General features: G+C 36.4%; 2 protein-coding genes across 3 annotated transcripts; one reads left to right on the top strand and one right to left on the bottom strand.

Moving 5' to 3' along the window:
• Positions 1-5,255: 5,255 nt before the first annotated feature.
• IPMK (inositol polyphosphate multikinase) lies at positions 5,256-48,740 on the bottom strand. Of its 2 annotated transcripts, none has more exons than XM_026504228.4 (6): positions 48,205-48,740; positions 35,710-35,804; positions 29,581-29,677; positions 21,793-21,965; positions 11,998-12,079; positions 5,256-10,512 (listed from the first exon to the last, which is right to left on the bottom strand). In XM_026504228.4, the coding sequence occupies exons 1-6, from the start codon at positions 48,392-48,394 to the stop codon at positions 9,890-9,892; spliced, it is 1,260 nt and encodes a 419-aa protein (XP_026360013.1). In that variant the 5' UTR covers positions 48,395-48,740; the 3' UTR covers positions 5,256-9,889. The 2 variants fall into 2 exon arrangements, with proteins under 2 accessions (XP_026360013.1, XP_026360014.1); XM_026504229.4 differs by having other exon boundaries at positions 35,719-35,804; positions 48,205-48,738.
• Positions 48,741-49,761: 1,021 nt separating this feature from the next.
• CISD1 (CDGSH iron sulfur domain 1) lies at positions 49,762-66,149 on the top strand. The gene is made up of 3 exons (XM_026504232.4): positions 49,762-50,052; positions 56,685-56,890; positions 64,797-66,149. Exons 1-3 carry the CDS (start codon positions 50,028-50,030, stop codon positions 64,884-64,886), a joined length of 321 nt encoding a protein of 106 aa, XP_026360017.1. The 5' UTR covers positions 49,762-50,027; the 3' UTR covers positions 64,887-66,149.
• The last annotated feature ends 40,168 nt before the right edge of the window (positions 66,150-106,317 follow it).

Genomic DNA, 106,317 nt, shown 5'->3' with positions numbered 1-106,317 from the left:
TTATTATTTTTCTTAGTAATCTCTATACCCAAGCTGGGGCTCAAACTCACAACCCTGAGATCAAGAGTCACATGCTCCTCTTACTGAGCCAGCCAGTTGCCCCTGCCCTTTTAACATCTTTAACATGCAGAGTATATCCATGGAGAGTAAGAGTTCATGAACCCACATTTCTTTTTATGGTTCTATTAGTCACCATAGAGTACATCATTAGTTTTTGATGTAGTGTTCTGTGATTCATTATTTGCATTTAACACCCAATGCTCATTACAACACATGCCCTCCTTAATACACATCACCAGGCCAACCCATCCCCGCATCCTCCTCCAGAGAGGGGGTACTTCACAGGAGTTTGCTTTTACTTTGTTATGTTTAAGGAAGGAAGCTGGAAAAACAATGATTCTGAAGTGGCTAGGGAATACCTATCACCCTCTGGCCTAAAGTTGTTTATGTAGAGGGAAAAATAGTCACCACTTACCTTTAATATCTTCTTCTGAAAATATAAGAAATTGTGCAATGTCTTTTGGATGGATTACTATAAACAGTTTAATAACATTGTGACACCTGAAGTTATTTATAGCTTTGTTATGTGGAAGCTTCTAATATGTCATTTGCTATTTATGGCTTACCTCAAAAGTATATGAATATCGTATATATTTTTTTAAAGATTTTATTTATTTATTTGACAGAGAGTGACAGCCAGCGAGAGAAGGAACACAAGCAGGGGGAGTGGGAGAGGAAGAAGCAGGCTCTTAGTGGAGGAGCCTGATGTGGGGCTTGAACCCAGAACACTGGGATCACGCCCTGAGCCGAAGGCAGATGCTTAACCACTGCACTACCCAGGCGCCCCTATCATATATTTTTTAAAAGATTTTATTTATGTATTTGAGAGAGAGTGAGAGAGAGAGCACAAGCTTAGGGAGGGGCAGAGGGAGAAGCAGACTCCCTGCTGAGTAGGAAGTCTGATGTGGGGCTCGATCCCAGGACTCCGAGATCATGACCTGAGCAGGCAGACATTTAACTGACTGAGCCACCTAGGCAATCCTGAATATCATATTTCTAAGAATCAAATACTCGAGCCCTTTTGTAAAAGCAAGTTCTCTACAAAAGCTATAAAGAAAAAAATAAAGATCAAATAGCCAGGAAAAGCTACATAGCATGTATTTGTGTAGTTACACAAATCAGCAAAATGTCTGATTCAATCACCGTACATGAGGTTAGACAGAATTACCATAAACCTAGAAACTGGAGATTAGGGATAAAATCCCTGACTGCTTTGGATAAGTTAAGTAGAGAGATGTTGTTATTCTTAAAAGAAGACTTATTAATTTTATTTTCCCCAAGAAATATATTCAGAACTTATTAAAAGGGCAAAAACCATAATAGTATCTCCTCATTGAAAAATGAATGGGAAATGCATAGAAAAGAGAAATTAAGAAGTAAACAGACATTCTTCCTAAGAATTTTCACCCTTACTGGTATATACTAATAATAGAAAATAGTGGGGAGAAAATGAAAACTAAAATCTAGTTAAATTGACAATAAAACAGCACATTCAAGTTCAAATAGTATTTTAGAATTAAGTAGCTCTTGCACCTAAAAACTGAACCAAAAGTACTAGTTCAATTAAAAAAAATAGTTTCGTCAACTGGAGAACAGTATCTACAATATGTAACGGAAAGTACATGTCTTTTGCATATTTTTTGTCACAGAAACATAGCAGTTTATATACACTTGAAAGAAAATCAATTGACATTCAAGTCACCGCCAAGGAAGCTCATTAGGACAAGATTGCTTAGGATACCATACAATACAATTGAATATTACTCAGTCATCAAAAAGAATAAAATCTTGCCATCTGCAATGACATAGACAGGCTAGAGAGTATTATGATAAGCGAAATAAGCCAGAGAAAAGCAAATGCCATATGATTCCACTCATAAGTAGGATTTATTTTTTTTAAGATTTTATTTATTTGAGAGCAGAAAGAGAGCACAAGCTGGGGGGGCGGGGCAGAGGGAGAGGGAGAAGCAGATGCCCTGCTGAGCAGGGAGCCTGATGCAGGTCTTGACCCCAGGACTCCAGGATCATGACCTGAGCTGTAGGCAGACACTTAACCGACTGAGCCACCCAGGTGCCTCCATATGCAGAATTTAAGAAACAAATGAACATAGGAGGAAAAAAAAAGAGGCAAACTAAGAAACACTCTGCTAACTATAGAGAACAAACCAATAGTTACTGGAGGTGAGATGGATGGGAGGATGGGTTAAATAGGTAATGGGGATTACAAGGAGAGCACTTGTGATGAGCACTGGGTGCTGTATGTAAGTGATGAATCACTAAATTCTCCACCTGAAACTAATTACACTGTATGTTAATTAACTGGAATTTAAGTAAAAACTTGGGAAAAAAAGAAAAAAAATCACTTAAAATACCAAACCATTCCCCAAGTAACATATTACTAAAAATTGAGGATGGCAACAGAGTGAGACTACCCAGAGGGTTCTACCTAGGGGAGGTAATGGGTGGAAACCTGGGTGAAATTTTTTTAGAAAGGAAAATGAGATTTTAAAATTTGCCCATGCTGCTTATTCTGCTGCCGCTGTTCTGATCAACAGAATTAATGCCCACATTGTCCACTTGATCTGAGAGTGCTGCCTGATGAAAACACAGACCGTGACAAGCCAAGACTCAATATTTTGGTGCCCTGTATGAGCTGGTCTGAGATTGGAGCATGTGGTTGATTGCATTGTGCCCATCTTCCGTATCTGTCCACACTAACTGGATTTGGCAATAATAGCAAACTTGACTCAAACAAGCCTGAATCCTGTTTGCATGTTTCGGCATCTTCTTTCGGACCCCCACCACCACCAAAAGAAAATGCTGGGGATGGTCTGCTGAAAGGATGTAAGACATGTCATCCCAGCCATCCTAGACTAGCTCACAACCCACCCCCCTCCCACCCCCAACTCAACTGACCTGCCAGCTGACTGTAGAAACTTGGCTGACTGTAGCCAAGATCAGCAGAATCACCCATCTGACTTGCAAATCCATACAAATAATGAAGGACAATTGTTAAGCCACTTACATTTCAGGGTGTTATGCAGCAATAATTGCTGACAGAGTGGTCGGGCTAGCGCATTACTGAGATTGGTCTCTCTGCCTCTGGCATAACCTGGATGGGTCAGAGTAGACCATAATAGGGAGTGGCAAATGGAAGTTAAGACTGATGAGAACTAAAAGTTATGGTTTCTTTACAAATTCACAAAGATATTCTTTGAACTTGATCAAAGCCCTATAAGCTATAAATTAAGCCTATTTACCTTAAACTTACCATCTTTAAAATGTTTGAGGTGATACTTCTTCCATAGATTAACAAGTGTCCACATGATGCTTCCACATTCATCATCTTTTTTGTGCCCATCCCAAAGCACTTAGTCAAATTATATTAGTTTAATAAATAACAATTTTAAAGACCTTCCTGGACGCCTGGGTGGTGCAGTTCGTTGAGCGTCCGACTCTTGATCCGGGAGGTCATGGTCTCAGGATTGTGAGACGGGCCCCACATTGGGCTCCACAGTGTCTGCTCAAGACTCTCTCTCCCTTTCCCTCTGCCCCTGCACCCCACACTCTCTAAAAATAAATAAATCTTTTATTTATTTTACCTTTTTTTTAAGTTTTTTTTTTTTTTATTTTTATTTGACAGAGATAGAGACAGCCAGCGAGAGAGGGAACACAAGCAGGGGGAGTGGGAGAGGAAGAGCAGGCTCCCAGCAGAGGAGCCTGATGTGGTGCTCGATCCCAGAACGCTGGGATCACGCCCTGAGCTGAAGGCAGGGGCTTAACCGCTGTGCCATCCAGGCGCCCCTAAATAAATCTTTTAAAAAAGACCTTCCTAACTTCTCTTAGAAACATATAGACTCAAAACATTTCAGAGTATCCAGCCCAAGTGTATCACATCATTTCTGCCTAGAGCAAGTACAATGTAATTAACAAGCATATGCAGACTGTTTTCTTCAGTTGGCAAAGTAGGCATCATTCATACACGTGAAAAGCTAACAGTGCAAATAGAAAAAGATTAGTCTATTATTACAGGACTTTTAAGACCTGCAGGAGGAAAGTTTAATGGACTGACACAGCTGATGAACTTTTCTTCCATTCAAGAATGGACAGAATTAACCTGAGCCATTGCTGGCTGTATTTTCTCACATTCTTTCTCATCACTCTGGCTTTCAAATAGCTCTGGTTGCTCGGATCAAAGTGATCCAAGTCTTACTGCACACTTTACACCCAAAGAACTTTTTGAAAATCTTGCTACTAAAGAGTGGTCCCTGGGCCAGGAGCATCACAGACCCCATCCAGGCCTGCTGGATCAGAATCTGCATTTTTAATGAAATCCTCGAGTGATTATTTTCACTTACTTCATTTCAGCTTTTTTTTAGTTCTTACAGTTAGCTATAACTAGGGGACTATGGGAATGGGATTCCCTGTTATTCTCAGCAGTTAGGCAGCCAATCTTAAGAAACTACACATAGTATTGCTCTTTCCCACAGTTCACAGTACCAGGCATAAAAGAGGAATGCTGTATAGCTTTCTGGAGCCTTGACTCACAATTGCAATGACGCTATGAATCCTTCTTCCTCTTGCATTTTATCAGAACAAACTCCTCTCTTTCACAGCCCTGCTGGATATTGGTTAAGTATCAGTCATAGCCCCAATAGTATTTTATCCCATATTTACACGGTTTTTTCTGCCAGACAGTACATATCTTGAGAACATGTACTGAATCTCTTATGCATCTTTTCAAAATCTCCAAAGCCAAATACAGTGCCTAATAGAGGGTAGGTGTTTGATAGTACCCTCTCTTTTTAATTAATGAATGAAAATAATTAGGTCACTAAGTAGCTAATTCGCAAAACTTCAAATACAGGCAAAACTATTTTACCCACTTCTGAAGTTTTACAATTATATATTTTCAGAACCAAGTCAATTTGTTTCTCCTACAGTTCACTTCCCCTATAAGGTTGATTCCAAAGATTTTGGTATATCTCACAGAAAAATATTCAGGCAAAACGTTTACATACTTTTTCATTTGCAATGCATATTTTTTTTCTATTAACAGCTTGCCTTAATCATCCTTGAATCCCTAATGATTCCTGTAGTTTTCTGGTACATAACATGCACTCAAATATTCGTTGAATAAGTTATTTTTAAATTACCATGAGTTTGTTAGCAGATTACAATTAATGAAGAAAAGCTCCAATGCAAAACATTTTAATAGGTTGTCAAATATACAGTTATTAGAATTATCTAAATATCACTTATAAAAATCGGTATATCACATTAGATGATTCTATAAAATAAAAACACAAATCACACGATGACAATAACCCCTGCAGTCCAAGAATACCCCCCATCAATACTACAAATTACAAACACATTTAAAAAAAGACATTGTGTAGACATTTAAACCAAAGTAACTTTGACTACACTAAATACATTCATTCATCAAGTACAATAAATTTAGCATAGTCACTAATACAATTTTAGGTGCAATTTCACATGCTTTCATAAATCTTCCAGTACAACTCCCTATAGTAAAGTGTCTTTGTGCACGCCAATTTCATTTAAATGCAGGAGCATTATACATATCATACTTGAAACTATTTCACTTCATAAACTTGTTAACATATATTGTAAGTGAACACCAGGCCAAATTTAACATGATGGCAAAGTTTAACAAATAAAATAAAATTTTTCAAAGTATATTCTAATTTATTTAATCACACTGATGCTATTTCCTCTTATTAGACACTATCAACATAAGTAACGAGAATTTAAACATCAAAAAAACAGAGACTCCAACCTTCCTAAAATATGAACAAGGATTTTAAGTAACCATATAATCACTCTGTAAGTCAAAAATTCCATATTCATTGCCAAATTTAAAATACCAGTGATTTGAAGATGAGACGAGGCCTAAAGTATTTCTACTAAATTGTAAAACACAATTTTAAAAATGTGCAGTAATTTGCTTGTGAATATGTAATGGAATGTTTTTCACAGTAATGTTCTCTTAAAACACTACTCTAAATGGACAGTCTAAAAATAAACGTACCTTTACCGGCAAGAAAAGTGAAAAATTAAGGCCTTTTTATTCTAACTATAATTACCTGAACTCAAGAGTCAAATAGAGGTTATAATGCTGCAAAGTATTATTTTTAACCTAACACATTGTCAGTTGCTTCATCTCAGCTCAATAATCATTACCTTATCTTTACACAAACTCAAATGCTAGTTAACTTTATTATTGTTAAATGCATATTTTTCTGTATCTCTATTTTAATTAGGTCCCCAAACCCACCCCATCTAGACAGAATGCAGAAAATGGTTAGGGCTTTGTCTGACTGGTTCACAACTGTATATTCAGGGGCCAAAAAATGTTGGGCACATGGTAGACATCCACTAAATATTTTTGAATGAATTAAGAAGTCTGGCCTACAGGCAACTCTACGTGTCTTCCCAAAGCACTGATAGACAATTGCTACCTCTTTACATGATCAAATTGACATTTTTTTTTTTTTTAAAGAAACTGCTGTCTAGGCTACAAAAATATTACAGGATGTAGTGGAAGGATAACTGAGGCTACAAACATATCAAATCAAGGTTAAAGGCACTGGATAAGGAAGATTATTACAAAGCATTGTAAACAATTTTAAGAGCAAATCAAGTTTTAAAGTATCAAATGTCTAACTGCTAAGAGTACTAAAATGATGACAATGTTTTAAAAACAGTGGACAAAATTTCTGTAATTTCACAAATAAAATTGTTTCATACCATTTTCTTTCATCCTGTATTTTCTACAATATTCCAAATCCTAGAAACAAATGTTTTCAGTTGCATGAATTATGAAAATTACAACTGAAATCTCTCAGAAAATTAATCCCTTTTTCTTAAGTTACATTATCAATTTAATATATAGACATTATAGAGATAATATAAAGAACATCACCTTAGAAATCATAAAATAGTAAATTACACTCAAAGTCAGAAAAAAAAGTTCTTATTCAGTTGAACACAATCTAAAGCCCCACAATAGCAAACTGTAGTGTAAAGAGGCATATTAAGTATGATCTTTCTAGACACATAAAATAAAGAATAATGAATACTGAGTTGAAAATACCACAAGCTCCATGTTAGAGCCACTTAATATACATATTTTCACAACTGTTTCCTGAAAAACTATATAGATAAAATATTTAGCACTTACCAACTTTTAATTTATTTAAATCTATGCAACTTCCACCCATATTAAAATATCAATTAGTGTAAATACTTTATTATAAAACTATTATACAATTTAAATTTTTATTAGAGAAATGTTTTATTCACTATCCACAATTTCTTGAAGTCCTTTTCATGAGTGCATTCCATAAGAAATACACTAAATTCATTATTTATGCTTCCTAGGGGGAAAAAAAAACCTATCATAATCCTATTAACCAAACTATATTCTTACTATGCTTATTTCTTAAACATGTACATGTTTAAATATGCTTGGTGAATAGTGATCATTCTTCCCCCGCAGTGGTAAATTTCAGCATAATGTTAAATTACTGGGCTAGACAGTAAAATATTCACATGTAGATTACATAAACAGATACTTATTCTGTGACATGTAAGCTTACTTATAAAGTAACATAAATGGGCATTGGATAACGGTAATAAAAATGTAAACAAACAGAATTAAATGTTAATCCCTTCCCTGAAAAACAAAAGATAAAAGCGCTTCTTGTTTTATTAAAACAAAACCAAAAATGATGTACTGTATCAAAAAGGTAAGACACCGGTTTTTACAAAACTGTATTTCCGAACATGGTAAAGACAATCTGGAAAGCTGATTCACACTTTTGAGCTAAAATGTGCAAAACGTCTGGTAATACTTAAATTTGTTAAATTCATTGTACATAGGCTGATACCATCCCATACAAAAAAGCCTCTTATTAAAAGACTCAAAATTGTTAATTATCTGAGCTTAAGAGTTATTGAACTACTGTCCAAATAACAACAAAAGTCTATATTGTAGAAGAAAAAAAGTAAAATTAAAAATTTTTTGACTATTTGGACTTGAAATTCATCCCCACAAATAAAGCTACAGCCAAAAACCATTTAGGCAGTAGAGAAAAATATGAAGTCTCTATGAAAAATACTTCTACTGACTCTAAATAAAAAATTAAAAACAAATTTTGCATAACAAAATGTATAAGAATTTTAAAGTAATTCAGCTTTAACAGATTTTTAAGCATAGAATTCATAAAGCATTTGGTACTTCTGTCTGTGCTCAGATATTTGCAAAGTACACTTAGAGAGGTTGGGAATGTGAGATAAACATAAAACTGTGATGCCTTCCTCCACACCAAAAAAGCCGCTTAGATTTAAAACTTTAATCTGTAATTCTAGGGGAAAAAGAGAGGGGAAAAGTCCAACAGCCCACAAATCTAAAACATTTTCCAGGAATATGGCAAAACTGTTAACTACTCAGATGTGTTGTTAGCAAATGAAAGTGCAAGTAATGCTTTCATACATATCTAACATATTTCTAAATTTAATTTCAAAGTTTTAAATGTTTTCAATAACAACTAGTTATTTTTTTTTAAAGGTGGTAAATGTGAAATGTGAAACAAAGATAATACATAAAAATCTAATTTTTCCAGGAAAAATAGCTATTATTCCCCGCCACCTATCACAAAATTAAATGATATTTTCCCTGTGGAATAGGATATAAAACTGTTTTGAGTAAGAGTGAAATAGAAGCATGTATTTAGATATGCACCAAACTCATAGAGATGCACCAATTTACACATAGTACTTCTGATAACACAATACTGGATGGTGTCCTTCACTACTTATCAGAATTCTGAGAAACACTTTTTAGCAACATATATTTATACTACTGCTGAACTAAATGGGGACATATAAACACATGAATTTTAAAAGAGAAAATTCTCAAAAGCTATTTAAAGGAGAAATAAGACAAAGCTTCAATCATCCACCTTTTGAAGCTGCAATTAGAGGAAAAGGTATTATATGGTTTATAGCACTTTTCACAATGTAGTAAATATATACCCCACTTTTCACATCAATGAAAGATTTTAAAAGAACCATTTTGTTCCTTGGAAAGATACTTCTCTCTTCTCCTAACCCTGGCAAGAATAATTATTAGTGAACTTAATTTCAAGATTTTTGTTGTTGTTCAATTATCTTTCTCATGAAGTATATTGAAATATGCATATTAATGGAAATTAAAGAAAAAATCTGCTTTTTGAATGCAATAATTCTAAATTGCTTTACTAAGAAGCACCTTTTGATATGCTGGTCTGAACTTTTAATATAAAACCTAAACAGTACTTAACTGTTCTAAAGTAGAATTTTCTCCAGTTTTAATAACTTCATACATAGTAATACTAAGGACATCAACCTGTGCTTTCTAGATTTTTTAAAACTGTTCTAATATTTTAATGAGTTTAGATATGGCTCATTGTCAAGGCTGGGTGGACAGAGATTTCATGACAAATTGGCTACAGAAAGCTAAATAAACTCTTAATGAGTGAATAATGGTTTGCATTTTGCTTCAGCCAAACAGATGTTTAAGCCATGTACCACCACATTCCCTGCTTAAGATTCCTAAGTTTCTTTATTCTTCATAGTTTTCTAATGAACAAATAATTAGTTTTCCTGAGTAAGATTATAAAAAAGATAACCCTTCTACCAAAAGTATAAAGACAAAATGTAGACTCACAATATAAATTTTTTACATAGCTTTACAAGTACAGAGATATTGACCGCTGCTTTTATTATGATTGCCCCATTCCTTAAAAAGACTGCAGAAGACTCAATTGTCTAAAATACTTTGCAGTACAGTAATTAAATGCTTCAGCCCATAAACATATCCCTCATCTATTGTGTTGCTAGGGAACACATGAGCAAAATCTATCATTCGCACTTCTGCTTCTGAAATCTCTTGGCAACCAGTGGGAATATGATAGAAAACTTTTTCCAGTTGGGAAAGTACATTTCCATTTAAATGTTCCTGTGACATGCTTTTCCACCCATTGTCTTGCTCTATATTTTCAACTTTCAATGAAGTCTGACTGTGATGCTTTTTTGAACACATTTTTCTGTGACGAGCATACATCTTGGACAAGCTTTTGCCTACTGAAGCATCTATTTTTCCATTCTCTGTGGAATTTAACACATGAAAGTTATTATTGTACTCCAGTACATCTGTGTCTGACAGTTGCCCTTTGGACAAAAACTTTTCTACCAAAGTTCTGTCATTCGATTTTGTAGTTGTTGGCCGAGATGAACCTTCATAAACAAACAGTAATGAACTTGCATAAAAGTTAAGCTGCTTCTGATTTTCAAACCACTGCAGAATATTCTCAATCTTCTGAATACTGGCAGCAACAGCATCTTTTCTTAAGCAGAATCCATTATGAAAAAACCTGGAGACTCCTATAAACAGGAAAATATTAGGATTATAATGAAATTATGAACTAGCTATCATGTGGGAAATAAACTCATCTTAGATACAATTCTTCAATTTCTTCCCATCACTCCTTGCAATTAGCTGAACAGGCAAAATTCGAGTGAGACATAGAAACTTGGACCTCAACTTAATTTCTAGTGAAGATTCTCTTACTAGAAGATGACACTTATGTAAAGTGAAATATACTATTTAGATTAAAAAAAATCATTACACAAAGACTGGTAGTTAGTTCTCTCTCTATATTCTCTTAAGGAATGTGACTCCAAGATTTGCTTCATTTGCTAGTGTAAGGGATTTGCTTTTAAGATTAACTGTTTGTTAGAATCACATTCAAGAGCTAATCTAAAATCTAGAGTCAAATCACAACTACTTATGGCATCAACAGTCCATTACCAAAATACCAAATCGTTACAATAAATTCTTTCCATTCTTAATAATATTGATTAAATCAGGCTTCACAAAAGTTAAGCTCACTTTGGGGATCAACACTACTCCAGGTTGAATATGTTATTCAAAATTGAGACTTCACATGTTTTAACCTATCAGATTATTAAGCCTCTTTTAAAGTTATTTATGCCTATTTTATCATATTTGAGAATTTATGGGTAAATATAATTTGATTTCTGCTCTTAAATAGTTTGTTCCCCCACTCTGGGACAGAAATTGCTAAAAACACATATTCACATTAGCCTGCAAAATATTTTAATGAAGAGCCAATCTGAATATTATCCTGCTATTGGTTAATAAACCAAGGCAAATACTGTTAAGATCACATTGTGTATGTTTGTTTTCTATACCTAAAATTAAAATTTTTCTTCAAACTATTTACACTACACGTAAGCTCTTTCCCATCTTAGGCAAAGCGAAGAATAAACTTCTTAATAGAATGTTATTTCCAGAAATCTATTAAGGTATCATTGTTTTTGTAATAGCTTGGCTATAATCATCTTGGAGGAATGTATGTTAACAGACTTTAAACTACTTCTAATGCCATTTATTTATTATGTAGTTCTAGAAGCTTATACTATACAGCTAAACTAGACATGGGAGATTTCCATAAAAATACATTACATACAACAATACACATTTTAAAGTCTCTTATGTAAAAAAAAGTTTTAATACACTATGATTTACATACTAGGATTTGAAAGACAACCTCTAGTTTCAGGACTTGAACTATAATGGCTGGTTCACAGATGTTCACTATTTTTCTATGCATAATAATAAGTAAGAAATAAACTAAAATGTAAAAGAAGGCATTCATAGACCCATGATTTTGGTGTATTACAAACCAGGGATTATGATTAATCCAATTATGTAAATTTAAGGGTTTATGTTTATTTATTATGGATTCGATCATTATACCAAAGAATAAAGATTGAAATTACTTTAGGATTATCTTGATAACTGTGCAGTAATAAAAGTATTGAAACAGGTTTTTCAATTCTTACCATCCTTTAGAGTTTCTTTTGTTAAGCTTCTTCCATAGTGCTGGTTTTGTGTCTCATAGCTGTCAGAATGAACATGGTAAACCTGTGAGAAAAAGCACTGAGTGTTAAAAACTGATCGTCCTTAACCATGTGGGGTTTACCCGCAATGCAAGGATAGTTAAAGATGGGAACATCTACTCATATTTCGTTCTAATGGATTTAAGAAGAAAAAAATTGCATCATATCAATGAATGCTGAAAAGGCATTTAAAAAATTTATATCCTCTATTGATGAAACTGATGAATATTTCCAATATGAAAGAATTATCGACATCAATCCACCAAAAGTTAGCCTAAAGATTAAGAAGGAAATAAGGAAACATCTGTCCTAGAATAAATACAAGAAGCTTTCAGAAAAAGTATTCTACCACAATGTTTTTTTTTTAATCATCTAATATTGTCCTGGAATTTCTAGCAAATATAAATAGACAAGAGAAAGGGTATAATAATTTGGAAAGAAGGAGATAAAAATATTACTCTTTGTAGATAATGGTTGTGTATCAGAAAATCAACTGAAAAACTAATACAAACAATAAGAACTTGAAATGGTGACTGAGTACAAATTGGTACACAGAAATAAGCTTTCATATTTACAAATAACCAGTTAGAAAATGTAATGGAAGACTCCATTACATGTGCAACAAATTAATAAAACACAGAAATTAAATAAGTTTAAGTCTATATAAAGATATCTTTAAAACATTCCTAAGACATATGAACACTCACCCATTGTTCTGAGAAAATTCAACATCATAAAAGGTATTAATGCTACTTAATCAACAACTAAAATGAGATTATAATAAAACAACTTTTCTTAATCATATAAGTTAATTCTGAAGTTCATATTAAAAAAACAAAAATAGGCAGGAAAAATCCAAATAAGAATAATGAGGGAACAGCCTTGCCATCCTACTAGATATTAAAACATATTTTTTATTTTCTGACTTTATTAACATGAGAAATATAATTATATATAGTGTACAACATGATTAGTTGCTATACATACACACTGTATAATGATTACTAAGATTGAGATAATTAACACATGCATCACCTCACAGTTAACTCATTTTTTGTGCATGTGTGGTGAGAAGGCTTAAGAGCTACTCTCAGCCAATTTCAAGTACATAGTACTATATTATTAATTATAATCACCATGCTGTACATCAGGTCCTTAGAACTTATTCATCCTGTAACCAAAAGTTTGTACCCTTTGACCTACATCTCCCCATTTCCCCTTTCCCCAAGCCCCTAGGAGCCACCATTCTATTTTGTTTCCATGAAATTAGATTTTTTTCTTTTTTCTTTGGTTCACATATAAGTGGTACTACACATCACTTGTCTTTCTTTGTCTGGTTTATTGCACTTAGTGAATGCCCTCCAGATTCACCCATACTGTTGCACAGCAAGATTTCCTTCTTTCTTGTGGCCGAATAATAATCCATTGTGTGTGTGTGTGTACACACACACAAACTACATCTTCTTATCCATTCATCTGTAGGTGACACTTAGATTGTTTCCATATCTTGGCTATCGTTAATGTTGCAATAAACATGGGAGTGCAGGTATCTCCAAGATACTGATTCCATTACAATATATCTTTAGAATCAAATACATGAGAAGTTTATATGTGATAACAGTATTTTAAATCAGTAGAAAAAGATGGATAATTTATTAAATAGTGATGGTGTCTTTAGGTAGTGATCTGGAAAAAAATAAGTTGTATTTATACCTTATACAAGGATAAATTCCAAATACATCAAATACCAAAATGCACAAAATGAAATGATAAAAGTGTCCCCATAAAGATTGAAGAATCCTTGAATAACTGATACTAGGGAAGGCATTTCCAACCACAACTCAAGTCTTGATACTTTAACACACACCCTCCTACCTATATACGATATGTTCCAGTCACCTTACATAAATTCCTGTTTCACAATATGCTCTACTTCTCAATTTTCTACCAGTTACTTTCCTTTGTTGCCAGTTCAAAAGACAGGTATCCCCTGCTGTTCAAAAGTTTGTGTAACGCCACTTTACTTTTACAAAAGAACTACATTAGTATCCGTATTTGCTAACCAAAAGATGTCTGAAGAGGATTTTCACTTCTATAAAGAAAGGCAAAAAGTGAAAATAGTGTTCAGCCTTTGTTTTGTAGTAACCTTTACAGAGGCAACACGAACCCCAGCAGCAAGAGCAGCACAACTAAACTCCTTCCCAGGGAACTGCACTCAGCATTCCAGCATCAAGCTGCCATACCTTTGAACTCTGAGTGTGTTTTATCTTGATGAATTTTGTGCATCCATTAGCAAGAGGTAGCCTAAGGTATCAGAAAAGCCTGAGGGGTTATTTTTTGGGTGTGGGAATACTCAAAACTTTTCCATATAAATTAATTGTAACTAAGTTTTCACTTGATGCCATTTCAGATTATAAAATGTTTCACAGGAACACTCTACTTTCATAGAGCAGGGAAAAACTACTATCTTTTCTAAAGTCACTCTGTAACCCTTCTCTCTTGACTCCCTTGCTCTTATAGGCCCTACTCTGCTTCTACTTCTTTTGTAATACATATCTCAATAAATCTTATTAAATCAATGATGAGTCTTTTTAAAGATTTTTTTTTCATTTTTTAAGTCATCTGTACATCCAGCCTGGGGATCGAACTCACGATCCTGAAACCAAGAGTTGTATATTCACTAACTGAGCCAGCCAGGTGCCTGAAAATTAATCTTTTTTTCTTTTTCTTTTTTTTTTTTTTTAGACTTTCTTTTCTTTTTTAATTTAAATTTTAGTTAGTTAACTTACAATGCAATATTGGTTTCTGGAGTAGAATTCAGTGATTCATCACTTACATACAATACCCTGTGCTCATCACATCAAGTGCCCTCTTTAATACCCATCACCCACCTAGCCCATACCCCACCCACCTCCCTCCATCAACCCTGTTTGTTCTCTACCATTAAGAGTGTCTTATGGCTTGTTTCCCTCTCTCCTTTACTTCTTTTCCCTCTTCCCATATGTTCATCTGTTTTCTTTCTTAAATTTCACATGAATGAGATCAAATGGTATTTGTCTCTGACTTATTTCACTTAGCATACTACATTCTAGCTCCATCCACGTTGTTGCAAATGGCAAGACTTCATTTTTCTTGAGTCTTATCATCTACACCATCTTGGGATCAATGAAATATAGTATAATTAATGAAAATCATTAAAAATAAAAGAATTCCTAGGGGAGCCTGGGTAGCTCAGTCAGTTAAGCGTCCAATTCTTGATTTCGGTTCAGGTCATGATCTCAGGGTTGTGAGACTGAGCCCTGTGTCAAGCTCTGCGCTGGCTGTGGAGCCTGCTTAAGATTCTCTCTCTCTCTCCCCCTCTGCCCCTCCCCCTGCTCTCACACCCTCTCTAAATAAATAAATAAATAAAAAGATCCTAAATCAGCACAAAAAATTGGCAAGTTATTCTACCCACAAAACCTCTTCTACTGGCTGAACACAGCAAAAAAATATTTAAATATATTTTAAATATCTGATATATTTGGTAAACTTCAGTCTAGTAAGTGATATCAAGGGATTTTTGTTGTTGTTGTTGTTTAGAGGCATGACTTTCCTGGAGGGAAATTTTTAAACTTAATGAGTATTAATTCTAAAATTATCCAACTCTATTATTAGTCTATAAACCCACTGTGACTAAAAAGTTCAATGAATTTACCACCTTCCAGAGAAATAAACTATTTGAAAAATTTAACCCTAACACGATATTCCTATTAAAATTCAAGGTTTATCTTCCAATTTTAATGTCCTAGAATTGTGTAAGTAAATCTATATTCACATCATTTTCATTAATTATCTCACACTTCAATCATATCCTTTCTCAGATAATTAAACAATATGTATAAAGGAAGTTATGAGAACAAAAATAACAGGAATACAAATTGACCCACATCCAAACTCGCATTTTTTTTGCAGGAACTGACAATTACAACTTAATCCTAAAATTCAAGTGTAAATTTAAGGAGGACCCAGAATTAGTCAAAACAGTCTTGAAAAAAGGAAGAATAAAATTAGAGCTATCACAATTTCTGATTTCAAAGCCTACTCCAAGGCTACATTAACAGACGGTGTGGCTCCAAAAAAATATTTGCAAATCATATATTTGATAAGGGGTTAATATCCAAAATACATAAAGTACTCATACAATTTAAAAGAAAAAAATCTAATTAAAAAAAATGGGCAGAGGAACCAAATAGACATTTTTCCAAGGAAAACATCCAAATAGCCAACAGGAACATCAAAAGATTCTCAACATCGCTAATCTCAGGGAAACACAAATCAAGACCACAATGACATGTTACCTCACACTTGTTAGAATGGCTACCATCAAAAAGACAAGAGAGAACAAGGATTGGCAAGAATATGGAAAAAAGGGAATTACACTCCTTTCCTGGGAATTATACTCAATATCTCAGCATCAAGCCACCAGAGCTTTCAACTATATAGTTCAAATGCTAGGAATGTAAATTGGATACAGCTACTACCGAAAACAGTATGGAGGTTCCTCAAAAAATTAAAAAACAGAACTACCATATGATTCAGCAATTCTACTTCTGGGTATATATTCAAGGAAATGAAAACAGAATTATCATAGAAATATGTGCATTTCCATGTTCACTGAAGCATTATTCACAATAGCCAAAATATGGAAACAACCTAAACGTCCATCAATAGATGGATGGATAAAGATATGCTGTACATATATACAATGAAATTATTCATTCATGAAAAAGAAGCAAATCCTGCCATTTGAAGCAACTAGGATGCACCTTAAGGGCATTATGCTATATAAAATAAGTCAGACAGAGAAAGACAAGAACTTCGTGGCATCACTCATATGTGGAGTCTCAAAAAAAAAAAAAACCAAACTCATAGAAACAGAGCAGAAAAGTGGTTGCCAAGGGCTGGGAGGTGGGGGAAATAGGGCAAAGTGGGTAAAAAGGTACAAATTTTCAGCTACAAGATGAATAAAATCTGAGGATCTAATGTAAAATATGGTGACTATAGCTGATAACACTGTACTGTATAATTAAAATTTGCTGAGAGTAGAACTGAAATGTTCTCTCACAAGTAAAAGATGGATGTGTTAATTAGCTAAGGGGAAATCCTTTCACATGTATATGTACATCAAATCACCATGATGTATACTTTAAATATCTTACAATTCTATAGGTCAACTATACCTCAATAAAGACTAAATTTAAAAAAAGTGTGATACTGGCATAAAGATAGATAACGTGGATCAAGGAAACAGAACTGAAAGTCCAGAAATAAATTCTCACATTTATAGTCAACTTATTTTCAAAAAGGGTGTCAAGACCATTTGATGAGGGAAAGAATGGTCTTTTCAACAAATGGTGCTGGAACAACTAGATATCCACATGCAAAAGAATTAAGTTTGTCTCCTTCCTCAAACCACACCCCCAAAATTAACTTAAAATGCATCACATATCCCAATGTAAGAACTAAAACTATACAATTTTTAGAAGAAAAATAGTAAATCTTCATGACTTTGGGTCAGGCAATGATTTCTTGGTTGTAACACCAAAGGCGTAAGCAATGAAAGAAAAAAAAATAGATTTCAAAATGAAAACTTTTGTGCTTCAAAGGAACTATCAAGAAAGTGAAATAATGTGAGAAAATATTTGCAAATCATATCTGATCAGGGATTTGTATAAAACTCATTAATAAAAAGACAAATAAGCCAATGTAAAAATAGCCAAAGGATCGGAATAGACATTTCTCCAAAGAAGATATACAAATGGTCAATAAGCACGTGAAAAGATGCTTAACATAATTAGCCATTAGGGGAATGTAAATCAAAACCATAATGAGATACCACTTCACACCCGTTAGGATGGCTATGGTTTAAAAAAAAAAAAGAAAGTAACATGGTTGGGCAAGGATGTGAAGAAACTGAAACACTCACAACATCAGTGGTAGGAAAGTATAATGATGCAGGAACTTTGGAAAAACACTTTGGCATTTCTTAAAAAGTTAAACTTAACCACAGGACCCACCAATTTCAAACTTAGAAATCTATCCAAAAGAAATAAAAACATGCACACGTAAAAAACTTGTACAGGGATGTTCATAGCCATAAAGTAGAAATAACCTAATGTCTATCAATAAATGAATGGATACGGGAAGCCTGGGTGGCTCAGTTGGTTAAGCATCTGCCTTCGGCTCAGGCCATGATCCCAAGGGTCCCAGGATCAAGTCCCACATTGGGTTCCTTGCTCAGTAGGGAGCCTGCCTCTCCCTCTGCCTGCTGCTCCCTGCTTGTGCTCTCTCATTCTCTCTGACAAATAAATAAAATCTTTTAAAAAATTAAATAAATGAATGGATAAAGAAAATGTGGCATATATGGACAATGAAATACTATTAACAATAAAAAGGAATACAATACTGATATATGCCACAACATGGCTGAACTTTTAAAAACATTAAATGAAAGAATCCAGTCACAAAAGACTACCTATTATATTGTATGATTCCACTTATATGAAATGTCCAAAAGAGGCAAATCTATAGGGACAGAAAGTAGAACATAGTTGCCTAAGGTTAGGGGGAGTTGAAAGACTGAAAGAAAAAGAGAGGTGACTTCTAATAGGTATGGCATTTCTTTTGAGGGTGATGAAAATATTCTGAAGTTGAATGTGGTGATGGTTGCCCAACTCCACAAATATACTAAAACCAATGAACCATATATTTAATGAGTGAATTGAAGGATATGTAAATTATATCTCAATAAAGTTGTTATTAAAAAAATGCAAACAGAAGAACTTCTATTTGTCTGGGGAAACTGCATATCCCAAGAATGCCAAATCACACAATGTCTTATTTATCCTGTATTTGTACCCTAAAGGTAATAATAGAAACTCACTGAAGAATTTTTAAATAGGGTAATGTCCTAACTAGATATACCTTTTGCAATGTTTGATGAACAGACTGGAAGAAGGCAAAACTGAACTTGAAGAGATCAGTTAAGACTAGAGTCTGGAAAGGGATAATGGGACTCAAGAGATGTTTGGGAATAATGATCAATAGGATTGATGGATGGTTCTGAGATGTGATAGTACTATAAGTTTTCTTCTTTGTAAAATTTTATGTATGGTGATGTCATTTACTGGGATAGGGAATAATAGAGATGTTCCTATTGTTGTGGTTGTTAGTTTGCAAGAAGGATGTGTGTCAGTTTTTAATGTACTCATTCTAGATGTCTTTACATTATCCAAGCAAAGGTCTAGCTATACAGACGGACAGCAAAGAAAAACCAGAGGCAGAAGATATGCATTTGGGTGTTACTACTGTAAGTGAAAATAAACCAATTAAGAACAAAAGACACTGCTTAGAAGAAACAGAAAGAAAAAAGAGGGAGTAAAATGGAATTGAGAATACCTCAACATTTAAAGAATAAACAGAAAGAAATGAGCTAGTAAAGACGACTGCAAAGTGGTCTTAGGAAACAGCCAGGAGAGGGTGTCATGAACACTAAGAGGAAAAGTTTCAAGGAGGGCTTAGTTAGCATTGAAAGCTGCTTTTCAAAGTAAAGTAAAGTGAGTAATGAAAAATGTCATTTGGACCTATTAACAATGAAGATTGTTAAGGTCTTTAGAGACTTTAGTGAGGAACAAAACTGAAGGGATGATCAAACAGAAGCCAGACTGGAATAAGTTTAAGAATACTGAATGGAGTGGCGCCTGGGTGGCTCAGTCCCTTAAACATCCGACTCTTCATTTTAGCTCAGATCATAATCTCAGGGTCGTGAGATCGAGCCCTACGTCAGGCTCCATGCTCAGTACAGAGTCAGCTTGAGAGTCTCTCTCCCCCTTGCTCTCTGCCCCTCCTCCACTTGCATGCTGCACGTGTGTGCTTTCTCTCAAATAAATGAATAAAATCTTAAAAAAAAAATAAAAGAATACTGAGTGGAAAGGCAATAGAAATAACTAGTTCGGTTGTGAAGGGGAGGCAAGTCAAATCTACCGCTAGAGAGCAGAGCACAGTAAAGGCAGAGTTTTGATGTTTCATTACTGAAAAAATTGAGTAATCTGAACATATTCAAAGCAAAGTTAAAGAGTCAGTATATCGACAGAAGTTGAAGATATAAGAAAAACAAGAGAGAATCAATACTATTAGGTTCCTGAAGAGGTGGGAGGACTGAGGTCCAGAGGACCCTAAGGAAGGGGTATACTTAGACAAGATGACAAAAAATTCTTCAGTGTGACAGAAAGAAATAAGAGGGACTGAAAGTACTTGCAGGGTAGGTATGTACACCTGTTAGCAAAAAATTAAAGGAAATCCTGTCTGATATCTTTTATTTTTTCTGAAGCAGAAGGCAAATTCATCTGCTAAAAGTGAGAAGGAAAGTGGGAGGGTGAGAGATTTGACAACAGTTAAGGTTTAAATAGTTGCCCTGTTAGATTCCTGTGGGATGTTTATTCCTTGTTTGTTTTAACATTATTCCATTACCCTTTTTTTTCTTTACCATATACCCACATTTAGTTATAGTTTTCTAAAATGAAGTAACTGTACAACATTTCTTTGGTTTTATTTATAATCAGAATACCAAATTCAACTGTGCTGTTATTACCATCACATTAACATTTCATCTATAAAACTTCCTGTAACTCTCCTGTTTAAAGGTCAAACGAACACCTTACATTACATCTTACATTATGAATTTCAAAACTACCCATTATGCTTATACAGGTAAACAATCGTTTATCATATATACAAATTTTATCTCCACACATCTAGAAGGCATACCATTTATTTAAAGGATTTTATTCCACATTACTTCTTAACTGTGGCATACTGTTTGCAAAGATGGCCTCAGCAATCCTTCCCATCCTTGTGTGCATTGACATTTATATTGTGACTTCTCAATTCCCACCATCAGAAGCGGAGTCTATTTCTTTTCCCTATCAATATGGGCTGGCCCTACGATATACTTTGTCCCATATGCATCCATAGATGTGACATCAAATGACTTCCTAATGTAGATTTCAAGAGACCTTATAGCTCTCACTCTTGACTTCTTGGGATATGAAGAAGCTCCAGCTAGCTTTCTGGAACATGAGAGATCACAGCAAAAAAGGCTCAGCCAACAGTACAATCTCCCAGACATGAGAGTGAGGTCATTTTAGACCATCTAGCCCTAGCTGAGCCATCAAATGAGCATAGTCATATGAGGGACCCTACGTGAGATCAGCAAATTTTCTACCTGAGCCCAACTTAAACTGTCAACCTAAAGAATCATGAGCAAATAAAACTGTTTTAAAGACAGTCTGAAGAAATAACCTAACTTTTCATTTCCCTTTTCTATTTTAAAAATATAGAAAAAACTGAATATATAAATTTATCACTTTTCTCATGGAAAAAACATAAATAATATCACATTTACTTATCACATTATTTTGCACTTAAACTTAAGCTTCTTTAAAACAAAATTACCAGAGTCAGAGTCTTGTGGTTCAGCGATTCATTCATTTATTAATTACATACCATGTGTCAGAATAACTCCAGACACTGACCATATATTACTGAACAAAGGAGATTAAAATCTCTGCCTGCATTGGGGAGATATGGATAACCCAAAACCAAAATTTTTTATTTTCTAATATGTAAGTATTATAGTAACATCTATATTTTTCAAGGAAAGAACATGTAAGGAGAAATGTTACCAATAATCGCTCTTACCCTCATGCCAAGCACCAAGAACCCAATCTCTTCCATTAATGGGTACTTGCTGACCTGTTGCTTAATCTTCTCAGATGAGGCAAAAGGATCATAACTCTTTCGCCCTATCTTTACATCCATTATACAGGGCTTATTAAATTTATGGGTCACATCTTCCAGTTTTAAGTATAAATCTGTTATTAAAGAAAAACCTTAATTAGTAATAGGCAAACATATTACTACCCAAATGACCGCCAGGGGAAAACAAAATGAGGAAATCTTAAAACTGAGAAAAAAGTTAAAATAAATCCAGATCAACAATTATTATTACTCCATCTAAAAAAAAAACAAACAAAAACTGACCAACAAATTTATAACAAGTATAAAAAGCACAGAGAAACTTACAGGAAGTGATTAAATAATATTCAATCATAAGCAAAAGAATGAAATAGATATAAGGTTTCTAAGGACATTAAAATGAGATTATTTCAAAAGCTGTTTCAGAATACATTCCCCTTTTGAATACATTTTATGTCATCTGTGCCTCTGCAGATCTCTTAGTATTTTAATAATTCTTAACAATCTTCATTTAAAATTAGTAATAGGAATCAATCCTTCCCGCAGAGTACACAACAGTAGTATAGCTAAAGAAAGGTGAATCAATCTAAATTAGGGTCACTGCCAAATATACATTCTAGTCTTCCTAGTCTCAAAAGAAAAATAAATATCTTGCTTTTTAGGATATAAGCATTCATCAAAAGTTCATCTGCAAACTATTTTGGCATCCTGCATACATCTTCCCACAGAAAACTATTATAAATGGTCAAGTAAAAGATTACAAAAGTTCCAGTTATTACATACTGTAGCTGACTAAGTACAGCTTAGCTTGAAAGTAAAGTCTAGGTACACTGAGGGAAGGAAGGAAAGAAAGTCTCTCTTTATTGGATGAAAGAATCCTCCCAAAGTTCTGACTGAGATCATTCATAACTTTCAGTTATGAATTTGTGAAGCATTTCTCCCAAAAACTTTTCTCAAAAACAGAAAAGATTTTATGTTTTTTTAACAAAGTAGCAGTTAGAGAACGTATGTATTTTCTATGAATTAAATAAAAGGTCACCAGAGAAAAAAGAAGATTTACCCTCTTCTCCTTTACCTCGACCCACCAAGACTAGCATAGTTATTAAATTACAACAAAGAAGTCTGTGTTGAACCAAAAGTGAGAACAACCCTGGGAGACCTTGTGAAAGTTTAAAGCCCCTCAGATTTAAGGGGCATAAATCTCTTCCTTGAAAGGATAAGAAAGAGGTAAGTTTTATCCCTTAGTCAAAGGAAGATAGGGGCAAGGTCATGATTTTGTAGAACTAGGTGAAGTCAAGCCCAAATATGACAAAAAACTGTAGCCTAAGAAACCAGCACTGGCACATAGGAAGAAGTATGACACATTTTAAAGAAGGACGCTCACAAACAGACATGTTCAACAAGAGAAAACGAAAGGTCTGGACACAGACACAGGACTGTTGACAGTGAAAGGTAATGGCATAGTGGGAATATCCTTATCAAGAAATTGGATTCCACCCAAGCTTCTGTGCTTTTAAAAGATAACTACAGGATGGGGTGAGAAGATGGGGAAGAAAGCAGCACAAAGCAGTCCCCTTCAGATTCTCTCCTCTCATCTCCAGCTATCTTGAGCGAAAATAAACAGATCTATCCTTTTCCTACAGCCGTCTAAAAATTTCAGTAACAAGGTTTAGATTTCAAATATCAGAAAAGACTAATTAGAACCTAATACAGTAAACCACTGACATTCACAAGTGTATCATTAATTTCCATAAATCAAGAGACCCCAAAAGTCTTCTTGAAGTGAGGCGATGGGTATAAAGATAGTGAGTGAACTTAGCTAACTATCATAGCATCTTTATCTGAGTGTAGGGTTATTATTTTCTACTTGCCAATTTGGTAGTGATTAAAAACAAACAACAAACCGTTTTTTGTAATAAGATAGAGATGACAGAAGCGTGAGTAGATTACAAATCTTAATATCAAATCTCTATTTCCTCCTCCCCTCTTGGGAAGAAGGAAAATACAAATGCAAATCCCATATATAGTAGGAATACAATAAATGTTTGCTGAATGAATGAATGTTTGCCTTTCTCATTCCTATTGCAGACTGAGACTTTAGGTTTGGCCTTACTAACACTATAATAACTGAGTCATTCCTTCAGTAAACAGGCCTGAGCATCCTGGGTTTTATTTGACATTTATTTCAACTACCCAAATGTGTTTTTCTTTACTTTCAGGTTCTTGATATGTGATATAGGACTCGAATTACCAAATAACTGCTAGATTATTATTAGCCTTAAATTAATAACCCTTAAATTAAGGCCTACTGAGTTGGCTTATTGTTTTCTTTTAGTTCCCTAGTTTTGAATTTTTTTTTTAAGTGAAACTAAGAATTTGAGACTGTAATTTCTATCCTTCCCTCTAAGTTGTAAAAATAAACATCAAAACCTGCTTTTAGAGACGCAGTTTTTTAAGGATATAATGTCATATATCTAGCAGCTTGCCACAAGTGCTTTTGAATGAAATAGGTAAATAGGAAAATGGTGCATGATCTCAGCACTGAGACCTTTACTGATTTTTTTTATAGGTTGTTATCACTAGAGATAAGTCTGAATACTAATTCTCTATGAAAAATGCTATTAGCAAATTATTTTGCGAGCACAGAGCTTAATTCAAAGTAGGTCAATCCTGAGATTCAGTAACTTAAATGCTCAAAGGCATTTTACTACAGGGGAGTTTCATCTGTAAGGCAATGCTGCAGACTGGATAACAAAGGACACTTTTTCAGCCAGGCACCTTCTGGGTATAGAATGGACCAGTTTTTTTAAATTTTTAGGTAAACAGAAAATATGTTCTAAAACTTATCCAAAAATTGGATGGACTGAAAATAAGATAAATGTTCTATCTGGAATAGTTTTAAGTTCATTCTGACCAAAGTCAAGGAAATAAATTAAACTACTTTAATATGATGTTTGGAAAATAAGTATGATATGATTATTTAATATGATATAACTTGCAAGGTATGATTTTGAATGAAGAGAGGTGATTTTTACATATATATGAATATACATGTGTATATTTGTATGTGTATCCATCCTAAAGATTTATAGAATAATAATTAGATTTACTTTTTTAAATTCTGAAAAGCTCTATTTAGGACAGCAGATTCTGATAAGCCAGTCTGCCAGAGGTCAAAGGACTGGCATTTGTGATCACATCTAAGGAGACATTCTGTAAAGCCTACTCTTGGTTTTTGTATTGTAAATAAAAGGACATCTACTTACAAGAGGTTACACTGACTAGAAATATAGTTAAGTTTAAGAGGCTATGGCTATAAGAGATAAATCTATTACTTATCTATTAATTTATGAGAAGTATACACAGAATTTCTATAATTCATTAATTTTTTGAGATACAGATCATGAAAATAACTACCAGGTATTCAGAAACACACCACTTCATGCTGTTATGAGCAGATTACTAAGTAAGATTTCTCAGTGTCTTTACCAATGATATGATCAGAATGCTCAAAATATTTATATACTTCATGCTGTTCATGACAGTATAAGATTACCCAAGGTTACTATGGCTGAAGGAAACTTTCCTATTTTAAATATATTTTCTAATTAAAAATGTATAATTAAATATAATTACCTTAAATATAAATTAAATATAATACTTACATTGTTCTGTAATACATTAAGCATAAAAAATTCCTATAGCAAATTTTTTACTGCTGGAACATATTCCTGACACTCTAAGAAACAGACAGAAGATTCCCAGTATCAAAAGAGAAAAAAATAGAAACATTTGAAATACTGTTGAAAAACTGAAAGACCTACATATAACTAAACAGTAAAGATAATATAATTAGTTCCTTTAAAGGAAGGACAAGGGAGAGGGCATTTAGGGAGTTGAAGGAAGACTTATTTAGATGCTCTTACTGAATATTACTGATTGTATAAATTGTGAGAATATGTGTTCCAAGTTTCATCAAATTCTTCCCTACCATCATTAGAAAGCCTACTAGATACTGATTACCATCTTCATTTCTGAACCTCTCAAAAAGGAGAAAAGGCCAGATGAGGAACCCCTGCCCAACTATGAAGCCATACGGAAAATAGAGAAGGCCCTGCTTCTGCTTTCCACTGCAATCATTGGTCATTTCTAAGAGCAAGATAAACTGAAAGTAGAAAGAATTACAGGCAGAGACACTGAACCTCCAAATTTGACCTAAGTATGAAGGAGAGAACAGACATGTATGACAGCTTATTTCAGTGCATGCTTCCTAAAATTTGACTAGTAGCTAGATCCAGAAACCTAACAATCAGGCTGGAGATTAAATTTAAAAACTCTCAATTTGCTCAAACCCACTTGAAGATATACTTTTCTATCTCCCTAAATAACTATCAGGAAAAGGCTTTTGATGATGGTACGTGTACTAGGCATCATATGTTTATACAGATACAGATCAGATTTAATATCTATAGCTCAAAATCTTCAAAGATAATTTACAAATGTTTCAACTTAAAAAAAAAAACCCACTGGCCACGTTCTAAAATTAGCTAATGTTGATGATTGTACAACTCTGTGAATATACTAAGAACTACTGAATTGTATACTTTAAATGAGTGGGTCTTATGATACATAAATTATATCTTAATAAAGCTATCATAAAAAAATAAAAAGAAAAAAACCCTTATTGGTCAGCACATTCTTATGCTTCACTCAAGTTACAATAATTTGCTAAGCAAATTGGCAGTACTTTCTACATTGTACTACTCTGGGTTGTAAGAACTATGTCAGGCTTTATAAAACTACTGTGAGCACCTAAAAAAAGATGCCCAAAGCGGGGGGGCGGGGAAGGCCAGTTATTCCTATGTAAAATACAGTAATGCAAACCACAGTGTTCTAAAATTTAAGAAAATATTTGGTTTCATGATATAAATATTTGTATTTATTTCGTTATTAAAAGGATAAAAACCAAAAAATGATCCCATGAACTCTCTAGTAAAATCAAAGCTAAACACCTGCAGAGTGCAACAATTTTTGTCCAATTTCCTCCAGAGCTAAAAAATTGAAATGGAATAGGAAATCCCCCTGAGGCAACTGTTGGTATTACTGAACCACTCTCTACACATATACTTTTTTTTATTCCTGTCCTTTTCCCCTTTTATTTACATTTTCTCCTCTCTTCTCTCATTTTCCTCTCTTCATCTTCTCATCCCTGTAGCACCAATTTCTCCATTTATAGTCAAATAAGAATATTAGAATTCTCAAAGCATTCTTACATAACATGCATCTTCTCAAATCTATGTGGTATTACTTTCAATTTATAGAAGAAAAAGTTGAGCTCAAAAAGGCTAATGAGTTAACCAACTTCACAAAATTAGGAAAAAAAAATCAAGGTAAAAACCAAGTCTTTTGACTTTAAACTTACTGCTTTTTCTATTTTAGCATAGATGTCCCTCTATTTAGTACTGAAGACCAAAAAGGTTGTTGATTGCTAGCAAGTCCTTGATTTTTAAATCATATGCTAATAATTCCAAACTATAAAATGTTATTTTTAATTAAAATATTTCTGCTCTCACCCAGATTCTATATACTTTACTTTTCAAAATGATGCTGTTTGCTCAGTTATTCTACCGCTTCCTAATGATGCTTTTAACCTGAGTATTTACTTGTCTAGATGTCGAATCTAGAACCATCCTCAGCAACTTCTGTTAATCTTTCACCATCACTTTACTGACAAGTAATGATTTGCTCAAAGTTAAACAACAACCAGTAGCAAAGTTTAATGGAACCCAGATCTCTTACATTACAATGGAAACCTCTACAAAGTAAAGGTGATCATAAAGATGTGTGAAATAATTTAAGTAATGTGCTGATCTGAATCACGGATATACTGTATATTTCGGACAAAAAGACAAAGAAAGAAGGAAGGGAAAGAGAAAGGAAAGAAAAGAAAAAAAAAGAAAGGAAGAGGGAGGAAGAAAAGAGAAAAGCTAAGCTCATTCTTTTCTTTTTTTTCTTCATATTACTGAAATACAGAAGAATCCTAAATACCTGGGGAATCATAGATTTACTATTACCTAACTGAGGATACTCAGGGAGATACCATGATTCCCTACAAATGACACTTGGCCCACCTAGTAAATGAGTAGAAGAGAAACAACGGATGAACAAGCCCAAGCTGGAGCCCCTTCTCTCCCTGTTCTCAAAATGCAGTTCAAGTACTATCTACATTAAAAAAAAGTATAGCTTTTTTTTTTTTAACAAGCATGTCACTAAACTCCAACATTGATCTGCATAATCAAAAAACTGGGAGTTGAGCCTATTAATTTGCATTTTAACGAGCCTCTGTGTTATTCTCAAACTCAGTCAAGTTTGAAACTCTTCACCCATTCACGAACCTTCTTCAATCATTAAGCGGTCATGCTACTTGTTTAATTAATTCTGTCTGCTCTATCAAAGGCTTTGAAAAGGCAAATACTCCTTCAAGTATTCATTAAGAAAGAGATGCTGTGCCTTTACATAGATCATTTTGTCCTCTAACCATGAAACTTAGCAGTATTTTTTTAAAAGATTGCAATTTTTTTTAAGAGAGGAAGGGGGGAGAGCAGAGGGAGAAGAGAATTTTTTCTTTTCTTTTTTTTTTTTGAAGAGAGAGAATTTTAAGCAGGCTCCAGCATGGAACTCAATCTCACAACTCTGAGATCATGACCCAAAATGAAGAGTCAGATGCTTAACCAACTGAGCCACCCAGATGCCCCTAAAAGATTGCAATTTAAAGCCTAGAATGAGATACAAAGGAAGTTACATAAAGAAAATATTTTTCTTGATTCTCTTACTCAAAATGGAAAAAGAAATTGCCCAATAAATGAGGAAAAAAGAACATCTATAAATTAACACAGTATTAAATACAGAGAGTTTTTTATTCAAATATAACAAATTGGCCATTAATTACTTTTTTTAAAGACTTACTTATTTTAGAGAGAAAAAGAGTGTGTACACATGAGTGGAGGGTGGGGGGAAAGGGCAAAGGGAGAGAGGGAGAGAAGCATACCCCCTGCTGACCACAGAGCCAACAGGGGGCCAGATCTCATGACCCTGAGATCATGACCTAAGCCCATAGCAAGAGTTGGGACACTCAACCAACCTGGGCCCTGTTGATCATTAATGTTTTACACCACTTAAGAAACTGGGTATGAAAAGCAAAAGTAGGGGTGCCTGGGTGGCTCAGTCAGTTAAATGTCTGCCTTCAGCTCAGGTCATGATCCCACGTTCCTGGGATGAAGCCCTGCATCAGGCTCCCTGCTCAACGGGGTCTACTTCTCGCTCTCCCACTGCCCCCACCCAACCGTTCATGCTTGTTCTCTCACTCTCTCTCAAATAAATAAATAAAATCTTAAAAAAAAAAAAAGTATTAGTAAGATTTCCTTAATGAAGTAAAGAAAAGACTAGAAAGAAAAACACATATTTTGTCTGTATGAAACTAGACTTAATTTTATATAAAGCCTTCTAAAAAGCCACTCTCAGGTCATGATCTCAGGGTCCTGGAATCAAGTCCAGCGTCGGGCTCCCCTGCTTAGTGGGGAGTCTGCTTCTCCCTCCGCCTGCTGCACCTCTTGCTTGTGTACTCTCTCTCTCCAAAAAAAATAAATAAAATCTTTAAAAAAATAAAAAATAAAAATAAAAAGCCACTCTCATGAATTAACATCAAAGGACAGATTTTCAAGAAAAGATTACCATTCGGTGCAGTGGGAGGTGACCAGATGCCGTAATATTTTGGCAAATATTTTCGTAGCTCTAAAAGAATACCATCAGTACAGTCAGCAGCATAAACCTGAAAGAAAGAAAATACAACATTTGCATGGTAGTTTCTTATAATGCTTTACAACTGCCCTACACATTTCTCAAATAAAACGATACTGTTGAATAATCATAATTTATCTGGTATGAGTTTCAATTAAAAAATACATTTGGAAGCAAAAAAAGATTACTGTGTGTCTCCAACAAAAAAGTATGTATTGTTTAGAGCATATTTTTCTTGGTTATCTAATTCTAGCCTTTCACCATCCTTGAACTATTTTACAACTAAGTAAGTTGTAGATAAAACTTTCAGCAAATGCTAAATAATTCTTGTCCATAGAAATGTAAATAAATTCAGGCCAGAAGAGGTTCAGCTCACTTCCTTCCACTCTCCACCCCTCATGGGAGGACAGAACATATATAATTATTTCAACTTCCCTTTATTCTTTATAAACTTGTGCTTCTTTGGCTTCTTTTTTGAACCAGTTTCAGTATCTGCTTGGTTCCCTCATTATATAATGAATTTAACAAAATCTTTAACACATATTTATTTTATATCTGTAAGGGACTTATGATTTTTTTTAAAGATTGTATTTATTTATTTGACAGAGAGAGACAGAGAAAGAGCACAAGCAGGGGGAGCAGCAGAGGGAGAGGGAGAAGCAGGCTCCCCGCTGAGCAGGGAGCCTGATGCAATGCGGGGCTTGATCCCAGGACCCTAGGATCAGGATCTGAGCTGAAGACAGAACCAGCTGAGCCACCTGGGCGCTGGGGAGTTATGATTTTATCTTTAAAAAATTATCCTTTAACTCAATGTAAGTCTAATTATTGCTCATTTAATTCCTTAATTTATAACAGTAACAATTCTACAGAATACTAGAAATGTTCACACATCCTAGAACTAGAGTCTTAGTTTTTTCCTAGAAGAAGAGGGAAAGAAAATATTTTTGGTTTAAAAACAGCTTGTAAGGGGCGCCTGGGTGGCACAGCGGTTAAGCATCTGCCTTCGGCTCAGGGCGTGATCCCGGCATTACGGGATTGAGCCCCACATCAGGCTCCTCCGCTATGAGCCTGCTTCTTCCTCTCCCACTCCCCCTGCTTGTGTTCCCTCTCTCGCTGGCTGTCTATCTCTGTCAAACAAATAAATAAAATCTTTAAAAAATAAATAAATAAATAAATAAAAAATAAAAACAGCTTGTAAGGCATGTTATCCAATGAATTCTCACAATATGGGATACCTAATTATCCAAAACCATTAAAGTTCACTGGTGTAAAATGCTTATGAAATCTTAGTATTACAATTCTAATTATATTTGTCAAGCCATATTCATGTCAAGTAGTTACACATAAAACAGAATTCTACAGAATAAACTCAAGTGTGACAGAGACCAAATATCCATGTGATATACTGTATTTCCCAGCTTTCCCTATTGGAACGTGAGTAGAAGTGGTATTAGTCACTTCTAGGCCAAGGTAATTAAGAGAAGGGCATATCTTATCAACCCTTTGTTCCTGGCATAACATCAGTGAGGGCAGAGTGTTCACGATGACATAATAACAGGATGGAGGAACCAAGTATATCTCTATGTACTTGAAGTCCATGATATATTTGTAAGTAAAAACGATAAAAGAACTGGAAGAGTATACATAAAGGTAAACTTTCTCTTCTTACTTTAAATATTTTGGGGGGGTGATAAAATAAAACTTTCTACCTAGAGAAATGTAGGATAAAATATAATAAACATTTTCTTAAATGCATAGCTGAGCTCCCAAGGAAGAGAAAAGGAAACTCATAGGGGTCTAAAATAAAGAGGGAACCAAAAGCATTAAACTGAGCAGTGATGTTTTGTATTCATAAAGGTCCAATCTGAAGACCTGAACCAAAGGATCTCTGAATTTAGGGACTCAGCATAGATGAAGACAGAGTTACCGTACTGAAATAGGGAGAATAAATGAAAATCTAACTACTGAACAGTAAAAACCCTGGCATCCTCTCCCTTCCCCTACCATTATACTCTAAAAATGCTGGGGGCCAAACTGATCAAGAAAAAGATAGAAGCAGCAAATAAACAATTAATATTAGGAATATAAAAGGAGTCATATAATCCAACTATATTTTACTATCACATTGACAAAAAGTCAAGATATTAAAAAAACTGAATCAGTAGTTAAACATATATCCCTTCCGAGGAGTGCATGGGTAGCTCAATAGGTTAAGCATCCGACTCTTAGATTCAGCTCAGGTCCTGATCTCATGGCTCGTGAGATCAAGCCCTGTGTCCGCCTCCATGCTCATCGGGAGTCTGCTTCGATACTCTCTCCCTCTGCCCCTTCTCCTGCTCACACTTTCTCTCTCTCTAATAAATAAATAAATCTTAAAAAGAAAATCCTTTTCCAGGAAAGAAGGAATGAAATGAAAAAAAGGATAGAAAAAAAGAAAGGAAAAAAGAGAGGCAAACAACTGGCTACACTGATGTTTTACAGTTAAGTTCTATCAAGCCCTTAAGGAACAAAATCCTTATCTGATACAAATTCTTCCATGAAATAGAAGAAGAAATGCCCCTCGACTCATTTTATGAAGATATAAGAAACCTGATGTCAAAACCAGACAATGAAAATATGTGAAGAAAATAATAATTCAATCTCATTTTTGAGAATACATGGAAAGAAATATTAAATAAAATACTAGCAAACAAAATCCAGTAATGCATATTATTAAAAAAAAATTAAAAGGACATGTACAAGCAGGTTTTACTCCAAAAAATGAAAGGTGATAATAGATTAGTTATGGCATTTACATTAACAGATTAAAAGAGGAAACTCATAAAATCATTTCAGTTGATACAGAAAAGGTAGCTGAAAAATATCCAATACCCATTCATATCTTAAAAAGTTTCTTGAAATAAAAATAGAGAGGATGTTGTTTATCTTCCCCTTCTTCCAAGAAGCTAACTTCAATCAACTGCGTCAGTGAGCATCCCTTGTCCTCCTGCCATTGTCTCTTAATGGTACAAGACAGTGGAGGGTAGGAAAAGTGTTGAGGTCAGATTATTTACTTCTCTAATTCCCTCCTTCTCAGTTCATGTCTTCTTGTATAGTTACCTTCCATGAGTTCTAGTAACCACTCCCTTTCTTTGCCCTTTCAGGCCCAAGGGTGGTATAGCATTATCTCTTGCAGGTGGCCTTCAACTGTGACCACACCTTTGTAAACAGTCCTTTTATTAAACTGACTGAGTACACCACTTGTTTCTTGAGTCTTGACTCACAGAGAAAGCAATTTCCTTGATCTGGGAAGAAGTATCTATCAGAAACTTAAGAGAGAAAGCTATATTTAAAAGGAGAAATATTAGAAGCACATCTGTTAAATGAGAGGAAGATGTCCTCCCTGCCCCCCATCATTGCTTCTATTCATCACTGAACTGGAAGTACTTGAAAGAAATATATGGATTCAAAAGGAACAACAACAAAAAACCCTTCCAATCACAGTAGCTTTAACAGTCTACATAGGAAACAATTAGAACTGTTAGAGTTCAATAAGATTACTAGATAAAAGAAATACAAACATCTATTTCATTCCTGTATATTAGCAATCATTGGGAAACTTAATTGAAAAAAATATTATTTACAATAGAAACAAAAAATGAGGTATCAAGAATAAAGTGAACAAATTATGTACAAGACTTTTACAGAGTGAATATAAAATACATTCTTCAAAAAAGAGGCCGTGTGTAGCAGTTAAAGGCACATATTCTAGAGCTAGACTGCATCCATTCAAATTCTGGGGCCATCATTAACTTATTTGAATGATCTTGGTCAAATTATTTCAACTAATCATGCCTTCGTATGCACATATATAAAATGAGGATAATACAGTACCTAACTCACAGGTTTTTGTTGGGATTAAACAAGTTAATACTGGAAAAGCATTTACAGTAATACCTGTTTTTTTTTTTTTTTTTTTTTAAAGATTTTATTTATTTATGTGACAGAGAGACAGCCAGCGAGAGAGGGAACACAGCAGGGGGAGTGGGAGAGGAAGAAGCAGGCTCACAGCGGAAGAGCCTGATGTGGGACTCGATCCCGGATCGCCAGGATCACACCCTGAGCCGAAGGCAGACACCCTAACGACTGCGCCACCCAGGCGCCCCTACAGTAATACTTGTTTTTTGTTTTGGCTTGTACTGTTTTTTTTCTACTTGCATCTAAATGAGTTAAAACTACAAAATCTTAGAAGAAAACACAAGCATAAATCTTCATGACCTTAGATATGACACCAAAAGCACAAGCAACAAAAGGAAAAACAGATAAATTGGACTCCAAATTTTAAAACATGTGTGCTTCAAAGCACTACCAAGAAAGTGAAAAGACAACCCAAAGAATGGAAGAAAATATTTGCAAATCATTTATCTGATAAGGGACTTTTATCTAGAATACATAAAGAACTCCTACAACTAAATAAAAAAGACAACCCAATGAAAAAATAAGCAAAGGATTTGAGAGACATTACTCTAGAGAAGAAATACACATAGAAAGTACATGAAAAGATGCTAAACATCATTAGCCATTAGGGAAACGCAAACCAAACAAACTGCAATGAAATTAACACTGCACACTCAAAAACACAAAACCAAAACCAAACACAAAAAATAAAAACCACTTCAACACTCACTTGGATGGCCATTAAAAACAAACAAAGAAACAAACAAACAAAAACCCTAAAAAGTATTGGGGAGGATGAGGGAAAATTGGAAACCTCATATATTGCTGGTGAAAATATAAAATGGTAAAGCCCTCTGGGATACACTGACAGTTCCTCAAAAAGTTTAATGTAGAATTATCATATGACCCACCAATTCCAAAATTGGAAACAGGTACTCAAACAAATACTTATACATGCATGTACATAGCAACACTATTTACAAAAGCCAAAAGGTGAAAACAACCCAAATGTCTATCAATGGGTGAATGGATAAACAAAATGGGGTATGGAAGTAAAATGGAATGTTACTCAGCCATAAAAACGAACAAAGTACTGATGCGTACTATAATGTAGACGAGCTTTAAAACCATTATGCTGGGGTACCTGAGTGATGCAACTGGTTAAGCAACCGTTGCATCAGGTCATGAGACCGAGCCACAAGTCAGGCTCTGCACTCAGCATGGAGTCTGTTTGAGATTCTCTTCTCCCTCACCCTCACCCCCTTCTGCTCATGCTCTCTCTCTCTCTAAGTAAATAAATCTTAAAAAAAAAAAGAAAAAAAGAACACTATGCTAAACAAAACAAGCTACATACATATTGTATAACTCCATTCATATGAAATATCCCGAATAGGTTAAGTCCATAGAAAGCAGATTAATGGCTGCCAGGGATGGCTTAACAGGTATAGGATTTTCTTTTGTGTGATGAAAATGTTTTGTAACTAGACAGAGTGGATGGTTGAAAACACTGTGAATGTACTAAAAAGTATTCCTAGTCATAGAGTTAATTAAATGTTAAGTAAGCCCTTTCCCCCTCTCCACACTTGGAGATTCACGGTACACACTGGCACATTTAAGGTTCTAAAAAAATTCTGTAGTAAAAATAAAAACACTTATTTAGACTCAGCACTTCCGAGAAATACAAATGGGCTCTCAGTTAAGGGGTTTTTTAAATGTAGGTCAAAATCCATTAACTGAAATCAATTTAGCAGATCAGAATAAGGATCTTTAAAAAAATGAAGTAGAGTAGGGGCACCTCGATGGCTCAGTCAGTTGGGCAGCTGACTCTTGATTTCAGCTCAGGTCATGATCTCAGGGTCATAAGATCAAGCCCCGAGTTGGGCTCCTCACTCAGCACAGAGTCTGTTAGAGAGCCTCTCCCTCTGCCCTTCTCCCTCCCCAGCTCATAAATCTTAAAAATGAAGTGCAGTGGAAAATACTAGACTGTATCAGTAAAGGTAAGCATTGTATTTCATAAAGCTTTTGTTTCAGTCACATACACAATATACCAGGACATGCTGTCAAATGTATTTCTTACCTAGTCATCAGAAAACTATGAAAAGCTAAATACAATGAAACAAATCTTACCTCACTTACCATATTATAGAATTCCAGCTCTCTTGGACCCCTTGGAGGTGGTTGTAACTGTTTCAAAACTGTGCCATCTGGATGCTGCAGGATACCTACAGAACAAAAATCAGCTATTTTTTAATGCTTTGGTAATAGTACACCTTTCATCACAGGATAGATGTGTTCCTAAAGTTACCGATAAACCACTTTCATAAAAATTAAGGGTTTTTTTTTTCCTTATTTCAGAAATTTTAACATTCCCAATACATTTCAGTGCTTGTTATATGCAAAGCACCAGAACACAAATTCTGAAGTGTGGTTTCATTGTCTTGAACTACTATACCCCCTAGAGCCCTCTCAGACTTTCTAATAAATTTAGACTGTATTTCTAAATTTTATAGAAATTCTTCAGTAACCATCTTCCTGGGAGAAAGTAATTTATAGCTAAACAAGAAGTTAAAAGAAGTACTGTAAACTGATTCCACTCTTGTAAACAGAAAAAAACATACATGTTAAGGTGGGACTATATGAATTTCCTATTTTGTAACTTTTTTATAAGTTTCTCTCATTTATTATAAGAAAGCAAGTAAAAATTTTTCCTGATTCAGATGCACTATGTACAGATAATATGAGGGCAAATAGCCACTGGGAAAAGTGGGGACTGAAATCAGACACCAAGCCTGGAGCTGGAAGGGGCAATCAGTCGGCTCAATGGAGGAGCTTTTTCCTAAAGCCATCACATATGTACCAGCACTGGTCCTGTCCCTATACCATGAAGACTCACTGCCAAATTTATATGCTAAAATCTTAAAATTTTCAAATACTGAGATTTCACAAATTCATGTGTTAGAACACAATAGGGCTCAAGTAAGTATCATAAGGAGAAAAGAGAATAGGTCAGAAAAAAATTTCTGGACTTCTACTTTCACCTAAGATACAGAAACCTAAAAACCCCATCCCAAGACTCAGGGTCATAGGGCCTACCTAATATTCACAAGCTGGACCAAGACAGCAAGAAACACCCCCCAGAGCCTTGCATCAGGCTAGTAATCACCAAGTAATAAGCAACAGTAATCTACACTTGGGGAAAAGGCATGAAGATGGAGAAAAACTATCTCTGAAGCATGAGTGCACAAGGAAGACATAAAAGGGCTAAACAGGAATGTTGAGAAAAATCCTCTGGCAAAGCAACCCCACTCTAAACAAAAGATTACAACAGAAAAATTGCAAGCTTGTGGTGCACTGAAGGTATTATTAGTCTGCTTCAGCTTCCATAATAAAATACCGTAGACCACGTGGCTTAAACAACAAAAATTTATTTTCTCACAATTCTAGAGGCTAGAAGTCACACATCAAGATGACAGCCTATCAGCTCCTGATGCGGGTTTTCTTCTTGGCTTGTAGACAGCTGCCTTCTCATTTTGTCCTCACAAGGTGGAGGCAGTGAGAGAGAAAACGTATTCTCTCATGTCTCCTTTTATAAGGACACTTATCCTTTTGGATCAGGCTCACCCTTATGCCCTCATTAATCTTAATTACCTCCATAAAGACCCTCTCCAAATACAAACATATTGAAGGTTGTTCTTTTAGTGTATGAATCTGGGGCAACACAACATTCAGTTCATAACAGAAAGTAAGTATAACAACAAAATTCAAACTTGGCTCTATTCCTGACTAGACTGGCTCAATCACCAACACTAACTGCCTAGCAGAAGAGGCATATTCATTTCAGTCATAAATACTGTTTGCCTTCGGTCTCACATGTGATGTCCAGAATTTAATAAAAAATTACAAAACATATGAAAAAGCAAGGGAAAAAACACTGATGTCAGAATTATCAAAGAATTTAAAATAAGCACAATTAACATGTTAAAGATTGTAATAGAAAAGGTAAATAACATGCATGCAAAGATGGGGAATTTCAGCCCAGAAATTGTAAGAGTCAAATGGAATGTTAGAAGTGAAAAACGGAGTGGCACCTGGGTAGCTTAGTCGGTTAAGCGTCTGCCTTCAGCTTAGCTCATGATCCCAGGGTCCTGGGATCCAGTTCCACATCAGGCTCCCTGCTCAGCAGGGAGTCTGTACTCCGCCTACCCCCCTTGTGCTCTCTCCTCTCTTGCTCACTCTCTCTAATAAATAAAAAAATAAATTAAATTTAAAAAAAAGAAATGAAAAAGAGTAAAGAGACAAAAATATGCTTTCTGTGGCCTCATCAGTGGACATAATATAGAAGAGAAAAGAATCAGGGAATTTGATGACAGGTCAACAGAAATTACCCACACTGAAACACAAACAGAAGAAAGAAAGAGTGGAAAAAATTAGAAGAAAGCACCTAAGATCTGTGGAATAACATCAAACAGTCTAAGATAACTATTAGAATCCTAGAAAAAATAAAAGGCACACTCATGTTCATTGCAGCTATTATCCACAATAGCCAAGAAGTCGAAGTAACCTAAATGTCCATCAACAGATGAAAGATTTAAAAAAAATGTAGTATATACATACAATGGAATATTTTTCAGTCTTATAGAAGGCAATTCTTTACTCCAAGCTACAACATGGATGAACCTTGAAGGCGTATGTTAAGTCAAATGAGACAGTCACAGAAGTACAAATACTGCATGATTCCACTTATATAAGCTATCTAAAGTAGTCAAACTCTTAGAAACAGTAATTACAATGCTGGTTTCCAGGTACTGGAAGGAGGGAGAGGGGGATTTGTTTTTCAAGGAATACAGAGTTTCACTTCTGCAAGATGAAAAAGTTCTAAGAGAGATGTTGCACAAAAATGTTTGTATAGTTAGTACTACTGCACTGTATCCTTAAAATGGTTAATATGGTAAATTTAATGTGTTTTTTACCACAATGAAAAATTATGTAGTTAGTGGGATTACAACTATGTAAAATAAATGCATGTTAAAATTTCTGTCTGTGGCTAGAACATTCTAGGTAATTTTTACTTCTTTTTTGGTAAGTTTTTCCAAAAGTTTCTATAATAAACTCACTGCTTTTATTAGAAAAAATGTATGACATGAGAAATTCAAATATGCTAAAATGATTACATATTGTATATAATCTCAATTATGTAAACAAGTTATTGAAAAAGATGAAAGGAAAAAATCTTAAATGACAGGGTATGAGGAAATACTTGACAAGACAATGTCTAAAGTGTTCTAAAACTAATGAAAAACCTAAAAATACAGAGCCAGGGAATTCTAAATAGGATAGAAAATACAAACTCCTAGACATTTTAAATATAAAGACACAGACACAGATAAGTTAAAAGTAAAAGGATGAGAAAAAAGAATATACTAGCAAGTACCATTCATAAGAATGTTAACATATTAATATTACTATATATCAGACTATGTTAATATTAGACACAGAATTCAAGAAAAAAGAATGTTATATGTAAAAGGGACATTTCATAATGATAAGTCAATTCATTTAGACACAGCAATCCTAAATGTGTGTACCTAATAAGAGCTTCAAAATACATGAAATAAAAACTGACAGAAGTGAGAAGATAGACAAACCTGCAATTACTCTCTCAATAATTGATAAAACAAGCATACAGAACATCAGAAGTGACACATAAAGCCAAATAGTATCAACAACTTACCCACACTGACACGTACAGTATGCTATATCCAACAGAATACACATTTTTTTCATGTACAGATGAAACATTTACCAAGACTGACCATGTGCTGAATGATAAAAAAAAAAAAAACACCAAGTTTAAATTTAAAAGGACTGAATATTCTCTGCCCATAATGGAAATAACAAGATATTTGGGAAAATACCAAAGAAATGAGAAGTAAACACACTTGTAATTAATCCACGGATCAAAATTCACAAGGGAAATTAAAAAATATATTTTTTAAAGATTTTGTTTATTCATCTGACAGAGATAGAGACAGCCAGCAAGAGAGGGAACACAAGCAGAGGGAGTGGGAGAGGAAGAAGCAGGCTCACAGCGGAGGAGCCTGATGTGGGGCTCGATCCCATAACGCCGGGACCACGCCCTGAGCCGAAGGCAGCCGCTTAACCGCTGTGCCACCCAGGCGCCCCTAAGAAATATTTTTAACTAGGGGCGCCTGGGTGGCTCACTCGTTAAGCGTCTGCCTTCGGCTCAGGGCGTGATCCCAGGGTGCTGGGATCGAGCCCCGCATCGGGCTCCCCGCTCCGCTGGGAGCCTGCTTCTTCCTCTCCCACTCCCTCTGCTTGCGTTCCCTCTCTCGCTGGCTGTCTCTCTCTCTGTCAAATAAATAAATAAAATCTTTAAAAAATATATTTTTAACTAAATGATAATGAAAACTAACATAACAAAATTTGTGAAATGCACCTGAAGTACTGATCTGTACTTAGAGGAAAATGAGTAGTTTTAAAGGCTCGTATTAGAAAAAAGAAAAGAAAAAAAGGTTCCAACTTAAGATGCTAGAAAAAAGTAATATATTAGCCCAAAATAAGTGGAAAGACAGGAGCAAATAAAAACAAAAACAATGAAATAAGAATGACAACAGAAAAAAAATAAATGAAAAAGATTCTCTGAGATCAATAAAACTGATAAAACTCTAGCTCAATGGATCAAGAAAAAAACATAAATTACCATTATTAGGAATAAATGAAAGATGGGATATCACTATAAATGCTATAAGCATTAAAGGCATAAGACAACTTCATACCAATAAATCCAACTTAAATAACATGAATAAATTCCTTTACACATGAATTATTAAAACACATGAAGTAAAAACTCTGAGTTGCCCTATGTCTACGAAGAACACTGAATTCATAATTTTAAATATCTTGAGATAATTATAGGCCAAAATGGGTTCAAAAGTAAATTCTATCAAACATTTACAGAAAACGATAACAGCATTCCTACCAAATTTTTTCAGAAAACAGAAAAGTGGCGAACATTTCCCCACTAATTTTATGAAACCAGCACATTCTTTTTAAAAACCCCAACAAAGACTTATAAGAAAATTATAGCCAATCATCTCAAATGAACACAGTCATAAAAATATTTAATGAAACATCAGTAAACCTAATCCAGCAATATATACAGGATAACTTATCATGACCATGTGGACTTATTCCAGGAAAGCAAAGTTAGTTTAAATATTTCAATATGAGTAAATATATTGATGTTTTGGGTAAGACAGAATTCTCAATGAGAAAGAAGGGATATGTAAATATAGAACAGGGAAAGGTAAAGAACAACCCTGTGGTATTAGGTTTAAATTATAGGTATAAGTATGAACACAAATTTTTAAAAAATATGAAATTATGTATTTCTTAGTCCAATCTGCTGAAAGGACAAACAGCAACCACACCCAAGGAGCAATGAGTATACCTGGTGCCCATACTTTGGCTTTTAAATACCATTTATCCCTAAAGGAATCAGGTTCTTGAAGAAAAGTAAGCCTGTTCCAGGGCTGGAACACAGAAAGTACAAGATAAACACAGAACATTTTTTATGCTAGAAAGTGAGAAAATGCTTTAAATGAAAAATGGGAAACATTGAAAAGACCAAGGAGCTAGCCTGAAGAAGCTCCCACCGCCCAAATTTGGGACAATCTGAGCATCAAGATAAGCAGTAACAATAACGGATAAGACCCATTGACTGAAGTCTGCAAAATCCTTATAATGAAAGAAAGCGAGAGAGAGAGAAGGGAAATCTACAATTCCCTAAAGCAGAACGCCAACTAACAAATTCAACAGGAATGACAGAGTTAGAATACTACCATTTTGCAACTACCATAGTAGTAAGTTGGTCAAATACTGTCAATGGATGCTTGTAATGCTGGGTGAAAACTGTGATGAGGAACAGGATATTAACAGTCTCAAACAGTCTCTTTATTCCTCTCAAATTACTTAATTACAATAGGAAAAATGAAAACTTGACAGTGGAAAACTTGGCAGGTATCACCTAACCAGGTGATCAAAGTCATGTCACCAGTAATGCAACTGACATCCTGTGCTTTATGATATGATGCTTCAAGAACACGTAATTCATATAGTATTCTGACCAAAAATGCATTAATCTGAATCTAATGATAGGAAAGCAACAAATATAAAGGATATTCCAAAAAAGCCATGCTTATACTCTTCAAATATTTCATAGTTATGAAATATAAAGAAAAAAATGAAAAACTGCTCCAAATGACAGGTAACTAAAGAGTCCTAACAACTAAATGCAACGTGCAGTCTTAGATGGGGGAAATTGCTACTAAGGATATTATAGAAAAAATGACAAAAGCCTAATGTTAAATATTCTCAATTTGATCATTTTACCATGGTTAGGTAAGAAAACGTTCTCATTTTTTGGAGTTATTTAATTATTTAGAGGAAAAGGGGTCATGATGCCTGCAATTTAATCTTAAAGGGTTCTGCAAAATCATTACCAAGTAGAGAGAGTAATAAAGAAAATGTGGCAAATTTTAATAAAAGGTAAAACTAGATGAATGGTATACATTAATTGATTATACTATTCTTACAACTTTTAAGTTTGAAATTTTTCCAAAATAAAATAAAAATTCTTTAAAAAGGCAGTACAATTTATGGTAGCATCAAATACTTGGGGAAAATCTAGTGAATGTTGTGTAAGACCTCTACACTGAGAACTATGACTAAGAGAAATTTAAGAAGGCCAAAATAAATGGAAAGATCTACTATGTTCATATATTAGAAGATACAAGTATTATAAAGAAATCAATTTTCACCAAAGCACCCTATAGACTCAAAGCAGACAAAAATCTTACCTTTTCTTGGTAATTAACTACGGGTTGATTTAAAATCTATATGTAAATGCAAAGGACCAGAAATCATCAAGACAATCTTGAAAAAGAAAACAGGATGCTTACTCTACCATACATCAAGACTCAATTCCTCACTGAATTAAGACAATGAGATATTACTGCTATAATAAACAAATAAATCAATGGAAATAAATACAAGTCCAAAAGCAAATCCAGGAAACTTAAAAAACTGGGGTATACATGCACAATGGAGTACAACTGAGTTGTTAAAAAGGATGAGGAAGCACTCTATGAATTGATACTACTGATTTTTAAAATAATATATTAAGTTTAAAATGTGAAGTGCAAAACAGTATATATAGCATAGTACTTTTTGTGTCAGAAAGAAAAATATGAAAGTTTATATAGATCTGCTTAATTTTGCAACAATAACTTAGCAAGGATAAATCAGAAAACAATGAAACTGGTTACCTACAAGGTATGTTGAGAAATGGGTGGAGTGACAGAAATGGAGTGACACTTTTTTGATACATCTCTCTGTAAAGTTCTGACTTTTGGAAGCCTGTTAATTTTATAAGCATTCAAAAATATATAATTAAATAAAAATGAAGGGAGGGAACTGAATTTAAACACAAACAAATGAATCCAGCTGCTTTTCAAATAAATAATATTACCTTAGAGAAGAGGGGGTAAAAATAACCAAAAAAAAAAAAAAAAAAAAAAAAAAAAAGCCAGAAAACCCTACTCCAATAGCTTTTGAAGAGTTTCCAACCACACACCCTTAGTATAAGGGAATCTCATTTTGAATCTTTATTCTAGGTTTGTTTTCTGCAATAGTATGGGTACAGAAATTCTGAAAATTACAAGAACAAGCAAAACAAACAAACCGAAAAAATCAACACACACAAAAAAACATTAATAATGTTGGGAGCCAAGGTTCTCACTGAGGTAGATGAGAAATACAAATTTAGAATCAGGAAAGGAAAGGAGAAAGGAAAGGAAGAGGACAGGACAGAACTCTGGTGCTGGAATGAAATCGGGAACATCAGTATGAAATTATGATTTCTAAATATTTATACATTCTTCTCAATTATCTTCTTTGAAAAGGCCAGGAAGCAATAACACTCCAATGGCAATGAGCACATCTAGCACCCAGATCTTGGTTTCAAAATACCATTTCCCACTGAAAATGAACCAGGGCTCCTGGGAGAAATTGCTGGTTCTAGAATTGGGAAAAGGAAAGTATAAGTCTAAAATAACTTGTGACAGAAAGGAAGGAAGCGCTCCCACTCACCAAATCTGGTAAAATTTGAACACGAAAATAAGTATGTTCTATAATGGGTCATGACACTTCATAAAATAAGAATCCATGGGTCCATACTATTAATAAAGGACATACATATTGGAGTAAAGGGAGGACTAGTTCTTAGAATGCTGACTGTTAAATAGAGGTAGTGATAGAACTGGGGAGAAAAATCACAATTTTTCAACTTTCAGAGTAAACACTGCTTCAGGCAAAAATCATCAATAGATGCCAAATCTAGGGGTGAAGGGTGATGAGGAGCAGGATATGTCCATGATCTCAAAGTGTCTCTCCACCAACAGCTTATTAGTTGCAAAGTGAAAAATATTAACTACATACCGGAGAAGCCAGACCACAACTGGACCAGAAACCAAAATAAGTATCACTAATAAATGGCAGATGGACATTCCAGGCCTCCAGATGTGGTACCCTGAGGAGAACGCACTTGTATAATATTCAAGTCAGAAATGCATCACCTGAATCTTACCATAACAACCCATCAGAAATCCAAATTAAAGAACATTTCATAAAATAGCCTGTACTCTTAAAAAAATGACAATGTCATAAAAGATAAAGGCTGAGGAGCTGTTATAAATTCAAGGATTCTAAGAGACATGACAACTAAATGCAATGAATGATCCTGAACTGAACCCTGGACTGAGAAAAACAAATATGATAAAAGACATTATCGGAACAGCTGAGAAAACTGTAATATGGATTATAGATTAAAGCATTGTATCACTGTTAAATTTCCTATATTTGATAAATGTGCCATGGTTACAGAATTACACACTGAAGTATTAATGTGTAAAGGGACAAGATATATGTAACCTATCTTCAAATAGTTCCCCCAAAATAAATAACATGCATAAAGAAATTCCACAAAATGTTAAATCCTCTGTATTGTCCTTGCAACTTCTCTAATATTTTAAGTCAATTAGTTTCAGAACTATCTAATAAAATGGACCATAAGCCAAAATAGACAACACCAGTTGAAATCCTTCTTTTACCCAGACTACCTCATTTCTATATCCTTAGTTAAATCAGGAAACAAACACAAGATTTCAACTATTTGTTTGAAACTTTAAGGAATTTTGAAAGAAATTAACGGTACACGTTAAATAATGAAACAGAAAAAGGATTTCATGCTAACTTGGGTGAACTTTGGGAACTTAAATTGACAGCAATTATACTTTTGTGAAACCTCCCTATAGAAAATGTTGCACAATGTGTAAGGTATACTATAATGTACAAAATGTTTAATACATTATTTATAATAGCAAAAAAATAGTGAATATATAAAAATCTACCACTAGAGGAATAAATTATGATACATTCACACTATGGAATACAACAGTTTTTTTTTTTAAAGAATAAAGTGTATTATGAATACAAAAATATGGATATACCACATAATATACACTGAAAACAAAAAGTTGCTGATATATTTGTACAAAAAATTAGAGTTCTGTTAGTGTGTTTACATATGTGCGCAGAAACAAAAACCTGAGAGGATGCACCGAGAATAGTTAGCAGTGACTACCTCTGGGAGAGGGAGAGCAGGTGGAAGGGTACTATTACACTGTTTGAATTTTTTTCCTAAATGATTACGTACTGCTTTTATAATAATAATAAAAAAAAGAACACTTCGTATTCTTAGAAATAAGATTGAAATCATATTTCAGTGAGGACCACAAAATATAACTCTGATAGCAGAACTGTAACATATTCTTTTTTTTTTTAATGTTTTTTAATTATATTATGTTAGTCACCATACAGTACACATCCCTGGTTTCTGATGTAAAGTTCGATGATTCATTAGTTGCATATAACATCCAGTGCACCACGCAATACGTACCTCCTTACTACCCATCACCGGCCTATCCCATTCCCCCAGCCCCCTCCCCTCTGAGGCCCCCAGTTTGTTTCTCAGAGTCCATAGTCTCTCATGCTTTATTCCCCCTTCTGATTACCCCCCTTTCTTTATCCCTTTCTTCCCCTACCGATCTTCCTAAGAACTGTAACATATTCTTATTACTCGGCTACAAGAAGATCTATTTTTATGTTCAAGTACCTTTGTGCAATTGGTTCCACGTTTTTAATTTTTAACAAAGCCAATCACTCCTTTTTGGAAATAGGTAAGATAGATATCAATCCGAAATTGAAAAACCCTTACTTAATGATAGTAACAAAAAATTTCCACACAATGTCTTTAAGAAAATTTATTCTGAGAATTTCAGTTGACAGCCAAACCAAAGTATAATCTACACAATGTACTTTACAACTGTAAGTTATTTATGATAGTAGAGAGACATAATAAATTCTTGAACTTTGAATTACTGGCCATCTTGTTATCCATTTTATGAATAGGTAAGATTATCATCATTCAGGTGTCCTTTCATTAACAACAGATGCTAGGTTGCATAAATAATTATGAATTAAATTCAACAAAATATTAGTTTGCTAGCACAGGTTTGAGGCATTGTGCACTAGTGATACAAAGACAATCCCCAGTCAAGACTATCTTACAAAATTTTTTAAAAAGCTTATTTTAAATTGAATGCAATAATAAATAAAATTAAGGACTTTGTTTAGAATCTCAACTACTCCTTCAATTAGGTAATATGGGTGACAACTCTTTCAGCCACTGTTTGCAATGTGGTATAAAGTCACATTTGGAATACATTTGTGAATATGCGTGATAAGCAGTGGTTACACTCTCAAATGACAATCACCACTGAGACTGTGTTTATGCCGGGATTTTTTGTTTATCTATTTTCCTTTGCAGATGAGTCGATTTCTAGGGAACCTTGGGGAAACAATTATTTTTTTAGGCTTCTAAAATATTATTAGGAATATTATCACTACAATTCATGAAAATAAATCAATAGGTATGCAATATAAATCTACTAACAATAATTCCATAATTACGCTCAAACTCTCACTACCAGAAGAGACACACACAAGAACGTGTCTGTGCTAAGCATCTTAAGAACATTGTTTCCTTACATCTAGGCTAAGCACCTCGAGAAATATATGTTTCCTTGCCTGTGTGTACTAAAAGAACTGTCAATTTTCACTCTTTCAACATTTCCCAATTTAACTAAGCCCCAATCCCTGTACAAGGCTATAAGGATAAACAGATTTGGTCTCTAACTTAAAGGAACTCACAATTCAGTGGGGACAAAGGCACATAGTCTACATGACATCATCATTAACACCTAACTTTCACCAAAAGAAGAAAAGGTAAAGATAAAAGCAGTAAGAAATGTTGCTCTTTGAGAAATAACATACATACAAGCACTTATCCATTTTGAAAAAATCCTTGTTCGATGAGCTATCCCCAAGAACAATACGCGGTGGAAAAATACAGTGCTCTGAGGCAGGACCCTTGGCTTCTCTATTCTAACACATAGTAGCGGTGTGACTTCAGGCTTGTCACTTAACCAGGCTTGGCCTCTATTGCTCTTCTAAAAATGTCAGTATTATCTTACTACCCTAAGCCTGAATCATTTTACTAGCATAAACCAAACTGTATCTAGTGGTTTCCAAGTCTGAGATCTGTACTACTCACATACGCATACATCAGATGCCCCAAGTAATCATGGCCCGGAGAACCAGTGTGAGTAAACTAGGTGAATTACGGTTACTAAACTCTAACTTTCACATCACCAAGAGAATCAACTGCGATAGACTGTGTATTGTGCTTTGAATGTGGTAGGCTCACAAAATGTGTTACACAGGCCACAACACAGTCTTAAAAAGATAATCAAGAAGAACTGAACGTCTTAACTGTGTACCCTTCTAGTGTAACAGCAGGGTATATTTCCTACCATCAGTTGGAGTTTCTGCACTACCGGAACCACGCCTCCTGAGAAATCCAGGAGATACCAGAAAAACCTCTCAAGGGAATAGGGAGAAAGATCCCTATAAGCCAAGACAAGCGTTGCCAATCAATCAATCAATCAATCAATGAAATAAGCCCTATGTTTTTTCTTCCCCTCCAGCTATGAAGCCGCACGCAGAAGAGAAGCACTAGATTAGCATCATCTGCATTTCATTCCTTTTCTTGTGCAATAGCTACCCGCCTATAATAAATAGACCTTGTGCTCAGGGGAGAATTTACTTCCCCGTCCAGTAAGTTCCTATTTTTCACTAAAAACGCCGTCTCCAATCAACAACCACCCTCCTGGGGAGACCAGGCACTCCTCTCCTCGCCACCTCCTGCTGCTGGCCTGACGCCCCCCACCCTAGTAATCTCCCCCCTTTCGAGCCTCTGCTACATGGATCGCGAGGCTCTGGGGGACAGCGGAAGAGGCCTGGGGTGCTGTGCGCACACCGGAGGAGAATCCAGCCCAGCCCGTGAGCGCCAAGCTGCCTCCGCCGGCCGGGGGCTCACAGAGGCGGAAGGGGAGCGGCGAGCCCCACGCCACCCCCACTTACCTACTTTGTCCTTCCCGTACATGTGCCCGGCCACCTGATGCGAGAGGGGCACGCAGCCGTTGAGGAAGCAGAGCCTGCCGCCTGCCGGCTTCGGGGTGCCCTCGGGGGGGGCTTCGCTCACCGGTGGGCTCCGCATTTCTGGGGGGCCGGGCGCCTCGAGTCGGAGGGGGGATGGCGGTTCCGTTGCCATAACGGAGAGCTGAAGCTGAAGCCGTAGCCGCAGCGGGAGTAGGCAAAAAATAAGACGGAGGGAGGGGGAACCGGAGAACCCGAGGGTCGCTCAGGCTCGGCCTCGAGGAGGCCCGGGGGTTCCCGCGGCTGGTGCCCGTTGAGGCCCGGGAAGGGGGCCCATGACGCCGCGGAGGCGCGGGCGCTCCCCTGCCCAACTCTCGGCGGAGCGGGGCTCCCGACTCCCGCCCCTCTGCCGCTGCGGCTACGGTTGCCGGCGCAGCCCTGGAGACGGAACCGAGCGGAGGAGCGGCGGCGGCGGCGCCCCGCGCTCCCTGGGGCCCTGACGGCGACGGCGGCCCCACCTCCTGCGCCCCCGCCCCCTCCCGCCGTCCTCCAGTCCCCTCAGCTGCCGCGCGCGTCAGCGCCGCCTGCACCGCCGCCGCAGCCGCTAGCTTCCGACTGCGCGACCCGCGGCCGCCGCCACTACTGAGCATGCCCAGAGGCTGCCCGACGGGACCCCCTGCAGCGGGGCGGGAGCTTGGCGCAGCCTGCGCGAGCTGAAGGCTACGGGATGGGGCAAGCGCACTAGCCGTCTTTCTCACCCCCACCCCTGAGCTGGCTTAACAATGCTAGCAGGACTGTTCTAGCTTCATTCATTCGGTGGGCATTTCAGCGCTTCCTGGGGTCCGGCTCAAAGATTCCAGGGGCTTCCAGTTGTGAGGAGCACTCACGTGTTGAGAGTTGGGAGGCCATAGTGCCAAGCCTGGCTTGGGGGCTACCCTGCAATCAACTCCTTCCAACTCCCACCCCACATAGAAACAAGAGTAAAAACAAGCAGCTTCTTAGAAAATACACCTTTAAAACACCCTGTAATTCTATCCCCCTCCCCAAATTCGGGCCCCTAAACCGCTTTTATAAAATATTGTGTAACCTACACTAATTTCAGACTGTAGAAGATAGAGAATAATCTTAGTATCTTTTATGAGTACAATTTTTGAAGAAATGAGCCGCTTTGTTTCTCCTACCCAGCCCTCAGCGCAGCTTCCAGGGTCCTCAGTAGATAACTGGCTCAAAAGCAGAAGAAAGTGACGTATACCAAGAGAGGTGAGGTTCTGAAATAGGACTCCACAATTAATACCTGTGTGTCTGCCACTGGCATTTTATACGAAAACTGGACGTGGCCTTGCGGGTGCCGAACTGAGCAAGAAAACTGTAGATAAAATCTTAGATACCTGATTATGTCAAGTGTTATTCCAGCACCTGTCCTTTGCCCTGAGAAACCCGCACACCTGGAAAAGACTTAAATCTGGCCTAGAATCTCTTTTTCTCAAAGCCCTGCCCCAGGCTCCAGGACTCCGCCCCTTACGATTGCGCACACTCAGTTGCTACCTCTCTAGGTCTCTTCCTCCTCCCCACTTTTCCGGCTGTCAAAATCCCGACTCAAGACTTCTTTAGACTGGGACGCAGCTCCGCGCATGCTCAGCATCTACTAGGGTGGCAATACACACGTGCTTACGGCCAGCCGCAGCGCCTGCGCCGTAGCGGCCTGGAGTCGGTACGCGTAGGACGTTTCTCGCACCTTGACTCCGGCCCTCCGCAAGAGGCTCTTTGTGCTTAGTGTCCTGTGCACGCGCCTTGCAAGCAACAGCGCCATGAGTCTGACTTCCAGCGTACGAGGTGAAGTGGGACCTGGGAGCGGGTGAGGCTGGAGGCCTGCGCACCGGTTGCAGCTTCCTCAGCAACTCTGGGCTGTTAGTTACCGCTGCCGTGCGAGCCCGCCAGTCCTGTAACCTTGAGATGTAAAAGGGCAAGCGCAGGGCGGGCCTGCAGGCTCCCTGGGCCAAACCCGCAAAGGGGGCGATGTCGGTATGGATTGGTGATCTTTCCAGGCATAAGTGGCATGGGGGCCATGGAGGCATCTACCCAAGTCTAGACCACGTTTTTCTTAAGTAGTCATGCCCTAAAACCTAATGGTCCCGCCGCTAGCTTTTTTTCTTGTTCTCCCGTGTTCTTAAGTCACAGAGCTTGGAAAAGAGAAAAGGTTAAAAAAACAAACAAACAAACAAAAAAAACTACTCCCCCTTCCCAAGTTTAAATCACCGTGGGGTCAGACCATCAATTTCCTGCAACCCTGAAGCAATGCGTGACTAATCACATCTCAGTTTTGCACGTTTTTTTTAAAGGAAAGAAACCCAGTCCGAGGTCTTCAGTTTTCCCAGGTTTTTGTTTTGTTTTGTTTTAATCCCTCTGGCATCTGGCACTCATGGCAGTAGTCCAGGAGAGAGGATTGAAAACGGAGCTCTTTGAGCTCTCAGCTTTCTCAATCTTGCTTCCTTTGCGCTAGTCTGGCGTTTGGAAACAGGTCCAATTAAAATTAAGAGATTTTTCTAGAATTCGATTAATGTAGAGCTTCACATTATAACAATTTTTGGTGGTGGTATAACTTAATACTGTGCACCAGCTACGTGATACATGTGATCTCTATACCCGGTTATAAAACGCCACACTTCATTGTTTGGTTACCTGTAGCAGTATTTAAGTAAAAGTGAGAGATTGTCCAGAAGTTAATTTAAAAGAGCCCTGTTGATTCATTTAGTAAATATTGAGCAACTAGAGTGCCAGGTTCTGTAAAGGCTCCCTCTTAACCTGAGACCTAATTTTGTAATCCATTCTTTAAATTGGAGAATTCCACATCTGTTGCCAAAAGTTACCTGGCAGGGTTAGGGTGATAACCCATGATATTTTTAAGTTACTAATGAAGTATATAGGAGGTGATTATTTATAAAACTTATTTCAAAGGATGCTCATCTGGAGATTCCTTTAAATGGAGGTACCTTGGTGCACTTAAAATAGAGAGCAGTTTTTGTTTTTGCTTTTTAAAAAACCCAAACCTGTATTTTCTCAGGAAGATGTGTAATATACAACTTGAGCCACTGATAATTTTATAGGAAGACAGCTTGCACTTTTGTGATATGGGCTGAAAGATTCCAACACGTGTTTTTAAAATGCGGAGTCATTTGTGTGTTTTAAACCTAGGGTTTAGTGCCCATTGAAATGTGAAGTAGGTGAACCCTGGGACTTCTTAACACTACCTGCTGACTAATCTTTCTTATAATCAAAACAAGTTGTGTTTTGTTTTGTTTTGTTTTGTTTTGTTTTTAAAATCTAACCATAGGGGAATCCAAAGGTGACTTTCCCATTAGCTTGCTGTTTTCTAAGGGATAGGGAATTGCTTGGTGAAGAGGGTTTTCAGCTTAAACTTGAAGTACCCAACTTTGTTATGAGAAGTAACTACTTTTTATTTCACCTAAAAGTGTAAAGGTTGTTAGGAGGACTATGGGAAGACGTCCAAAACCTTTGTAAATCTCTTCATTCAACACCTTCTTACGTTCTTCAAACATAGTAGTGTGGCAAGGAAGGGACAGATAATGTATTGGGAATCCACCTTGTAATGTTTAGCCCTCAAATTGTTCTCAATTTTTAAACCACCCAGAAAAATCTAAATTTTTGATTTTTGAATTTGGGGAAGGTGAATTGAGAAGATGTCTCTTCTCAACTGAGTAGATTAATAATTATAAAGGGCTTAAAATAGTATGCACTTTGTAAGTATATGTTAAATAAAAAATGAAAGGGTGTGTCTATGCATGCAGAATTCTTGTTTATATTCAGAAGAAAAATAATGGGTTGTGGGTTATAAATAAAATTAATAGGGATCAGTCCAGGACATGAATCTGGGGGAGGCAAAGAGGATAAGTGATTGGAATTGAAATCCAGAGATCGTTTTCAGTGAGATGGTTCTTGATACCCTTTGGATGGTTATACCAACCTTTGTTTTTCCCTTATTGAGGTATAATCAGCATACTTATGCCGAATTTTTTATTTGATACCAGATACTAGTTTATAGTTTCTAACATTAAGCGTTGTTCACTACTATGGAGTCCCCCATCTCTAGTGACTCCTCCTCATACCCAGTGTATGACTTTTAGAAAGTTTACTATATGTCTTGCTCCTTGATACCTCCAAAACTCATTGAATCTGCTCCTTTACATTATAAACAATAAATAAATATTGGTGGGCATTAGGGACTATAGATGAAACAGGATTGGTAGTGAGTTGATCCTTGTGGGAGCTGAGTGAGGGTAAATGGGAGTTCATTATAGTAATCCCTGTATATATCTGAAGTGTCCCATAATAAAGTTTTATTTATTTATTTTTAAAGATTTTATTTATTTATTTGTCAGAGAGAAAGCACAAGCTCACAAGCAGGAGGAGCAGCAGGCAGAGGGAGAAGCAGGCTCCTCGCTGAGCAAGGAACCCAATGCGGGACTCAATCCCAGGACCCTGGGATCATGACCTGAGCCAAAGGCAGATACTTAACTGACTGAATGACCCAGGCGTTTCTGAAGTTTTATTTTTAATCTGAAGAAATGTTTTAAGTCCCACACTTGATACAGTAGGTTAAGATGAGGCCAAAGATACATCATTTAGTATAAAAGCAATGTGATGGTAAAATGGAAAGATGGAGTTGCAAATTCAAATTAGTAATCTGTTAGTTCTTTTTACTCAGCTAACATTGAACACCACCTGTATGCCAGGCCTTAATAAAAAAACATTACCAGGCACAGCCTGCCAATCTGGGGTAGAGACCTAAGGGAGGGAAAGATTTAAACATACCTCCCCTCCCCCTCTCCTGAGAAGAAAAGAACATTCTGATTCTGTGGCAGTTGACCCTGGGCAGGAGAGGACCGTTTTGGACAGAAAAGGGACTAAAGGAACAGAAACAGGGTGAGATTTCTGTCTAAGGTAAAACAAAATAATTTCCACAGTACAGAAAAGCTGAGGAATGGATTATAAACAAGAGATTGTTTTCAATCTCTGAATAATTCTGAGAGAAAACCAGTATTATGTTATACAAACCAATCTTATACAATAGTAGACCAAGGGAAGAGTAAGAATGGGAAGGATTGTTTAGAAATGTATTTTCTGTATTTTGTTCTTTGTATTGGCTTATTGTGTTTGTATGGATAGCACAGTGAAGCAAGATTGGGCAGGGTGGGCTTTGATCTATCTGTAGGAATACTGTATGTTGGGGATGTCTATAGAGAAGGGAAGTGAGGATAAAACCAGAAGAGGCAGAAGTAGTGCTCAGGATTTTTCTGTACCCCAAGTAGGAAAGAGGGTCTGGAAAGTGCCAGGTGAAATGTCTTTAAAAATGGGGTTTTGGTAAAGTTTCTTTTTGCCTCTGAGATTGTGTTTATTCTTAATAGAATATATCCACTATCAAGAACTAAATGTTACTTAGGTTTTATTATTTTATTTGTTTATTGTCTTGGGTTTTCAATTCTTTCTCTATTCTAATTGTTGGCTTTTTAATCCATCATCGTTTTTGCCTGTCTCTACACAGTTTCCTTTTCCTTCTTTTCCTTAGAGTTGCCGTGGCATCCACAGCTTTTTGCCAGAAAAAAACTGATTCAGGCTGCAATAATGAAGTGATAAAACAGCAACATATTTCTTATTCTGGGAACTTTTACATTTGCCTCTAATGACATTAGAGAATTAGGTTTTGGGAAGGGGGGATAATGGAAATTCTTAATTTGTCTAACTCTGTGATTCAAAAAAACCCATTGGAGCAAATGCAAAGCCATTTTCCTAGCACACACATGGTACTATGATACTTATATAGGGTCATTAAGTGACCCCTGTTAGGGGGTAGGGTAACAGTGCGTGTTTTGATTCCCCATGGAGCAGCTACTTTTCAGTAATATCTAGAGTCAGTTCCCATTTCTTTCATTTGCTAGTGCTCTTTTGTGTGTCAGTTATTCTGTCACTTATCCCACTGTCAAAAATTCCAGGGAGGTAAAGGTTTAAAAAAAAAAAAAGTCATGTGGATTCAGTGGCTAATACGAGAAAAGAGAGTAGAAGACTGTTTTGATGGCTAAGAAAGATTCTTTTGGCCTATCATGAGTTTCAGGTAGAAATTCCTATAGGATTCCCTTTTTATGTCGTGAGACAAATTAATCTTAACCAATTTTAGTTGTTCTTTGGGTTTCAGGCCTTTTTGATATATGTAGGCTATTAAAGCAAATCTGCTAGAGATTACTTCATAATTCACCTAAAAAGTAGGGTATAACTAAGATTAACAGTTTTTATTGTGTTAATTTATTCTTTTGGGATATTTCCTCCTTTGAAGTTTATACCAAAAATAATGTTTAGCAAACATAATTGAACATATACTATGCAAAGCAATATTTTAGCCCATTTTGTGATAGGTACATTAGCTATTCAGAGTGGTTTTCGATTAGCTCAGGAGCAGATTGCTATAGCTCCTGACAGAGAGAGTCCTTTCTCAAGGGAGTTCCATGGTAAATAATACATCAAAAAGGAATATCATGAACCAAGCTAGAAATCAGAGCAGCTTCAGCCCTGCTTGGAATTGCTACAGGGTAATATCATGAAGCTGCACTAAAATTCAAGACAAATCTATGCAAAATGTGTAGTTAAAAACATTCTTCAATGAGTCCAAAGGTTTGAAGCTGTCAAATCACTTATTAACTTGTCTCAGTCATGTAGCACCTGGGAAGGACATAATGTTAATGTTTATTTTAGAGGATTTTAGCAAGGAGGAATGGAAACATTGTGGGAAGGAAAATATTTTGTAGAGAAAAATACTGTGGTTGAAAATAGAATCCAAGGAATGAGTTAAAAAAGAAGACCCAAGATAAAAGGAACTAAGTGTGAGAATGGCTGTTCCTTCCCATTACAGTTTTGTAAGAATGAGCTCCAGTTTAATGTAGGGCACTATGAGGAAGGGTGATTAATCACATTAGTGCAATAAGAAATTTGATTCAATAGTGCAAATAAGCTATACAGTTAATTATTCATTATATGTTTTTATTTGTCCTTGGAATGTGTTTTTTGTACTTATCTCTCTAGGGCTTTATTTGATAGTCTGGGAACTTATTTCAAACACTGTGAAGATCTGACTCAGGAAGTGCTGGGAAGCAGTCCAGTGTGTTTATCCTGACCCCTGTTCAACTTCTTCCTGCAGTTCACTCCATGCTGGGAATAGACAACTCTCCTCTGAGGCTGAGGCTAACCAGACTATGCAGAACTTTCTTCTCTCCAACATTCTGTGGAACTGGGGTAGTTAAGTGCTTGGGTTTCCAAGGGCTCCTTGAAAAACTACATGAAAAGAATAAATAGATGGTCTGTTAGTCAAGCAAATAATGAGTAGAAAAATGTCATTAAATTTAAAATGAAGTTTGGAGGGAATTCAAATCATCATCCACTGGTGGATAATGGAAATTTAGAATTTATTAAGTGAGAACATAACTGTAATTATGTTCATGTTTTCTAGGAAATAAGAAATTAATACATTCTGATTTAATACATTCTGATTTTTATTCTAATGAGAAAGCACTTTGAAATTTAAAAAACAAAAACAAAAACTTTTGAATGACTTTGAAGCCCAGAATCCTGCTGGATATATTTCTTTGAATGTTTAGTATTAAGGGTGGCTTTGTTTTATTTGTCATTTCTTTGTTTTTTCCTTTGGATACCAATTCTGTTTGTGGTTATGCACTTTAAAATCACTAAAGGACCTACTATTTAAATGAACTCTGATGAGTCAGTTTGTTAACATAATCGCCTCCTGATTTTTTGGGTGGGGGTAGTCTTTACAATCTGAATTTTTTTATGTATCAGGGTTTGTTTTTCTTTTTTAAGCTATAGGTAGCTGCAGGCTTACGTGTTATTTTAAATCTATTTATGAACACTTTAAAAATTATTAAACATTGTTTTTTCTTCTCCATCTATAAAATAATTTTTAAGTTTTCCTCTATCTCAATTTAGCTATCATCATTCAATAGAAAATAACGTAATTGCCTCAGTAAAGGATGGGAAAGTCTTAACAAGAATTGTTACATCATTGTGTTGTGATTATTTTGTTAACAGTAAAAACTTTTGGGGGCGCCTGGGTGGCACAGCGGTTAAGCGTCTGCCTTCGGCTCAGGGCGTGATCCCGGCGTTATGGGATCGAGCCCCACATCAGGCTCCTCCACTGTGAGCCTGCTTCTTCCTCTCCCACTCTCCCTGCTGTGTTCCCTCTCTCGCTGGCTGTCTCTCTCTCTGTTAAATAAATAAATAAAATCTTTAAAAAAAAAAAAAAAAAAAAAAAAAAAAAAACTTTTGACTCTTGGAATGCTTAATTCAAAAACTGGATTTCTTGAACATTCATGTTAGTAAAAATATGCATTATTAGTGTATATTTTGGTTGTGATGATTATTCCTGTTTTCCTTCCCTTCTGTAGTTGAATGGATCGCAGCAGTTACTATTGCTGCTGGGACAGCTGCAATTGGTTATCTAGCTTACAAAAGATTTTATGTTAAAGATCATCGCAACAAATCTATGGTAAACCTTCACATCCAGAAAGACAACCCCAAGATAGTACATGCTTATGACATGGAGGATTTGGGAGATAAAGCTGTGTACTGCCGTTGTTGGAGGTCCAAAAAGGTGAGGAAAACAAGTCTTTTATGTTAGTGCTGTCTTTAATGTAACATTTCTTTTTAAACTATCAAACATGCATCACCAGATATTATTAGGATCTCTTCTTCTCCTTCTCCTTCTCCTTCTCCTTCTCCTTCTCCTTCTCCTTCTCCTTCTTATCTCTGTGCCCAGTGTGGGGCTTGAACTCACAACCCTGAGATCGAGAGCCACATGCTCCACTGACTGAGCCAGCCAGGCTCCCCTTTTCTTTTTTCTTTTTTAATGCATCCTGTTCTTCTCTGTTTTCCATGTACTCTTCAGGATTACATTTCCTAAAATGTATAACTACTATGCAGTAAAATTCCATTATTCCCTTATTGAGTTCAGGTGAATGTAACTGTATTCTTGGCCAAGAAGAGAAAAAAAATCCCTTTATTTATTCTTAGGATTTCCTCCCCAAGTGGATCTTTGCCTCCACTATCCCAGGAAAGAGAGTATGCAGCCTAAAACACAAAGAGAAGCAGAAGGGGTAGATTCTTTTCTTGAGCTTTCAAGTTCCTGGATTCTAGAACAAGTTTTAGAAAATTCAGGAGAAACTTGGAAAACTACCCTTGAAGATTTCTTATCTGGTAAATATATTGACCCTGTATCTAATCTTTAAGCTATAGCTCCTATAGTTAAATATCCTACAGGATTTTTTTAATCTTCTTTTGTGATAATTACATTTCATCAAGTTCCATTTGGAACTCTCATCTGTGATACCTGTGACTTTTAGGCAGCTTTTAGACAGTGATGATAGCTAGTGAGCTAAAGATGGTAAATCCTTTCCTAAGGTCATCTTAGGAAAAGCTTCATACATTGAATGTGATGTATTGTGAGAAATATGGTGAATGTACTGCCATTGTGAGTGTTTAAAAAGATGGATTTCACTAAAGATGACATTATAACACATAAGAAAATAGACATTAAAAATGACTTATCTGTTTCTGAAAGCACATGTTAGGGACCACCTCTTCCCACAGTGGAAAGCCATTATCACAAATCATATATCATGAATAAGAAAGAAATCACATACTAGGTACTGGAAAGTGTGTTCTAACTCTCTTCCCCAATACAATGATGTTGTATAATCCAATGCTACATTGCTTAGATAATGTCATTGTATCTGAAACTGCTTGATGAACATATGGAATGTGAACCAGAAATTAATAGTCCCATTACAAGTTGTATCTTAAATTAAGAACACTGTTCATTTGGTATGTGGGATTATTTGTAAGCACTAGTGGGGTTGCTAGAAAATTAATCCCCAGTAGTATTCTGTAGAGCAGACCTGGTTTGTTTTTTTAAGAATTATGCCCATGATAGGTTTTATTTTGCCATTGCTCACCAAAATATACAAAACAATATCTTTAGAAATTCAGGAATTTCTAAGTCAGTATAGTGGTTCTTTAATCAGTGATCATTTAATGTCTGCTACGTATGCATGAGAAAAGTTAAGTAGTAAAACAGCAGGTATCATAGATGTATGTGTACAGTAGACTCAGTACAGGTGCTTTAAATAAAAGAAAGAGCTTGTACTGTGCACTAGGATTTTCTGGGAAGGCATAGTGATATATATGGGAGTTAAACTGCCCCTGGAAAGTTTGGTGGTACTTGAATAAACTGGAAGTTTTGGGGGACTCTTTCTCAAAATCTGGAGGAAAGGGCTCCTGTGAGCAAAGGTGGTGGGATCAATGAAGAGTCTAGTCTGGTCATAGGTCTCCCATCCCCCCAGGAATAAGTCCAAATTGAGGACAGTCTTGAGTACCTGTGTGAGGAGTTTTTGCCTCCAGACATGGGGAGCTTCTTGTCAGGAATTTCCAGACAAAGTTGTGATACTTATACCAGAGTGACAGCTCTAGGAATAGAGAAAAATGGACAGGTACAGGAAACATTTTGAGGGAAGGATAAGCCAAATGTGCTGACTGATTTATAAGGGAGATTGGTGGAAAAAAACGGAAACTCTAATTAAAGTATCTAAACCTGTAGTATTAGAGGAGATGGTGCTGCTAACAGAAATAGGACTTCCAAGAAGAAAAGCTGATTTTCTAGAACGGTAATAAGGCATTCAATTCCAAAGTGAATTTTGAGGTGACATTTGAATGGAAATGTTCAGCAGATAATCTGAAATGTGGGTCTAAGGCTGAGACATCAGGGCTGGAGATAGAAATCAGCAAAACTGATGAGTCAAACATAAGAATGCAACAGATCCTTGATGCAGATAAAAATCAGGGGCTAAGTATGAAAACTTAGGGAATTTTTTGCACTTTGGAAAGAGGAATAAGAGCCAAAAAAGGAGATGAAATGAGCCAAAGTTAGAAGAAAACTAAGAATATCATGGCTTCACAGTGGAAAGGAGAAAGTTTCAAAGACTTGGCTATGAACATCGGCTTGGGCAAAGACAACTAGGTGAATATTATAGTATGAGTTGCATTAAGCAATTAGGCAATTGACCTTTTGGTGTCATTTCAACAGAATAATTAGAATAGAAGCTGTGTCAAAGTGGGTTAAAGTGTGAATTACTAATAAAGAAATGCTAGAAGTCTGAGTATATGTCAGAATTGCAGTAAATGACAATGAATGGAAGGGAAAAGAAAGATGACTGCTTGAGTGAACTCTAAAGCATAGATTTGGGGTCAAGTAAAGGGTGTTTGCTTTGGTTGGGTTTTCCCAGAGGGTAAAGAAAGGGTCATTAAAGCAAATAGGAACTCATAAGGACTAAGATCTTAAGTATTTCAGGAAGAATCACAAATGGACACAAGCTACGGTTTAAATGTTTATTAGACTTTATAATTCAACAAAACATTCCAGGATTATTTTTTCATCACACAGTTTAGAGTTTCCAGATGATTAAACTAGAGATGGTCATTTCCCATAGGTAGACTTCAAGGAAAAGAATGCCAGACCAGTCGTTTTATTTCCCATTTCTCTTTTTTTTAAGCTTATCTTTTATGCTGTTAGCGATCCTCTTTGCATCTAGGATTTGTCAGTTCTGAATTTTCACTGAATCTTGGGAACTTTTTATTCCCACATGAATCAATTAAGAGTTCACTTTGAATATTATTCTTGTTAATGGATGTTCTTATTCTTCAGATATCTTTGGAAACCTCCATATTCCTGAGGTACCTAAGGTTATTACAGAGGGGCCAACTCACACATTTACCTGCCAGTGTACAAAAGACTTGATATTAATACCTTTGAGTATCTATTGAGTTCATAATCAGTAATTGTTTTCCTCATATAAACCAGTTGTGTTTATAATACAACAAAATGAGAACACCTTTCTACTATCTCAAAAAAAGTTACATGTGATAGAAACTTTAATTCTGTTCTAGATCATTCTTAAGGTACAATCACTAGTAGTCCATTGTGTGGGTCTAACATTTTTGAGTGGTTTTCCCAGACTTAATGAATCATCTCTTAGCAGTGTGCAGAAATTACATTTTTAAATACACCTCATTCGTCCTCTCCCGCTGCCCCCAGGATTGGTATGCCCTCTGCTGTTTCAGAAACAGGCCTGTTTCATAGTATTTCACAAAAAGGCTATCCATACGTGACAGGAGAAAGCAAGGAGGCAATAGAGAAGTGACTGCAGGGAAAGATACTATTTGAGACAGTGCCGACTTGAAAGAGGTGGAAGGAAATGAGAATGGGAGCACAAATGTGAAACTCAGGAAGGGAGAGCCTTGTTTTTGAAATAAGAAAGTGAGAGAAGTTAGATGTCAGAGGGAAGAGTATGCAACATAGTCTTGCTAGATTGCCACCCTACCCCCACTCCCCTGAGCTGTATTTTGGCCATCTAGGAGGCAGGGGAGAGTTTGAACAAGGGCAGTAGAAGAATGCACACACACTAAGAAATAAGAAAAGAGGAAAGGCATGCCAGTTACTGTCAGGAGCTCAACTGAAGTTGAAATGCAACTGAACATTCTATGTAGAATCACTTCATTTCATTTACAACTTCAGGATTTGAATTGGGTTTTTTGTTAGTGGTGTGCTTGTTTTTGTTTTAGGGTGTGTTACAGAAGTCTCCATCGTATTAATGGTTTGGATGTGGGCGCATGGAGTCCATTTCTTTATAGAAACAAAATTCTGAATGTTGGTTACATAGCTTGTTTAATCCACATAAAGACAGTTCTGTTACTTCTATCTTACATTTTACTAAAGTAAGCACCTAAAAATGGAATAAAATGTCATATCCTCTCAGGTAATGTCAGATCTTACTGCTTTTCTTTCCCAGCCAAAGCAAAACTATTTCTCAGAGCAGTTTATGATAGTGAGTCAAAATGGTCCCAGGCAACTTCCTTGGGAAATAGAATCCAAACTCCTTAAAAATACAAAGTTTGGAGAAGGAAGATAGTGGTTTTTTTTTTATTGTTGCAGATACAAGAGGTAAGGAGGAGCATTTATTTATATTTATCTTGAAATACCGAGAAAACAGAAACATCATAACTTGAGCCATTAAAAAGAAACAAATCCTGTGTATTTTTTGAAGACGAATGAAGTTGCTAGCTTTCCAAATGAAAAGCAAGAATCTCTAGGGTTTTTTTTTTTTATCCTATTTGTTTATTAAGTCTCTCTCTAATTTTAAAAATATGTGGGATTTGTGTTTTACTAATTGGGTTAACAAACGTATGTTATTTTCTGGACATATAAGAAATTCAGCCAATTCAATTTGCAAGCTTTCCTCCAGAATTTGTTAATAACAAACACTGGCACGTTAGAACAGATTTTAGAATCACTTATGAGCTAAACTTTTTTCCATCCGTTATTTGATCCTTTAGGTTTTACTTTTACGTATTGATAACTACGTGAATTAAATTAAATATACCCTTTGTGGGTTTTTCGTAATTTCAGCTCTTTACTTGACAATTTAACAAATTTCATAATCTTAAAGAGGGTTTCGACATATAATTGCATTATTAATACAAAAACTACTATACTTCCTAGATTATGTTTGAAAGTATACACATATTTTCTTTCTCTTGCATAGAAAAGTTAAAAAATGGAACAAGACACTGCCTAAAAAATGTAAATATTGTTATGTAATATACCGTTTGAATTTTAATGCCAGGTAATTAACATTTATTCATTTATATTGAGAATCATGAATTAATTTCAAAAAATATATCCCATTAATATGGACAGTATATTCTTAAGAAATTGCTAATCCAATCTTGAAATAGCTCATCTTGGTCCTGGTTGAAAAAAAAAAAGTTTTGTTTTTTCATTAACTTAAAGTGAGAACTCTAATGAATAAATACGAGAATACCTAATCTTCACATGAAGTTTGGGAGAGGATTCTGTCTTAAGTCAGTAATTCCTGTGATTAATAAAGTAGCATTAAAAAATATCTGTGTCTCTGAGCAAAATGATTTTTAATGCTTAGTTTATATTTTAAAGTCATAAAACCTTTATATATTATGAAAGCATGAAAGTTTATTAAACAAATAGCCGGGATCTACTATTTGCTGCTTTTTAAAGAAATATTTTTTCTTTTAAAATAGGAAACAGGCAAATTTCTGTTTTTAGGCAGACCTAGATTATCATATAAAAGTATATTCTCATTTTAGATGTATGACTTTCTTAATCATTTATGAGATGTTCATTGTATATTTCTCTATAGATTTCTCTCCTGTTCTTGATTTCTATATATAGAGGGAACAATTTTTTTTAATGTATTATTTTTCTAGTATTTTCAAAATGAGATTTAAAAAGAAATAAAAGTTAAACATTCTATTATAGTAAGTTATTTGAGGCTTTTTAATTTATAAATGCTTCATATTTTAGAAATACATTTTATAACCTGTGTATGTAAAACTGTACAGTAATATGTTTTGTGTGTGCCATTTATAAAAAATGGAGTCTTTACAGTGTAAATTTGTATTCTCACTGTAAAATCTGTGTTTATTAAACATATGTCACCTTGAAATGCTGTTCTTTGCTGTGGGGTACATTTTAGTTTGATTTTTGTGGATTGTTATGGCCTCTTTCTTCACCCATGCCAAGAACAAAACTGAAAGCTTAGGTTGATGTTCATGTTGTAAGGACTTGTTTTTAACATGAATATATACTGTGTACCATATCTTATTGACCAGAAAGAAAGAAAGAGAGAAAGCTTTATATATATTGCATTGATGTTGCCATCTACCCCAAGATAGAACTTTTACTTGGAAATATTAGATATGCTGGTACCTTGACTCTCTGAAATTTTTATCTAATTTACTGTGTCTTAGAATTATATACAAATAGTATAACTAAAATTGAATTTCTTTAACATCAACCAAATATTATTTTAATCTTAGAATAGACACTTCTAATATCAAAGTTTAAGATTATATACCCTTACTGTCTATTTTCAAGTGTCTAAAATTATACTGCCTTCACTGTGAGTAATGAGGCAATTTTAATCTTAAGGCTAAAATTCCTCTCACTTTACTCTTCTAAATAGGCCTCTTCAATGCAATAGTGTACCTTATACCAAACAGTGGCTCTAGATTCTAGAGTGTTAGGTACATTTCAGACATCAAGAATAAAACGAAGATGCTAGCTATCATCGTTTGACGTGAAATAGAAATAAAAGGTATAAATAGAGAAGGAAAGAAAAAAAATAACATACTAGTAATTGATAATATATAGCATAAGTAGTTAGGTATGAAAATATACCTAACTGTGATAACTATAAAACATATAAGGCAGAAATAATGTTATCAGAGTATGCATGAGACCTGAAGATGAGAATTCCAAGAGAAATTAAATAATATTTGGCGAAAAAAAAAATTCTCAAGTTTATCTGGAAGAATAAATAGGTAAAGTTTAATAAAGGTAGGTAGAGAATAAATAGGAAAAGTCTAACAAGAATAATGTGAAGGAAACCTAGCTCTACCAAGTATTGAAGCATATTTTAAACAGGGTTCTTATCCCAGCAGAGTAGGTTGATGAATATAATTATGTAGAACCTATAAATAGGTGTTTTTATAGGTAGAACTTACTTTGTAAAATTAGAAATAAAGGTATAACAATTTGGAAATGTGCAGCCTCTAATAGTATTGAAGCAACAGGATCTTAAAACAGCATTTTGTAAAGTGCTCTGTAGAACACTATGATTAGATATCAAAGTTATAAGTGTCCATGCGTCAGTCAGCCTGGGAAATTTTGAGTTAAAATAGTATTTTTTAATAGCAGGACTTCTTTTAAATAATGTATGCTACAAATCAAGAGAATTACAGGATATGTTTTTAAAACAAAACGAAACCAAATCAGAATATTTTTTTAGGACTTCTTTGGAGCACACTCCTACAAGCAGTGTTAGAAATTTACTTCTGTCACTTTTTCTACCGCTGAACCCCAAAATGTCGGTTATATTTAAAATGTGAAGTCATGGAAAGTAATAAAAATTTACCACATCTCTAGGAGAAAGACGTCTCCATGAAGAATGTTAAAAAGGGGAAATACTGGCATGTTTGTATGAAACTAATATGAAAAAATTAGCCAAATAAAAAGGTTTAGGAAAAATTGCTACAAAGATAATCAACAAAGGGATAATATGCAAATTGATTTTGAACAAATGAACTTAGGCTCTAAATGGACATAGTTCACTAGAAGGGAAATGTAACTAACGAGCATATAAACATGGAAAAGATATTCAGCGTCCACAATCAAGTATCCCAAATGGAAATGCAGTTAATCATCTGTGTATTATCCACAAGTTGATTTCTTCCTTCTGCTTGGTGTTTATACTTCAAATATGTTCTTTAAGAACACTTATATAAGGTGGTCTGAGAAAATCTTTTTATTAAGAGTTATGTGTGTTATATATGTAAATTAAGCATCACCCGCACTCTGCCAAGCTAATACTGATTTTGCAATTAGACATTGACATTCTCTCTTTTCCTAGTTCCCATTCTGTGATGGATCTCACACAAAACACAATGAAGAGACTGGAGACAACGTGGGACCTCTGATCATTAAGAGAAAGGAAACTTAGACAGTTTTGACACTGCAAACCAACTTGTCATGATGTTATCTGATTGTTTAATTAGAATGACTACGACTTCTGTCTAATTCACCTCCTCTGGGTTCTAGATGTGGTATATTGGAAACTGCAGCTTTCATATTCACGGCATTTGCCTTCCTTGTTGAACCATCGTGGTGCACATTTGTTTAAACAAAAAATGGAAAAAGTAAAAACCAACTTCATGGCCTATGGGTTGTTTTGGTCTTGTAAGGATCCGTTTCTTTACGTTTAAAATAATTATATTGGAATATAGTTGTATTAATGTAGAAGTTAACATTAAATTATTCTCAAAATCCTGTATATGCAGGTTGTACTTTTAAGTTTCAAAGAAAATTATCACCTTTTATTTATTTATTTGAGAGAGGGACAGCCAGTGAGAGAGGGAACACAAGCAGGGGGAGTGGGAGAGGAAGAAGCAGGCTCATAGCGGAGGAGCCTGATGTGGGGCTCGATCCCAGAACACCGGGATCACGCCCTGAGCCAAAGGCAGACACCCAACGACTGAGCCACCCAGGCGCCCCAAAAGAAAATTATCACCTTTTAATATTACTTAGTTAACCTAGAAAGTAAATTGGGTGTGATTAAGCTATATTAATCTCTTAATATAGGAAAAACCTGTTATGACCTTGATTCTCTTCTTGACAGAGGTGATGACACTGAGAAAATATAGCTTCTGTGTTTTTATAGTTTTTAATCAAAATGAACTTGGAATGTTATTCTACTTAATTATAAGTGGGCCAGGTCTAAAATAAAAGGGCACAGTAGCTTCTTTATTCATTTTCATGGGTATTTAATTGACCCATTAAAAGAACCAATACTGGAAATTTAGATCGAAGTAATATTAGATTTAAAGTAGTCATGAAGAAAGTCTGAAAATGTTATGTTCCAGACAGAATTCTATTCCAAGAAGTGACAAGCACTTGCAGCGGAAACACTGAAGGATTTGGAGCACATGATGTCAAGCCTCTTGAACAGAAAGCCATACATCCATGACAGAAATAGTAGTCACAAAGCTAGATCAAAGGTGCAGGAAGATTTTATTTCCCACTCTTGATAATCAGGCACATGGTTATTTCTAGTAAAGAAACTACTTGGGGGAGGAAAATAATTACATTCTCTTAAATTGTATGACCTTAAAGCAAAAATTTGAACACAAGTTTTTGTTTATATAATATTCTTCAAAGACTCAGACCAGAAACATTGCATTCATTCCTGACTCAGAAAAAAAGAAAATATGAAAACTGAAAATAATTAGGAGCAATAAAAATATTTAGACAGGAGTAGTTAATATGTGAATTTTTAAAGAGATTACTTTTTTGTGTTTTATGGGTTAGAAGGAAAAGTCGGGACAGAATATATACATAATACAATTTGACAAAGGTAACAAATACTCTCACCATTTCTTTTAGTATACTTGAATTCTCAATAATAAGTTTCTGTGTGCGAAAATCCAGAATTACCATGGAAGTCACAGGAATCAAACCAAATATCAGCATTCCTATATTATGTACAATCACCGATATTTTTTAAATGTACAAGTTTGTGTATTACAGTAGGTATAATTTATACCAAAATTGTGTATACTGGTTTTTTTTTAAGATTTTATTTATTTATTTGACAGAGATAGAGACAGCCAGCGAGAGAGGGAACACAAGCAGGGGGAGTGGGAGAGGAAGAAGCAGGCTCATAGCAGAGGAGCCTGATGCAGGGCTCGCCGGGATCACGCCCTGAGCCGAAGGCAGACGCTTAACCACTGTGCCACCCAAGCACCCCATGTGTATACTGGTTTTAAGCAGCCTGTGTGACTTGGATGTGTCTTTAAGGCACATGTTCTTTTTTTTTTTTTTTAAAGATTTTATTTATTTATTTTCCAGAGACAGCCAGCGAGAGAGGGAACACAAGCAGGGGGAGTGGGAGAGGAAGAAGCAGGCTCCCAGCAGAGGAGCCCGATGTGGGGCTCAATCCCAGAACTCTGGGATCACTCACTGAGCGGAAGGCAGATGCTTAAGGACTGCGCCACCCAGGCATGCCTAAGGCACATGTTCAATACAAAATCTAAAATATTACAAACCTTGATTCTACCTCTCAGTTTCTTAAGGTGAATTTCTTTCGGTGTTTTTGCCTCCTGTTTTAAGTAAGCGTGAGTGGGTCTGCAAAAGAAGCATCATGCTCTTAAAGGTTAATGAATCCATGAACTCCCAGTTTCTGATAAAGGGACATCCTTTTAACAGACCAAACTGTATCCTTAATTTTGAATTTGAAAATACACTATCAGTCATGCATTTTTATAGCTAGTGGAGATGGGGGAAGAAATTAGTGCCAATTCTCAAAACTATTTTTCAAAGGAATAAGATCTTGTACGTTTATGATGGAATTAGAAGTGATCACCTAATTGAAATGCAGATCTACCGTAGCATTTTGTTAGTCCAAAATAATTAGATAAATGTATCCTCAGGGTCATGTTAAAATTCTGTTACATGCTCTTGAACTAGAATTCCTTTAAGATATTAAAACTTTCATGTTACTTAACCTAAAAACGTTAAGTGGGTGTAGTTAAATTAATGTAATGTTTTTACACAAAAAATCATTGTGTGCAAATACTGTTCTCATTTAAGCACCCCGAAGCATCTGATTGCTCTTTCATTTGAGAAGTCAGGCAAATCGGGTTTCCCCACACCACCACTGTCTTTTTTTCTCTCTACATTAACATTCCAGTAAGTTCCAAAATAGGATTTTGCGCTAGGTTGAGAGTTTCTGATGTTAAGAAGAAACTTGTTTTACAGTGATTGAAAGTGATACTCCTCTATTAGTACAACAGACATTTATTAAGCATCTTCCATAGACCGTGTAATTCAGAATGAAACATTTTGGAGAATTAAATCTCACAGAGAGGGGCGCCTGGGTGGCACAGCGGTTAAGCGTCTGCCTTCGGCTCAGGGTGTGATCCCGGCGATCTGGGATTGAGCCCCACATCAGGCTCCTCTGCTCTGAGCCTGCTTCTTCCTCTCCCACTCCCCCTGCTTGTGTTCCCTCTCTCGCTGGCTGTCTCTATCTCTGTCGAATAAATAAATAAAATCTTTAAAAAAATAAAATAAAAGCTCACAGAGAAGATTATATCATTTGTGATGTAGCTTACATAATTATGGTAATTTATGATTTGGGGTTGTTTTCCTTAAATTATAATAGTTGTGTGTAACAAGTCTTTATACTATAAAGTAGGTGGATTTATTTGATTTTTCATTAGTTATGAAGGATTTGGGCTTGGTTTGGTTTTAAGATAAACATTGATTAAGGGTTCCTAATTAGCAACATGTTTAGTGATTGTGTTTCTGTGCACGTGTATTATCTACTAGTTGTCAGAAGCTATGCTTTCTCTCTGAGTTTAACACAAGCTGATTTCAGGCAAAGTCACTCACCTCTCAGCCTCTATTTAAAATGGTTGGAGGAAATGGCATTTTAGGCAATTTATTTGCAAATTCTAGGCCAACCCTAAATTTTCAGCATCCAAAAAAGGAAAAAAAGTAAAGCACTAATAGGTAATCAGCTTGAATTTAAGTTTTATTATAAGATTATCCCAACTTTTGTGGTATTGAAGTATCCTTTTATGAAATGTTGATAGTATTATTAGTTGCTTTAAGTAGCCTTACTTGGCAAAATAAAAAGTTGACAGCTCTGTATTGGTCCCCACTTTTTTTTTTTTTTTAACTACATGAAATTTAAAAGCCTGGGAACCACTAAGCCAAGGTCCTATCTAAAGTTCTGTGACTTACTATATTTTATTAAGGTATTATTTTTTTTTCATTTTTTTTCATTTTGGTATTTAGTTTGTATATTTGGAATTTTTCACATATGATTACAATGTGTTGAGGTTTCATGCAAAGTTATTGATGTATAAGAAATCATTTTTATTTCCATTCAAATGTACCATCATGGAATGGATCCAAACTAAGAGTAATGGCTATCTATCCTAATCCTTTATTTAAAGCATTAAATAAAATACACAACACATGATTTAGAAAGGATCATTGTTAATTGGGTATATGCCTTTCCTGAGAAGTCTATATTTTTGTGGACTTAAGTATTTCATAAACAAAAGAATTGCTTAACGAAAGTTGCCAGGAATTATGACAAAGGGGAAAGACTGGGAATAAGATTTTAATCAATAAATTGGTGAATATAGTTAGGATTATAGATTAAGGGTATTGATACGGTATTACCCCTAAAATCTGAATAACAAAAAAGGCAGTACAACCTCAAACGTGGACAGTAGAATGCCAAGCTGAGAATGTCAGCTAGGCATTTTGTAACTAGATGTTCTCTTTCAGTCACACCTGTTATCTGTGAGGATAGTCTATTTCTTTCTAGTTCTTTTGGCCTTTCTCTTACAGATCAGCAGAAGTCAATTTCTGTTAAGACCTGGTTCTCCCGAGTGCTAGTTCAAAAGTTGTTTTCACTTGTAAGTGCACAGAGTCATATAGATTCCCAGCCTTATGTTTAAAATAATTGTGGATATTGCCCACCTGCCTGCATGCTCATTACTATGGGATACATTATTTCTTCTGCTGGTAATACTGCCTACTAATATTTTCATTATTGGGTTAGGCAGTGAGTGAGTGATCTAACTCCATATTCAAGATAGACATGAGAGATTATGTCTCTTAACAGCCCTATCATCCGTTACACTTAGCTAAATCTGTTTTATTTCAAAATCTCCCAACCATGAAAGGTAGAGTTCCATTTATGTACGCTATCTGCACAGAAATCCTTTTTCTTTATCCTAAACTTTCTTGATACAGGCTTCATTCTAGACAAGAAGCCTGTGTATTCACTTTAATACCATTATTTTATTCTTTAAAAATTCCTCAGCCTTCATCTTTCCAACCTGTAGTCTGCCCTGTAGCCCTCACATGAACCTTTTCCTGATCTCTTCACCTCTGCGTCCCCTCCAATGGGGAGCATTTTGACCATCACTTAAGTAAACAATTCTCTTTTAATACGATTTGTCTTGGGATCCACTGGGAAGCTGCTTCTAGCACAGAAGCTAAAATACATTGACTTTCCATTGCTGGTCACTGCTTCCATTCTGACCCCGGATGCCACCTAGTGTAGACTCTCTGATAATAAAAATATTAAACCATAAATCACATTTCTTAATTTAACACTGCCATCCAGTGTATGCACTCGAGTTAAGTCCCTGTTCCACTAGTACCTTTGTACCCCCAAAAGTCTGGTCACTTGTAGTAGTTTGTAGTTGATGGCTTTATTACTCCTTTATGCTTTTGGCGCCTTGTTTACCAAAGTCCTTGGTCATGCTACGTGACTCACTTTACTTGAACCCCTGAGAAAGAAAAATTTTCAAATTTTAATCATTAAAATATACCCAGTACCCAAAACAATTACAAGCACATACAGGTACTTGATAAAGACTTGTTTTCACTAGTAAGAGATTTGAATGTAATTTTAAAAGGATACAATGGTAATACCCCAAAAGTCAATATTTCTGTCTTCTACTCCAAAGTCCTGGTTATCTTTCTTTTTTTCAAATTGCTCCTTTACATCCAGTATTATAAACCTTCGAACATGCTTATTAGGAAAATTTACTAAGTAGCTATCTTACCCTGACAAGATGGACTATAATTTAGTCTAATCAATACTTCTGTGCCTAAACATCTAGTATAAAAACCAACAAACAAATGCTACTACCCGAATCAGCTTGTTTTAGGCCAGTATGCACATGATACATTGTAATTGGGGGAAAATTACGGTACTTGGAATATTTAAAATCTGTGGACATTGCTTTGGGAATGTGCTTTTTTGAGAAAGCTGCTATGAAAAAGACCATCAAAAGTTTTGGAGTTTGTCAACCTGGAAGGCTTTCTAATTGCATTTATTATCTCTTTGGAGGCAGTGTGTGCACTGGCACAACAATTATAGCCTTCTAAATCAGACATATTTAAATCCCTGCTCTGCCACTTGAAGAAAAAATTTTCTGTGGGTCTCTCTGATGGTTAGTTTTACATGTCGACTTGACCAGACTACAGACTGCCCAGATATTGGGTCAAATGTTATTCTAATTGTTTCCATGAGGGTGTTTTTGGATGAGATTAACATTTAAATCAATAGACTAAAGCAGATTGTTCTCCCTAATGTAAGTGGGTCTCATCCAAGCAGCTGAAGAACAAAAAAGCTGACCCTCCTCCCCAGAGGAAGAATTCTTCCTGCCTGACTGCCTTTGAACTGAAACATCTGCTCTTCCTGAGTCTCCAAAGCCTGCCAGTCTTTGGACTGAAACTATACCATTGGATCTCCGAGATTTCCAGCTTGCTGACTCACACTGCAGATCTTGGGATTTGTCATCAGACTTCACAATCTGATGGGCCAATTCCTTCTAATCACATAATACAAACTGTCTTGGCTGCCTTACCATAAAATCATGTCCCCTGCTAAAGGTAGTACAAAAAGATTCAGAGCTGTGTTCTACACAAATAATACCGAGAAATGATTGAATATTGGCATACTGCTGTTAACATTCCTAGGACATTTTTCTAAAATGGTCCCTGGTTTTTCTGCATTAGAGGGAAAAAGCAGTTGTTGTTGTTGTTGTTTTTAAGTATAAGGTCTTCCTATTGCAACTTCTACAAGTAATTAATCAGCACCTACTGTTTTCCAGGCTGGAAGTAACAAGACTCAAACAATCCCTGCCCTTACAGAGTTTATCAGCCCCCAACTCTTAGGAGGGGTGAAGGGTGATATTACAACTAACAGGCCATTATTAATATGATTAGAGAGATGAGGTGAGGGAGGTAAGTACAAACACTGTAAGTGTACAAGGGGCAAAAATCCAGAACCAGGTTAGGGCAGGAAGAGCTGAAGAATGAGTAAGTGTTTGAAGGGGAAGAGGGCAAGCAAGTTTCAAGTCTGGAAGACCAGAGACCACCTTACCCTCTCATTCAGCATGGCCCTGATTGGTTCTACCACTTGTTAGGTCAGCAGTGCAACCTCCTGTGGAATGATTATATTAACGATATTTTTTTCCCAATTTTTAATGTGCAAGATAAAATCCAGTTTTCATCCCTGACTAACCAGATGAAAGCAGACAAAGTTAGCATCAAACCCAGGTAGAAGAGGCTGGCCCTTATTGCTTTAGCCAAAAGTTAAAAGTTTTCAACCTTGATCATGTCACCAGAGAGGCCAAGAAGTTAAATCAGTGGTGTTCTATATTGTTCTCATTGCCTAATGAAGAAATAACTGATCTGAATAGAAAGGTTCATAATCTCAGTACCAATAGTGATGTTTTAAATTAAGCTATACCATAATGTAATGTTGAAGAGGAAAATTAGGTGGGTATTTATACTAAAACCATTCTTTGTATTCGCTAACCATCAATGAGTACCCTGGAAGGTTCCTAACAAAGCCAAGAGCTAAAGACTCCACCTTTTCCACTGTGTGACCTTAGTTTGATCAATTAACCTATTTGAGCCCCTGTAAAACAGGGACAATAGGACTATCTCACAGCACTGTCATGAAGATGAATGCATATGAAATGCAAGTAGATGAATGCATATAAAATGCATATGAAGTCTTTTATATAGTGCCCAACACCTAGTAAATATGCTCAATTGTTCACTACTGTCAATTGTTGTTCAGCTCTTTAACAGCATATCAGAATGCTGTATGAGTCATTACTACTACATTCCCATGACCATTTTAATTCAAAGAAACCTTTTTCCTGATCAAAAACTATAGTTTATTTGAGTATAAAGTTGGTTTGATTAACATACCCTTTGATGGATATGGTCTAAAGAACAAGAACAAGAAACTAAAGAACAAAAGCAATAAACACACCACACAAAGTTGATGAGATTGGAAATTTAAACTTAGAGAAGTAACCCAAACATTCCTAAATGTTATCCTTCCCCTTTCTTCCTTTGGCTTCTTCCATTAGTGTCCACTCCATAGAATGAAAGCCTAGAGAGAAATGCAAAATTCTAAGATTTCCATGTACGTCCCTGGTTACCATGACCACCAGGGGGAGTCCTGGGCATGCCTTTCTATTGGAAGATAATAGGGTGGAGAAAAGTCTCTTTCATAAGTTTCTCATTAACCTTTAATCAAGATTAGGAAAACTGTAGTACTGTTGACTAGAGGGAGTGTACCGCTTGATTTCAAAGAAGCCGTTCCAACCAGCTAAATTTTTATTAGTGTCCTAAGAAAAAAGAAGAGAATGTAAACCCTGAGGGCAGAATCAAACCGGATAGTAAGCAGATCAAAGCAAGCGATCTCAGACTGTTCTTTAACAGTAGGCACAGGAAGAAAGAGCTCTGAGAAACTTCATGTATAATATCAAATAAAATTTCTAATCTCCCATTGCCTTCAAATATATTTTAAACAATAGGAAATGCTTAAAATAATACATTTCTTGAGTGAACATTTCTCTAACCTTAATCTATTTTTTTCTAAAGAGTTTGAGATTTTTTTCCTTCTTGGTAAGGATTCCATATATTCATAATTCTGTGAGAGGGTAAAATGAAGAGTCAACAACCTGTGTATATCTATCTATATTCATATATGTGGTAAATGTGATGTCTAACAATATCAACTACATGTCAAGTCATTTTATAGACATAAATCAAAGTATAAAGTATGCAGTTACAAAAGAAGTAAACATGCTTTTGAGGGTTATAATATGTATTGGAAAATGTACCAGCAGAAAGTCCAGAGGGATTTGGAAAAGAGAAAGGGGCCCCTAGGCTTTCAATAATTGGAAAAGACTGCATGGAGAAAGTCAAGTATGACCTGGGGGTTAAAATACAGCAAGGAAAGAAAGACCTGTCATAGTTGTCCGTTCAACTGCACTAACATAAATAAATACCTTCACCTCTTCAGAAATACTTGAACATAGGCCAAAGCAGTAGAAGAATTCAGTGTGAAATGGAATTTCATGACAGCCTTCCTTTTATGCAAATGCCATCAAAATTTCTTTATCCTCACTAATCACTTGGGCAGTCATTTCAACCCAAATAATTTAATAAGAAATATTTTTGTTCCTGGGGCACCTGGGTGGCTCGGTTTGTTGAGCATCTGACTCTTGATTTCCACTCAGGTCATGATCTCAGGGTCATGGTATCAAGCCCTGGGTTTGGCTCGCCTCTCAGCTCAGAGTCTGCTTGTCTCTCTCCCTCTGCTCCTCCCCCAACTCGTGCACTCTCTCTCTCAAATAAAATCTTTAAAAAGAAGAAAGAAATATCTTCATTCCTATTCCATTTGCACGATATGCCCTCCCTCACTCATGTGTGTGTGTGTGTGTGTGTGTGTGTATGTTTAATGTTACTTATTCTCAACATCCACCTAAAATGCTATTTCCTCTGAGAATCTGATGACAATCTATTCATTCAAGGAACAAATATGAAATATCTTACAGACGCTTTGGATACCAAGATGAACTTAAAAACAGTAACTTTAAAAACAAAATGATTCCAGCCCAGCTGAAAAAGTAACAAATGTAAAACAAAATAATTAGAGCTAAAATATAAGTATGTACAAAGTACAGTGGTTTAATCAATTCGAATTCTGTTCATAAGGGTTAGAGGGAGGTCGAGACCATCGTTCCAGAAAAGCTGGCATTTGAACTGGTACATGAAGGATAAGTAAGATTTTCCCAGTTAGAGAATTAGAAGAAAGAAATTACAGACTGGGGGAGAAAAACCAATTGGAAAAAAAGAGGCATTACTTTGCATTGTGTGCTGGTCTCATATGAACTTACTCAATGTAGTTCTTCTTGACCAACCCTGACTACCCTCTGGCACCATCATTCATCATTCTCAACCAATGCTCTGGAATCAGCTATTCCAGTCTAATTCAGCTCCCATACTAAACTGCTTTCTCTTCTTGGAATGCCTCCCCACATTTTTTTTTTTCTTTTTTATGGATAAACCCAGTTTCTTCAAGAATCAAAGAATTATTTCAGATGTTGCCTCTGGGGGCAGGGAGGGGCATCTCAACCCCTTCATTTAGGATTAGGTGCCCCTTCTTTGCAGCCCACAGGACTATGCTTATTTTTTGTCCAAGGTTTATACTTACTATAAACCTTTTCATTTAGGCTATAAAGTCTTTTCTGTTTCTCTGCTATCTAACATTCGTTGAGTGAGTACATGAATCAACAAATAAATGCATGACAACATTAAGTACCAGAAATTATGGTAGATGCAGAAGTGGAGGGGGGATACAATAAGAAGGGATGCTCTTAAGGAGTTCACAGTCCAGGTAAGTCATAAGTGGCATTATCAGTGGCTGAGGATAAAGGGAGAAGAGTAGGGGGAACTGAACTGTAGGAACCATTGGCTGATGTTGGGGGAAGAAGACAAAAAGGGAAATATTTTTGTTTGTCCCCAGTACCTACTAACACAAAGACTGAATGCTGGTAGACCCATGGCCAAAAGAACAACAGGCAGTTTTAGCTTATTTCTTCAAGCTAACATCAAAAAATCAGAAGATTTTATATAATAAGATGGATTTTTGCTTTATTTGAATAATTTGGTAACATGGAACCACATTTTCAAATGTGAGGAACAGCTGCCTTTTTTTTTTTTTTGGTAGGGCATTAACTCATTTAACATTTTTATATTAAATAAACTTATTTCAGTTAGGAAATGTGTGCTTGGCAGGGGGGAGCTAAGATGGTGGCATGGTAGGAGGCCCCTAGGCTTGCCTCCTCACTTGAACACAACTAGATTAACTATCAAATCATTCTGAATACCCAAAAAATTGACCTGAGGACTGACAAAACAAATTGCACAAGTAGAGGGAGAAAAAAGGCCACATCAAAGAAGGTAGGAAGTGCGAAGACATGGTTTGGGGGAGAAACAGATCTCAGGTGCTGTGGAGGGGATGGAGCCCTGGTCACAGAGAAAGGTGAGAGAGTAGAATGCACAGGGATATGCACAAAGAGAACACTCCCACAAAACCACTAGCTGGGAAATCAAGAGGGGCTGATTTCTGTGAGTTTTTGCAATGCACTAGGCTCAGAGACTGGAGATTTAGAAGTCAGGGGCTTGGCTGGGATAGAACCCTGAGGGTACTGTCCTGTTCCTGGAGAGAAGGCATACAAGCAACCCTGGGGCAGATGGCACTATCTGAAAATAGCCTAAGGCATGAGGGGAGAGACTATTAGCTCTTCTTGGAGCACATATGTGCGATGTGCCAGTCACAGAGTACCCACTCCTGGAACAAAAGAGCCAGAGGGCACCATTTCCCTCCCCTGCCCCTCAGCATGGGCACAAAAACCCCCGCTAAGGGAGGCTAACCTGGACACTGGCTGTTTAGCCTGCTTTGCTCCATATCCCACACTCTTACATCCTGGTGCCATTCCCCTTCTTGGTCAAACCTGCATCAGTCCCAGCGTGACAAGACTGTCCACCAGAAGACCAGCACAGGACCCTGACTACACCGTATTCCTAAAGCCTGGAGTTTTGAAAGTCTGCAGGCTTGGTTGGGATAGAGCCCAAAGTGCACTGTGCTGCTCCAGCCAGACAAGCAACACAGAGACAGACAGCATGAAAACAGTGATAAAAAAAAAAAAATGCTTGGGACACACAAGGGGAAATTATTTGTTCCTCTGGGAGTGCTTCCCTGAAAGAAGCAAGCACAAGGTCCCCTCTCTGGGGACAAAGGAGCTGGCTCGTACCATTTCCCTCCCACACCCCTCAGCATAAACCAACTTCAATAAACAGCACAGTGCCAACAATGGCTGCCTAACCTGCTTACACCAAGTCCCACCCACTCCTGTGCTCTCCTGATACTGCTTTTCTCAGGCAAGTGTGCCTAAGGACCAGCAGAGCAGGCTCGTTCCCCAGGAGTCCACCACAAACTCCTATATACATCATGTTCACCAACCATAGAGTTCTGCAAGTCTTCAGTTCTAGTGGAAGTAGCAACAGGTCTCATTTAACAAGCAAAACAGAGCACATCTAGTTAAAACTCACCACACTCTAGCCAAGGTCCAAACACTGCCTTCTGCAGGCAAGGAGAACCTCTGTAGATGGGTGATCTGAGAGATATAGCAGCCAAAACACAGCAGCAGTGTCATGCAGCACACCCCAGAGACACTCCCTGAAGCGCCAGGCCCTGGACATTATACGACCTCTTCTTCATAAAGCCATTACTTTCTGGAGCAGAAAACATAACAAGCTTCTCCAACACACAGAAGAAACAGAGACCTAGACAAAATGCCAACACAGAGGAATTCATCCAAAAAGAACAAGAAAAGTTCACTGCCAGAGATTAGGCAAAACAGATAAAAGTAATATGCCTGATGGAGAATTTAAAGTAACAATCATAAAGATACTCATCAGGCTTGAGAAAAGCATGGAAGACATGAGGGAAACCCTTACTGTGGAGACAAAAGAGTTAAAAAAACAATCAGGCAGAAATGAAAAATGTAATAACTGAGATTCGAAACGGACTGGATGCAATGACTACGAGCATGGATGAAGCAGAGGAATAAATAAGTGATACAAAAGATAGAATTATGGAAAATAATGAAGCTGAACAAAGGAGAGAAAGAATAATTATGGATCATGAGAGTAAACTTAGTTTACTCAGTGACTCCATCAAACATAATAACATAACATTCACATAATAGGAGTCCCAGAAGAAGAAGAGAGAGAAGGGAGCAGAAGGCTTATTTGAGAAATAATAGCTGAAAACTTCTATAATCTGGGGAAGGAAACAAGCATATAAATCCAGGAGGCACAGAGAACTCCCATAAAAATCAATAAAGCAGACCAACACCAGGACATATTGTAGCAAAATATAGTGATAAAGAAAAAAAATCCTAAAAGCATCAAGACACAAGTCCCTACTTACAAGGGAAGACCATAAGCTAAGCTGCAGATCTCTCCACAGAAACTAGGCAAGCTGGAAAAAAGTAGCATGATATATTCAATGTGCTGAATGGGGGAAATCTGCAGCCAAGAAAATTCTATCCAGCGAGGCTATCACTCAGAACACAAGGAGAGATGAAGAATTTCCCAGACAAACAAAAGCTAAAAGTGTCCATGACCACTAAACCACCTTGAAAGAAAATAAAAGGGGACTCTTTGAATGGGAAAAAAAAGACCAAAAGAGACAAAGACTAGAAAGGAACAAGGAAATCTCCAGAAAAAAATGATTTAACAGTAATAAAATGACATTCATTACATATCTATTAATAATTACTCTGAATGTAGATGGCAACAAAGTGACAAAGTGACAAAGATTAGAGAGGAACAGAGAAAATCTCTGGAAACAATGACTTAACAATTAATAAAATGGCACTAACTACATATCTATCAGTAATTACTGTGAATGCAAATGGACTGAATGCTCAAATCAAAGGACACAGATGTCAGATTGGATTAAAAACAAAACCCAATTATATGCTGCCTACAAGAGACTCATTTTAGACCCAAAGACACCTGCAGATTGAAAGTGAGGTATAGGGAATCATTTATCGAGCAAACGGACGTCAAAAGAAAGCCAGAGTAGCAATACGTATATCCGACAAACTAGATTTTAAACCAAAGTCTCTAATAAGAGATGAAGAACGGCCCTGTATTATAATAAAGGGGAGTATCCAACAAGAAGATCTAACAACTGTAAATATTTATGCCCCCAACCTACATATATAAAACAATTAATAACAAACATAAATGAACTCATTGCTAATAGTACAATAACAACAGGAGACTTTAACATGCCACATACATCAATGGACAGCTAATCTAAGCAGAATATCAATGAGGAAACAATGGCTTTGAATGACACACTGGACCAGATGGACTTAACAGATAAATTAAGAACATTTCATCTTAAAGCAACAGAATACACATTCTTTTCATGTGCACATGGGACATTCTCCAGAATAAATCACATACCAGGTCACAAATCAGGCCTCAGCAAGTACAAAAAAGTTGAGATCATACCATGCATATTTTCAGACCACAGCACTATGAAACTTGAAGTCAACCACAAGAAAAAAATTTAGAAAGTCCACAAATACATGGAGGTTAAACAACATGCTACTAAAGAATGAATGGGTCAACCAGGAACTCAAAGAACAAATTAAAAAATACATAGACACCAATGCAAATGAAAACACCTTTGGGATGCAGCAAAAGCAGTCATAAGAGGGAAGTATATAGCAATACAGGCCTACCTCAAGAAGCAAGAAAAATCTCAAATATACAACCTAACGTTACACCTGTAGGAGCTCAAAAAAGAACAACAAATGAAGCCAAAAGCCAAAAGAAGAAGTGAAATAATAAAGATGAGAGCAGAAATAAGTGATACAGAAACTAAAAAAATAGTAGAACAGATCAATGAGACCGGGAGCTGGTTCTTCGAAAAAATTAATAAAATTGATAACCCCCTAGCCAGACTTATCAAAAAGAAAAGAGAAAGGACCCAAATAAATAAAAACACAAATGAGAGAAGAGAAATAACAACAACACCACAGAAACAGAAAAATAATAAGAGAATACTATGAAAAATTATATGCCTACAAATTGGACAATCTAGAAGAAATGGATAAATTCCTAGAAACATATAAACTACCAAAACTGAAACAGGAAGAAATAGAAAACTTGCACAGACTGACAACCAACAAAGACATTGAATCAGTAATCAAAAATCTCCCAACAAATGAAAGTCCAGGGCCAGATAGCTTCACAGGGGAATTCTACCAAACATTTATTTTTTTTTTCTTAAAGATGTATTTATTTGTTTGAGAGAGAGAAAATGAGAGAGCACACTTGCGTGCCTGCAAGTGCAGGGGGGAGGGACAGAGGGAGGAGAGAGAATCTTTCAAGCAGAATCTCCACTGAGCATGGAGCCCAATGAGGGGCTCAATGTTAGAACACTGAGATCACCACCTGAGCCAAAATCAAGAGTTGGCCACTTAGCCCATTGTACCACCCAGGCACCCCCCTACCAAACATTTAAAGAAGAATTAATACCTATTTTCTCAAACTATTTCAAAAAATAGAAATGGAAAGAAAACTTCCAAACTCATTCTACGAGGCCAGCATTACCCTGATTCTGAAACCAAAGACTCCACTAAAGAAGAGAACTACAGGCCAATATTCTTGAGGAACACGGATACAAAAGTTCTAAACAAAATACTAGCAAATTGAGTTCAATAGTACATTAAAAGAATCATTCGCCACAACCAAGTGGGATTCATTCCTCTGCTGCAAGTGTGGTTCAATATTCACAAATCGATCAACACAATACACCACGTGAATAAAAGAAAGATAAGAACTATAGGATCCTCTCAATAGATGCAGAGAAAGCATTTGACAAAATACAACATTCATTCATGATTAAAAAAAAAAAACCCTAACAAAGAAGATTTAGAGGGAACATACCTCAACATAATAGAGGCCATATACAAGAAGCCCACAGCTAATATCAGCCTCAATGGGGAAAAACTAAGAGATTTTCTGCTATGGTCAGGAAAAAGACAGAGATGTCTACTCTTACCACTGTTATTAACATAGTACTGGAAGTCCTAGCCTCAGCAATCAGAGAACGAAAAGAAATAAAAGGCATCCAAATTGGTAAGGAAGAGGTAAAAGTTTCACTATTTGCAGATGACATGATACTCTGTATAGAAAACCCAAAAGACTCCACCAAAATATTGCTAGAACGGATACAGGAATTCAGCAAAGTGGCAGGATATAAAATCAATGCACAGAAATCTGTTGCATTTCTATACACCAATAATGAAACAGCAGAAAGAGAAATCAAGAACTCAGTTCCATTTACAATTGCGTCAAAAACCATAAGATACCTAGGTAGACTTAACCAAAGAGGTAGAAGACCTGTACTCTGAAAACTATAAAACACTGATGAAAGAAACTGAAAATGACACAAAGAAATGGAAAGACATTCCATGCTCATGGATTGGAAGAACAAATATAGTTAAAATGTCTATACTACCCAAAACAATCTTCACATTTAATGCAATCCCTATCAAAATACCAACAGCATTTTTCACAGAGCTAGAACAAACAATCCTAAAATTTGTATGAAACCACAAAAGACCCAGAATAGCCACTGGCACAAAAACAGACACATAGATCAATAGAACAGAATAGAAAATCCAGAAATGAACCCACAACTATAATCTTTGACAAAAAAGGAAAGACGATCCAATGGAAAAAAGTCTCTTCAACAAATGGTGCTGGGAAAACTGGACAGCAATAGGCAAAAGAATGAAACTGGTCTACTTTCTTACACCATACACAAAAATAACTCCAAAATGGATGAAAGACCTAAATGTGAGACAGGAAACCATCAAAATCCTGGAGAAGAATACAGGCGGGAACCTCTCTGACACCAGCCATAGCAACTTCTTACTAGATCTGTTTCTTTTGGCAAGGGAAACAAAGCAAAAATAAACTATTGGAACTTCATCAAGATAAACAGCTTCTGCACAGTGAAGGAAATAACAAAACTAAAAGGCAACAACCTTCAGAATGGGAGAAGATATTTGCAAATGACATATCTGATAAAGGGCTAGTATCCAAAATCTATAAAGAACCTATCAAACTCAACACCCAAAAACCAAATATTCTATTTTAGAAATGGGCAGAAGCCATGAATAGACATTTTTCCAAAGAAGATATCCAGATGGCTAACAGACACATGAAAAGATGCTCAACATCACTCATCATCAGGGAAATGTAAATCAAAACTACAATGAGATATCACCTCACACCTGTCGAATGGCTAAAATTAACAACACAGAAAACAACAGATGTTGGTGAGTATGTGGAGGAAGGGGAACCCTCTTACACTGTTGGTGGGAATGCAAACTGGTGCAGCCACTCTGGAAAACAGTATGGAGGTTCCTCAAAAAGTTAAAAATAGAACTACCCTATAAACCAGCAATTGCACTACTATTTTGGTATTTACCTAAAGGATACAAAAATACAGATTTGAAGGGATACGTGCACCCCAGTGTTCATAGCAGTATTATCAACAAACAATAGCCAGATTATGGAAGGAGCCCTAATGTCCATTGATGAATGTATAAAGAAGAGATATATACATAGAATGAATAAAATCTTGCCATTTGCAATGACATGGATGGAAGTAGAGGGTATTATGCTAAGCAAGATAAATCAGTCAGAAAAAGACAAATACCATATGATTTCACTCATATGTGGAATTTAAGAAACAAAACAGATGAACATAGGAGGGAAAAAAGAGGCAAACCAGGAAACAGACTCTTAATGATAGAGAACAAATTGAGGGTTAGTGGAGGGAAGGTAGGTGACAGGGTGGGTGAAATAGGTGATTGTTATTTTTCAAAAAATTTTTTTAAATCTTTTTTTTAAGATTTTATTTATTTGACAGAGAGTGAGCTCAAGCATGGCAGGCAGAGGGAGAAGGAGAGGAAGAGGGGGAAGAAGAGGAAGAGGGAGAAGAAGGCTCCCCACTGAGCAGGGAGCCTGATGCAGGGCTCAATCCCAGGACCCTGGGATCATGACCTAAGCCGAAGGCAGGTGCTTAACCGACTGAGCCACCTGGGCACCCCAGGTGATTGGTATTGATGAGGTTGTGGGATATTGGTGAGGTGAGGTGAGGTGGAGGCTGGAGCCGTCGACCAAGAAAGATTTCTTAAGACATCCTCGGTGCAAAATGGTGGTTTATTAAAGCATGAGGACAGGACCCGTGGGCAGGAAGAGCTGCACCAGGGTCATGAGGAATGGCCCATTATATACCCTCAAGTTGGGAAGGGGTTAGGGAGAGCGTTAAGTCTCTAAGGAATTTTGGAAGCAAGGTTTCCAGGACCTTGAGGGGGCTAGCTATTGTTGAGACAAGGTCATTTATTACCATCTAATAAAACCTTAGTCATGAGACCCTTCAGATGTGTATCGGTGGGCCATATGCTTGGGGGATGATTGCCAACATGTATCTTGGGGGGAGGGGCGGTTAGAGATAAAGGAAGTTTCCAAAAGAATTTTTATATGTTAAAGTAGACTTACAGGATCCTGGTGGAGGGGGAGGAGGTCAGGCTAGGGTTGCCTTTTGCCCTTAGCAAAGTATTAACATCAAGGCAGTTGAGTCCCTAGAGGAATGTTACTCTGCCTGTTTCAAGGACTTGTCAATGGGCTGTAGGTAGTAAGGAAATTTAATAATTTTTCTTCTGCCTTTGTCTCCCACATCAGTATTAAGAAGTGCACTTGTGATGAGCACCAGGTGATGTATGGAAGTGTTAAATCACTAAATTCTCCACCTGAAACTAATATTCCATTGTATGTTAACTAACTGGAACTTAAATAAAAAACTTGAAAAAAAAAAAAAAAGGAAATGTGCCATTTTAAAGAAAAGATTATGGTAAATAACTAGGCAGGCAATACTTGAATGTCACCTAAAAAGCTGAGTTGGCAGTTAAACGGTGGTTCAAGGCCACAGAAATCTGGGCCTCCCAGATTTTCTACCACTGCCCACTCCCAACCTCACCTGCAACGTCCAACAATTTGGATCAAATTGTACATATAAGTTGGGCATCATAAAACCTTCATTGTATATTGCACTCTTTATAAAGTGTCATCTTTGTAATTATTTTCCAGAGTTTCATCTCATCTGATATTAATAATGCAACCTCTCTTTCTTTTATATGTATTTTCATAGAATATCTTTGTTCATCCTCTTATTTTCAAATTTTCTGAGTAATTTTAATTTAGTGTTTTCTCTATGTACAGAATGTGCAATATAGAATTGTTTTATAATTCAACCAGTCTTTTTTTAATAGGTATGTTTTAACATATTTATATCTATGGATATAATATATGGGTTTTAGTTCTACCATTTTTTATGACTTCTCTCTTATTTTTGGCCTTTTAAATATAATTTTTCACCATATGTTCTGTGTTTGTTTTGTGTTGGTATGTGTAACCTGACAATATGGGAAGTTTGTATTTTGCCTTTGCCATTAGCTTTATTATGAAACATACTTTACCTTCTGTTTGTTTAGATAGTGCCTAGCTGCTACCTATTCAGAAATTATAACAGAATATCTGAACTTCTTTCTCTCTTCCCTCTTTGCCACCAACCGAAAAAGATATCTGAAGGAAGTTCCAGGTAGCAGATGAGCAAGTGTAAAGGCCTGGGGTAAATTATGCTAAGTGTTTTGTTTCTGTATTTGAAGAATAGCAGGGAGGCCCCAGGCACTGGAGAGAGTGGAAGGTGAGGAAGTCAGAGAAGTCACTGGGGCTGTGTGAATATTTGTCTTTTACTCTAAGTAAACTCAAATGCTATTAGAGGGTTTTTGAGCAGGAGGCTGACATCCATTCACATGTAATCCACACTTTTGTATGGAGAGGAACTGTAGGGACACCAGGCCCGGAGGCAAGGAAAGCATTTGGGAGGCTACTGAAATAATCCGGATGAGAGAAAAGAAGGCAGCTTTGGGTAGGGTGGAGAGGTAGAGAAGGGGTCAGATTCAGGATATGTTTTGAAGGTAGAATGGATCAAATTAATTGACAGATTGGGTATAGAATGTGAGAGAAAGAGGAAGGGTCATGGTGAGGACTTGACCTATGTGTTACACAGATGTTCTCCAGAGTGCTATAGGGGGTAGCAAAACCTACTATTAAACCCCAAGTTAGCAACCTTAGACTGTGCAACCTATTATTAAACTATGATAATAACTGAAATGGTGTGATAATGAAGCATGAATTTACACTAAAAAAAAATCTATGAAAAAGAATAGAAGTTCAGGAGGACCTTAATTCAAATTAGGATTTAAAATAAAAATGACATTTCTAATCATTAAAAAAAGGGATAAATAATTCAAAGGATTGGGCTGAAACAACTAATAGCCAACTGGAAGAAAGAATAACGATAGATACCTGCTACTAACTGATACATTACAATAATTGATAATCGTCCCCCCCAAATGTAAAGACTTGGAGAGACTATAAGGCTCTGAAAGAAAGGAGAACAATACTTTTTAACTCTTGAAGTAGAAAAAACTTTTACAGTACAACACAAACCACAAAAGTTCATTGAGTTCATTTTTGAAAACAAAACAAAACAAATGTGCATGACAAACACCCAATAAATAAAATCAAAAGAAACAAGAAACTGACGGAAGGGAGCTATATTTGCAAGAATCACAGACATATATGCTGTTATTTGTCAAATTTCTGTATTAATAAAAAAGTTTTGTTTTTAAAATCTCATAATAAAAATATTAAGAAGAAAAATGGAATTCTACAGAGTTCAGGAATTGGGCTGTGAACATGGGGAAAGGGGTACGGCACTGAAAACAAGAGGATACATTAAATATCTAACTAGGGGCTATAAACACCCCGCCCCCCAAATTCCCTGTCAGACCCACATAGTAGTTAACTTCCCTTTTGCCCCATTCTCTGAAAGATGACTTGATCCTTATTCTGGGGAAAGGCTGTCATGGGTGGCACTGGACTTCAAGACTCTAGAATTGGCAAGGGGCTGACTTAAAAACAGGAGAGCTAAGTTAAAAATCTGTATAGCAACACCTGCAGCCCCTTTTCCTAATGGGTTGCTTATCACTTCTCTCTACATCTCCTCCCCACCTTATTTAGTTCAGGCTGCTGTAACAAAAATAACCATTAGCTGGGTGGCTTAAATAACAAACATTTATTTTTCATACTTCTGGAGGCTGAGAAGTCTAAGATCAAGTTGCTCAACAGATCCTGTTTTGTAAGAGCCCACTTCTTGGTTTGCAGATGGACACTTCTCATGCTATCCTTACATGGCAGAGGGCTAACTCTCTCCCTCTGCTTATAAGGACACTAATCCCATCATGTGGTCTCCATTTTCCATCTTCATGAATGAATTACCTCCCAGAGGCCCCACTTTCAAGGGCCATCACATTAGGGCTTCAACACAGGAATTTAGGTGGAGACACAAATATTTGGTCCACAGCACTACCCCAGCCCAATAGAATAGCCAAGGGAAAATATTGACATTTGTAACTTAAATAGATAGCCCTAAAGTAATACCCTTTGGTCAGCAAACCCTACTTATTCATGCAGATATTGAAGCCAGCTTTTTAAGTGTCTCCTCTTAAAAGTGAACTGATAGGCAATGATCACCAGGCCTGTGAGAAACAGAAGCAAATAAACAACAGAGAATTTGGGAATTAATAAGTGCATTATAAACTCCAAAACAAGTAAATGTGATATAAGAAAGGAAAAAGTCTTGTGTGACTGTGCTGTGAAAAATATTTATCTGGTTATGATAATTAAACCATTAGTTTTGATTTTATCAAAACTGGATAGATAGGAAAGGACAGCTGTTTTCTCTTCAGGGCCTTGTTGTACTACTTGGCTATTAAAACTATGTTCAGATGAGTCCCTGAAAGTCCTAGTCAGTTTAAGAGAAGATGGGGAAAAGAGGAAGAATAAGATACTTAAATAAGAGACAAAGGGATTGAAAAGAACAAGCACAATTCTAAGTGGTCTGTTTGTTACTTGGTAATTTGCACAGTCTTAACTACGACTTTGTAATTAGTCTTGACTTTGGGATACACTTTGATGTACACTTTTGACTTTGATACCCTAAAGATTGTCAACATGAAAATCTTGGAACAATTAGAACATATAAGATCATACAGAGTTGTTGAATACAAGATCATGATAGCAAAATCAATCATATTCTTATAAACTAGCAACAAATAATTACAAAAATGCCAAGAAATTGATTTAACAAAATATGCAAAGATATTTATGGAAAAAAGTATACCAAATTCAGTAAAGAAACATTTAAGAAGACCTAAGTAAATGAAGATGATAGCATGATCAAGAATGGTAAGAATCGCCATCACGATGAGACCAATTTCTCCTCCAAATTAATCTTTACATTTAATGAAATTACAATTGAAATACCTACAGGGTTTTCCATGGACTTTGATGGGCTGATCCTAAGATTCATATGGAAAGGTGAAGAATAGGCAACTTAGTTTTCAAGGCAAATAAGAAAAGGGCACTTGTCCTACAGGAAAGCAAAATTCATTATAAAGCTAGAGTAACTGAAATAATGTGGTTTGATATGAAACGAAAATACCAGAGGAAAAGAACAGAAAGCCCATACCAGATCTACTTAAATATGAACAGTAGCACAGCAAGTGTCTAACCATCAGAGAAAGATAAAATTAGATTCCTGTATCCTTCTGTTCCAGGTAAATTGAAGAACTAAATATAAAGTGTAAATTTCAAAACGTTTAGAAAAAAATGCAGCAGATCATTTTAATGACATTGAGATGGGGGAGATTTCTTAGACAAGACCCCGAAGCATGAACTCTGAAGGGGAAGATCTGATTATATAGACCACATAGATATTTGAGTACACAGATATTTAAAACTTCCATTCAACAAAAAACAACCCATCTAGTATCCAGAATATACGAAGAACTTCTAAAAACTCATAAAGAAAGAAAAGAGAAAAGTTGGCAAAAGATGTAAAAAGGCAATTCATAGACAAGGGCACCCAAATGATCAGTAATCAAGGAGAAGATGCTCAATCTCTGGCCCAGTCAGAGAAATCCAGATTTTAAAATAATAATAACTTGACATTCATCTGATTATCGAAAAAGACTGGCAATACTAAATGTTGGGAGAGAATAAGGGAGTGAAAGCTGGCGAGTTTAAAGAGCAATTTGGCTGTATTGAGTGAAGTTAAAGATGTGTATGCTCTATGATCCAACAATTTCACTTCTAGAATATACCCTAGAAAAACTGCTTAATTGTAAGGTCCAAAAAGCAATAGCTATTAAGGGAAACATTATTAGTAATAGCAAAACATTGAAACAATTTAAATGTCCACTGACATGAGCTAATGGATAAATTGTGATATATTTATACATAATATATAGTAATTAAATTATTTAAACTGTATATGTATCAAAATTAATAAAACTCAGAAACATTTTTCTTGAGCAAAGAAAGGAAATTATAGATTGATAAAGTGTGATACCATTCATGTACAATTTTAAGACACAAATATAATATACAAACCAACATTATATATGACTAATATTTTAATATCTATATGCTATATATCTAATATTATATATAGCTATGTATTCATAAATGTGTGACCATGTTGTAAAAACATACAACAGAGTCACACAAAACTTCAAAATAGGAGCTACCTCTCCAGAAAGAAGTAGGGGAACAAAATGTCTAATGTTATCTTTAACAGTAAATATTGCAAAATATAAATATTCATTATATCTGGGTGGTAGGCATAGGAGTCGGGGGTCTTTACATAATTTTGACGTTTTGTATATGTGTGAGATATGCCATAATTTAAAGAGAGAAAGAGAAGCACACAAGTCTAATCTAGTACCAAAGACTTAGTCATCACTGGGAAGGAATAATTCTAAGTAACACATGATTTTTCTACTCATAGTCTTCATCGAGCCAAGTCTCCACTCTCCCCATGTGCTCACTCCCAAAGTTTGCTTGAGAAAATTGGAGGTGAGGAGAGGGAGAGGGAGGGAAATGCTTCAAATGTAAACTGAAAGTATATTTTCCTTAAAAATCTAGAAGACATAGTGGCGCAAGGGATGGTAGGGCAAACTTTTCTCACCCGTTTCCTTTTTGAATCCTGATATGTACTAGGGCTGGGAAAACAGAGAGAAGCCTTGGTAACGTAATTAAAAGCCAGGAAGGAGATAGTCAGGAGGCTAATTTCTTTTGAAGTATAGTTGATACACAATGTTACGTTACTTTCAGGTTTACAACATAGTGATTCCACAACTCTATACTATGCTGTTTATGCTATGCTCACCACAAACGTAGCTACTATTTGTCACCATATAACTTGACAGGAGGCTAATTTTAACAGTGCAAAATATTAACTTTCTTTTAGGTACTCCACCATAAGACCAGAGTACAGGGTGGGCTTCTTCCCCATTGTTTGTCCTGCCTTCAGAATCTGGAAATCCCTGGCCATTTGGTAACCCCAGCAATAAGAACAATTTAAGCCTTGGGAATGAGGGATTTAAAAGGACTGAAAAGCTGAAGAGAAGAGTGAGCCAAGTTTGGGGGCAATTACGGAGCGATTGGTCATGCAGAATGCCCCTAAATCTGGAAAGTAAGACGATGTCTGAGCTGTTTGGAAAAGATAGGGACTCCACAGTCTCTTGCACCAAGCACAGTGTAACATTAGGACACAGGGCTGCATAGAACACAGTGCCACTTACGAGCTATAGAGATCCAGGATAGGAATGGTTGTTCCTTTTGGGAAGTCTGGGGAAAGCAGTAGCAGGGCTTACTGCACATAACAAGTGCTCTGTGGAAGTAACTCTCCTGTGGGCATTGAATGCAGCAGCAGCATGGCCCTAAGTCCGTTGACAGCACTGGAGTCAGGGACACACACAGTGCACATACTAATGGAGGGTTTCAAATGGGGGACTACAGAGGAGCCCTTGGGATTCTGTGAGCTGGAGTTGGATGAATTCCATGCTCTTATCTGTGATGAGTCTATGCTCCTAAAAGAGTACTGGTTGTTTTCCTTTGTTATATATGGTGTGTCTTCGCTTCTGAAGTTTGTAAATTTGGGATGGTCCTTGTGAGATTTTGATATGAGGTGGGGAGACTGAAAGACTGATCAAAATTCAACACATAGCAATTTCCTTTCAAACCTGTGTGTGTGTGTGTGTGTGTGTGTGTGTGTGTGTGTGTGTGTTGTTTGAAGGAAAAGTAGTGATAACATTTAAGTGCCTCTTTCCAGGCAGCTCAAGAGAGAAAAGACTGAAGAAGGAAATTTGACCAATGAATCCCCTTATCCCAGTAATAAGAATCTGAGGGGGCTCCTGGGTGGACACTAGTAGGGCTGATGTTCAGCCCAGGAAACCTCAGGGTGGCCAATCCAGATGTTAAATTGTTGAAATTTCTCTGAACCAGTTGGTGAGTGCTCACTGCCCAGAGATGACCCCTTCAAGTGCTTCCCCAGCTTTCCTGGGTCTTCTCCCAAACTCTGCTCTCCCCCCCAGTTCCACAATCCTGCTCCAATATTACAGTCCAAAGGAATGACCATAAAAATGTCTACTATTTCTACTTTAGCTTCTGCGTCTTTTCACAAAGCTTGTTACACCCTGTCCTACTGGATAAATTCCCTTTTTTTCCCTTCTCTTTTCTACTACCCATGTTTAACTAGCACTTACGTTTTCTCCATACTTATCTCCACCAAGCCCATTTTCTCAAGATAACCTTTGTAAGACTAAGAGCTAGGAACTGCTGATGCCAGCCCTGGCATAATCATCCTTCAAAACACAGACCAAATATTTATTTAACTGCGAATGTGGGTGCTACCTTGTGGTCAACCATTCACACATTCCATTACTCCCTCCTCTGCTGTCCCATAGCGTTTCGTTCCAACCTCTAATAGAGATTCTAATGGAGTTTTTTGTTATGCAGGTCACTGGCTTGGGGACTCCTGCATTTGTCAAAGTGTGAGACAAAGTGATTCCTGACATCTTTTCTAAACTTTATAAAGCTACTGATTTTTCTTCCGTCTGGCATCCCATCTACATTTTCTTCTTGAGTTTGACATATAGGGGGAATTTTTTCTTGTGGGACATGATAAAGGCATTGGAATTAGAAAGAGCTCAGTGTTTTTTTCCAGCAAACCTTAGCCTGCATCTAGATGATGGATTCACCCTACATAATACATTCTGTCTGTTGAGGTGGAGACGGGATGCAGGAAGAAGAATGATGGTTCACAAATGAGTTAGCTATCTGCCCAGGTTTGTACTAACCATTTGTGGAGAAAAAGAAAGAGGTGAGAAGAACAGAGCAGACATCACATGCTTTGGCCTGTGTCACAATGGAAATAAAATAGGGATGATGTGAGTCTAGGTGTTAGGGAACCATTAAAATGGCTTTCAACAGTCAAAACTTTAGAGATAATGACAGGAAAGAAACTATTGAAACTTTTTAACAAACTTCATCTCTGTTCCCCCCTGCCAAATGCCACCTTTTCCTATATAAACTACTTCTCTTTTCCTGGCCCCTAAAATGCCCTTTTCCCCCAGATATTTTCCCTCTATTCCCCAAGAAGCCCAACCCCTCTTACTTCCTGGTTCTCCTCCAAGGGCTTTGCTCTCCTCTCCCTCTCCAGCCACGCAAACTTTTTCTTAGCTAATCACCTTGGTTGGGTTCATTTTTCCAGTGAACTTACCCAAGCTTGACTTCTGTTACTGGAATCTCCTGCTTGTCTGAAGCTCAGGACGGCCAAGACTCTGACCTTCCTGTCCCAGACTTCTCAAGGCTTTGAGAGGGAAGGACACAAAAGGCCTCCGTTCAAGACTTCCTGCACTTTCCACCTGTGTGAAAGTGGGTGTTTTGGTGCAGTAGGATTTTTTCTTCCCTAGTGTTTGTAGTATATCTCCAATTCTCCCTCTCACTGTCCATTTTCTTGCTCACTATTTCAAGTTATGCTTTGTACATACCACAGGCTCCAGCAATATGGGATGAAATGCATCGAATACTTTTATGATGAGCTGTTTTGTTAGAACCAGCAGACAGTACAAGCATTAATGGATCATTCTTTTGTTTCTACAAGAAAATAATTTCATTCCAGTTACATTGAAAACCATCAGTGTCAATCTTTATGAAGGAGATTTTGGCACTGTCTTTAAAAATTAAAAATTAATATACCATTTGACCCAGAACTTCCATTTCTAGGAATTTATCCTATAGATTTATTCATACAAAATCAAAGGATATAGTTTTAAGGTTACTATATGAAGCACTGTTTGTAATAGCAAACCAAAAGAAACAATTTAAGGTTAAAAAATAGTGTTCAGATTGAATAAATTATAACATTTGGCTACAATGAAATAAAATGAAGCCATTAATACTCTCTATAATGTATGTCCACAACATGTTACATAAAAAAGCAAGTTGTGAAGAGTATGTATATACACTATTCATTGCTACCTTTTATATGAAAATATATATTTGTGTGTATATATGTTTGTGTGTATATGCATATATATGGTAATTAAAAATAATAAAGTTTTAAGAAGAATCAAAAGCTTTATCCATAGCTACTATGTTCTAAATATTTGTTACATTGAATATAATGGCATTAGCTTCTGAAATCCAAGCCCAAACTTGAAGATGACTGGAAATGGTTGGTACAATTTTATCTTAGTTATGTAGGTAGACCAAATGGACGTGAACTTTCTTTTCTAAGCAGGTCCCTCTAAATCAATTATGTTCAGCACTTAGAGTCCTCACATGCCAGGAGCAGACCCCACTTTGCACATTTGCTCATACAGATTACTTTTCTTTTATAGTTCTGTATTAAAATACACCCTTATAGGTCCTGCTCTGTCCTTTTCCCACAAGGCCTTTTCAACTATAAGGGTCCCTAGTGATGATTCCCTTTCCTGATTCAATAAAGGTCTTGGTCATGTCTTTAAGAGTAGTTGATATATATTATTTATATTATTTAATCTTTTTATCTTCATTTATGTGTTCTAAATTCCCAGCTGTACTCTAAACACCTGCAGAAAAATACCACTCATTGGAGGCAGATCTGGATTCAAATTCACAAGTTAGAAACCACGTTGCCAAACCTTGTTTACTTTGCTAAACCTCTCTTAACCACATCTGTAAAATGAAACTAATAAAACCTACCACATGGGGTTGTTGTGATGACTGAATCAACCAGTACATGAGAACTGCTTGTCCTAGCATCTGACACATGTGAGTACCGGATGTGAGTCACGTTTCTCCTCAGGTCCTAACAGAGTAATTTTCAGGAAGTCATTGGTATATCTGTACTAATGATAGTTTAAAAAAAAGGAACCAAACATAAAAATAATTTTCAAAGACAATCAATGTAGCAGTCAAATGTCTTGCATATCTGACATCCAGATGTACCCGTTCTATATGACCAAACTTGTTTCAGTAATATAAAAAGAAATGAATAACACTAATGGCCAGAAAAGAAATGCCAATGGAGAAAATTTTCTTATATTTAACTTCATATACACAAGCATGTTAGTAAAAATAAAAATTTAAATATTTTAGTAAAATTTTAAAAAGCAAAGCATCAATGCTTTTTAATTACATTAGTGTGTTTTTTGAAAGAGGGGGAAATACCTGTCTATTGGTCTGTGACAGAAATGAATAACATTTTCTAGTTTTGAGTGTTAACTTAGAAAAGTTTGTCAATGACTTCGTGTCTTCACATTCAATAGATTGTATAGCCAGATTTGTTGATCCCTCTCCAGAGCAAACAACATATTTTAATAATTTTAACTTGGAAAAGTTTCTTTCACACAAAGCAACAGACATGAGTCAGGAAAAGTCTTAAATGTGAGGATAAATTTGGCAGTCTTAAAAATCAGATTTAACAAAAAATTCCAGAAATTGCAGTATTCTTCATGTCTTTATCTTCAAGATTGATTCTAGAGGCTTTCAAATGTTTCTGCAATGAAATTAAAATATTATCTTTACCAGAAATTACTTTTTCTGTAATTTAGTAAAAACTTCCAAAGTTTTTCATTTTATAAAAAAAATCTGGGAGAGAGAGTCTGCTGCTGGCCCAGAAACCACCTGCCATGTTATAGAGAAGGCCACCTGACAAGAAATGGCAGGCAGACTCTAGGAGCTGAGTATCTTGGTCCTACAATATCAAGAAAGTGAAGTCTGCCAACAGTCAGTGACCTCCAAAGAAGACCTAAACTTCAGATGAAATTGTGACCTGCCTATCACCTTAGTTTTATCCTAACGAAACTCTGAGCAGAGGACCAAGCCCACCCATGCCTGAACTTCTGACCCAGGAATACTGTGAGAAATAAATTTGTGTTGTTGAAAGAAAAAAAAATCTGAGAAAATAAATGAATATAGTAAATATTGACATTTTTTGATCCATTGCTTTAAAATAGGTGTCCAGTGGTTGGAACTCAAACAGTGACTTTTTATTTCTTCTAGCAATGTAACAACAGCATCTTTCATTGGTTCTTCTGGCATTCTTCTTTGAACCTTTATTCTTTTTTTCCTTTTTTCTAGAGGGAGGGGGAGGGGCCTGGGGAGAAGGAGAGAGAATTCTAAGCAGGCTCCACACCTAGTGCAGAGCCCGACACCAGGCTTGATCTCACAACCCTGGGATCATGACCTGAGCCAAAATCGAGTCGGACGCTTAACCAACTGAGAGCCACCCAGGCACCCCTTTTTTTCTCTTAATGTAAATATCCCATTTCCTTACATTTTGTTGTTATATAGCCTCAATTTCTTTTTTTTTTTTTTAAGATTTTATTTATTTATTTGGCAGAGATAGAGACAGCCAGCGAGAGAGGGAACACAAGCAGGGGGAGTGGGAGAGGAAGAAGCAGGCTCTCAGCGTAGGAGCCTGATGTGGAGCTCGATCCCAGAACGCCGGGATCACGCCCTGAGCCGAAGGCAGACACTTAACCGCTGTGCCACCCAGGCGCCCCCTTCTCCTCAATTTCTATGCACAGATCTTCAAAGAACAATTTTAAAGCTTGTTTCACCAGATATTATTAAAGTCTGACTCTTCCTGTTTGCAAATATTTTTGTACCTGATTAACCTCATCTAAAAATTTCTTAGCAGACAAAAAGGTAACTTAAAAAAAGTGTTTACACCTATCATTGTTTATTTGGAATCTCTTGTTTAAATGTACGAATATGTAAATTACAAAGGTCAGAGGCAATAGCTGCCCAACGACCCGAAACAATTCTAGAGCGTTATGAACTTACTTTCAAAACAAATGTATGTAGCTAAATTCCACTGGGTCAGAGACCAACAGGATAATTGGAAATTCTCCAAATTAACTTCCATGTGATATGCAAATCTATTAAAGTATTAGTAATAAAAATGTGCTAATTAGAAGCTTACATATGTATTACTAAAACCCAATAGGCGAATGAAATGTTCTAAACTTAGATGGGGTGATGGCTGTACAATTCTGAATATGCTAAAAACCATTGCATTATATACTTTAAACAGGGGAATTTTATGGTCTATGAATTATATCACAATAAGGATGTGAGAAAAAAACCTCAAGAGGAACTGAAGTGATAGTTTAGAACTTAGATCAATGAACGATTTTTAGGGTTGGAGTTATTACTGACATTGTTTAGAATTGCTGACAGTTTTATATTATGCTTAAATTATCTACAGTGAGCCCCATATAGTCAGTACCCAGGGTTAACATCACCCTTGGCACTTCACTGGATCATTTGTGTGCCCATAATTCTATGTAATTTAATTGGCATTAAGTTTTACTCCTTTACGCTCTAAACTCAGGGCAGCTATATTATGGCTGCGCAAATGCTAACCTCAGTAATCCAGAGGATTATGGAATCCAACAATAAATGACATATTCAGGGACAACGCTGCAATTTTCCTGCTTCTGATACTTAATTTTCTGTCTTGCAGTTCCTCTCTCCCTCCCCCCAACCACCAGCATTCTGTGTTAGAAATATCTGAGATTTATTCCAAGAGGCTTAATGTTCTTAAACCTGTCAGTTGCCTGTGGCTTTTTAACACCAACAGAATAAAGTGATTTTTCTTTTTTTAAGGTATTAAGGCTACAGCTACTGTGTAGTTACAACACCTAACATTCACACTAATTCTACCCCCTTTTCCTGCAAAGGTAAGAGAAACTTCAATCCAGACACCAAAAGTTTGCTTTGTTTAGAGGTGGGTGGAATGTTAATATTAAGATGAGACTCAGCTGTTTTCCATCGCCTTCTAGTGTGGTGGCTTGAAATACTTATGAAATTAACAACACAGCAGTTACTTATGTTAAGTGCACCCTTTGTGGGATGTGTCTGCCAAAATTCAGAAACTGTGTCTCTCTTTTCCATTTCTACTCAATTGCCTTTTCCTTATTACCCAACAAGCAAGCAGCAAAACAACACAGTTATCCCCTAGTAAGCAAAGGAACTCTGCCTAAAGTCTCACACTTTTTCTCCTGGTCAAATATGCTTCTCTTCACTGTTTCCCAGGTAGCCATACTTTTTCTACTTCCAAGTTTTACAAAGTGGATTGACCCCCGCCCCCTTCATTTTTAATCTCTTCTCGTTTCCTGGTCACCTAAAGATAGGGTGTGGCCCTTTTCCCGGGAATAGCAATGAATGGAGGTCTTTGACAAATAAAAGCCAAAGAGACAGGTGTGTAAAAGGGACTGGCTCACAGAGTTGAGAGTCGCCCCCTTCTGTCCTTTCTATAATAGGAAGACAAGTAACACTTCTTGGCTTAACTGTCCAGGGCCAACCATGGTCAGCAGTGATGCCAAATCCCACCCTCTGAGAATTGACAATTCTCAAGAAAGATGGATTATTTGGAGAGGGAGCATATGTATTTAGACAAAATATGTTATAGTGTAGAGGGAGGCAGTAAAGTACCAAGGCTAACAGCATAGCTATTAGCTTGGTCACTTACAGGCTATGTGGCCTCAAGAAATTATTTTTTCTCTTTAAATTTCAGTTTCTATATATGTAAATTGGGGCTAACAAGTATATTTTTAATTGAAAAGTAGAGTTTTTGTATTTTAATGTTTATGAAATTGGGATATCCGACAATCTGTGCTATTGTATATTTTATGTACTGCCTACCTCCCAAGGTTGTTAGGAGGCTGAAGAGTGATTGTGTGTGTAGAGTGCACTTCATTGGTGGGAATTATTCCATGGTAGACATTTTCTCCTTGGGAATGTAGGGGAAGCAAGTTAGAATCTGTGGGTATATAAGATTTTACTCTTATTTTTTGGGATATGGTTTTTACATGTATCTGGATTTATTTTGCTCACAAATCTTCATATTGGGCAGAGCTCAGCTGAGATAGCTCACCTCTGTTCCAAGAAGCACTTGTCCTGGCAGTGTGAACAGTCTGGAGAATCTATTTCTAAGAGGGTTCACCGTACGTGGGGTGTGGTATTTTTAATTTTATTTTTATTATTTATCTCATTGAAGTATAATTTATATAATATAAAATTCACTGATTTAGTGGGAATACAAACTGGTGCAGCCATTCTGGAAAACAGTATGGAGGTTCCTCAAAAAGTTAAAAATAGAAGTACCCTATGACCCGGCAATTGCACTGCTACGTATTTATCTGAAGAATACAAAAATATAGATTCCAAGGGGTACATGTACCCTGATGCTTACAGCAGCATTATCAACAAGAGCCAAACTATGGAAAGAGCCCAAGTGTGCATCGATTGATGAATGGATAAAGAAGATGTGGTATATATATGCAATGAAATAATACTCAGCCATCAAAAAGAATACAATCTTGCCAATTGCCAATGGATGGAAGTAGAGCGTATTATGCTAAGTGATCCTAAGTCAGTCAGAGAAAGACAAATACCACATGATTTCACTCATATGTGGAATTTAAGAAATAAAACAGATGAACATATAGGAAGGGGAAAAGAGAGGGGGGAAACAAACCATAAGAGACTGAATGATAGAAAACAAACTGAGGATTGAGGGTTGATGGAGGGAAGTGGCTGGGAGGTGAACTAAATGGGTGATGGCTATTAAGGAGGGCACTTGTTATTGGGGGCACCGGGTGGCTCAGTTGGTTAAGCGTTTGCCTTCCACTCAGGTCATGATCCCAGAGTCCTGAGATCAAGCCCCACAGTGGGCTCCTTGCTCAGTAGGGAGACTGCTTCTCTCTCTCCCTCTGCCTGCTGCTCCCCCTGCTTGTGCCCTCTCTCTCTTTTTTTCTCTGTCAAATAAATAAATAAAATCTTAAAAAAAAAAAGAGGGCACTTGTTATGACGAGCACTGGGTGTTATATGTAAATGACGAATCACTAAATTCGACTCTTGAAACCAATATTACACTATATGTGTAACTAGAATTTAAATAAAAATTTGGAAGAAAAAAATTCACCAATTTAAAATGTACATTTCAGGGGCGCCTGGGTGGCTTAGTTGTTGGGAGTCTGCCTTCGGCTCAGGGCGTGATCCTGGACTCCTGGGATCGGGCCCCACATCAGGCTCCTCCACTGGGAGCCTGCTTCTTCCTCTTCCACTCCCCCTGACTGTGTTTCCTCTCTTGCTGGCTGTCTCTCTCTCTCTGTCAAATAAATAAATAAAATCTTTTAAAAAATGTACATTTCAATGATTTTTAGTGAATTTATCAAGTACAGCTATTACTACCATCCAGTTTTAGAACTTTTTCATCACCCCCAAAATTTCCTTTGTACTTGTTTATAGTTCATCTGCATGTGCATTTCCAAGCCTGGGCAACTGCTTTATTTGATCAAAGTACTTTATGTCAATCTTTGTACTTTTGTGGACATTTACCTTTGTTGGATATTTTTATCTGTAAGTTATCTTTTACTTTTGTTGACTGTTTCCTTTGCTGGGCAGAAACTCTTTATCTTGATGAAGTCCCAATAGTTCATTTTTACTTTTGTTTCTCTTGCCTTTAGAGATGTGCCTAGGAAGAAGTTGCTGCAGCTGAGGTCAAAGAGGTTGCTGCCTGTATTTTCCTCTAGGATTTTGATGGATTTCTATCTCACATTTAGGTCTTTCATTCATTTTCAGTTTATTTTTGTGCATGGTGTAAGAAAATGGTACAGTTTCATTTTTCTGCATGTGGCTGTCCAATTTTCCCAGCACCATTTATTGAAGAGACTGTCCTTTTTCCATTGGATATTCTTTCCCATTTTGTTGAAGATTAGTTGACCATAGAGTTGAGAGTCCATTTCTGGGTTTTCTATTCTGTTCCATTGATCTATGTGTCTGTTTTTGTGCCAGTACCATACTGTCTTGATGATCACGGCTTTGTAATATAGCTTGAAGTCTGGAATAGTGATGTCTCCAGCTTTGGTTTTGTTTTTCAATATTCCTTTGGCAATTTGGGGTCTTTTCTGGTTCCATACAAATTTTGGGATTGTTTGTTCCAGCTCTGTGAAAACTGCTGATGGTATTTTTTTTTTAAAGCATTTTTCACATTTTCCCCGGAAACTCTTTTTTTTTTTTTTTTTAAGATTTTATTTATTTATTTGACAGAGATAGAGACAGCCAGCGAGAGAGGGAACACAAGCAGGGGGAGTGGGAGAGGAAGAAGCAGGCTCATAGCAGAGGAGCCTGATGTGGGGCTCGATCCCGTAACGCCGGGATCACGCCCTGAGCCGAAGGCAGACGCTTAACCGCTGTGCCACTCAGGCGCCCCGCTGATGGTATTTTGATAGGGATTGCAATGAATGTGTAGATTGCTTAAGGTAGCATAGACTTCTCAACAATATTCGTTCTTCCAATACATGAGCATGGAATGTTTTTCCATTTCTTTGTCTTCCTCAGTTTCTTTCATAAGTGTTCTGTAGTTTTCAGAGTACAGTTACTTGACCTCTTTGGTTAGGTTTATTCCTAGGTGTCTTATGGGTTTTGGTGCAATTGTAAATGGGATCGATTCCTTGATTTCTCTTTCTTCTGCCTCATTGTTAGTGCATAGAAATGCAGCTGACTCTGTGCATTGATTTTATATCCTGCCACTTTGCTGAATTCCTGTATCACTTCTAGCAATTTTTTTGTAAGTCTTTTGGGTTTTCTACATAGAGTATCATGTCATGTGCAGAGTGAAAGCTTGATTCCTTCTTTGCTGATTTGGATGCTTTTTATTTCTTTTTGTTGTCTGATTGCTGAGGGTAGGACTTTTGGTACTATGCTGAACAAGAGTGGTGAGAATGGACGTCCCTCTTGTGTTCCTGACCTTAGGGATAAAGCTCTCAGTTTTTCCCCTTTGAGGATGATATTCGCTGTGGGTTTTTCATATATGGCTTTTATGATATTGAGGTATGTTCCTTCTATCCCTACACTGCAGAGAGTTTTTATCAAGAAAAGATGCTGTGTTTTGTCAAATGCTTTTTCTGCATCTATTGAGAGGATCATATGGTTCTTGACCTTTCTTTCATCAATGTGGTATATCATTCACCTGTGAACTTTTTTGAAAAAATGTCTATTCCAATCCTTTGCCCATCTTTTAAATTGGGTTATTTGTCTTTATATGATAGCATTATAAAAGTTCCTTACATATTCTAGATACAGATCTTTTATCAGATATACAATTTGCAAATATTTTCATCAAGTTTGTGGGTTGTCTTTCAATCTGTTGATAATAACTGACCTTTAATAGTTTTGTTTTATATTTGTTTTGAGCAATTCTCATAACCGTCATGTCACTGTTGTTCATTATGTTTATTAGCTACATCAGTTTCCTTATTAGTAGTATTAAAATGTTTTCTGAAAAGTCTCAAAGGAAGGGTATCTGGGAAAAAATAGGAAGGAAAAAATAGGGGGAGAAAAGAGGAAGAAATAGGAAAATTGTCGTAGGCTTCCAAGAGGGCCAAGGAGAACTACAATGAGGGTGAATGTCCAATGCTAGTCAATAAGGTGGGGATAGGGACTATTCCAGAAAGTGATGTGCAGGAAGCAGAATCTCATGTGATAGCACCAGTCACAATTCCCACCTCTCTTGTACAATTAGGCTGTACTGTTTGGCCAGAACTTCATGCTCAATATAGCACCTATTATCAAATCAACTCTGATGAAATGAGGGAGAAATCAGGTCTTTCCAGAATATATGCTTTCCTAGGTATGGTTCTAGTAAATGTAATATGCTCTCTCTAATCAATGCACTCGAATAAAATTCTGAAGATTGAGATTGGAGAATTTGGAGAACTCAAGAGAAATTTCCCTACAAGTAACAACCATAATTGAAAGGCCAAAAGATAGGACTAAACAGAAAGTTTAAAGAGTTGGAAGAAGAGAGGCAAAGGAATGAAAATAATCTTTTCAGGTACTTACTCTGAATTGGGTTTTATATAGTTTTTTTTTATTCCATTCATTCTATGGAACTGGTATTAATACCATCATATTATATATGAAAAAAATTAAGAACCAGAGAGGGTAAGGGCTTCTGAGTGGTTCAGTCAGTTAAGTGTCTGCCTTTGGATGGAGCCCCATGGCAGGCTCCCTGCTCAGCAGGGGGTCTGCTTCTCCATCTCCCTGTGCCCCTCCTCCCCACTGTGTTCTCTCTCTCTCTCTCAAGTAAATAAATAAAATCTTAAAAAAAAAAAAAGAACTGAAGAGTTTAAGAAACTTATCTAAAGATACACAACTAATTTGGGGCACCTGGGTGGCTCAGTTGTTAAGTGTCTGCCTTTGGCTTGGGGCGTGGTCCTGGGGTCCTGGGATCGAGCCCCACATCAGGCTTCTCTGCTGGGAGCCTGCTTCTTCCTCTCCCACTCCCCCTGCCTGTGTTCCCTCTCTTGCTGGCTATCTCTCTCTCTCTGTCAAATGAATAAATAAAATCTTTTTTTTTTTTTTAAAGATAGACAACTAATTAGTACTAGAATCAGGATATAAATTCAAGTTTTTTATTCTAAGCTTATGTTCATTCCTCTGCATTATATTGCCTCCTGAAGAAAGCAGGTTTATTTTTCATTAAGTCTCCTAATTTAGTTGCCGGTAGGCCTTCTGTGAACTAACTCAATGTGGCAATCACTTCTTTTATAAGTACTCTCAATTACTCTCCCCTTCACCTGTCATGAGACTCACTTCCACCCTCGTTTTCTCCTGCAGAGCATGCAATCTCCTTCTTTTAAGTCAGTCCCTATTCCTGTACTCTGGATCAATGTTTCCCAAATTTTAGTATGCAAATGAGTCACCTGAGGATCTTATAAAATGCAAAGTCTGATTTGGTAGGCCCGATATAGGGCCTGAGATTCTATATTTCTAACAGTCTCCCAAATGATAACACTCTATGAACCACGCTCTGAGTAGCAATGGCTTAGACCTCTCCCCTAATACCTTTTGTATTAACTTTTCCTTTCTCCCTGAGGTGGCCATCCTCCAAGATGCTTCCCAGTGATTGTCACTTTTTGTGTCCATACCTTTGTGTACTTCCTTTCCACATTGAGTAAGATTGACAGTGTGACTTCTGAGGTTTGTTTATAAAAGCCATTGTGACTTCTACCTAGCTCTTTCCTTGGAAGAAGGAATAAAGGGAAGTTGGCTTCTATGTTGTGAGGACACTTAAGCAGCTCTATGAAAAAGTCCTGATGGTCAAAACAAAGACTGGTACTATCCATGTGAGGGAGCCACCTTGGATGAAACATCTTCTATCACTAGACAAGCCTTCAGGTGACTGCAACTCCATCTGACATTTTAAATTACAATCTTATGAGAGATCTCAATCTAGAACCATCCAGCTAAGAGGCTCCCAAATTCCTGACCACAGAAACTGTGAGATAATGAATGTTGATTGTTCCGTTAAGTAGCTTTGTGTTACGTTAATTTGTTTGGGCTTCTTTTTAGCTCCTATTTCAATGCCCCTTTCTCACTCACCAGCAAACTTCTCCAAACTGTGGTAAGAATCAGTTAATTCCATTAGATTCGTTCCTTTTTACCCCAATTATATTGAGATATAATTGACAAAATTCTAAGATATTTAAAGTGTATATTGTTGTGATTTGATATACATATACATTATAAAAGGATTCCCCTGTCTAGCTAATTAACACATCCATCACCTCACATATGTATCTTTTTCTTTTCTTAACTTTTTTTTTTTTTTTTTTTTTTTGGTGAGAACATTTTCTACTCCCTTAACAAAATTTAATTATACATACAGTGTTATCAACTATAGTCACCATGCTGTACATTAGATCCTCAGAACTTATTTAACTCAGAGCTGAAATTTTATACAGTATTACTAACCTATTTCACTTACTCCCTAGCCTCTGGCAACCACTTTCCTACTCTTTGTCTGTATTAGTTTGACTTTTATTCTTTAAATTCCACACAGAAGTGATACCATGAAGTATTTGTCTTTCTCTGGCTTATCTCACTTAGCATAATGAATGCCCTTAGTGTCCATCCTGTCACAAAAGGCAGGGTTTCCTTGTTTCTTGTGGCTCAATCATATTCCATTGTATGCACCACATCTTGTTTATTCATTCTTCCATTGATGGACACTTAGGTTGTTCCCATATCTTGACTATTGTGAATAATACTGCAATAAATATGGGAGTATAGATATCTATTTGCTATCTTGTTTTCATTTCCTTGGGTTATATACTAGAAGTTGTATTGATGGATCATATGGTAGTTCTATTTTTAATTTTTTGGAAGAACCTCCATATTGTTTTCCATAGTGGCTGCATCAATATACATTCCCACAAACAGTGCACAAGGATTCCTTTTTCTCCACTTTCTTGTCAACACTTGCTATTTTCTGATTTTTTTATAGTGGTCATCTTCATAGGTGTAAGATGATATCTTATTTGGTTTTGATGTGCATTTCACTGATGATTAGTGATATTAAGCATCTTTTCATATGTTTGTTGACAATCTGTATATCTTTTTTTTTTTTTTAAAGATTTTATTTATTTATTCGACAGAGATAGAGACAGCCAGCGAGAGAGGGAACACAAGCAGGGGGAGTGGGAGAGGAAGAAGCAGGCTCATAGCGGAGGAGCCTGATGTGGGGCTCGATCCCAAAATGCCGGGATCACGCCCTGAGCGGAAGGCAGGCGCTTAACCGCTGTGCCACCCAGGCGCCCCGACAATCTGTATATCTTGTTTGGAGAAATGTTCATTCAAGTTCTTTGCCCATTTTATAAGTGGGTTATTTGGTTTTTTGTTATTGAAGTGTAGGAATTCTTTACATATTCTGAATATTAACCCCTGGTCATATATATGGGTTGCAAACAGGAATTCTTGCAAAAAGGAATTCTTTTCAATTCTTTACTCTGAATGTTAACCCATGATCATATATATGGGTTGCAAATATTTTCTGATATTCCGTAGGTTGCCTTTTCACTCTTTTTGATTGTTTTTTTTTTGCTGCACAGAAGTTTTTAAGTTTGATTAGATATATTTGTTTATTTTTGCCTTTGTTGCCTGCACCTTTCAAGAAATCATCACCAAATGCAGTGTCATGAAGGTTTCCCCCTGATTTCTTCCTGAAGTATTACAGTTTCAGGCCTTACATTTAGGTCTTTAATCCATTTTGAGTTCATTTTTGTGTATGGTGTAAGGTAAGGGTCTAACTGCTATTTATACAGACTTTATACAAACTTTCAAACCCCTCTTCTCAACTCCTTACCCTATCCTCTCCTTCCAAGAACTGGAGTTTCATTATCTGAACCTTTCTGGAAGAGTCAGCTGGATTTTGTTTGCTTCTCTTGGCTCCCACTACACAGAAGTTTCTTGGTTTTCTACCTACTTCTCTACCACCAATCCTTCTTTTCCCCCTTACTCCTTTACTATAGCTATTTCCCAGAGTTCAATTTCTAGTGTCACATTCTCTCTTCTGTTTTCTCTCTACTCCTTTGGGGAGCAATTTATATTTTCTAGCTTCAAGTCCATCCTCTCACATGATTTCTCTCAGATCTGTGTTTTCATGTCCATGTCTCAATCTACCATTGGGGTAATTCACCTTGGATACCTCATACATTTGATAACCACAAATCGTATATGTCCTACATTCAGATTACCATCCCCTTTCCAAAAGATTATCAATGTTAGCACCTTTTATTGCAGTCACTCACCGAGTGACTGGAGTTCAAATTTACTCTTCTCTCTTTTTTTTTTTTTTTCAGTTTCTTGATCTAGTAGTAGTCAAGTTCCATGGCTTCTTTTTTCAAAAGTTTTTTCTTTGTATTTTTAGTGCTGTCATCTTTGTATAGGCTCTCATTATCTTGGCCCTAAATACTGCAGTAGCAACTGAATTTGTTTTCTTTCCCCTATTTTCTCCTCATTTAGTCCATCTTATGTCCCTCTACCAGACTAAGTTTGTAATTAATATATCACTGTCACACTGTCAGTCCCATGATCAAAAATCTCCTCTTGTTGCACTTAGGCTCAACTTTATGTTTTTGGACCTAGCAGTCAACATCCTTCACTATCTGATCCCAATCATTGATACAGCTAGCTGTATTTCCTTGCTAGTCCCCAACGGGAAACCTGGCCTCCATGTGGAATATTTCATGCTCATTTCCATGTGCATTTCTTTTTGTTAGAAAGTTCTTCACCTATTCCTCTTCTAATCTAAATCCTTCATTCCATTCAAGTTCTGTTATTTCTACAAACGTTTCTCTTACTCTCCAGTCCATAATAACACCCTTTGTGAATACCTTTAACCCTTATCCTCTGTACCATATATCCCTTATCCTCTGCACCATTTATTTGGATTTCAGAAAATTTTGTTGTTGAATGAATAATGAATATTATCTTGCACTTTAATTTCTTTCTTTCTTTCTTTCTTTCTTTCTTTCTTTCTTTCTTTCTTTCTTTTTCTTTCTTTCTTTTTTGACATCTTCCTCCAATGTAGATTTTAAGTTTATGGAAGATAGGAGCTTGTCTAATTTTTCTTTTTCATAATTCCTATCACCTAGCATAGCACAGTGTAATGTCCCAAATGGAGGTAATCCTGGGAGCAAAGATTGTTTATTGATAGTGTGGGCTGATGGCCACATATCTCCATTTCTAATAAGTCTTTCATTCCTCTCTCCATCTCATAGGATTTTGATATGCTATTTGAGACTAAGACATCTTATCTACTTTCTTCACCATGTGTCTTTAGTGCCTGGCATATAGTAGCTATTAGGTAATAATTTTAAATTGGTTATGCATTTGGCTAGAAACCACATTTTGAAACCATGGCCTGGGAGAAAGAACAAGAGATTAAATTAAAACTTTGAACTACATATGAAATACATATGTTGCATATCTATTTGCATGTTGGGAAAATGTGTATGAAAGGTTTGGAAAACCTTAAAGCAATTCCAAAATGTAAACTATTATTTTAAGATGCTAAGGTTTTATTTCAAGTGTGATTTCTTTCTGTTGGGTGGCACATTTGTTCTGTAAAAGAAAAATAACTGTGTAAGCTTTATTTTTAGTTTTCTTGTTATTTATAATGATCAGAAGAATCATCTTTTTTGAAGGTACAAATCATAGACCTTTGAGTTGGAAGAGCACCAAAAGTTCAAGCTCCATTCACTTTAAACAAACACACCATTTATTGATTTAGTTACAGATAAGGAAATTGGGGGTTTAGGCAAATTTAAGAATTTGCCTAAGGTGGAGTTTCTTTCAAAGTGTTGTCTTCAGATGCCTCAGGCATTGGAATATCATAGGAAGTTTGTTCAAAAGTATCATCTCCAGGAGAGGGCTGAAGTTGGCGGAGGAGTAGGGGACCCTATTACAACCGGTCCCCTGAATTTAGCTTGATATCTACCAAATCATTCTGAACATCCACAAAATCAGCCTGAGATGTAAGAATATATACCTGGATCTCTACAAACAGATTATCTCTAGTGGTCTCGGGGTATGAGGTGTGGAGCCGTGATTCTGTG

Source organism: Ursus arctos, unplaced genomic scaffold, assembly GCF_023065955.2.
Source record: "Ursus arctos isolate Adak ecotype North America unplaced genomic scaffold, UrsArc2.0 scaffold_7, whole genome shotgun sequence".
Taxonomy (NCBI): domain Eukaryota; kingdom Metazoa; phylum Chordata; class Mammalia; order Carnivora; family Ursidae; genus Ursus; species Ursus arctos.
This window is presented reverse-complemented; position numbering and strand designations above follow the sequence as displayed.

Bases quoted from the DNA above. Each gene is read 5' to 3' on its own strand.
- CISD1 (XM_026504232.4), top strand. From the start codon at position 50,028: ATGAGTCTGACTTCCAGCGTACGAG. The intron at 50,053-56,684 runs GTGAAGTGGGAC...TCCCTTCTGTAG, and splicing joins TCTGACTTCCAGCGTACGAG to TTGAATGGATCGCAGCAGTT. The intron at 56,891-64,796 runs GTGAGGAAAACA...CTCTTTTCCTAG, and splicing joins GTTGTTGGAGGTCCAAAAAG to TTCCCATTCTGTGATGGATC.
- IPMK (XM_026504228.4), bottom strand. From the start codon at position 48,394: ATGGCAACGGAACCGCCATCCCCCCTCCGACTCGAGGCGCCCGGCCCC. The intron at 29,678-35,709 runs GTAAGATTTGTT...TCTTTCTTTCAG, and splicing joins TCTATAATATGGTAAGTGAG to GTTTATGCTGCTGACTGTAC. The intron at 10,513-11,997 runs GTAAGAATTGAA...TCCTGTTTATAG, and splicing joins AAAAGAAACTCTAAAGGATG to GAGTCTCCAGGTTTTTTCAT.